The sequence below is a fragment of the Megalobrama amblycephala genome, linkage group LG9, assembly GCF_018812025.1.
Source record: "Megalobrama amblycephala isolate DHTTF-2021 linkage group LG9, ASM1881202v1, whole genome shotgun sequence".
Taxonomy (NCBI): Eukaryota; Metazoa; Chordata; class Actinopteri; order Cypriniformes; family Xenocyprididae; genus Megalobrama; species Megalobrama amblycephala.
This window is the reverse complement of record NC_063052.1, coordinates 43,514,882-43,659,060: the sequence shown is the minus strand read 5'-3', so window position 1 is coordinate 43,659,060 and position 144,179 is coordinate 43,514,882. Positions and strand designations below refer to the sequence as shown.

General features: G+C 37.0%; 6 protein-coding genes across 13 annotated transcripts; 4 read left to right on the top strand and 2 right to left on the bottom strand.

Annotated features, from left to right (window-relative positions):
- Positions 1-317: 317 nt before the first annotated feature.
- Positions 318-9,311, bottom strand: chrna4b (cholinergic receptor, nicotinic, alpha 4b). The gene is given in 9 exon segments (XM_048203465.1): positions 318-2,111; positions 3,939-4,225; positions 4,228-4,456; positions 4,458-4,904; positions 4,906-5,320; positions 7,361-7,470; positions 7,608-7,652; positions 7,860-8,011; positions 8,965-9,311. Coding segments are annotated over 9 exon segments (1,869 nt in total). The 5' UTR covers positions 9,023-9,311; the 3' UTR covers positions 318-1,985.
- Positions 9,312-38,793: 29,482 nt separating this feature from the next.
- Positions 38,794-56,140, top strand: ptgfr (prostaglandin F receptor (FP)). The gene is given in 5 exon segments (XM_048203784.1): positions 38,794-38,971; positions 39,067-39,311; positions 48,654-48,719; positions 48,721-49,476; positions 55,784-56,140. Coding segments are annotated over 5 exon segments (1,602 nt in total).
- Positions 56,141-57,170: 1,030 nt separating this feature from the next.
- On the top strand, positions 57,171-60,464 carry btf3l4 (basic transcription factor 3-like 4). Of its 2 annotated transcripts, none has more exons than XM_048203463.1 (6): positions 57,171-57,298; positions 58,683-58,744; positions 59,483-59,596; positions 59,685-59,886; positions 59,973-60,032; positions 60,116-60,464. In XM_048203463.1, exons 2-6 carry the CDS (start codon positions 58,691-58,693, stop codon positions 60,160-60,162), a joined length of 477 nt encoding a protein of 158 aa, XP_048059420.1. In that variant the 5' UTR covers positions 57,171-57,298; positions 58,683-58,690; the 3' UTR covers positions 60,163-60,464. The 2 variants fall into 2 exon arrangements, with proteins under 2 accessions (XP_048059420.1, XP_048059421.1); XM_048203464.1 differs by having other exon boundaries at positions 57,214-57,298; positions 58,686-58,744.
- A 6,024-nt stretch (positions 60,465-66,488) lies between these two features.
- zfyve9b (zinc finger, FYVE domain containing 9b) lies at positions 66,489-91,313 on the top strand. The gene is made up of 16 exons (XM_048203462.1): positions 66,489-66,647; positions 72,002-72,602; positions 72,677-72,776; positions 72,868-73,001; positions 74,275-74,389; positions 74,947-75,069; positions 75,335-75,490; positions 76,552-76,779; positions 78,848-78,930; positions 79,036-79,140; positions 80,566-80,716; positions 81,508-81,588; positions 81,763-81,925; positions 82,007-82,112; positions 87,587-87,763; positions 90,063-91,313. The coding sequence occupies exons 2-16, from the start codon at positions 72,108-72,110 to the stop codon at positions 90,222-90,224; spliced, it is 2,379 nt and encodes a 792-aa protein (XP_048059419.1). The 5' UTR covers positions 66,489-66,647; positions 72,002-72,107; the 3' UTR covers positions 90,225-91,313.
- A 2,164-nt stretch (positions 91,314-93,477) lies between these two features.
- On the bottom strand, positions 93,478-130,657 carry elovl1b (ELOVL fatty acid elongase 1b). 5 transcript variants are annotated; one of them, XM_048203461.1, is made up of 11 exons: positions 130,511-130,657; positions 130,148-130,232; positions 106,004-106,090; positions 98,924-99,025; positions 97,317-97,353; positions 96,771-96,961; positions 96,474-96,554; positions 96,315-96,371; positions 96,105-96,210; positions 95,729-95,865; positions 93,478-94,335 (listed from the first exon to the last, which is right to left on the bottom strand). In XM_048203461.1, the coding sequence occupies exons 5-11, from the start codon at positions 97,330-97,332 to the stop codon at positions 93,997-93,999; spliced, it is 927 nt and encodes a 308-aa protein (XP_048059418.1). In that variant the 5' UTR covers positions 97,333-97,353; positions 98,924-99,025; positions 106,004-106,090; positions 130,148-130,232; positions 130,511-130,657; the 3' UTR covers positions 93,478-93,996. The 5 variants fall into 5 exon arrangements, with proteins under 5 accessions (XP_048059418.1, XP_048059415.1, XP_048059414.1 ...); XM_048203458.1 differs by lacking the exon at positions 97,317-97,353 and having other exon boundaries at positions 130,511-130,654; XM_048203457.1 differs by lacking the exons at positions 97,317-97,353; positions 106,004-106,090 and having other exon boundaries at positions 130,511-130,655.
- Positions 130,658-135,407: 4,750 nt separating this feature from the next.
- LOC125276044 (MOB kinase activator 3C-like) lies at positions 135,408-142,295 on the top strand. Of its 3 annotated transcripts, none has more exons than XM_048203453.1 (4): positions 135,408-135,768; positions 137,774-138,330; positions 139,455-139,657; positions 141,679-142,295. In XM_048203453.1, exons 2-4 carry the CDS (start codon positions 137,913-137,915, stop codon positions 141,706-141,708), a joined length of 651 nt encoding a protein of 216 aa, XP_048059410.1. In that variant the 5' UTR covers positions 135,408-135,768; positions 137,774-137,912; the 3' UTR covers positions 141,709-142,295. The 3 variants fall into 3 exon arrangements, with proteins under 3 accessions (XP_048059410.1, XP_048059409.1, XP_048059411.1); XM_048203452.1 differs by having other exon boundaries at positions 135,409-135,768; positions 137,802-138,330; XM_048203454.1 differs by lacking the exon at positions 135,408-135,768 and adding an exon at positions 136,040-136,286 and having other exon boundaries at positions 137,802-138,330.
- The last annotated feature ends 1,884 nt before the right edge of the window (positions 142,296-144,179 follow it).

Sequence of the window (144,179 nt, the reverse complement as noted above, 5' to 3'; positions counted from 1 at the left end):
CAGCATGCAGGGTAAAGGGGATTTCTCCTCTTGAAATTGAGGATTATCCAGTCCAGTCCTAGTAACAGGTAGTAATCTCCTAGAATCAGATCTGGGAGGTCATTTTGAAAATGCATCAATATACTTATAAGTAACAACATTCAGAGCATCTCCAGCTATTGCTGCATACTTCCAGTTGTTTCATAAAATGAAAATGAATTTCATTTAACACCAAATACTGTATATACAATTAATGGGACTTCTATTTGAAATACTCTGCAGAACATTTATATTTGGCTGGTGGACATTTGTTTAAATATGTATGAACCTAAGCAGGATGTGCTTCCCAAGGTTTTGGTTTCATTCAACTTTTCTTTGGAACAGTATGTATTGTGAAAAGTTATATATATAGGTGAATTAAACTGAATCGAAAGGGAACTGATGATGCATATTTAAAGGAATAACATATAGTACATGTTTTAAAGTGGTAACCAAACTTTTTGACAGTTTTCATTATGTGTGGATGCTGAAATCCAATATCAGTGTATTGGGTGCATGATTGGTGAGGTGATGCTCTTGAAGTGGACGACAGCATTGGTTCGGTCTGACAGCCTGAGCTTTCCATCTGCACTGAGCCACTGATTTAACTCAACCTGTGACCTCTTCTCTTGTAGGTCAGCTCATTCACCAGTTGAGAGAAGAGAAGGCTATTATAGCAGATTTTCCCTGACAGGTATTTCGGTATTTACTTTCGGAAGGTAACAGAACATGTCTTACTAAACCTTTCATTGGGAAATTTCAGCATTTAATTGCAACATATTAAATCCATCACAAAGTACTTGAAAGGCAGATTTAAAACACGTATCTCATGGCTTTCATTTTGCAATAACTGGACTTATTTCTTTTCGTTTGAAGATGTTTCATCACTCGTCCATATGTCTTTTCAATCGACATCTTAACATTCAGTTACTAAATCGTCATGTTTAGTAATGATAATTTTCAAATATTTTAAACGCTGTCATTTTTCCTGCTATAAATAGCCCCTGTAGCATTTAATTGATTGAAAATAACCCTACAACATTATACTTTTTAAGTATTTGTTACAAACTGTTTCCAAAATATGGACATATAGTGTCGGCGCAATTTCACAAATGTAAGATTGACCTAATTCTTTTGGCATCTTCAGTTTGAGATATTTCAGAGTTTGTAAAGGTGAATAACTGAAATGCAAGCAAACCTTGAGAAATGATAATTATGAATTCATATCACATTCAGGACAGACTTGAACACACCATTTCACAATTTTATCTGCTGTCACCTGTTACCTTTCACAGCTGAAAGAAGTCATTCTCATATACTGAAATCCATGTGCTGTGATGCAATACTTAGAACAGGGAAAATTATTCATGTAAATAATTTAAATCTGTTCCAGTGTAAACCATTAAGATTTATTCTTTATGTTGACGTCTGTTTTTATATCAGTGGGTTTAGTATTCATTAAATTTGCACTTGGTGTACTTAAGATGACACACTGAATCAACTCACTGCAGCTTTCTTCAAAGGAATGTTCTGGGTTTAAATACATGTACACCTCAGAAAACTTGGAATATAGCACACGAGTCTTATGTATGATTGAGTGGACACTTTTGTAAGTCTGAAAGCTTATATTTGGATGGAAAAGAGCGACCAGTGCCGTCATCAAACTTTTTCCTTATTACACAGATGAAAGAAAATGATAGATTTCAAAAGAAACGAGGGTGAGTAAACGATCACAGTAGTTTCATTTTATTTAATTTCATTTTTCATTAACTTCCATTTAACCCAAAACAGTCCTTCAAATGCACAGAATCCCACTACTAACTTCCTGTTGCACCGAGAAGCACTGACATTAAACATCACTTTAATTTCCATGACAGCGGATGTTTAATGAGGTCACTGAAGTCAAGTGTGATTGACAAGGCCATTCCCCACCCACTCAGAGCCAATCAAAGACTCCGCACGATGTTCTAGATCATTCCAGCCAGCCACGGTGGGAGGAACAGTCCGACCGTCCCCAGAATGCACACCAGCACAAACATCCAGAGGAATATTCTATCAATCACCATGGCAACATATTTCCAGTCTTCCCTCACCTGGTGGGGAAAAAAAAGAGATTCATTCGTTTCAGATATCATGATATATTTTCCACTCATGTCTTTCCCTCTCAGAATTGATTTTTTGGATGACTACTTTCCTGTGAGACCACAGTGTTTTCTGGTTTTTGTAGTATAGCAAGAACAGTGATAAAAAAAATAATACCATCAAAGGCCGTTTCAAAGTGCTTTAGAAGAACTTGAGAATCTCTTGCTAAAGAGGAATCCAAAGTTCTTATTGCAAGTAAACATTTTTTAAATCCTGGATATTCTTTTTAGTTGTATTCTGTTTACCTTTAGAGCTCTTTTGAGTTTTTTGTTTTTATTTTGTACTTTCATCTGTAGGCCTATTGTATTTTGCTGGAATACTTCATCCAAAAACAAAAATGTTACCTACATGTAACCTCATGTCATTCCAAACCCATGCATTACTTTATTTCTTTCATGAAACACAAACTGAGGATTTCAAAACAATGTTCACTAATCTTCAGCACGAGGACTAAAGAAAGCATATTTTACCTGAGATATGAATGTGGGTTTGTAGTCTGTGTTGAATAGACTGCATAACGCAAAATAATGGCAAGCAAACATACAATACGATCAGCACTCCAATTCAAAAACAAATTCTTGTGAGCTGGTTATAATTATAAAAATACAGTGCAAATGAATGAATCTTTTTTTTTTTTTTTAAATGAGTGGTTAAAAGATTAGTTCACTTCAGAATGAAAATTTACTCACCCCCATGTCATCCAGGATGTTTATGTCTTTCTTTCTTCAGTAGAAAAAAAATCAAGGTTTTTGAGGAAATCATTCCAGGATTTTTCAGTTTCACTGCACTTTCTACACAATCCCAGCTGAGGAATAAGGGTCTTATCTAGCGAAACAATTGGTCATTTTCTAAAAAAAAAAAAAAAAAAGTGTATATACTTTTTAACCACAAATGCTTGTCTTGCACTGCTCTGCGATGCACCAGAAAGGTGTAGACGTAGGCGGAAGTACTTCAAAATTGTCCGATATCATTGTTTTACCTTTTTTTTGGCTTAATCTTTGCACGTTCGCTTTGTAGACTCTAAATCTGTATTTTCACCTACGTCACGCATTAGATTTGTAACATGATTATGTAATGCGTGGCGCATCACAGAGAGCAGTGCAAGACAATCATTTGTGGTTAAAAATTAGTCGTTTTCTAAAAAAAATAAAAAATGACCAATTGTTTCACTATATAAGACCCTTATTCCTTGTCTGGGATCGTGCAGAGTGATTTGAAGTGGCACTGAAACTGCAATTTCGACCTTCAACCCAGTGTACCCCACTGAAACTCCACTATATAGAGAAAAATCCTGTAACGTTTTAGTCAAAAACCTTAATTTCTTTTCGACTGAAGAAAGAAACACATGAACATCTTGGATGACATGGAGGCTGAGTAAACTTTCATTCAGAAGTGAACTAATCCTTTAGTTACCAGTGTGAATTGACAAATCCTTCCCTGAATTGAATCAATCGGTTATTGAATCAAAATCTGACTTATTACTAACTAGTAAGTTACTTTCAGTGATAAATGTAAACATGTTTTATTTATAACATTTTAAACCTATAAAGACTTCAATTTTGGTCTTCTTGTCAAGCAATCTTCCGTCATAAGAACTACTTTTGATGTAATTTTTGTGCCTTTACAGTCACTGTTTGCTTTTATTATGGAAAAGAGCAGTGTGAACATTTTTCAAAACATCTCTTTTTGTGTTCCACCAATGAAAAAAAAGGCAATTGAGTTTGTAATGATATGAGGGTGAGTAAATGTCTTCCACTCCCTTAAATTGTAAAACTTACTGAAAAGTCTGAATCTTCTGCTCTGAGATGGTCAGCGATGTACTGAACTCCTTCTAAGGCTTTGAGCAGAGACTGTGACAGATTGCTCACCGGCTCCACTGCATTGAGATCAGTAGTCCCGTCACTGACAGAACTGAAGATCTGTGCGTTGGGCTTGTTATGTCTAGTACACCTGCCTGCTTCATCGTGATCAAGCTTCTGCAGACTCATCCCCTCAGATGTAAGACAGTGTTGACAACTCCCTGCTCCCAGAATACTCTCTTTGGCTTCCATGAAGACACTTTCACATTGTGGCCTTGGGTATCACAGTCTGTACATTCGGCTCCATCCTGCGGGATAGTGTGCAGCAGGGTACCAAGGATAGTATCTGGAAATGAAGATGTGCTGGAGGCAAAAATGCTGTTCGTGTATGCACACGTGTAACCGATGACTGGCGTTTGTGAGGTTTCTTCGTGCAGGATGGAATACTGGCTGCTGGGAGAACTGCAGAAAAAAATGGGTTTGGGGGAAGAGTCCTGCTTGAATTTGATCCAACTGGGCAACTGAAGTAAGGTCCAAATGGTGGAGTGGACTTTGTGGAGAGATATCCAGAATGTTGTTCCGTAGAAACATGGACGGTGCCTCCATTGGCTTGTGCATCATCTCAATCAGTTTCCCACAGTTCCTCTTACCTGAGGCAGGTGGGCGCTTCATGAACAGGTAACGGGGCACCAGGTGAAGAAAAAACTGGCGGACCCAGTGTGGCATGCTGTGCGTACGGGACGAACGGTGGTGTACGTTGAGCACAAACACTGTAATGATGATGGATAGAGTGACGAAGATCATGGTGAAGAGGAGGTACTCGCCAATAAGCGGGATGACCAGCGAGGTTGAGGGGATAATTTCCGTGATTAGCAGGAGGAAAACTGTCAGAGAGAGCAGGACGGAAATACACAGTGTGATTTTCTCTGCACACTCTGAGGGTAAGGTAGAAGACCAGCACCGTCAGGCAGGATATAAGCAGGCAGGGGATGATTAGATTGATGGTGTAGAACAGAGGAAGACGTCTGATGATGAAGGAGTAGGTGATGTCTGGGTAGATTTCCGTACAGCACTCGTACTTCTTGATATTGTAAGTGCCAACGGCGTTTATTATGACCCATTCCCCGCTTTCCCAGTAGTCCATCTGGTCTACATCACTGGCCATGCTGATCAGATCAATCTTGGCCCGATCGTACGTCCAAGAACCAAATTTCATTTTGCAGTTTTGCTGGTCGAAGGGAAAGAAGGTGACATCGATGCTGCAGGAGCTTTTATAAATGGCCGGAGGTTTCCATTTTATCCTGCCGTTGTAAAACACCTGGGCTTTAGTCAAGTGTGTCACTGCAAAGTCACCGTCCGCACTGCAAATCAAATACAAATCTGTCAGACTGTGCCTGCAATGAAATATCTGTGAAGCAACGTGAATGACAGCTTAAGTGGTGTCAGTGTATATCACAGTGTGCCAAACCATCAATAACCCCTCTTTGAAGCGATTGGGTTTAGAGAACCTCTCAACTCTTAAAACCCTCATTCTTGAGAGAACAATATCTTGGATAAAGAGAATTGTAGAGAGTTTACAGTTTTTATATAGGTTTCAGTATTCACTTAAAATGCATTTCATAACAGTTTAACCAAAAATGTTGGTTGAACTGCAAGCTTCAAAAAGGACAAAAAATATCCTAATGTGAGGAGTTGTTTGTCCCTGAAAAGTGACTGGATCAGCATCTTCATTTATCCTGGAACAACATTCAAATCAACCAATCAGAGTTGAGGGACAATTTTACAGTTTATGTCAAGTTTAGGTTTACATCTAGGGTTAGGTGATAGGGTTAGTTATGGGTAGGGTTAGGTTAAAGGGTATGGATAGTATTAGGACTAATTTTTCGGACAGGAATGTTGTTCCAGGATCAACAAAATTTGTTAATCCAGGAACATGTCTTACTTGACAAAATCTCAATCGGCATAATTGTGTCAATGACATTACTAAATGGGCCCAGGAATACTTCCAGAAACCACTGTCAGTAAACACAGTCCGCCGTGCCATCTGCAGATGCCAACTAAAGCTCTATCATGCAAAAAGGAAGCCATATGTTAACATGGTCCAGAAGCGCCGTCGTGTCCTGTGGGCCAAGGCTCATTTAAAATGGACTGTTTCAAAGTGGAAAAGTGTTCTATGGTCAGACGAGTCCAAATTTGACATTCTTGTTGGAAATCACGAGACCTTCCAGCATGTAATCAGCGTTCAGTTCAAAAGCCAGCATCTCTGATGGTTAGGGGTGCATAAGTGCATACGGTATAGGCAGCTTGCATGTTTTGGAAGGCACTATGAATGCTGAAAGGTATATATAAAAGTTTTAGAGCAACATATGCTTCGCTCCAGACTACGTCTATTTCAGGGAAGGCCTTGTGTATTTCAGTAGGACAATGCAAAACCACATACTGCAGCTATTACAACAGCATGACTTTGTCCCAGACATCTTCACACTGTTTTGAAAAGAAGAGGAGATGCTACACCATGGTAAACATGCCCCCGTCCCAACTGTTTTGAGACCTGTAGCAGGCATCAAATTTGAAATGAGCTCATTTTGTGCATAACATTGTAAAATTTCTCAATTTAAACATTTGTTATGTTATCTATGTTCTATTGTGAATAAAATATTGGCTCATGTGATTTGAAAGTCTTTTAGATTTCATTTTATTCAAATTTAAAAAACGTCCCAAAATCTCCGGAATTTGAGTTGTAAGAGCTTGCTTGCGAATTGGACTGTTTCATTATATGCTGATGACATTCAATCCTGACTCCATTGAATTATATGGAATTTGAATGACATGAAGGTAAGTAAACAATGACAGAATTTTCAATTTTGTCTGAACAATGGATTAAGCTGAGTAATAAGTAATAATTTTGTGATAAAAGTATGTTTTAGCTCTAAATTTAAATCCAGGCAATTGATTATACTCAATCTCTGATCAATAATTGTAATATATCTACTAAGATAGACTCTCTTTTAGACCTAATGTTTATCTTACTGCAAAGACAATACACAATGCACCTTGAACTAAATGGTCTGTAATTTCACTGACTTCAACCTGGTCTCTTATGGGACAGCACAGATCAATACTCATATGAACCCTCATAATAGGACGACAGCTTAATTCCCAAATCTTCTGTTCATTTAGTAACTAAAAGACATACAGAATTAAGATTAAAATAGGATTAAAGATCTGAGGGAAAGAGCTAACTGAGCACATTAACAGTTACCCAGAGTGCAGCTTGCCATCAAACAGAATAGCTCGAACACATTACAATACTGGAACAGTGGGAGGTTAACAGTGTTTAAAGATATAGATTTTTATAAATGGATTTGGCTGAATTCCGGATTGTTAAAAGCCTCACACACTTGTTATAGAGCACAATATCCGGTCTCCAGATGATCTCGGAGGGGATCCTGATGGAGGTGACATTCTCATACTCCTCTGGGTTCCAGCGCAGCTTGTAGTCGTTCCACTCCTGCAGGGAAACATGTGCGCTCATCACCGCTCACAACCAGCAGGTATGACAGGGGTGGAGAGTGAAGCAACAAGAGCCCAGTTCCAATTAAAAATCTCATTAATGCCCAATTATGGGCTGTTTTTATGAAAACCTACCTGCTTCACCCAGACATTTGTGGTCATCATCTGATTCTTCTCATCCTGGTTTATTATGAAGCAAAGTGGGATATCCATGTGAAAGAGAGTAATAAGAGAAGGGGGGTGAATCTGCATTGAGCATATGTTTGCACGTTTTTAAAACAGCTTACAACATCGTTCACTGCCTCAAGCATTAAAGTTGATTGACAGATGTCTATACATTTTTGTAAAATCAAGATGTTGCTTCACTGGAGTGCATCTGAGACTCACCACATCAATGAGCTGAGCAATGGACAGGCCAAAGTGGACCAGAACCACATCTGAGATGTTTGCTACAGGACGAGAGAGCTTGTTGTAGTTGCTGAACAAAGACCGGAGGAGTCTTTCTTCCGCATGGGCACGAGCCGGACTGGTGGAAAACACTGCCGAGAGGATAAAAAACAAGCCAAGTCTTTTTTGTAAGTTTCAACTGCGGAGACAATCACAGAGTGTTAAACTAATTATATGAAAATATGATAAACATGATTTACGGTCACACTAGTATTATTTGTACTTGCATAAAAAATATGCACAATGTGCATATTGTGTTGATGTTGTATTGGCAGGTTAGGACATGTATGGTGGTATGGATAGGTTTAAGGGTGGGCTAATATGTAACAGTGTAATTATACAGTAGATGTATTTACAGAAATTAATTACATGCATGCATTTTTTTTAAATATACAATGTCAAAACATGCATGTACACAATAAGTGCAATGTATCAAATTATTAATTTAAATGTTAGTACGTAGTATTAAAAGATACTTAATATAAAGTGGGACCAGCATTCCTTTTAAACTGAGAACCTACAGTTATTTGGATAACACTTTACAATAAGGTTCCATTCGTTAATGTTAGTTAATGCATATGTAACAATGAGCAATACATTTGTTACAGTATTTATTAATCTTTGTATTTATTAAACTGTTCATGTTAGCTCAAGTCCATTAAATAATATTAAACAGACAAATTTTGATTTTAATTATGCATTAGTAAATTTTGAAATTAACATTAAGATTAATAAACGATTTAGTACTGTTAATTGTTAGTTCATGTTAACAAATTAAACCTTATTGTAAAGTGTTACCATTATTTATACTATTATTGTTATTATTAATATTTATAATTTCATTATTTTAATAAATAATAATAACTATTATATATATATAATAGTTATTATATATATAAGCACCCAATTAAACGTTATGTTGTGACAAAACACCCCTGAGCTCACACCCCACTCATTCACGTTGCATGAAAACATAAACAGAAAATTGGGTATTGTGTAACTGCAGCGAGTTACAAATAAAGTTAAACCGAAGGTCAGACTTTACCAAATGCCAGCTGCAAACAGACAGACAGAAGCAAGAAGACACTCCACGCTGCTCTCATTTTGTCCACTTGATGTCAGATGATATCCCACTCTGGTGATCTGCAAGAATTTCAACACAGAAACTGAAAACTATGTTCACTTGCCTAATAAAATTAGATAAAAATTCTATATAAATAAAAAAGACTGATAGATCAGCTCTTCTCAAACTGGAAAAAAAAGACTCAAAAAGTGCATGAAAACAGCCACAAAAAGTCATTCAGTGTCCAAACCTCTTTTAAAAGTGAGGAGTCCCTCAGAATACCTCTCTAGCTGTCATTAGACATTTCCCTCCCACTTTCACTGCTTCCTACTCTCTCTCTCTCTCTCTCTCTCTCTCTGTGTTTTGCTGTTTCACTCTCAGTATCTCTCCTCTCCGGCCCCTCCACCTTCCAATCTCTGCCTATTACGCTGAGTAGATGTTATGCGCTGGAGGCTGCGCCTTATACACGAGAATGTCACAGAGAGAGAGAGTGAAGACAGAAAGATATTGATTGAAGACAAAACCCTTAAAATGATGTGGCCAAATGCCTTATTTAAAGTGTCTGATCTATTTACGTGAGCATGATCAGTTTTTAAAGGCATTTTCTATGCATTTTTTTAATGTTTGGCCCTTTAAAGGAAGTTTAAGATAGCAAAAATCCAGGATCAAAACAGCAAGCAGGTGAGAGAGGATGGAAAGTCAAAGGCAAGGAGACATAAACAGACTGAAAAATGTCTGGAAGTGATCTAAAAGTGCAGATGAGTAGCGGCAGCCAAACTCAGGATGCTTTCTGCTTATTAATTACAAGAGAGACACTCCGTCTCAGCGTTTGTCCCTGATAGGATGGCGCGTCCTGATTTTGCAAAGTTGGACGCATTCCTGGGTCAACTGATTTCGTTGATCCTGGGAAAAAAAATCATGTCCGAAAATTTAATCCTAACCATATCCCTTCCCTCTAAATCCTAACCCTATCCATAATTTATCCCTAAAATAAGAGGGAAATGATAAGTGAATAACACTGATGTAGAAAGCACCAAACACTGGTTTTGAAGCCTACACTTGGCATAAACTTAATCAAAGATGCTGATCCAGGAAGATGTTGCACTTGGTGAAATCAGGTTCTGCGATAGGATGAGCCTGTGCTGTTAGACTTTGTGGTTAACATTTATTTATCTGTTATACAGACTGAAATGGAATAGTTAAACTGATGTCAGATGATATCCCACTCTGGTGATCTGCAAGAATGACGAACACAGAGACTGAAAACTCTGTCCAGTTGTCTAATGAAAATTAGATAAAAATTATATTAAAAAAAAGACTGGTAGACTCATCTCTCTGCAAACTGAAAAAAAAATGCATGAAAACATCCACAAAAAAATCATTCAGTGTCCAAACATCTTTTAAAAGTGAGTCCTTCAGAATACCTCTCTAGCTGTCATTAGACCTTAAAGGGTTAGTTCACCCAAAAATGAAAATTCTGTCATTAATTACTCACCCTCGTGTCGTTCCACACCCGTAAGACCTTCGTTCATCTTCGGAACGCATGTTAAGATATTTTTGATAAAATCCGATGGCTCAGTTAGGCTTGCATTGACAGCAAGTTAATTGCCCAGAAAGCTACTAAAGATGCATTTAAAACAGTTCATGTGACTACAGTGGTTCAACCTTAATGTTATGAAGCGACGAAAGTCAAGTCAAGTCAAATTTATTTATATAGCGCTTTTTACAATTGGTAATTGTTTCAAAGCAGCTTTACATGTTAGAAGCACAGAAAAAAGAGAAGTGGTTATAAATAAGCTGTACAAGCAAGCGTGGTAATATGTAACATATACAAGATGGTGCTACATTAAGCCAATGTCGGCTGACTCCCAGGGGTGGAAAAAACCCCCTAGGAGAAAAACCCAGCATGCTAACACTGGGAAAAAAGTCCTAGGAGGGAAAAAAACCCTTGGAAGATATATATAATATATGTAAGCGGATACGGAGATTAAAAATCTGAATTATAGATGCAGCCAGAACTGGATCTGTAGGCCCATTGTCTCCTTGGCTACGTTGTAGTCAGGTCCAGACACAGGTTCTCCATCTGATCTGGATACGGCCTGGATCCAGCACCCGGAAAACCTCAAGATAAGCAGAGAGATTGATATTAGCGTAGATGCCATTCTTATTCTGATGTACAGGTATATCTAGTGTTATAGGAAATGTTCTCGGTTCCGGCCGACCTAATTATTGCAGCGTAACAATCCTTTAACGGATTTGAAAAATGTCAATGAAACGAAACATTTTAAGATATGTCAGTACAAGTTGCTTTCACTTAAAACAGCTCAAACAAGCATTTAACTGAAAGCAACTTGTACTGACATGTCTTAAAATATGTCAGTGCCATTGTTTTATGTCAAGATGCACACCAGTGATGTGTTTTTTCAAGTGTACGTATTTATAAAAGTTACTTAAAGGGATAGTTCACCCAAAAATGAAAATTTGATGTTTATCTGCTTACCCCCAGGGCATCCAGGATGTAGATGACTTTGTTTATTCAGTAGAACACAAATGATGATTTTTAACTCCAACCGTCACGGTCCTGCCAGCCGTATAATACATGTAAATGGGAACTCGATTTATAAGAGTCAAAAAAACATGACAGACAAATCCAAATTAAACCCTGCAGCTCGTGACGACACATTGATGTCCTAAGACACGAAACGATCGGTTTGTGCGAGAAAACGAACAGAATTTATATCATTTTTTACCTCTAAAACACCTCTATGTCCAACTCCGTGATGACGGAAGTGATCTCTCGTGCTTTGCTTCAATGAGTGCGAGACATCACTTCCGTTGTCAGAGTGCGATCAGACCTCACTAACCGGATGTGGAGGGCAGTTGGATATGGAGGGTGGAGGGCAGTTGGTGTTTTAGAGGTAAAAAATGATAGAAATACAGTACTGTTTGTTTTCTCGCACAAACCTATCATTTCGCGTCTTTGGACATCAATGTGTCCTCACGAGCCGCAGGGTTTAATTTGGATTTTTCTGTCGTGTTTTTTTGACTCTTATAGATTGAGTTCCCATTTACATGCATTATATGGCTGACAGACCGTGATGGTTGGAGTTAAAAATCATCATTTGTGTTCTACTGAAGAAACAAAGTCACCTACATCTTGGATGCCCTGGGGGTAAGCAGATAAACATCAAATTTTCATTTTTGGGTGAACTATCCCTTTAAATATCCTAATTAAATTTAGGCATAATCCTGGCTTAGGCTAAGCCCTGTCTTGAAACCGGGCCTTTGTGCACCAAAAAAACAAAATAACGACTTTATTCAACAATATCTAGTGATGGGCGATTTCAAAACGCTGCTTCATGAAGCTTCATGAAGAGGCTTCGTTACGTCATAAGTGTTTCAAAATTTCAATGGTTCATGTGACTCTGGCAGTTTGATACACGTTCCGAACCACTGATTCAAAACAAAAGATTCGTAAAGCTTCAAAGCTTCACGAAGCAGTGTTTTGAAATCGCCCCTCACTAGATACTGTTGAATAAAGTCGCTTTTTCTCGTCGCTACATAACATTAAGGTTGAATTGGTCATATTACCTGTTTTAAATACATCTTTAGTAGCTTTCTAGCCGTTTGAAAGTGTAAATTAACTTGCTGTCAATGCAAGCCTCACTGAGACTTTTTTATCAAAAATATCTTCATTTGTGTTCCGAAGATGAACGAAGGTCTTACGGGTGTGGAACGACATGAGGGTGAGTAATAAATGACAGAATTTTCATTTTTGGGTGAACTAACCCTTTAAATGGATAGTTCTCTCAAAAATGAAAACCCTTGTAACTTAGTTTTCACTCATCCTCCTCATCCAATGTTTTTTGTTTCTGAGTAAATCATGAAAATTTTCAGATTAAACTATGGCTTTGAGAAAAACACAAAGCATGCCAAACATTTATCATTAATACTGTACACAAAGACATGCATGTCTTCAGGCTGCTATCAGGCAAAGATTAGCATTTTAAAAGAGTGTAAATAAAATATTTATCCATGCTGTTTCCAATCCAGCACACACCTGCAATCCACCAAGAGCCTATCCAAGAAACTGATTAACCATCTGTCTGGAGAGGCAATAAATCAGCCATGGATGACCCGCAATGTCCTTATGAATAATACAGATATGAACTGGACATGCATGAAGAGCTTACAATACATTTTCACCAAAACATCTTGGTGATGTGAAATGCTAAATATGTAATGTTTTCCCCCTCACAGCTTATAGCTAACTTATCGCTTTACCCAATAGCAAGACCACGTAGCCTATTTGTTTACCTACAAACACTAATTGTTGGACACAAACCAGCTGCAAAGAGCTATTTTCTGGCTGTGAATGTGGCTGTGGTCATCAACATTCATAATTTGTTTCATCAGATGCCATTTGCAAATGCCCACAGAGAACGTTGTCCTCCACGCGAATGAATTCAACCTTGAATCGCAATATCCAGACTTTCATTAAGGTGCTGAGAGAAAAGACCTGACCGAGATATCCTCTCTCTCCCTTCATCTGTCGCTCTCTTCCTCTTGTTCACACACTCATATATGCTTAAACTCAGACACTCTGGATCAATATCATCACATTGAATGTGAAATTTCCACACCCTGGATGCTTATCTAATGTAATCACATGTAATATTATGTCAGCTCTGATCAATAGGCGGATATAACTTTAATCAGGATTACATAAGAGAGAGCATTTCAATGGTTCTTTAATAGACAGAAATATGAGTTTAATATACTGAATTGCATCACATAAAGCTATTCATGTGATGAATTCATGTCTGAATGTACAGCAACACTCATAAAGCAAGCAGATTCCTGAATGTGATGTTCACCTTGAACTTACTGAACTACAACTAATTGTGGATCAATACTGTGCTGGTGTTGTAGGCGCTAGTATCCAGTCACAATACCTGTTCGCATATCAGCCCTTCACAATTCTTCACGGTTATTTCTGTCTTGGAATCAGAATTACATATAAGCAGCACATCTATGAGCCCATATATGACCTCTGACCTCAGCAGCGCTCCGTATACTGTCTGTCAATGCTAAGATTGTGATTGTATGCATGAACATGTGGCTCAGTGACATGACACTGTTTTTGTTTTTTTTCCATTTTGTTAAAGTGATAGTTCAAATTCTGTCATTTACTAACCCAAGTCACTCTAAACCCTGTATGACTTTGTTTCTTCTGTGGAAAATTAAGATATTCTAAATAAGGTCTCAGTATTTTTGTCCATATAATGAAAGTTTATAGGGGCCAGTTTTGTTTTCGACCACACTGGCTTTTGGACAGGAACATTCTTCAAACTATCTTGTGTTTTTCAGAAGAAAGAAAGTCATACATTTTCATTTTTGTGTGAATTATCCTTCATCATTTACACCAAAATTCATTTTATACATATAATGATTTAAATATTCTTGTTCTATGATGACAATCTATTTAATTTGTCAGAATTAATTTTGATATTTTTTAGGTACAGTCAAAAATATCAGCGTGATACAGCTGTCCTGATATAATAATGAAGAAAAAAACTCTTCTTCTTGAAAAGTAAACCTTATGTAGTTTGACTTAATCTTTTTGGAAAATAATCATTACAATACAATAAAGATACACTCACATTTATTCTTTCACAATTCCGCTGTGTTCAATGTTCATGGACTTTTATTTTGATATACCTTTGTCTTGCTGTGCCTGTGTTAATTTCCTGTGTATTTAGTTCCTGTTTCCCTTGTTTCTATCAGAAATCGTATTATTATAGGGAGATAAGAGGGTTTGTATCTCTTACCATTGGAGCAAGCGTAACGTCTAATTTAATCACGTGCGGCACCCCTCAGCCTATCGTGTCGCAGTTCAAAACTCCCTGCGTACCGCCCATACCGCCAGTTAGCATTAGCCATTACGCTTTTTTGGTGAAAGGTTGCAGGCTTGCTATCCAGTGGCTTTGGTTTCTATTTCTGCCTAGTTTACCTAGCTATACCCTTTTTTTTTATCACCATGACAACTAATCACCTTCACTTGTTCATTGTTAGCCTCTTGTTACTCAGTGGCTGTACCCGAAATCGCCTCCTATACCCTCATTCACTATTCCCTACATTAGACCACTAATATAGTTCACTTAAAGGGTCAGTTCACCTAAAAATGAAATTTCTGTCATTAATTACTCACCCTTATGTCGTCCCAAACCCGTAAAATATTCGTTCATCTTCGGAACACAAATTAAGATTTTTTTGATGAAATTTGAGGATTTCTGAAGCACACATAGGCAGCAACGTCATGGCACTTTTTGAGGTCCAGAAAGGTAGTAAAGACATTGTTAAAATAGTCAACGTGATTACAGAGGTTCAGCCTTAATGTTAAAAAACATTGGACCAGCGTTTTGGAAAATGGATGGATGGATGATTCAGCTGCAGGCGCCATCTTCTGGTCAGACACAGGAATTCATTCGGCACATGACTCTTGAAGTGCATTATATTCTCTAGTCGTTGAGCACACTTTGATTGTACAGTCATTATTGCGGTGCATTCTAGGATTGATTCTAGGATGAGTGCACTCGATAGCATCAACTATGGTTTTGGACACTACTAAAAATGGCTGTTCCCTAAATAGTGCCCTATTTAACGGTATAAACTGTTACAAAATCCATAAACTGCAACAAAAAGCAAAGTCAAACTGCCCAACTAAAGGAAACACTGATCACCACAATGGTGATCAAATACGTTTAAATAAAACAACAACTAAACCTGTTAATTTTCAAAAAGAACTGTGGACAAACAACAAAAATAAAGTCTTGTTAGTGATGATAAGAGATATTTAATGTCTTTTCAGTTGATTTTATCTATTGCTGTAGCTGAAGGCAGTTTGTCTGTTATTTGTATCTGTATATGTCAGATATTTTTGTTTGAATTTTTCTTAAATTTTACTCATTTTAAATGGTTGACTTTTAAGGAGTGAATTTTATTAATTCTAACTCAATTCTTATTTGTTGAATTTAATTAATAATATTGCTTGGAGTCTGTTGCCAAAATTTTATTGAGTAGATATAACATATTACTTTTTAAAGTAAAACCCCTGTGTTTCAGTCCTTGTTTTTTAGTCATCTTTACAGTTTAATGTGAAGCTGTTGCATCTTCTATGTTTTCATATATGTCATGTTTTGATTATTGCCATCGAATTCTTGTTTGGATTATGTTTGTGTTTGTTTGTTTGTTGGTTGAATAAAGACTGCTTGCTAAAAGATCCTCAGCTCTCCTTGTCCCTGCTATTCAAGATATAAGGAATGTCAACACTTTTTACTTGGTTACACCACATAACATCTTGAAAATGGTGCAATTGGTTTTTTTCAAAACCGTTCGAAACCAACACGAAAGCAAAGAGCACATTTCTTAGAATTCCAGCTGTAGTGGTTTAAAGGAATAATACACTCCACTAAAACCTGAAATACTTGAGTGTGAAAGGTTATTTCTACTACACAAATCCTTCTAGTCCAAATTGATTTTATGTTGAAACATTCCCTCTGTTCCCGCTAAGATGCAAATGAGTTTTTACGCTTGTGAAACACCATCTCTCTCCTTTATTTTTCATCTTTTCTCTTGCCACATGGGAATTAACACCAAACAAATTGATTTTTAAAGACAGCTCTCCCTGTAGTTTAACCACACACAAAGACAGTGGCGCAGATATCTGTAAATCTATGTGATAACAGAGCTGCCAATCAAACGCTGCTACAAGGACTTTTGTTTTAAATAATGAAAGAGCTTCTTTATAGAAATTGTCTGCCCACTATGATACAATCTGAAACACTCAATATATTAATGAATAATTGTATTTAGCTGTTATTCTAATGCAATACATTTGACGCTTTAATGAATTTCATTAGAATTGCATTATTTAGGATTTATCGTTTGATCTATTTTTCTGTATGCTGTTATTTCATATAACTTCTGAATAAAGGCACTGCATGCGGATTCTTTAAGGTTCAGTAGATATTCAGATTTCATTTACACCCTGATAAGTATATAATGCATTCAAGAATGTATTTTGTGCATCTTTTTTTCCTTTCTCCTGCTCATGTGATGAGATTATGGCCACCTGCTGCAATACTGATGAGGTTGTTGGTTAGGGTTCCAGTGGGACTTTTATGAAAATACATCTGTGATAATTGCAGCAATACATGATTTAAGACCTTTAGCTCTAAACTTTAGCTGCAGACCGAAATATCAAATGAGGAGTCTCTTTCTGCAGCTGCTGCTAGTAATCAGACTATAGGGTTTGGATGTTTTCCAGACCTTGAAAAACGTCATTAACAGCATTGTCTGTTCTGACTGTGCAGACAAACAAAATTATGGGATTTAGGATCCTCATTCAGATGGTCACTTTTGATAAACTGATATGTATAATTGTTTTAGTTCTATGGAGAGATTGGACTTTTTCCAAGTTGCTGCTACCAAAAGCAAATTTTCACAGTGAGTAGGATGATGTCACCACAAATGAACAAATCACTGCAGAGTCAAGACAAACAGTTCTGGATCAAACACCACAGATGAGAACCAACAGACAGGGACTTAACACTGAAGGTTACATTTAATCAAACTCCCACTCCAGCTATCAAAAGCTTTCTTTAAAGGTGAAATGTGTGCTTTTTGCGTTTCTGGTGTCACCAAACAGAATAAAAAAATAAGAAAACCTGTTTGTTAAGAGTCATTATATTTTATTCATTCACTGGTCAAAATAACACATAGTCCCACCCCAAACTCACGTATACCATGCACACTTTTCAAATTTCTGTGGTTAGCGGTTCTCGGAAGTTGAAGTCATCATGGTTGGGTAAACTTCTTTGTGGTGAATGGAAACTGTAATGTTGTAGTCAAGACCACCTAAACCATAACCAAGTCAAGACCAAGACTAGAGTGTGTTAAAGGGGGGGTTTAAAGAATAAGTTCACTTTCAAATGAAAATTACCCCAAGCTTTACTCACCCTCAAGCCATCCTAGGGGTATATGACTTTCTTCTTTTTGATAAACACAATCAGGGATATATTAATAATTAACGTGATGCAGTCAAGCTTTATAATGGCAGTGAGTGAGATTAACGAGAATGAACTGAAGTAAATGCCTCCATCCATCATAAACATACTCCACATGGCTCCAGGAGGTTAATAAAGGCCTTCTGAAGCAAAGCGAAGCAAAGCATTTGTGTACAAAAATATCCATATTTAACAAGTTATGAAGTAATATATATAGCTATATTCTACTTACGAAAGTGTAAAATGCTATTTCCTACACTTTCCCTATTCAAATGACAGGAAAAGCTTAACTGATGCGATGCCATTTCCGTTTTTTTTTTTTTCATAATTATGGAATGCCTTTATTAACCCCCGGAGCCGTGCGGAGTATTTTTAAGGTGGATGGATGCACTTTCTTCAGCTCATACTTGTTGATCCTTTTCACTGCCATTATAAAGCTAAAGATGCGTCAGGATATTTATTAAAGGTGCCCTAGAATTAAATATTGAATTTATATTGGCATAGTTGAATAACAAGAGTTCAGTACATGGAAAAGACATACACTGAGTTTCAAACTCCATTGTTTCCTCCTTCTTATATAAATCTCATTTGTTTAAAAGACCTCCGAAGAACAGGCGAATCTCAACATAACACCTACTGTTACGTAACAGTCGGGGTGTACGCCCCCAATATTTGCATATGCCAGCCCATGATTGAGGCATTACACAAGGGCAGAATGTCTGGATGTGCACAACTGAATCATCAGACTAGGTAAGCAAGCAAGAACAATAGCGAAAAATGGCAGATGGAGCAATAATAACTGACATGACCCATGATAACATGATATTTTTAGTGATATTTGTGAATTGTCTTTCTAAATGTTTCGTTAGCATGTTGCTAATGTACTGTTAAATGTGGTTAAAGTTACCATCGTTTATTACTGTATTCACGGAGACAAGAGAGCCGTCGCTATTTTCATTTTTAAACACTTGCAGTCTGTATAATGCATAAACACAACTTCATTCTTTATAAATCTCTCCAACAGTGTGTAATGTTAGCTTTAGCCACGCAGCACAGCCTCAAACTCATTCAGAATCAAATGTAATACATCCAAATAAATACTATACTTACATGATCCGATGTATGCAAGCAGCATGCATGACGAACATCTTGTAAAGATCCATTTTGAGGGTTATATTAGCTGTGTAAACTGTGTTTATGCTGTTCAAGGCAAGCGCGAGCTCCGGGGGAGGGGGAGCACAAGAATTAAAGGGGCCGCAACCTATATATCGGTGCATAGTTAATGATGCCCCAAAATAGGCAGTTAAAAAAATGAATTAAAAAAAATCTATGGGGTATTTTGAGCTGAAACTTCACAGACACATTCAGGGGACACCTTAGACTTATATTACATCTTTTAAAAAGAAGTTCTAGGGCACCTTTAATATATCTCTGATTGTGTTCATCAGAAAGAAGAAAGTCATATACACCTGGATGGCTTGAGGGTCAGTAAAGCTTGGGGTAATTTTCACTTGAAAGTGAACTAATCCTTTAAATATGAATCTAGCTGGCGGCAAATCACTTAATTTGCGAGTCCCAGAATCATTTAACTGATTCATTCGAAGCAGCTGATTCATTCAGTAACGAAACGCCACTGTGCGTTCCTCAGAATCTGTGGCTCGGTTGGAACTATTTTCATTGCCGAAACAGGGCACAAACTTGCGTTTAAAATTGTGTTTAAAATCTAAGTCACTTAATATTCACCATGTTTATGGAACGTTTGTAGGCTATAAAATCAATACGTTTGCAAATCATGTTCAAATTCGTGAAAACAGTTTATTGTTATTGACTGCATTTGAAGCAAGAAGTTTTACATCCAGTCACATTAATGGTTAACAAATAAATCAGACAATGCACCAGCAATTTAGTGATATGCCCGCAGTTGTGGTCTTAACAGGTAATTTAAAAAAAAAAATCACTTTCACTTCCTCTAATCCCTCTCTATTGTAGTTTAGGATGATCTGAGCACTGCCTATAACTTGTATTATGAGCACTTCTTGTCTATTTGCCTCGTCATGGCGACTCGCTTGTTGTATTCCTCACTTGTAAGTCGCTTTGGATAAAAGCGTCTGCCAAATGAATAAATGTAAATGTAAATGTAAATTATTGCCCCCCTCGTAGAGGCTGCTACCTGGTTACCTAATCCTAATCCTGCCCCCACACCTAATCCTAAACCTATACTGGGGACACAGAGAGGTAATAATCTGGTGTGGGTCAGAATTCGGCACAACACCGGTCTTGAGATAAAATCCCCAGTCCTCTTAGTCTGACACATGCGGTCGCGAAAAAATATATGGTAAAAAAATGGTCTCGAGACCATATATAAGATTATTATATATGGTCTGACTTCCCATAAGATTATGACTCCCCTGCGTTTTCCTATGAGGGTAAGATTAGGATTGGTGGTGGGGTGGGGTGGCTTTAGAGATAGGGAGTGACCACTCAGGTAGCAGCCACCCTCACCGAAATAACCAATGAGAAGCAGAGGAGTCAACATTTTTTTATGGGGAAAAAAACAACTGTTTCGAGATGGGGGCTGCATCTGAAATTGCATTTTGAATAAGTAATTACTTCATGAATGCAAAAAAAGAGAGTATGTTTTATAGTATGAGTGTGTGTGTAAATCTAGACGTACTACATTTGCCATGCTGTCATTATCATGTGACCTACCACAAATATCTACCTATCAAAAATCCGTAGCCTCATGGGATAGTAAAGTGTCCATCGAATGCACACTTCAGAATCTCACCAGAAGTAGTAGGTCATCGGAGTACTTTTTGCCTCTCTTTTATGAGTACTGAGAATTCGGACATACTTCTTTTGTCACATTCTCTTTTTCACCTACTAAATAGTATGTAAGAATGTGATTTCGAATGCAGGTCTCGAGTACTACAACACTAGGAAACTATTCAACAAATACAATATTTGTGTTCCCATTTGCTCCAATAGCAAATTAGCACGAGCTTTAAGATAATATAAAGGTACGATTATAAAATAATTTCAACTACACAAACTGTAATTATTTATTTGCTGTGTAGCCACTCTGTGTCGTTGTTCTGATTATTTTGCGATAACAGCTGACTACATTATCCCTTAAATATACTCAATACATCTTGAATTGGGATAGGTGAAAGTATTTAACATTTAGTGTTTTTAATGCTTTTAAATTTTGGTCAGGATTTTATGCTTTGTTGTAAATCATGTAATTTTGTAGTTTAAACTGCTTCCTGAACTATTTTAAGATGCCGTCAATGGGTTTGCCAGGAATGAATGAGCAATGAATTATTTTGTACACATATTTTTATTATTCCTGCTTTAAGTAGGCTGGAGTGGCAGACGGCTGGGATCTGTCAAACTCACCTGGACTCATTAACATCAGCCCTGGTTTATGGCCAAGAATCCCCTACTGAATTTGCCAGTAGGCCTATAATGTATTTCTGCTCTATGCAACTGATGAAAAAAAAAATACTGAAATAAAAAAGGCCCAAAGGCAAGAAAAGCGGATCTCCATCAAAGTCCACTAATTATTAATTATATATAATTATAGAAATAAATAATGAAAATATTTGCAACCCTGAGGATATCTGTGATGTATGATCTGCCAGTGGTTATGCTTTACACTATAGAGATTATCAATATCCTTTAATTACAACTAGATTTATTGTATTTTGGTCCTTTTAAACACAAAAAGCATTGGGTTTTCCTAATGACCTCTGGCGAATCTGCAGGGTCAGTGACTCCAATATCCCGCCAGACGATAGTCAGCAAATACCAGAGCTCTCATGTAACTGATTCCAATAGAGGTGCAATGACCCAGCAAGGGCGTTAAGTGACAGAAAAAGAGACAAAGAGGAAGACAGAGAGAAAGAGAGCAAGAAAATGCGACATATGCAGACTGAGAGATGGAAGAACAGAGTGAAAGATGGCTGATTTGTAAGATTCTTGGTCTGAGAACGGCATGAGTTGAGCAGTGTTTTCTACAGGTGCTAATAAAGGCAGGAACTCTGTATCTTTGCTCTTGTGGTTTTGACAGTGGTGACAGATGTCTCAGAGAGGTTCTTCTTTCCTTGCCCTAATAAGAAACAGAAATAGATATGGATACGACCTGGCCACCCACAGTTCAAAAGTATGACATATTTTTAACAAAAGCAATATCTAGAGGAATATCTGCTCGAGAGCACACCTGCACATCCCACACCCCTGCTGCTTCCGAAAGTTCATTGTTATGTTTGTTTGTTATATAACAAAATTGAATGTTGTTGTTTTGTTTGTAGTATAATTTCACACACTGTGCCATATAATAAAACCTCAAGATGCCCTGCGTAAGATCCTTTTCTTTTCCTTTCTGACTGTGATCTAAATTTGACAGTAGCAGCTGGAATATTATTACCGACAATTGGTTGTGATTTATCAGTCTTTTATAAAAACATGAACTCTTTTATTTTTGCTATTACCCCTTCTGTTCTCATCTTACAAAATCCGCTTAAAATACAGCCACACAATGGCAGTAAATTATTCATAATTTATTGATTCTCCCTAATTCTTCTTTTTACTCTATTCACTATTCACAATATAGAATAGCCATGTAAATACATGGAGGATGCTTCTAATTTTGGGGACAAAAGCACCTCTCATTTACACCATGAGATGAATAAATATACAAGTTATTAAACACTGCTGTCTTTATCATATCCAGTGACCTTCACTAATGTTTTGTCAGACAAACCCCTTTGACCTAAAATATTTACTTGGAGACCCCTGCGATTAGGTCAAAAGTAATATAACCCCTGGTTTCACAGATAAGACTTAAGCGTAGTCTCAGACTAAAATGCATTATTGAGCTATTTTAACTTAAAGCAATATGCACTGACATATTTTAACCCCTCAGCATTCCTAAGGTCTCTTTTTGAATGGTATCTGTAGTATGTAGAAAGTAATATGTAAGTGCCATTGTTTTGTCCCAAGATGGACACCAGTAATGTTTTTTCTAAGGTACGTTTATTAAAGCTACTTAAATGTCCTAATTGAACTAATGCCTAGTCTTGGCTTAATCTAAGCCCTGTATGTAAAAAAACTGGGCCTAAAAGTAATCAAAAAGTAGTCAGAATACATTACTTAAAATAGTAATTACAGTACTATGTAATCGGTAACAGAGTACAATTTGCAAGTAATTTGTCTAGTATTATTAGCTCAATACTACATACTGTACACTATACACTGCATATTGCCTACTAAATTTTTAAAATTAGTAAGTGCAGCAGTATGAAAGCAATGCCAAATGTTTAAAATAGTAGTATGCTACATTGCATGGTAGTGGTTTCCAGTTATCGTATATATATATATATATATATATATATATATATATATATATATATATATATATTAAATTCGATTTTGTGTAAAAATATGAGTCAGAAAGAAGAAAAAGAAGAACTGTTTCCATTTTAATATGGCACACTTTAAGTGGAAGCTGAAGACGAGCTTGTTGAATTAAAGATATTTTTATATATTTTGTTGTGCGGTGTGCACCACTGTATAAGCACCTGCATATTTAGGCAAATGTAGTGTATTATACAGGCATTCAATGCATTCAGTATGCATAATATATACTGTAGAAATAGCAGTGTATATTATGCAAACATGAGTGAAATGATGCGGTGATCATTTGATCAAGAAGAAGGGGTTAGGTTGGATTTTCTACTTATTTGACAGTTACATAGACAGACTTTGCCCTCTAGTGGCTCTTGACTTCCTTACTGTTGCTTGGATCTCTGGATGTGGTATGAAACTAATGTAATATTACTACACATTATAGATGCTTGTTATTTTAGCATTTGATTTTATCCACATTGATTAACAGAACCTTAACTGAAGGGACATGCCTCTTGCAAGTGTTCTGCTGTTCTCTTAACTTTTATTTGGGGTTGAACCTGGTTTGTGTATTGAGGATCTATATCCAATCTAAATGGAACAAATCTCCTTAAAAATTACTCCTGCTGCCAATGTTTTAAAAAAATAGAGTAACATATTCACATCTAGACAGGTGTCTTGTAAAATCACACCGCTGTCATTTTACTTTTCAAGAAGCTCAGTATGGCTTTTTAGCCCCTGTGAACCTGTAATTGCAGTGTAATTTAAAGACAGACATTCAGAGATATCATTAGATGAAAAATATTCCATAACTGTTCCATAACTGCTGTCATATCCATGTTTTCAGACAGCACTCGGAGCAGAACTATGCTGAAGTCATCTAAGGTTCGCACTCTAAAAGCAAATGTAAACTAAAAAAAAATTCAAGTTTGCATCAATCTTTTTGAGTTATGACAACTAATTAATTTATCTTCCACCAACAACATACACTTGAGTTAGAGAAACTTAACACATTTTTTTAGTTTATTACTCAAATTAATTTACACTTTATTTTGATGGTCCTCTTTAGGCATTCTGTTGACTATAAATAATGTTATACATACACATGTAAGCTACTTCTCAGAGTATTAGATGAGATTTGCTAGGGGTAGCATTAGTAGAATAAGTTGACATGTACTTACAGTTACTTAGGCTATGTTCACACTCAGTTTTTTCTCAAATCAGATCTTTTCAAGTCAAGACTGTCTGCATTATTAGTTGCAAATGATCAAATAAGATTTGTGTATCCAGACCAGCGTTGCGGGTAACGCATTACAAGTAACTTGAGTTATGTAATCAGATTACTTTTTCAAGTAACTAGTAAAGTAACACATTACTTTTTCAATTCACAAAAAAATATCTAAGTTACTTTTTCAAATAAGTAACGCAAGTTACTTTTTCACATTTATTGACTGAACAGTCAAGTCAAGTGACCTTTATTTATATAGTGCTTTTTACAATGCAGATTGTGCCAAAGCAGCTTTACAGTGATAACTGGTATATAATTTTGGTTGCACAGCAGCTCTTAAAGAAAATGGTGTCAATGCAGGCAGATCAAAGCACTGCTGAATATCAAATGTCAAGTCATAATGTCAAGTGTCCCCAACTAAGCAAGCCAAAGGCGACAGCGGCAAGGAACCCAAACTCCAACAGGTGACATCAGGTGGCAAACAAGTGGCAAATAGGTGTTAAAATGGAGAAAAAAAACCTTGGGAGAAACCAGGCTTAGTTGGAGAGGCCAGTTCTCCTCTGGCGAACAGTGCTTTGTTATGATTCAGGTTGCTATCATAAGTCTGATAGGATCACAACATTCAAAGTATTTATTTCAGTTCCATCCAGTTGAGGATCGTATTCATCACGCCGGTATGGACGGTTGTTGAGGAGCTGCGCCACTGGTTGTCGTGTTGATGAGGCCTTCACAGTGGATGATCTAGTTGACTCAATCTCTGCTGATACTTCAGGGCTGCTTTATGGTCGTGTCAGGGCGCAGGTCCTCGAAATCACCTGGATACGGCCCGGATACAGTTGACTACGGTAAACCTTGGGATAAACAGAAAGACTAATATTAGCAAAGATGCCATTCTTCTTCCGATGTAACGAGTACATCTGGTGTATAGATCTGGTGGTATAGGAAGTGTTCCTGGTTCCGGCTGACCAAATTTATGCAGCCTAATCCTTTAATGGATTTAATATAAATTGATAATGTGTTACGTGTATGCCAGGTTAAAGAGATGTGCTTTTAGTCTAGATTTAAACTGACAGAGTGTGTCTGCTTTCCCGAACAATGCTAGGAAGATTGTTCCAGAGTTTAGGTGCCAAATAGGAGAAGGATCTACCGCCTGCGGTTGATTTTGATATTCTAGGTATTATCAGCTGGCCTGAATTCTGAGATCGCAATAGACGTGAAGGACTATAATGCTTTAAGAGCTCGCTCAGGTACTGGGGAGATAAACCATTTAGTGCTTTGTAAGTAATTAGCAAGATTTTAAAATCTATACGATGTTTAACAGGAAGCCAATGCAGTGTTGAACATAACTGGGCTAATATGGTCATACTTCCTAGTTCTAGTAAGAACTCTAGCTGCTGCATTTTGTACGAGCTGTAGTTTATTTATCAAGCGGGAGGAACAACCACCCAGTAGAGCGTTACAGTAATCTAGCCTCGAGGTCATGAACTCATGAACTAACTGTTCTGCATTTTTCATTGAGAGCATATGTCATAGTTTAGATATATTTTTAAGATGGAAGAATGCGGTTTTGCAGATGCTAGTAACATGGCCTTTAAATGAAAGATTGGTATCAAAGATGCACACCCAGGTTCCTAACTGACGACGAAGACTTAACAGAGCAGCCATCAAGTGTTAGACAGTATTCTAGGTTATTACGTGAAGAAGTTTTTGGTCCAAAAATTAGAATCTCTGTTTTTTCTGAATTTAGTAGTAGGAAATTACTGGTCATCCAAATTTTTATATCAGCTATGCATTCCGTTAATTCTGTGAATTGGTAAGTTTCGTCAGGGCGCGGAGAAATATAGAGCTGAGTATCATCATTAACTAACTCACAAACACATAACTAAACTAACAAACACATAACATAACATACATAAAGTCACACACACACACACACACACGCAAGTCAAATGAGTAATGATAGAGTTGAACAATGAAAACTAACGCCATGCTTCCTAATGATATCTCCCAAGCAGGGCCAGATTAACACTTTGTTGTACCCTGGGCAACAATATTCAAGGGCCCCATCATCACGACCCCAGGATCACCATAATATGGTCATATACAGAATATATTACTGTAATATACAGTAAATATACTCAATACTTCAAATTCTAACTGTCATCAGGTGTATTTTGATTTAACAAATATTTAAATGCTCATAGAACTACAAATGCACTACTATGTCCCCTATCAAAGACATTCACTCACATATGATGCTATGAAAACAAAACACATCAGCATCTGTATAATCTGGTAAAATTGACCCACTACATTGAGAGGGAGGGAAATATCCTCCATTTTCACAAAAATGAATAAATAAGCAACCACTTTCAAACCAATGTTTATTTAACAACATTTATTCCCAATGTATTGAATTGATAGAGCTATAACAGAAGACCACAGACAACACATCAAGAAACATTTTGGTCCTCAGCTCATTTTAAGCAGAAATCACCCTGACAGGGTGACCCTGTTTCCTCAGAATTCAACAAGGCAATCAAGTTATTAGTCCAACACAAACAACTTGAAATCTGCCAGTTATCCCTCCACAACAATTTACAGCATTTTAATGAAGCTGGCACCTCAAGGAAAAAATAAATAAATAAAATGCAGTATCACTATTATCTGCTCATAAACATTTTTATCCTAAGCTCATTTTAACTTGTTTTAAAATAGAACAACAACATATCACAGTTATCATATACATCATACAACATATCACAAACAATTTGATTGTTTGGGAGCCGGCAGTGAAGCAAATCGTTGGTGAGGGAGCGTGTCCTGTTACTTCCAAGTCCGGACTCCCTTACCGATGCAGGATACTTGGCGGCCCGGTTCTGGAAAGCTGCAGGCCCTCGGTAAATCGCTTCTTCCCGGAGCCGCTCCGTAACGGCCCCCCACAGTGCAGGATCCCCAGGGAGTAGAGGCGTTGAGATGCAGGGGCTGCTCCCAGACTCGACAAGCGGCTCAGGTGGCGGCGGCGCCGGCGGAGACACTGGAGACCCGCCATCACCGCTTCCCTCTACGATCAGACTCGCTGCCTCTGGGTTGTTGCTTGAAGTTGCTGCTGGCTCTTCGCTCTCCGGGCTGTAAACGTAAGCTGGCGGTGTAGAAAAGTCCTGGCTAGCTGAGTTGTCCTCGTCGTTGACGGAAGCTGACTTAACAGAACTGTCGGCAACATTAACAGGAGTGAAGAAATTACCTATTTTAGGTATATACTTTAAATTTTCTGCGTTTCTGATGTCCTTTTCCTTTTTTAATTTCCGCTTCGCGCTCCCACTTAGCTTCTCCATGTCAGATTTTTTTCTGTTGTAGCAACGCCTGACGTAACCCGCTCGGCGTAACATTTGACCCACCTCATGCGGACTGACCAATGAGGAGAGGGTCTTAACTTGAGGCCCTCTCTTCATTGGTCAGTCCGCATGAGACTGACTCTCAACGGCTCTCAACGCTCTCATCACGTTCAAAGTCATAGGCAGCGCAGCGTCTCTCTGTGCAGCGCAAAAGCCCGTGTTGACAGTTTGTTTAATATAAAGCGGGAGATTACCAGATACAGTATTTTGCTCGTGCCCTTGCTGCCCTGGGCCCTTTAGAGGTCTTGGGCCCCTGGGCAATTGCCCAATTGCCCAGTTGCCCGTATGGTTAATCCGGCCCTGCTCCCAAGGGTAGCATGTACAGAGTGAAAAGCAACAGTCCTAGTACTGAGCCTTGCGGTACTCCATATTCAACTTGTGATCGATATGACATCTCTTTGTTTACTACTACAAACTGATAACGGTCAGATAAGTATGATTTGAACCATGACAATGCAATTCCATTAATGCCAACATAATTTTTGAGTCTATTTAAAAGAACATTGTGATCAATAGTGTCAAATGCAGCACTAAGATCCAGTAACACTAATAAAGAGATATAACCACAATCTGATGATAAGAGCAAATCATTAGTAACTCTAATGAGAGCAGTCTCAGTACTATGGTACGGTGTAAATCCTGACTGGAAATCCTCACAGATACCATTTCTTTCTAAAAATGAACATAGTTGTGATGATACTGCCTTTTCTATTATTTTTGACAGAAAAGGTGAGATTTGAGATTCAGCCTGTAATTGACCAATTCTCTAGGATCAAGTTGTGTTTTTTTAATAAGAGGTTTAATAATAGCCAGATTAAAATTTTTGGTACGTATCCTAGTGATAAAGATGAATTGACGATATTAAGAAGAGGATCTATGACCTCTGGAAGCATCTCTTTCAATATCTTAGTCGGTATAGGGTCTAACATACATTTTGTTGATTTTGATAATTTAACAAGTTTAGACAATTCTTCCTCTCCTAAAGCAGTAAATGAATTGAATTTTTCCTCAGGGACACTACAATGCACTGTCTGACGTGATACTGTAGTAGACGGTTGCATGGTTATAATTTTTTCTCTAATATTATCAATCTTGCAAGTAAAAAAGTTCATTACTGCTGTGCTCTTTGGAGACATGCGAAATACTTCTAGTTTTGTTTTCTTCCAGCTGCGCTCCATTTTTTCTGGCTGCTACCTTTAGGGCCCGAGTGTGCTCATTGTACCATGGTGTTGGATTAATTTCCTTAATCTTTTTTAAACGCAAAGGAGCAACTGAGTCTAATGTGCTGGAAAAGACAGAGGCAATAGTTTCTGTTGCAACATTGAGGTCTTCTAAGCTCTCTGGTATGCTAAGGCGATGAAACTGATCAGGAAGATTATTTATAAAGCGATCTTTAGTGGTAGAAGTGATGGTTCTACCATATTTATGGCAGGGAGGCAGTTTAGCCTCTTTGACTAAATGTAGTATACACAAGACTAGATAATGATCTGAGATGTCGTAACTCTGCTGCAGAATTTCAATGGCATCAATATCGATTCCATGTGACAATATTAGATCTAAAGTATGATTACGACAATGAGTGGGTCCCGACACATGTTGTCTAACACCAATAGAGTTTAGAATGTCTGCAAATGCCAATCCCAATGAGTCTTTTTTTTATTATCTACATGGATATTAAAATCACCAACAACAAGGACTTTATCTGCAGGTAGTACTAACTCCGATAAAAAATCAGCAAATTCTTTGATAAAGTCTGTATGGTGTCCTGGTGGCCCGTATACAATAGCCAGCACAAATGTCAACTTACATAATGTTATGTAAAGTACCATCACTTCAAAGGAATTATATTTGAAAGACTTCTGACTAATACTGTAAATATTACTATAAATTACAGCAACACCTCCCTTTTTGCCTTTCTGATGAGGATTGTGTCGATAATCATAACCTTGAAGGCTAGACTCATTTAATGCAATGTAATCGTCCGGTTTTAGCCAAGTTTCTGTCAAACACAGCACATCTAAATTATTGTCTGTGATAATATAATTTACAATAAGTGATTCTGAAGAAAGGGATCTAATATTTAACAACCCAAGCTTTATCATTTGTTTATCATTATTATCTCTATTTTTTATTTGTTGGACATCAGTTAAATTTTTACCATTAAATGGGTTTGGAACTTTTTTGTTTTTACTAATTCGGGGTACAGACACAGTCTCTATGTGATAATATCTATGTGTAAGAGTTTCTATGTGTTGGGAATTATCTGACTTCTGTAACGTGAGGCAGCTAGCAGACGTCGGTTTAGCCAGTCTGTCTGCTGGCTAAACCTGTGGCGCTTACTTCCCTAGTTATGAAATGTTTTGAAGGTTTAGTTAAGAAAGTAATTATGGAAAGGACACAGAGTTCTCTAGACTCCCTTCAATTTGCTTATAGGTCTAAACGAGGGGTAGAGGATGCAGTTGCGACTCTCTTACACTTAGTACTCCAGCATTTGGATAAGCCGAAAACTTTTGTTAAATTACTTTTTATTGATTTTTCATCCACCTTTAATACCATTCAGCCACATATTTTAGTTGAGAAGCTCTTAAATGAATTTGGGTTGGAGTTAAAGCGAGTTAAAGTAAATGACTGTTTTTTTCCAAATGGCTGGTGTCATCAACTGGGTCACCTCAAGGATGTGTCCTTTCTCCTTTATTATTTATCCTGTACACAAATGACTGTAAAAGCAGTTATAGAAATAGGCACATCATAAAATTTCCTGATGATTCTGTAATTGTTAGCTTAATGAGTGAGAAGGCCCCTATGCATGGTCCTGTGGTTGATGATTTTATTATGTGGTGTCAAAATACTTTCTTAAAACTAAATGTTTCTAAAACTAAGGAGATGACTATTGATTTTAACTCTAGGAGGAAATCTTTTCATGATATGCAATCAAGCATTAATAGAGTAGGCATCGAGAGTGTTGAGCAGTACAAGTATTTGGGGACGGTTTTGGATAATAAATTGTCCTTTTCTCCCAATACTGAGGCTATTTGTAAGAGGGGCAGCAAAGATTGTATTGTTTGCGGAAACTAAGGTCATTTCAGGTGGACAAAACATTGATGTGCATGTTCTATCCTATATTGAGTCACTGTTATCCTTTTCACTGTTGTGCTGGTTTAATTCTCTAAATGTGAAAAACAAGAATTATCTTGAGAGGATTGTAAATCAGGGAAGTAAAATAACTGGGAGTAAGCAGATGTCTATGGGCGAGATATATCATAGACAGGTTCTGGGTAAAGCCCAAAGTATTTTATTAGATGTTTCCCACCCAATGTACCATGAGTTTAACCTTCTGGCATTCGGTATAGAACTCCGATTAGCAAAACAAATTGGTTTAGACATTAATTTATCCCCTCAGTGGTAAAGTTTTTAAATTTAAGGTGAGGATTTTTTAGGAAGGAAATGAACATCTAATGTTTGTATTGTGTTCTTGTTGTTTATGTGAAATGCTTGTGTGCTGCAACCAAATTGCCTTCGGGAAATTAATAAAGATGAACTGAACTGCTTTTTCCTGACCTGGGCCACAGTTTGTCATGTTTCAGCTCTAAGACTATGTGCCATATTACTTGAGAGAAGAGCAGCACCATCCCGGGAGTGATGAATGCCATCTCTTTTCAACAGGTCAGGTCTGCCCCAAAAACTTTTCCAATTGTCTATGAAACCAATTGTCTATATTATTTTGTGGACACCACTTAGTCAGCCAGCCATTGAGTGATGATAATCTGCTAACAATCTCATCACTCCGATGAACAGGAAGGGGACCAGAGCAAATTACTTCTCCTGACATTGTACTTGCGAGTTCACACACCTCTTTAATGTTAATTTTAGTGTTCTCTGACTGGCAAAGTCGAACATCATTAGTGCTGACGTGAATAATAATTTTAGAGTATTTACGATTAGCATTAGCCAGCACTTTTAAATTTGCTTTGATGTAAGGTGCTCTGGCTCCCGGCAAACATGTGACTATGGTGGCTGGTGTCTCTATTTTCACGTTCCGTGTAATAGAATCGCCAATAACTAGGGCACTTTCAACAGGATTCTCAGTGGGTGCGTCACTGAGTAGGGAGAACCTGTTTGATGTTCTTTTTGGAAACGGAAGAGTGGTGTTTTCAGTGGCTAGGCCACCTCACCGTTATCCAAGTGCCCTGCTGCGCGGGCTCTACAGCCGGAACCGAAAAATGTACAGAGTTCACTAAGCTAGTCGCATCCAAAACAGTATCCTGAGCCCTTGCATTCTTACTATCCTCGATTAAAGTTTGGATGCGTGTCTCTAATTCTGAGATTCTCTCTGTCATCCTGACTATTTCCCTACATTTATGACATGTAAATCCCTCGTCGCTGACAGAGAGAACTATGCTGAACATGTGGCAAATGGAACTCGACACAATACTCGGAGAGGATGACATGACTCACCGTGTTTGTAGACTGATCCGAGTTACCACAACAAACAAAAAAACATGCGTGCCATGTCATAATTACAACAATGTCAACACTATCAACTCCTAAATTAATCTGCAGTGGTCAGGTGGTAACAGCGGTCATGTGGTAGGCCCTACAAGTAGGAACTCTCAGAAAGTTCACAGCTTACAAGTTCTACAAGGACATGAACGCTTTTTACAAGATGCGACAAGGCGTGAACTCGCCTTTTAACTTGTATAGCACTTGAGTACAATGAACAAGTACGACTGTGAGTCAGGGGTGCAAAACTCAGTTCCTTCAGGGCCACAGCCTTGCAGAGTTTAGCTTCAACCCTAATTAAATGCACCTGATCCAACTAATCAAGCCCTTCAGGCTTATTTGAAAACTACAGTGTGTTAGAACTTGGAGCAGGGTTGGAACTAAACTCTGCAGGCCTGTGGTCCTCCAGGGACTGAGTTTTACTCCCCACAACCCCTGTTGTGAGTAATTACTTGTCATTAGCATTAGAACAGTCATTGTTCATATGGTCAATGTAATATAGGCTTCATATAGCCACTCACAACCTAACCATGAGCACTACTCTTAAGCACAATGGTAACATTACTATGTCAACAGAAATTGTCAAAATAATGTTTGCAAATTAAAATGTTTAATTAAAACAATAAATAAGAATATTTTTAACTTGAAACCATGCATTTATTTAAACTGTGGTAATACAGTAGGTCCCCTAATTTTCCTTTTAAAGTGATGAAGAGAACCTGTGAAATTACAGATCACAGATGAGCTGATGGGTTATGACATAAACTGGGCCTAACGGTTGCTGGACCAAAGTAGAGTCTGGAGAAACGAACACCACAAAACCACACTCCATTTTTCCTTTTTTATGTGATACAAAGAGTAATGCAGCACATCTCAGTGTGTACTTCTGTAAAGAGATTCTTTCTGACTTGCCCTGAGAAAGATGTCCTTGCTACATTACACACTAAAGAGATACACTCTTCATTCTCACTTTCAAAGCCTGGAGACGTGTAGGTCATAATCCATTTTAGTATTACAAACCTTGTTCTCTGCTGGCACAAGTACTCTTTCTCTCCTTTCTCTTTTCAGTCTCTATTATAGTGCAAATTTGTGCTAGACATCTGTATTTCAGAGCCAGAGGTCTCTTTTTTTGTTGGATATTCCATCATTTTCCCCCCGCTTTTTGATTGTGTTTTGGGGCAAATTGTTTTTGCAATCACATTAATGTTTTCAAATGACCACAAGATGAGGCCTCCATAGATTTATTTTTATGGTTTTATATTTTCTTTAGGCCACTTAGATGACTACAACCTGCTAGGAGTCAAACATATTTCCTAGTCCAATGTTTTGTCTGAGATTGTCCTGCTCTAAACCCATCAGGCTGACTTGTTTTAATAAATGTAGCCATTAAAACAATTTGCACCTCCGGTTTCTTTGGTGTAATCATGCAAATTTCATCCAAATTTAGAATGTTATATTTTAGTTTTTGGACTTTGGTTCATCCAGGTTGTATTTTAAAAGATGTAGACTTGAAGCAGGTGGTTAAAAAACTTGTTGCTTTTTCATGTGGATATAACAACCTTTCCGGTACATGATGTGTCCTTGGATACACCTGTTGTTCTAGAGGTTTTCAAACATTTGTTCATGATATTAAGTTATCCATTTTTTTCTAGTCAAGTCACCTTTATTTATATAGTGCTTTATACAATACAGATACAATACAGTGATAAACAGGAACATAATGATTTAATTATGTGAACAGAGTTCAATTCTGCTATAATTTAGCTCTAAAAAGACAATTGTAATGCTTACAAGTATTCTGTGTCTGTTTCTTTTTTGGGTGTTTTTGTTCAGTTTCCTGTTTCGGTATGTTCTATGATCTAATGGATCTAGCGGCAGAGATGGGCACAAATACATCAAAAAGTATTTAGATAAAAAATTACAAATACTTACTCATCAAATGTATTTAAATAAACTACAAAATACTGCTGTACAAAATGAATTTAATTAAAATACAAGTAATTTGTAATTTGAAAATACAAACAAAATGTACACACTAAAATTAAAGGTGCCCAAGAATGCTTTTTCACAAGATGTTAATATAAGTCTAAGGTGTCCCTTGAATGTGTCTGTGAAGTTTCAGCTCAAAATACCCCATAGATTTTTTTAAATAAATTTTTTTAACTGCCTATTTTGGGGCATCATTAACTATGCACTGATTTTTTCAGCGCGCCGCCCCTTTAATTTGCGTGCTCCCTGCCACACGAGCTCTCGATTATATTACAGCACATTTACAAAGTTCACACAGCTAATATAACCCTCAAATGGATCTTTACAAGATGTTCGTCATGCATGCCGTATGCATGCTTTGAATTATGTGAGTAAAGTATTTATTTTGATGTTTATATTTGATTCTCTATGAGTTTGAGGCTGTGCTCCGTGGCTAACGGCTAATGCTACACTGTTGGAGAGATTTATAAAGAATGAAGTTGTGTTTATGAATTATACAGACTGCAAGTGTTTAAAAATGAAAATGGCGACGGCTCTTGTCTCTGTGAATTCAGTAAGAAACGATGGTAACTTTAACCTCATTTAACAGTACATTAGCAAACATGCTAACGAAAACATTTAGAAAGACAATTTACAAATATCACTAAAAATATCATGCTATCATGGATCATGTCAGTTATATAATAACTTATTATTGCTCCATCTGCCATTTTCGCTGTTGTTCTTGCTTACCTAGTCTGTTGATTCACCTGTGCAGATCCAGACGTTACTGGCTGCTCCTTGTCTAATGCCTTTCATAATGTTGGGAACATGGGCTGGCATATGCAAATATTGGGGCGTACACCCCGACTGTTACGTAACAGTCAGTGTTATGTTGAGAATCCGCGTGTTTTCCGGAAGTCTTTTAAACAAATGAGATTTACATAAGAAAGAGAAAGCACTGGAGTTTGAAACTCAATGTATGACTTTTCCATGTACTGAACTCTTGTTATTCAACTATGCCGAGGTAAATTCAAATTTTGAATCTAGGGCACCTTTAAATATATATTGATGATCCTTATAAAGATACTTAAGTTATTCAGTCAGGAGCAGGGAGTGATTTTGTCTTTTTCTTTTGTTGCTTGATTAACATTAATGACAGACAGCAGCAGGTTTATTAGGCTACTGTCACTTTAAGAATGAATGCACAGACCGCGTTTTCACCTGCAAATTAATCAATGTTATTTTTTAATTACTTGACCTACCTGTCCGTGGATTATCTGCAGCGCCCACGGATATAACTGTGATCTGATCATCACTAGACAGCGCATGTAAATTCTTTAGCTAGCAAGTCAGTTCACAAGTTCTAGCCATTTGCGTTAATCTTCTATCTTATAAAGACATTCAGTGAATAATATCTGATAGTTATATTTTACTAGATAACTTGGAATGGGTGACGTCTTGCATTGTCCAAACCGAATTGTGGGTCGCTTCACTTGCATTGCTCATGGCAGAAATTAAAAATTTCTCAACTTTTTAAGCGCCAACACAAGCGTCATCCAATCAGATCGCCTTATGCAAATACCCTAGCGCAGATGCTAGCCATTTGCATTCATGCAACACTGGAAAGTAATGTGATTGGCTGTTGTCACTTTGACAGTCGCATCAGCACCAAGCTTCAGACAAGACCTCCATCAAGTGTTGACGCCAACTCCCCATGTGAATGCACCATTACAGTTCCTCCTGAACCAAAACAATGAGCTTATGCTGCGCTCATGCCATAACTACTGTAATTAAGAGATGGCAACCCATGACATTAGGAGCGGTCTGTGACTCGAATTTATGCATTTCAATGGCAACACTATCAACGCTGAAATGAATTTATTTCTTTATGAATTTCTTTATTATGAAAAATTGACTGCAAGGACCGAAATACATTTTTGTTGTTGTTTTATGTTCATTATTATTGTAATGTTATGTGGTTTTTAGACATGAGGTAATTTAACGGCGTCTCTCGTGATGCTTTTGCTCCCTGCTGCACGCGTTCATGTGTTTTGGAGGAGGCGTGGCTTTTGAAGATGCTCTGAAGGGAGGGTGGGATCTTATACTTTCAAAGCTAGCTTGCTATTGCTAGCCTCTCCGAAAATGACCTACCTTACCTTTAAGCCTGGTGATTGAAGTTATTGTATGCGAAGAATAAAATAAAATAACATTTGAATGTATTTTTAATATTTTAAATACAAAATACTTTCTCTCAAAGTAGTTAATTACTAATTACATTACATTTTTTCTTTGTTAAGGAAAATACAAATTACAAAATACTTAAAAGTAATTAAATACGCATTTATACATTTAATTGAAATACTGCCCATCTCTCAAATCCTCCTCCTCTCACAGAGGGAATGTTCCCTCTAGAGACACACACAGGACTTATTTATACCATTTATACTATCTAGTCCACTATGACTGCTAATAGCCTCAACGCGGTGACAACAGTGCGCCTGCCCTGAGACGGTCCTCGAGGGACGTTTGTGGAGTATGTAGAATGGGTGCTTCTACACAATGGTTCCCCCTTTACCATCTGTGAGAGAGAGAAGGAGTCCAGCACACCTGTTGCATCTGCAGCCACCAGCCTAGCGAATAGAAAGCCATTCCAGTTATGGAGCCTGAGCCTGCCAGGATTTCTCTGCCAGAGCTGCAGCAATCAATCGCAAAGAATCATCGGACCCCGAGCTCAGCAACACATACGTGAGCTGGCAACACTTCCCAGTCCTTCAGCCCAGCCGCTGCCTCTCATCTGCCATTCTTCTTCTCCTATGCTGCCTGCTCTATGCTTTATGGATCAGCCTTGGACTGCTAGTTTGCCAGCTCAGCCTTGGAGTATCATCCCTATAACTCTGCCCAGACCCTTTTGAGCCTGTCTCTACTTCGGCCTGTCGACTAGTCAGCTCCACCTGGCTTCACCTCAGCCGCTCACCAGCTCTGCCTTGGTCTTCAGAAGCTTCTGTGTCACCTGGTCTTTTCGGCTCTGCCTGGGTCTCCACCATTATCGGTTCCCCTGGTTCCACATATCAAGGACATGGCTTCTCCCTCCTTCCCTTGACTCTGCTGTTTTTATGCTTTCCCTGTTGAAAAAAAAAAAAAACAGCATATGCTGGTTAAGCATGTTTTGAAGCATGGAAGCTGGTTTGAGCTGGTTTATGCTGGACCTTAGCTGGTTTGAGCTAGTTTATTCTGGTCCTTAGCTGATCATGAGCTGGTTTAAGCTGGTCGAGTGCTGGTCCTGAGCTGGAGCTAGTTTCTTAGGACCAGCACTTGACCAGCTTAAACCAGCTTCCATGCTTCACAACATACATCACCAGCATGAGCTAGTTCTTTCAAAAGGGTTTTTATTGATTGATTAAGTTATACACCTGTGGCTTGTTTTTACTTAGTGTCTCATTATGTATTTAACTGGTTTGTTCTGTTCATTTTCCATTCATGTCGCATTGTTCTCTGTTGTTCTGTTTCTGTGTTTGCCCAGAGTGATTTTGTTTTGCCTGTTTAATAAACTGTTGCTGCCTGCACTTATTCTTTGCAAAGTCTTGTATGTTGTTCCACTGCATCTCTGAGTGTTCTGACCTGGTTTCCCTTTTCTTGTTTTTGTTTTTTCATTATTATTATTCTCTGTCTGTTCTCTGTTTTCTGGATTTACCCTTTTGTGTTTTCTGCCTGGTTGTTTCCTGTGGACATGGAGCTTGGCCCACCATGGATTCAAGCAATTCCAAGTGTGGTGATTGATAGTCCAGTGCTCTCAGCACTTCCCAGGCCTGTGGTCCCAAAACCAGAGTCTCTTCACAACATAGCCACTACTTTAGAGCCTCTTCACAACATGACCACCACACCAGAGCCTCTTTACAACATGGCCGCCATGCCATACACTATGCACTTATACACTATGTACTTATGCACTATGTACTCATCCATGTAGTGCGTGAATTGTATAAAGATATTTTGTCATTTAACAACGGAGTCCGATACCCCCTCCCCCTCCTCTATGTAATTAAAGCTGTGACAGTTGAGTGCACGAAGTGTCCAACATTCCACACTTCATTTTTTCTGTTAATTTAGTGCACCATCCGAGTATTTAAAGTGCACTTTTTCTTTTTGAAATTTTCAGTGTGAACGCACTACTTGCACTATTTATACTTAAAAACGTCATAGAATAGTGCGAATTGGGACGCACCTATAGTCTTCAGCTGTCATGGACGCCACAACAGAATCTTCAGCCATCATGGACATCACGGCAGAGTTTCTGGCCGTCTTAAACATTGCACCTAAAGCTACCATGGAGGTCCCTTGGATTTTGAGACTGGTTTCCAGTTTGGCGGACGCATCTCTGATGTCGGTGCAAACAGCTGGCATATTTGTGGTGGTATCAAGTCTGGGTGTCTCAGAGGTTCTCCCACCATCGACTGTACTCCCTGTAACAGCGATGGGCATTCTGTGTGTGTTTGGGTCTTGTATGCTTCTTCAGTTTCTCCCGAGGTGGCGACACCATATCTGGTTTTGCCCGAGGCGGTAACATCTGCTTATGATCTCTCTGCCTCATCACCCATCTGTGAACTGCCTGCCTGTCCTGTTACGACTACAGTGATTACCTGTGAACTCCCTGTCTGCCTAGGAATGACCACAGAGGTCGTCCCTGAACTCCCTGTCTGCCAAGATATGACTACAGTGGTCATCCCTAAGCTCTCTGTCTGTCCTTTCATGACCACGGAGGTCATTCCTGAGTTTCCTATCTGCCTTGAACTCCCTGCCTGTCTCGTCTAGGCCTGAGATGGCATTCTAAATTCCTGAGTCTCATCTGAGTAGGCCACGATTAAAGACTTAATTTCCTTGTTATGGACATAACTCCTGGATGTCCTGCCTGTTCTTTTATGGCCTCATAGACCCGTGTCACTCTCTGCCTATTTTGACACAGCCACAGAGGCCAATCCTGACCTCTGTGCTCTTTGTTCTAGTTCCTCCTGATCTGCCCTGGTGGTCTTCAGCTCCACTGTGGTGGTCACCACAGTAGTTTTACTGTAATAATAAACACAGTAACAAGACTAGTAACTGTAAATTGAATCACAGTAACTATTTTTACTGTGTTTATTATTACAGTAAAATTATTGTATAATAATAAACAGTAAGAAAATAGTTACTGTGATTACATTTACAGTATGAATACTGTGGAAAAGAACACATCAACTTACTTGATGTTTCTTCCTGGTTGTCGTTAAGCCAGCTAGGGCATTTCCGGTGCAACTGTTAGCTGTTCATTATGTAGTCGCTGTACATCGACACAAAACCATCAATGGTTGACTTTTTAATGTTGTATTCATATTTTAATGCAGTTATCACGTTTATCTAATTTGCCAATAAACCAGTTTTATTGATTGCAATAAAGACGACGCTATTAGGACCCTTTAAAAACGCTGTGTCTGTAATTAGACACGACACACACATTTTTCCCCCCAGCACTTCAAATGTTATTTTTAATGTGATGACCACAAACATTATTTGTTCATCCTTCTGAGATTGTCCCCATTGTAAAACCGAACATTTCAAAATGTAGGAAATTCAACATTTTATAGAAAACACTTATTTAAAAATAAAAAAGACAATAATTACCACTTTAACCAGCAGTTGGTGGCAAAGTAGTCATTTCCTCTAATCGTTTTTCACTTCGTTTTTGACTAAATATTAAACATTATAAAATAATAACTAGGTTAAAAATAGATTTCGTCAATGTGAAGTATGAAGTACTCACAAAATTTTAAGAAAAAAAACAATAACTTTTCTTGTGAATTAATTACACAGAAAACGAGCACCGCCCTTTCCCTTTGTAATCACAGCAGCCGTCAGTCAGTGCAGCGCAAGATCAATGATTTCAGCACACTTGTAAAAACACACATTTTATTCAATTAATCTAACTAAAGTGCACAATAAAAATTTATTTTTTTAAGCTTTTTTCACATATAAGTGTGAAAACTGATGGTCGAATTGAATTTAGCCGAGGAATAACAATGAGGTACGTCTTTATTTATTTATTTTTTATGCTGTCTTACGTTTGAATAACTAAATTAATGCTGTGCCTGACTATATAAGTGACTATATTCTGACTATAAACTAAGTATTACACTACTGATGCTCAACATACCAGCAAATTACATCTCACCGGAAGTTTTCGATCTGGCTTATATTAATGCGGAAGTTCTAAAAAACGCTCCGTGCATATAGTCCATTGCTGCCAGCAAAACAGAAAGTAGATATAATTCAAAAACTAGAATTTTAAGCTTCAAAATCCTTAATACTCCAATTCCAATTCCTGAATTCAGGCATTCCTGAATGGGCTGGAGTTCTTCCTCCTTTCCTGCAGTTGGTCTGGTTAAATTAAGCAATCCAGTCAACATTAATATTACTATGTTGACCATATTAACTAGTGTGGACATGATAATGAGTGGGCCTCAATCAGCTCCCTAGTTCAGTAGTCAGCACTGATCAGGGAGTCAGCCATTTTAAGGGCTGTCTCAGTCACAGAATCCTTCCAGTGCACTGAAATATTGAGTGCTTCTCAATTCTTATTTGTGCATCCTCGTTTCCTGTCCTCGCTTCCTTTCCTTGCGTCTTAGCTCCATCCCTTTACGATGCGAGGGAAGGAAACGAGGAAAAGGAAACAATATCCTCGCTCCCTTTAGCGTCACTTCAAAGCGTCATCAGTTGCACTCGAGGGATCTACCCATATGTTGTTAGTTTGGTTATTTAAAAAATATATATAATAAATATTAATAAAGCAAGATGCCCCGATGAAATATGGGAGATGTAAAGTTTATTTAAACTGCATACATTAAAGCATACATTTAAATTATTGTGACAGATATGAAGGGGAAGGATAATTTATGCGTGCATAAAGACTTCCGCAAAGTATACAACTGTGTATCCTCTCTCATAACTCCTCAGGAAGCCTCCTCACTCCTCGATCCTCGCCTCCTCGCGAGGATTGAGAGAATTGAGATGTCCTTCAAGATGGCTGAGCTTGATCGGTTTCCGGGTCATAGGATGGAGGACGGAGGAGCGAGGAAACGAGAAGGAATATTGAGAAGCACCCATTCAGTCCCGAAAAAGTCCCACAATGCGCCATGAAAATCAGGGAGCATCAGTGCTCACTAGGCTCCCTTAATGGAAGTTCTGAAGTGTGAAACTTCGATCACATGAGCCAATTCACTACACATAACAACACAAGATACATGTTTGTTTGTTTGTTTTTTTTTAATACAAACCATTATGTTATTATATAACAAGCAAAGTATCACAAAGTACTTTAAAGGTGCCCTAGAATTGAAAATTTAATTTACCTCGGCATAGTTAAAGGGTTAGTTCACCCAAAAATGAAAATTCTGTCATTAATTACTCACCCTCATGCCGTTCCACACCCGTAAGACCTTCGTTAATCTTCGGAACACAAATTAAGATATTTTAGTTGAAATCCGATGGCTCCGTGAGGCCTCCACAGGGAGCAATAACACTTCCTCTCTCAAGATCCATAAAGGTACTAAAAACATATTTAAATCAGTTCATGTGAGTACAGTGGTTCAATTTAAATATTATAAAGTGACGAGAATATTTTTGGAGAGCCAAAAAAAAACAAAATAACGAATAATTTAGTGATGGCCGATTTCAAAACAATGCTTCAGGAAGCATCGGAGCACAAATTAATCAGTGTATCGAATCTGCTGTTCGGAGTGCCAAAGTCATGTGATTTCAGCCGTTGGCAGTTTGACACGCAATCTGAATCATGATTTGACACACTGATTCATATCCATATCCATGATATCATGATATTTTTAGTGATATTTGTGAATTGTCTTTCTAAATGTTTCGTTAGCATGTTGCTAATGTACTGTTAAATGTGGTTAAAGTTACCATTGTTTCTAACTGTATTCACAGAGACCAAAGCCATGTTGTTATTTTCATTATTAAAAACTTGCAGTCTGTATAATTCATAAACACAACTTCATTCTTTATAAATCTCTCCAATAGTGTGTAATGTTAGCTTTAGCCACGTTAGCCGCTATCAAACTCATTCAGAATCAAATGTAAACATCCAAATAAATACTATACTTACATGATCTGATATGCTGCATGAGGAACACTTTGTAAAGATCCATTTTGAGGGTTATATTAGCTGTGTGAACTTTGTTTATACAATGTTTTATAGAGTTGCGAGCTTGGGGGCGGGGAGCGCGAGCATTTAAAGGGGACACACGCTGAATCGGTGCATTTTTAATTATGCCCCAAAATAGGCAGTTAAAAAATTTAATAATAAAAAATCTATGGGGTATTTTGAGCTGAAACTTCACAGACACATTCAGGGGACACCTTAGACTTATATTACATCTTGTGAAAAAGGGTTCTAGGGCACCTTTAAATAACATTAAATATAATGTCAGAAAGATATTAGTTCTGCTGCTGTTCATGAATACCAGTAGTTGAGTTATAAAATGATGACATTGTGTTGTCGCCAGAAAAAGAGTCATCTGTGTCCCAATGTGTGAGCCAGTGTCTTTTACTGTTCTTACAAGTCCCCGGATTCATGTACACCATATACTGATTCACAAGCTCAGGAGTTAGGGAGCTGAGCTGACTGAGATGCTCCCAAAATGTCATGGGCATGTCCTGTGTTGAAGAGACATCATCTTAATGCGTAAACAAACCTCTATGACTATAGCAACATGGGATAGTCATAAAGGGAGAATATTAATAAATTTACTAATAAATTTAAAAATAAACTTTTTATTTTCAATTATGGCATAATGGCTACATTATATTATATTATATTATATTAATTATATTATATTATATTATATTATATTATATTATATTATATTATATTAATGTGTATGCCATCTTCATTGTTTTTGGTTCTTTCCTGTTGGACCTAGTTTCTCATTAATAATTCTGTTCACCTGTTCTCTCATTAAATATCTTATTAGGTCAATTTGTTTGTTATAAGCCTCTTATAAGCCTTCAGTTTTCCCTTAGTCTTCATCAGTTCTTGTGACAGATAGCATTTCTTTTCACTCCTGTTTTCTAAGTATTCATCTTTAAAGTCTGTCCTTGAATGTGTCCTTGTCTTTATGACTTTCCTATCCACGTATTGTAACAATTATATTATATTATTGTCACACAATGGGTGTGTGTGCCTGCGGACAGAAGACTATTGCAGCGTTGAATATAAATCCAATACAAAGTTATAATAAATCCCCCAAAGGTAAGACTAATCCACTAAACAGGCAGAGTGACACACCTTAACATAATTGTAACACCAAACAGAGAATGGAGACAAGGCACAACTTAAATAGCTAATACAAACGAGGCTAATTAATCAAACACAGCTGAAACCAAATGAACTAATGACAGTTACTTCAGAAACAAATGAAAAGCATGATGTTGCTATATGGTCATGTAGATTTTTTGCACTAAACTTGTGGCCTTGACATATATGATCTCGAGGTCATGATATCGATTGGCCACAACACAACGATGTGCGTAGTTCCTCATATCGATTTTGTATCAATGAAGTTATATATCAATCAAGTTCCACGACAAAACTCGTTGAACCAGTCACCATATATTATAATGCTCATTTCTCTATGCATATAATAGGCTACGTAGCTGAAATGATTGTCGTGGTTTCTATGATGCAGCCTGAAAGAAAGGGGCTAAACAGGAAATGAAGGGTCCCATGACAGTTGAAAACAAACACAATGTCAATGGCATATTATGCTTCCACAAGGCAGGAATTCACTGAATAGAGGGTATTCGTCGACGTCACTTTCCCGCCGAAAACGCGCTCCCTCAGCTGGACTGAGTCTGAGTGGCAAAAGAACCTGCTGCATGACTGGATTTAGTAGAGGAAACTGCGAAAACGCGAGTAAAACTAACGAATTACACTAAAGGTTGGAATTGAATGTGTTCCTTACAACTTGTCAAACAAAACATGGATATCGACATGCAGCCAGGAGTCGTTCATGACATTTATATGTGCCTGATTTCGACGGTGGGGAAATACATAAAGCAAATCTGCCTGTGATATTTTATGTAACTACAGTATGTAGGTCTGAATCCGCATAATCACTTATATCAATGTTATATCGTCATATTGTCCAGCCCTAAAACATATATATAGTTTTATAGTATAGTTTTTGTCAATGTTGTTTATTTCGAAAATATTTAATTGATGAGTTGTCAACATAATATAAAACAATACAATATATACGGTATGATTTTACCTCAAAATCCAACATTTTGACACAAAATGATAACTGCAAATCCATGTTTCTCTGCCTGGAGTTCAGATGTTTCTGTGAATTGCAGTGATCCATTTGCTTTTTTTCTGTTGCTTTCTTATTTTTTTTTTAAATATATGCCTCAGGTTTCGTGTCAAAGCCATTTGTACAGTCAATCACAAAGTGATTGTGTGTTTTTCGCGACATTCACGCTGAAAACCAATGCTGCCACTCAGTCTTTTGCCTCTCAGTGGACGTGACCGAAGTCGTAACGGTCAACGGTGACGTCACTTGCATACCCTCTATTCACTTAAAAGGCTAGCATCTATTATGTAGCTGCTGCATTTTGCCTGGCAAAGAAGCTCAGAAAAACATGATCCTTTGAAAAATGTTGTGCTGTTTAAAATCCTTACCTGTTGCTGCGTTTTACTTCAGCCCGCTTCGGTATTTGATTCATCATGCCATAGCTAGAAAAACAACAAGAAACGGCTAGCGCACTTTGCAAACACACTTGCATGTGCATGGATGCAGTTCCAGTTTACTTTTATCCAACAATGTTACTCCACTAAATTGATGACGTTTTCAAATATTGACAGATAAAAATTTATATGAGCAAACAGTTATGTTTAATTATATGCTTAGTGCCGTTCTCTGCATCTCTCTTCTGGCGCACTCCTAAACACAAGTTAATTTACATGAGGACGCCTTGGTAAATTAACCACAGCATTGCAAAATATGAGCAAAGTTACCTTGTTGAAGTCGAATCCTAAATTGTGGAATCTCCTGTAGCCTATCTGCTGCTGAAAAACGCAACATGCTGAATACAGGTTCTACAGTAAGGATTCATTTTACAGTAATAATGCTGTGAAAACTACAGAAATTTGTTAGTGTAAGGTTAGGACAGGTCTGGTTTGGTTTAAAGGGTGGGTTAAGGTGTAAGGGAAGGCTCAACAGTGTAATTATACATCTTACATCTGTGTAAAATACATCTTAAATTGCATGCAGGTATTTTTTTAAAATGTAGTAAAAACATGCATGTACACAATAAGTGCATTGTATCAAATGATTATTTTATATGTTAGTACATAGTTGTTAAAGACACCTACTATGAAGTGGGGCCTAATACTGTAACAAATCTATTGCACCATTTTAATTAATGTTAATTAATGCATTAACTAATGCTTACTTATGGGACCCTATTTGTAAAGTGTTACCACTCCCAGGCTGTGCGTCAACCCTATTACCAACACCTTTTCCCCTTGTAAATATTAAATAAATAAAAACTGTATGTCATAATGCCATCGACATGCTTTCTTCGTTAAACATAGGCTATTAAAATTTAGCGCAATGCTATTTATTAACACTTACTACTATGGAGTCAAATTAATGCCTTAAAGTTTTGCACAAAAATAAAGTTTTGCAAAACAAAAAAAAAGAATTGAGCAATAAAAAAATGTTTTGCAAACAAAAACAAAGAATTGCAAAGGAAAAATAAAGTATTGAGCGGAAAAAAATAAGTTTTGGAAACAAAAATAATAAATTGCAAAATAAAATGATGTAGTGCAAAAATAAAAATATAATCAATTACAAAAATCAATGACAGCTGTAATCCTATTTTATCTTTGCCACATATTTTTCATGCTCAAACCTACTAAATCATTTGCAACGCTCATTTTATTCTGCGTTTCAGTCAAGCGTGCGCTCACGATACCGGTTTTCCTTTGCGCTGCACTTTTCTGTGCGGTTCTCTTTATGGCACTGGTTTGACTTTGGGGTGGAGTCAAGAAACGGGGGCACGCCCCCGCGAAACACGTCATCGGCAGGAGACGCAGATCGGAACAGAACAGATCAAGCATAGAGACAGAGCGCATTTATTATAATCTGAAAAACAATCCAACCGTCTCCAGGCTGCCTTCTTGTCTTTTCTGACTCATTACAAAAAACAGAACAATGCCTAAAAGGTGCTGTGTGACAAGGTGTACAGCTAACAAGCTAAAAAAAACACAGAAATAAGTTTTTATAAGCTGTCGACCCCAAAAAATTAATGTTTAAAGGACACAAAAGTGGATACAGGCAGTGAGACAGAGCGCAACGGGTCATATTACTATAAGAAATGCATTGGAGGGGGTCGTAATCAGCGACAACACATGCTAAACAAACCAACAAAACAAACCATTCATTATTTTTAACCATGTCAAAGAATTATTTCACCTGTCGCCGATTACGTTCCCCTCCAATGCATTTCGCGGGGGCGTGCCCCCGTTTCTTGACTCCACCCCCACGTCAAACCAGTGCCATAAAGAGAACCGCACAGAAAAGTGCAGCGCAAAGGAAAACCGGTATCGTGAGCGCACGCTTGACTGAAACGCAGAATAAAATGAGCGTTGCAAATGATTTAGTAGGTTTGAGCATGAAAAATATGTGGCAAAGATAAAATAGGATTACAGCTGTCATTGATTTTTGTAATTGATTATATTTTTATTTTTGCACTACGTCATTTTATTTTGCAATTTATTATTTTTGTTTGCAAAACTTATTTTTTTCCGCTCAATACTTTATTTTTCCTTTGCAATTCTTTATTTTTGTTTGCAAAACATTTTTTATTGCTCAGTTCTTTTATGTATTTTGCAAAACTTTATTTTTGTGCAAATCTTTAAGGCATTAATTTGACTCCATACACTTAAACCTTATTTTATGAGAAGAAGAAGAAGAAGAGGCCAGGAAACATCCCGTGCGTAATTGGCACGATTTGGCACGCGAAGCTGGCGTTTTGCTCTTACTTGGCCCCGGTAGAAATAGACTGTTGTAATATCTGTTATACTAATCTATTATATTATCAGACGAAATCATTTATTATATTTTAATGATACACAAAAAAAACATAGGACTGTCTGCTATATTGAAGAAATTTTGAACAAAACACATCTCGTGCAGACTGATGCGTAACGAAGAACTCGTTGGCCACTGTGGTGAATTCAGAGTGCGCGCATCTCAATCTGATATTTCAACACAGTATACAGCACCGTCAGTGTCAGTGCATTTACCCAGGCAGCAGCCGTTATTCACACTGGAAGAGCGAATGAACCTAGACCGCTGAGACTCGTTTGATTAGCAGATTACGGTGAGTAAATCTGAAAGAATTCATTTGGAAAAATTAGATTAGGATCATGAAGTATTAATAGCTTATTGCTGTTAAATGTGGACCAGATTTAGTAATTTGAAAAAAACTCAAAACATAGCCTATATGAAAATGTAGGTTGTTAAAGACTAAAACAAGTTAGGCGATTTAACTTATTCAACGCTTTGGAGTGAGCTAATGACAATGTTTATATATAGACTACGTTAATTATAGCTATATCTTAAGCGGAGCATTTTTTTTATTACTTAATTATGGCTAAATTAGAAACTGTACATGTAACAACAATAATAGACTAAATGTTGTACGCATGTTAAGTTATAAGTTAATCTTAGAGATAGATAGATAGATAGATAGATAGATAGATAGATAGATAGATAGATAGATTTGGTCCTAGATCATATGTACTATAGCTTAAAAATGTTCAGTTACATGTGCTGTTTCAAGTAAACAAAATATGTTTGTAGAAATAAAACAAACAAAAAGTTACACATTTTGTTTAGTGCTTATTTTGGGATCTGGCTGCACTGAGAACAAATTGAAGTTATTATAGTACACATTTGGGTTTCTAAATTACTGTAAATGAGGGCAGTAGTCTTATGAATTTTATAAATTAATATAAATCACTTGAACTAATACTCTGTTTGTTTGCAGTGCGAAGTGCCGATCATGTCTTATAATGGGTCAGCTAATGCTGGATGTGTGGTGTCGACTGATGTGTTGTAATGGGAGCTGTACCAAAAGGGAAGTGTCTGTGACCTCGACTGCCATCTCAATGACAGTGGGCATCGTTTCCAACACTCTGGCTCTCTTTATCTTGATCAAAGCCTACCACAGGTTCAGATTTAAATCTAAAGCAGCCTTCCTCCTGCTTGCTAGTGGTCTGGTGCTGACTGACTTCTTGGGACACCTGATCAACGGCTCTCTGGCTCTCTATGTTTACGCCTCACAGAAGGCATGGGAAACATTCGACCCTCACAAGTCTCTGTGTGACTTTTTTGGAGTTTGTATGGCTTTCTTCGGTTTGACTCCTCTGCTGCTCGGGAGCTTGATGGCAGTGGAGCGCTGTATCGGAGTGACCCGTCCTCTCTTCCACACCACTACGCTGGGGTCCCATCATGTCAAGAGTCTGCTGGGTCTGACCTGGCTCCTGGGTCTGCTGGTGGCCCTGCTGCCCATCCTGTTTCAGCGGTCGTACCAGGTTCAGCGTTCACGAAGCTGGTGCTTCTTCCGCCTGCAGGGGCCGCGTGACTGGGTGGATGTCCTTCTGTCGATATTGTTCTCTGTGCTGGGTTTGCTGGCTCTCCTCCTCTCACTAGTGTGCAATACTATGACTTTCCTTGCTCTCCTGCGAAGTAGGGTACAACTTGACCGTGATTATAATCGGCATTGTCGTAACACATCACACCATTCTGAGATGGTCTGCCAGCTTTTGGCAATCATGCTGGTTTCCTGTGTGTGCTGGGGGCCAATTTTGGTGAGAAGGTGCTTCTTATTTCTACTGGCTGATAAATTACTAACGAAAGAAAGAAAGAAAGAAAGAAAGAAAGAAAGAAAGAAAGAAAGAAAATTGTCTAATTATTCTCTATTTATAGTTATATTATTTATCTGTAAATGTAAAGAATAAAAATATTCGTTGAGTAAATAATGACAGAATTGTAGCTTTATGAGTGAATTTGTGGGATAGGCTATTATAATTCAGAACAATTAAAAAGTTAAATGAATTAAACTTTAATTTTAATTAAAAACAAAAATTATAATCATTATAATTATAATGTAATAATTAATTATGATATTATATTATTATTATATTAAAATTATAATTACTAAAATAAAATAAATAAATAAATAAAATGTATCTAATTATCCACACACATAAACATTATAAAATAATAAATATATATTTAAATAAAAGATAAAATTATTAAATATAAAAATATAAATGTATAAATCTTAATATAATATAAATATTCTCTCTCTCTCTCTCTCTCTCTCTCTATATATATATATATATATATATACAGTGCTCAGTGTAAATGAGTACACCCCCTTTGAAAAGTAACATTTTAAACAATATCTCAATGAACACAAAAACAATTTCCAAAATGTTGACAAGACTAAGTTTAATATAACATCTGTTTAACTTATAACAATTAATGAAACTAAGGTTAATAATATAACTTAGATTACACATTTTTCAGTTTTACTCAATTTAGGGTGATGCAAAAATGAGTACACCCCACAACAAAAACTACTACATCTAGTATTTTGTATGTAAAAATCTAGTAAAAATGTATGATTTTTAATGAAGTTTCGTCTGCTCACCAAGGCTACATTCTAGGCAATGGAAAAATACAGTTGGCAGTACATATTGTGCAACATCTATCTATTTTCCAATTCTTCAAGAACTGTCCTACTATTTAGAGATCTGGATGCTTGGATGGAGAGTGAATGCTCAACTTGTCTCTGTCAGAATTCCCCATAGGTGTTCGATTGGGTTCAGACCATCGAGACAAACTTAGCCAGTCTGAATCACATGTCACCCTGATTCTTCTTCAGAAATCATTCTAACAGTGGCTTTAGATGTTGCTGCTTTAGGATAAACATTGTCATGATTGGAAAAGTGCACGATGACCAAGGGCACGGAGTTGTGTATCATCTTCTCTTTCAGTATAGAGCAGTACATCTGATGAATTCATGATGCCATCAAAATGAACATGCAGCTTATCTGACAATACAGCAGCACTCATGCAGCCCCACATTAAGGACACTGCCGTTCACCATGTTTGGGGTCACTGTAAGGCACCATGCTTTTTTCTTTGTATTCCTCACCTTTGAGAAAGCCATACAGTTTTGAAGCCAAATGAATACATTTATTCAGCAAGGATCGCATTAAATCAATCATAGAGTGGCAGTAAAGTCTTCATCTTATAGCATGGGCCCTGGCAAACTGTAGGCGGGATTAGATTTGTGCCTGGGCTTTAGGAACACTGTTCTTTCGTGGAACGGCCCCCATGCATGCTATTCATCAGTGTACGCCATAATCCTGTCACAAAAAAGTCACCCCATATTTGGCTTTCTACAAATATCTTTAGATAACTGCAGTGAACTTGCATACACATTAAATTTTTCCCTTCTCATCAGCAAGAAGCTCCTGTCGAGGTGTTAACTTCCATGGACGACCTGGACGTCTCTGTGAGATGGTTGCAGTTCCATCTTTTTAAAATTTTTGTACCACTTTTGCAACAGTATTCTGACTGATAAGTAAAGCTTTGCTGATCTTCTTGTAGCCTTTGCACATTTCTGGTGTAAAGGAAATAAATTTTCTTCCTCAGGTCTTGTGACATTTCTCTTCCATGTGTTGCCATTGCTGACAGCATGAATTGGGAAGGGGTTTTAACACCCTTTTATAGTCAGCTTCTGCTGCTAACATGTGTAATGAATAATTTCAGACTCACCTGTGGTTGAATTCTTGTTAAATTAGTATTTGTAGTCTAAAATCTAGCTTTGCTCAAGAGACTTTCTTGGGGTGTACTCATTTTTGCATCACCCTAATTTGACGTAAAACTGAAAATTTATAAAAACATTATATTAAATCCTTACTGGTTCCATGTTATACTATATATGATGTACTGTACTGTATATATATATATATATATATATATATATATATATATATATATATATATATATATATATCTCGTAATAAAATAAAATGTTATTCAATTTTAAAAATATAAATACATACATACATATATATATATATATATATATATATATATACACACACACACACACACTTAAATGGTGGTCACTCTTTGAATTATTGGCAGCCATTTGCTAAAATCACGTTCATTTTTTTCCTCATTAATGTACACACAGCACCCATATTGACAGAAATAAATCTGCAATTGTGTGATCATTTTTGCATCTTTAATTCATAAAATTAGCAAAAATCTGAACCTATTCACATGAAGTCCTAAAAGTAATTCAGACCCTTTGCTGTGACAAATCACATTATGAACTCAAATGCTGTCCATTTCTTCCAAAACATCCTTGAGATGGTTCTACACCTTCATTTGAGTCCAGCTAGTGATTTGATTTATGAGTGAAATTCGGACTTGATTAGTATATTCACACACCTGTCTATATTTACATTTTAGCTCACCAGTGCATGATCATGAGCAAATGAGAATCATGTCCAGGTCAAAGGAACTTCCTGTTCCACATGAGCTCATAGACAGTATTGAGGCAAGGCACAGAAACTGGCCAAGGTTACGAATAATTAATCTGCTGCATTTAAGGTTCCTAAAAGCACAGTGGCCTCCATAATCCTGGGTGCCTGGAAGTACGTTTGGGATGACCCTGAACCCTTCCTAGAGCTGGCCGTCCGGCCAATTACTGAGCTATCGGTGGAGAAGAGCCTAGGCTGACAGAGGTAATATGTGAGCAACCCAAAGTATGTACATGTTTGCTGAGCTTTTTGAGATGCAATTACGGGATGCATAGTTTTTGAGAAAATAAAATAGAAAGTCAACCAAAATCAAGTGCAGCCCTCCACCAGTCAGGGCCTTAAAATATGGCAGAGTGAGGCCAGCACGGGGTGCCTCATCCTCAGTGCAAGACACATGAAAGCCCGCATGGAGTTTGCTAAAAAACACCTGAAGGACTCCAATGATGGTGTGACAATAAGATTTTCTGGTCTGATGAGTACCAAGATCTTGTGGAGATGTGTGGAGAAAACCGAGGTCACTGACTCATCACCTGGTCCAATTACAAATCCCAACAGTGAAGCATGGTGGCGGCGCAAAAGAGTAGGGGTCAGTTACTGGGGTCCAGTTCATCCTGGCTCAAACTCAATTAAGAGCCCCACTTGGCACTGGAGCGGGTTCAGTGGCATGGAAACTCAGGGAACTTTGGCTACACGGAGGCAGAAAACTCAGGGAACTTGGGCTGCACTGTAGCAGAAAACTCAGAAAACTCGGGCTGCGCAGAGGCAGAAAACTCAGGGAACTTCGGCTTCACAGAGGCAGAAAACTCAGGGAACTTGGGCTGCACGGTAGCAGAAAACTCAGGAAACTCGGGCTGTGCGGAGGCAGAAAACTCAGGAAACTCGGGCTGCGGGGAGGCAGAAAACTCAGGAAACTTGGGCATGTGCGGAGGCAGAACACTCAGGGAACTTGGACTTCACAGGGACATTTTTTGAGAACTCAGGGAACTTGGGCTGCACAGAGGCAGAAAACTCAGGGCTTCAAATGGAGCGGCATTTAATAGACAGAACCGTAGTTCACTGACAAGCTACACAATATCGCGTTCATATCGCAGATGAATCGCCTTCGATAATGAATGCAATATTGCGTAGCTTGTCAGTGAACTACGGCTCTGTCTATTAAATGCCACTCCATTTGAAAGCAGGTGATGGCGATTTAGCGGTAATCTGGGAACCGGCTTTACTGACGAAATGCACGTGACAATCGCATGCGATATATCGCCCAGCCCTATGCTAAATCTACAGGTACATTGTTGAGAGTGGCAGTAATAGCGTGTTTTGCTAAGGCAGCAGACTCTGCACGCAACCTATATGATATGCACACATATACGCTACTTATGTGGAAATGGATGCAGTCAGTTTTGACCGCAAAAGATGTGGTATTTTGATTGGATGTCATGTATTTACAGCATTGTGCCTGTTAGGAAAATACATGCTCAGTTTAAGAAAATACATGCTCAGTTTTAATGTTATTTTAAGATGGGGAAAAATTAAATGAATGACAAAAGTCAGCATTTTGTTTGCGTACCCTCTCTGTCTCCTCACGTACCCCCAGGTGAATGCTTACCCCAGTTTGGAAACCACTGCTTTAGACATACATCTAATTTTTTTGTGATTAGTATTCACTAAGTTACAGTTCATTTTCTGAGAACTATCAGAATGGACTTCCTTCAGAGGGATACGACAGATCACGCATCATGTTTGTTTTCTTCATTTTGCAAAAAGCACAAGCGCATTTTGTTTTTACTCTTGAGTGTACACAATAAAAGAAGACATTATATAGTTTCAATTGATATATTACTTTTGTCTCTATGACAAATAATGATGGGGTATTTTAAGTTGATTTTGCTGCTATGTGAAAAAAAATCCATCAAAACGCACCGGCATGTTTCCTGACTCCAGAAGTTCCAATCGACTAAAGATGTTACAAATCTGCCTGGAAGAGGACGTGTGTCTAAATCTTCCTAATGCATGGTGAGGAGGAAAATGCATGGTTTGAGTGGCCAAAGACTCTCCAAGGATCACAGCTGGAGAATTGCAGAGATTATTGAGTCTTGAGTCTCAGAAAGCCTAAAAAAAATTATAAAACAGCATCTACATCATCACAAGTTGTTCAGGAGGGTTTCAAGAAAAATCCTCTGCTCTCGTCCAGAAACAATCTCCAGCATATTCAGTTGTCAGACATGACTGGAACTTCAAACAGGACTGGCTTCTATGGTCAGATGAAACAAAACAAAAAAAGAGCTTTTTGGCTGCAAACCCACCAAATGGGTTTGGTGCACACATGGATAAAAAGTACCCCATGCCCACGGTTAAATATACTGCTGGATCTTTAATGTTGTGTGCCTGTTTTTGTGCTGGAGGTCCTGGACATCTTGTTCAGATTCATGGCATCATGGATTCTATCAAACACCAACAGATAAAAAATCAAAACCTGACCGCTTCTGCTAGAAATCCAATAATGGGCCGTGGTTGGATCTTCCATCAGGACAATGATCCAAAACAAACATCAAAACCAACACAAAAATGTGTCACTGAGCACAAAATGAAGCTTCGGTAATGGTCATCCTAGTTCCCTGACTAAACCCTACAGAAAATGAGTGGAGTGAACTGAAGAGAAGAAGCACCAACATGGAGCTGGAATCTGAAGGTTCTGGAGAGATTCTGCACGAAGGAACGGTCTCTGATCTCTTGCCAGGTGTTCTCCAAACTCATCAGGCATTATAGGTGAAGTCTCAGAGCTGTTATCTTGGCAAAAGGAGGTTGCAAAAAGTATTGAATAAAAGGGTACCAATAATTGTGGCCAATGTGTTTTGGAGAAAAACATTTATTTCATAATGTGATTTTCACCCCACTTTCAATTCTTTTCCTTCAGTGAAACATTAGATTTTTACAAATTTTATGAATTAAAGATCAAAAGGATACACAATGCAGATTTATTTTTACAGTCATCCTTTGATCGTATTTACCAAGGGTGCCAATAATTCTGACCACCACTGTGTGTATATATACAGTATGCTTCGCTTCGCGTCGGGTGGTTCTTCGCCTCTACGTCGTGCATTAAAATCCTTTAATGCATGGCTAGCTGTGGATTATCCCTTACATATATATATATAGCCTAATAAATATGTAGTTATTTTTATCCTCTCTCTCTCTCTCGCTATATACATATACTGTGTATATATATATATATATATATATATATATATATATATATATATATATATATAGTATAATAGTAATAAAATATAATTTTATCTTCAATAAATGTTATTCTATTTGAAAAATATAAATACATTGATATATACTGTTTAGTATATTAATAACAAAATAATACATACAATGTTATATTAAAATAATGTTATTTTATTTAAAATATGTAAATGCATTCATATTTAATAAATGTTTAAAATTGGTTGAGCATATTGAAAAATATTTTTTTCTGCTTAGAGCTACACACAGATGCATAATTTTAGTGTCAAATGCTTTATGCACTGTATGATTTGGTCTCCAGATAACAGGCATCGTCTTCAGCATACAGGATCACGGTGAAGATCAGGCGTCTTACACTCATATGCTGCTAGTTGTACGCATGGCGACATGGAACCAGATCCTCGATCCATGGGTGTACATCCTCCTGCGCAAAGCTGTTTTGAGGAGACTTTTTCTTGTGGCTTTGAGACTTTGCAGTTCTCACTTTAAATTTAAACTCCAGTGGCAGGGCAGCACTCTGGAGAGCTCCACCATAGAGGCCAGGAGCTCAGTGATCAGCAAACCCGACATCATCTGCCTGGATGGACCTTTTCTACCAGACACTCTCATCCAATCAGCTCACCTCCCCTGAGCCGAAATGGGGTATATGAGACCTTGATTCACTGATATTGGATCATTACAGCAGAAAAGACTATTTCTGTTGAGGAAATTTACATTCATTTAAAAGTTCAGTCTGAGGTCAATCACAGAGTTGTTCTCATTAAGTACAATGTGCCAGAAAAGTTCAAATAGGGACCAAAAAAAAAAAAAAAAAATCCTGCTGCATACTGCAACTTATGACAGTTGTTCAGATGGATAGCAGGGTCTATACATGTCTTTGAATATTTGGTTTGATAGTGTGTTGTGTCAATCAAGTGTGTTTTGAAACTTCATGTGAAAAAAAAAAAATCTGGTTATCAGCAAATTTATCAAATGATCATGGTTAAATGTATCAGTCATGTTATGTGCTGTTTCCATGGTCTCTCAATTACAGCATATAATGTAATTAGGAATGTAGCTTTTGCCTTTTGTAGTTTATGCTGATTTTTTTTTCTTCAAAAATGTTGTCCAAGGTGTTATGCATGTAAGTAATTTACATATTAAGATACAGCGTGTTTATGTCATCATGATGTTTGTGATATCCATGGATTTTGGCATTTTGTAATGAAATTGTCTCTATTTTAAATGTGAACATTTTGCTTGGCTACTGTAAATGGTCACATGACCAGAGCTGTTTAACTATCAAATATAAATATGGCATAATAAAGACACCACTATACCATATTTAGGACCTATAATGTTTATGTGGTCTATTATTAAATTATTATAAAATTTGCTGTCTCATATAAATTGTGGTCATAAGTAAACATAACACAGAATAAATACTGTATGCATTTATTATTGGGTTCTCTTTTCCTAACGGTTAGTAAAAAAAAAAGGTTAAATTATATATAAAATATATAAAATTATGTACTTTATTGTTTGCCATTTTTACTCCAGGAATAAAGCACATACTTCCAGCACATACTTTTTTTTTCAAGGCATGCAGTTTGTTTATTGGACTTTGCGTAGAATATTTTTCTACATTTACCATGATGCAATCTGCAAGTTCATACAAGTTTTAGCTGTACGTTTCCTTTACTTAAGCCCAATCCGCTAGGTGGCAGCATCACTGCTGTTCGCCATTACAACAACAAAAACAACGTGACGTATTTAGTCTGACCACTTCCGCCCTGTTCATTCAACGCATGCTTCTCTGAGCAGCTGCGTTTATCAGGTCAGTAATGAACACCGTTATGTGTTTCTTTGAATGTATTACAACCACGATGGCTTCGTTGTAAGTGTTAAATGTGTTAAAGTCGCTCGGTGCCGTGTGTTTCTGATGTGATTGTGAGATGTTTGCGCATGTGTGTTATGGTGGACTGATGCACTCACTCAGATTATGCACCGTCAGGATTTGTCTTTATTCTCCATCACTGCGTATGCCATCACGTCATGTGTGTGGGACAGAAACAATATTTAAGATTAAGAAGCCTAGAATGTTCCTTAAACCGACGAGTGGGCGGTTTTAATGAGATACTCTCAATATATGCCGTATTTCTCCTGTCTGGTTTTGTAGCCTCCTGACAGGCGCATCGGCAGCAATTCTCTCTGTAAGGACGACTGTCAATCCACAACTGTGAAAGGGAGAGGAGTTTCACAATACATTGAGTGTTGGTGTAGTTAGTTACGATGTGGAGCTTAATGTGTAGTTGCAATGTCGCGTGCTATTTGTAAAATTTTGTATACAAATACTAATTATATTAATTGTGAATATTTTTTTAGATAATGAAATAAAAGGACTGGTAAAGTCATAAAATCTGAAAAGTAATGAGAATTTCCATGAGTATACACGGTGTCGTAAAAAAAAAAATATATATATAAATATATAAGATGGAGAAATTATAATGCTTTACAATACTTTTGACTTTTTTTTTTTTTTTGCAAAAGTTTTGTGCTCCCCTAAGACATTTTGTTTGCTCCCAAATGTATTACATCCCCCCAATAAATTGCAAGTTAGCTTGCAAAGCTTATTTGCACGCTTCTTAATGAATGAACACATTTTTTTGTGAGCGAATGCAAATTTTCTTGGGGGAATGCTAAAGTTTTACAAGAAAACGCAAAAGTTTTACAGACTAACAAAAGTTTTGCAGGCAGACGTTATGCAAGCTTTGTATTGCATTGGCTTGAAATTCTTTTTGAATGTTTTTAAGCATGATTAAATGCAGAAATCTGTCTAAATGTTTAGTTAGAAAAACAGATATTTATTTGTTTGTTTTGGTCTAGTGATGTTAGTCTAGTGATAGTTTAATGTAGCCTGCAGGGGAAATCCAAACTATATATGCAAATCTTTTTTTTTTTTTTTTTTTTTTTTTTTTTTAAACCAGGCCAAATTGATATTTAACATGTCACCATGTATTTTAGCTGTTTAAATTACAACTAAACATTTTTATAAAAATGTTTAGTAAAATTACATCTTTGACATTTTGGAAATGTTCCACGGCATGGCAAAGTCAAATATATAGTGATGTGAGTGTTAGTAGATGACAGATTTTTCATTTTATAGTGAAAGGTGGATGGATCTTAAAGCATTTGAATAATGAACCATCTGTTTGTTTCAGAAGTCAGTATGAATCAAGAGAAATTGGCTAAACTTCAAGCCCAGGTCCGAATAGGGGGCAAGGTAAGAAGTATTGTCAATGAAACCTGAACATTAAAAGATTACTTTCAAATGAAAATTACCCCAAGCTTTACTCGCCCTCAAGCCATCCTAGGTGTATATGACTTTCTTCTTTCTGATGACCACAGTAGGAGATATATTAATAAATATTCTGATGCGTCCGAGCTTTATAATGGCAGTGAACAGGAAACGAGTATGAAGCTCAAGAAAGTGCATCTCTATACACATCCATCCATCCATCATAAGCTTCCGCCAGACCACTTTCCGTATTCAACTTACGAAGAAAGTGCAAAACTCTCGCAATTCAAAACGCTTATGCTACGTCCTATGCCTTTCGTATTCAACTTACAAAAAATGTCAGTTACGCTTTCTTCCTAAGTCGAATACAGAAAGCAATCTGGCAGAAGCTAGATATTTTACTTTATAACTTGTTAAATATGGATATTTTTCTTACACATCGCTTCTCTTCAGAAGGTCTTTATTAACCTCCAGGAGTACGTTTATGATGGATGGATGCACTTTCTTGAGCTTTATACTCGTTGCTTGGAAGCGTCAGGATATTTATTAATATAACCGCGATTGTGTTCATCAGAAAGAAGGAAGTCATTTACACCTAGGTGAGTAAAGTTTTGGGTAATTTTCATTTTAAAGTGAACATCCTTCAATGATTTTGAACATTTATTTTGGTGTTGCTGTGGTATTTTCTGTTGTTGTGTCTCAGTTTTGATTTGTTTTCCACAGGGCACTGCACGCAGGAAGAAGAAGGTGGTGCACAGAACAGCAACAGCTGATGACAAGAAACTCCAGAGTTCATTAAAGAAGCTTGCTGTCAATAACATAGCTGGCATTGAAGAGGTAGAGCAGTAGCTCTCCAGTTTTTTTTCTTTGCTGATCTCATTCTGTCCCGTTCAGAGGGCATTGAGAGTTTGATCTTGTTTTACAGGTGAATATGATTAAAGATGATGGCACGGTCATTCACTTCAATAACCCCAAAGTGCAGGCGTCTCTGTCTGCCAATACGTTCGCCATCACGGGCCACGCAGAGACCAAACAGCTCACGGAAATGCTCCCAGGAATCCTCAGTCAGCTCGGCGCTGACAGTCTCACAAGTCTGCGCAAACTCGCCGAGCAGTTCCCCAGACAGGGTGAGTAAAGAGGTGATTTTGAAATATGGGTGAATTTACAGTTTAGTGTAGACACTGACGTTGTTGTGTTGTTGTTACATTTCAAGTTCTCGACAACAAAGCTCCGAAAGCAGAGGATATCGATGAAGAAGATGATGATGTTCCAGGTATGAAGTTTTGTAGTTTTTTCTTTTGAACAAGCGGTAAATGTTAATATGCAGATTTAAGTCATTTTATCCTCTCTTCGCAGATCTTGTAGAGAACTTCGACGAGGCATCAAAGAATGAGGCAAACTGATCATTGGACCTTCCGTAACTCCTGTTCAGGACAAAGTCTCCTGCACTATTTTTAAATTAGAGTGACAGACATATCATTTCAACACTATCCAGTGAAACCAGAGACTTTTATATCATAAATTGGCTGTTCCAGATCCATCCCTGACCTTTCTCCTACATTTATACTTTAAGATGGACGGTTACATGGTTATAAATCTTAACCACAATGCTAGCTGAAATGCAAGTTTTGATGGCTGTGGCTATGAAAATTAGTCTTAATTATTTTTTCTGTTAATTAAATAAAAATAAAACTCATAAACCTTTTCTATATGGTGCTTTGGTTTTCTTATAGAAGCTTTAACAGATTTGTCATTAGTCATATATTATTATAAGAGTTAAATATGTTTTTGCTTGAATTGCTAAGCAGGTTATGCCAAAACACTATCGCTACTACTTTTGGCCAACGTGGTTTCGTACAATTAATAATATCCTATGTACTTAAAATGTCATGATTTTTTTTTTTTTTCTTTTAATGATTACACCATGACAATCACCTAGAAACTGTGCAAACATGTTTTTTAAATATTAAATATATTTGCAAAGTCCTAAACGGAGAATAAAGATGGTATAAAGTGGCAAATGCTGATATTAACACAAACAGCTGCTACTTCTGGGGTTACTGTAAAACAAAAAAGGTTCATTATGTTTAGCGATGTCAGAAGTCACTTTCAAACCAAGCAGTTTTCTGTTGGTAAACGCAGAGAATTTGTGTGACCAACCCAATGCAAAATTTGCGAAAATCTTTCACCAACATCATGAGAAATTCTAGATCGCATAGATTTCTATTGAAATGACTGGATTTTACCCACAAAAATTCGATGACCGGCTGTAAATGTAACTACACCTCAAAAATAGGATATTTTCTATTAGGGCTTCATTTGAGATCTGTAGATTATGAGAAGCATCTAAGAATAGGCTTGTTCGAGATGCATCGGCGCTGCGCAGACCAATCAGCGTATGACATCAAAGTACCGCGGGACCGTTTGGAGCCGTCCTTCCCAGCTAACAATTTTTGGTTCCCAGAACGTAAAATATACTGACTAAATCCGCGTTTAGAACGAATGAATCCAAGCTTCGTTCCTGAATGAATCAGTCATTTGAACAAATCGGTTGACTCACTCACTCATTAAGACAGTGACTTGCTGCCACCTACTGGCAGTTTAGTTTAATATTTAATTCAAATGTACCTTAAAGGGTTAGTTCACCCAAAAATGAAAATTCTGTCATTTATTACTCAACCTTATGTCGTTCCACACCCGTAAGACCTTCGTTAATCTTCGGAACACAAATTAAGATATTTTAGTTGAAATCCGATAGCTCCGTGAGGCCTGCATTGGGAGCAATGACATTTCCTCTCTCAAGATCCATAAAGGTACTAAAAACAACTAAATCGGTTCATGTGAGTACAGTGGTTCAATATTAATATTATAAAGCGACGAGAATATTTTTGGAGCGCCAAAAAAAACCTAAATAACAACTTATTTAGTGATGGCCGATTTCAAAACAATGCTTCAGGAAGCTTCAGAGCACAGATGAATCAGTGTGTCGAATCTGCTGTTCGGAGCGCCAAGTCACATGATTTCAGCCGTTGGAAGTTTGACACGCGATCTGAATCATGATTCGACACACTGATTCATCTGTGCTCCGATGCTTCATGAAGCAGTGTTTTGAAATCGGCCATCACTAAATAAGTTGTTATTTTGTTTTTGTTTTTTTTGGCGCTCCAAAAATATTCTCGTCACTTTATAATATTAATATTGAATCACTGTACTCACATGAACCGATTTAAATATGTTTTTAGTACCTTTATGGATCTTGAGAGAGAAAATGTCATTGCTCCCTATGGAGGCCTCACGGAGCTATCGGATTTCAACTAAAATATCTTAATTTGTGTTCTGAAGATTAACAAAGGTCTTACGGGTGTGGAACGGCATGAGGGTAAGTAATAAATGACAGAATTATCATTTTTGGGTGAACTAACCCTTTAGAAAGTTAAAAATAGAAAAAAAATCCATATTTAAATATTGAATTAAATTTATGTAGACAAATTGTAAATGCTGTGTAAATATATTAATGCCACTTCTCATTCTGTGTCACCTCTGTATTGCAAAGGTGGATTTTGTTGATAATGTTTTCATTTGATTGGTAACAGCCATAATGTATAGGCTACTATGCTAGTATTAATTTTTTATTTCTTCAGGTCTTAAAAAGCCTTAAATTTGACTTTAAAAAATGTGCAGCAACCCTGAAAGAGAAAAACTAAATAAACAAAGTAAAAATGATTTAGACTGATATTTTTTCCCCTAAGGATTCTATAGATAAAGATATTCTTTTGGCCACAATAACCGTGGTGTGAAAAATCTAATATCGTGACAGCCCTAATACTTACACACATACATGTGTATATAGTTACGAAATATTTGCATGTATATAGGCCTACTGTACATATCTATAATTTATATATAATTTTTTTATTTATAAATATAAAAATTTTTTCTTATATATAAATGCATGTGTGTATATTTATATATACATAATAATTATACACAACACACACATATTATGTAAACAAACTTTTATTTTGGATGCGATTAATCGGGATTAATAGTTTGCCCAGCATTAAAGGGTTAGTTCACTAAAAAATGAAAATAATGTCATTTATTACTTACCATCATGTCGTTCCGCACCCGTAAGACCTTCGTTCATCTTCGGAACACAAATTAAGATATTTTTGTTGAAATCCGATGGCTCAGTGAGGCCTGCATAGCCAGCAATGACATTTCCTCTCTCAAGATCTGTACTAAAAACATATTTAAATCACTTCATGTGATACAGTGGTTCAATAATAATATTATAAAGTGACGAGAATATTTTTGGTGCACCAAAAAAACAAAATAACAAATTATATAGTGATGGCCGATTTCAAAACACTGCTTCATGATGCTTTGGAGCGTTATGAATCAGTGTATCGAATCATGATTCGAATCGCGTGTCAAACCGCCAAACTGCTGAAATCACGTGACTTTGGCGCTCCGAACCGCTGATTCGACACGCTGATTCATAACCGAAGCAGTGTTTTGAAATCGGCCACTATATAAGTTGTTATTTTGTTTTTTTGGCGCACCAAAAATATTCTCGTCGCTTTATAATATTAATATTGAACCACTGTACTCACATGAACTGATTTAAATGTGTTTTTAGTACATTAATGGATCTTGAGAGAGGAAATGTCATTCCTGGCTATGCAGGCCTCACTGAGCCATCGGATTTCAACAAAAATATCTTAATTTGTGTTCCGAAGAATAACAAAGGTCTTACGGGTGTAGAACGACATGAGGGTGAGTAATAAATGACATTATTTTCATTTTGGGGTGAACTAACCTTTTAATTAGTACTATTAGCGGGCGAAATCCAGTAATTAAATAGGAATCCATGCAATTGGGTAAAATATCCCCAGATTTCGCAACGGGTTCAAGTTGGTGAGGCGAATTCGACGCAAACCAACAGAAAGCTGGTTTGTTTACGGTTGGTTTAAAGGTGCCCTAGAACTTTTTTTTAAAAGATGTAATATAAGTCTAAGGTATCCCCTGAATGTGTCTGTGAAGTTTCAGCTCAAAATACCCCATAGATTTTTTTAAATTAATTTTTTTAACTGCTTATTTTGGGGCATAATTAGAAAGGAGCCGATTTCAGGTTGCGGTCCCTTTAAATGCTTGCGCTCTCCGCCCCCTCCCGAGCTCTCGACTCTATCACAGCATAAACAAAGTTTACACAGCTAATATAACCCTCAAAATGGATCTTTACAAAGTGTTCGTCATGCATACTGAATGCATGCGTCGGATTATGTGAGTATTGTATTTATTTGGGTGTTTACATTTGATATTGAATGAGTTTGAGGCTATGGTCTGTGGCTAACGGCTAACATTACACACTGTTGGAGAGATTTATAAAGAATGAAGTTGTGTTTATGAATTATACAGACTGCAAGTGTTTAAAAATGAAAATAGCGACGGCTCTGGTCTCCGTGAATACAGTAAGAAACGATGGTAACTTTAACCACATTTAACAGTACATTAGCAACATGCTAACGAAACATTTAGAAAGACAATTCACAAATATCACTAAAAATATCATGTTATCATGGATCATGTCAGTTATTATTGCTCCATCTGCCATTTTTCGCTGTTGTCCTTGCTTGCTTACCTCGTCTGATTATTCAGCAGTGCACATCCAGACGTTCTGCCCTTGTATAATACTAACTCCCCTTGTGTAATGCCTCAATCATTGGCTGGCATATGCAAATATTGGGGCGTACACCCCGACTGTTACGTAACAGTCGGTGTTATGTTGAGATTCGCCTGTTTTTCGGAGGTCTTTTAAACAAATGAGATTTATATAAGAAGGAGGAAACAATGGAGTTTGAAACTCACTGTATGTCTTTTCCATGCACTGAACTCTTGTTATTTAACTATGCCAATATAAATTCAATTTTTAATTCTAGGGCACCTTTAAAATGTTTTATATCTGCCATAATGAGATACCCAAAAGTCATTCTACGAAACGGGTGCCATTTCCACTTTGCATTTTTCAAAATTTTCATTATGAACAAACCTACAAATTTAAACATATGTTAATCCTCCAAAAAAACATATTTTCCCACCTCAGGCACAAAATCTTTATTAATATTATCCTTTTTATTCAGGCAAGGAAGCCATTCTTGTACCACCCCGTCACGGACAATATGTATGCCATTGGAGTAATAAAACAAGAAATAGATTTTTAAAATATAATGTTTTCCTAATAGAAAAATGTCCCTTTTTTGGAAACCATCAATAGAAAGTCTGTAATTTAATATATTTTTTTAATTTTTAGATTTTTAATCATGAAACATGAATTTGACCTTTCAATGGCCCCATTGTTTGTACCGAAAAAAGGAATTTACTTAAAAAATACAAATAAAGTTATATTCATCTGATCAGTCCATACAACAGGAACATCATTCAACATTAATTTATGTAATATTTCATTTTCTTTCCATAAACCTTTAACAAAATAACCCTGTGACGGGATGGTAAATGTGACGGGGTGGTATGGATGAAGTGTTTCTCTATATGATCTGCTGGTTTTAAACTTTAAAAACTGGGGGAGGGAGACATTCAAATTGAGTAAAAAGTGTGTGAGTGATATAGTGAGTGAGTGAGTGAGTGAGTGAGTGAGTGAGTGAGTGAATGAGTGAATTAATGAACCAAACAGTGTTGCCAAGTCTGCATTTTTCCTGCAAAATTGGGCTAGGCTACTTTTACACTGTTGCCGCGGGTTGTTTTTCATGTCCACGGGTTGAAGCGAGCCCAAATAACATGATATTTAGCCCTTGGAATGCACATTTTACCAAGGGAACCCTGCCAAAAAAAAAAGTTTTACCCCCCCCCAGAATGTGATTTTTATCAGGGGATATTTTGGGATGAAATTTACCACCCCATCAAACGTGACGGGGGTGGTATGTGACGGGGTGGTAAATTTCATCCCAAAATGTCCGCAAATCTCCCATGTGGTCAAGTTTCTCAACTAGCATACATGCATTCAATCTGAAATATAATTATCTTTGTATTAATAATGTAAAAAAATTAATAAAAAACAGTTTTCTCTATTTTGCGTGACGGGGTGGTAAGTTTAAACTTGACGGGCCCTGCCTAACATGAAAAAGCAACAAATAAACAATATAAAAAAATTGTACATAGTTGCCTACTTTTGTTGTTGGTGGCTATAAGGCTCAAATGATGTAACTTAGGCTTTGTGATGTCAAACTGAGGGACGTGCACAAATCATAAAATATTTACAAAAAAAAATAAGGTTTATTGTGAATAAATATATTTTGTGTAAATAGGGACACACATATAATCCTGAAAATAGTATATGTTTGAAAAAACTTATTTGGTGATATTTTAGATGCAAATGTCATGTTGGTTAACACGGACATGTGAAATTGGCTATGTAATACTGAAAAATTATTAAAAATAGTATGTTAATCTTCAAAAAAAAACATTTGATCATATATCATGTTAAAAAGAACACTTGAATTAATAACTTTAAGCTTTGGAAACAGAACTTTGGGACATATTTTGTGCCTTATGCATCTGATCAAATGTTGCGGACCCAAATGGCACCCGTTTCGTAGAATGACTCCCAAGTGATAGAAATAGCAAGGCAATTTTATGTTAAAACAATGGGCAATATTAATAATTAATAAAAAGAGGAGACCTAAAAGAAAATGAAACTTTGTCAACGCCGAAAATCTCGTCATTGTGCACCTCTTGACTTCTCAAGTGATTGCGACGCCCCTGTGAACGCGCGTTCATCTCGAGCGCCGCTGTACAGCCTCGCGCAGACCTCTGATGGCGCGCACAAGTCAACAGTACACTGAGGTGGCGATGGAATACAGAGATCCTGGTAATTACTTACATTCATTATAGTTATTTATTTGATGTGTCAGTATCGAGCGCAAAAATAATCTCCATTATTTCTGTGGGAGTTTTCGGGGTTTATTCTGAGATAATGACTGTAAGTGAGGATGTGGTAATTGGCTCTTGTTGACGGTACTGTGTCGCATTGCTGTAGTCACCAGCAGCCACAGGCGAGAGTGATGTGCATCAGCCATGAACATATGCGTTTGCTGGTGCTGCTATCCAGAAGTGATGCTGAATTAGGCTACCACTGCAACGTGTGTCCATGTCAAAGGCATTGAAGATGTTGTCTTGTGTGAAGGTTGCGGCGGCTCGTCTGCAATGCAGTGCTGAGAGAATAACCAAACGCACATTCAATTATTCCTGCGGTAACAGATGCTACACTAACTTTTTGGAAAACAATTTCGGATTAGACGGAGAATACACGAAAACTATACTGTTTTGACACTTTAGTGCGATGCGCAGACTAGAACGCTACCCTCAATGCAAGCGCGCGACGCGTTCTAGTGTGTCGCGTCGCGTTGCTGGTAGAGTACTGTAGATGGGGTGAGGCGTCAAACTCGGGCTCTAAATCAGAAAGCGATGCTGCTCAGCATTTTTTTGCAGCGGTTGTTGGTCTATGAATATACAAAATCTATGAATTTGTATATTGAATACGCCTTGAAATGCGTTAGTATGTGGATTTAGTTGCGTTCAAATGCATCATTATGAATAAGTGTATCTGCATACACCCATGCAGACGAGTCATTCTGTCCACTCAGCAAATCCTCACTATGAAATAGTGATGCAGGACCTGTGTCTGTGCGTCTGAGACAGTGGCACAGCATTAAATACAGAACACCAAGGAACATGGAATTTGGACATATATCATAATTATTTCCAAAAATAATTAGGCTACAATAGCACTGGGGTCTTCAACACTTAAGGCCAAGGATAAAGAGATAGAGTGTCATGGTACATATTGTGTAAAAGTAAGTTTTCAAAGGTCAGTAGTAGACTTATCATACAATGTTTATATTGTAAAAATCATTATTCAGCTACTCAGGAGTCATATATTTGTACTTTACATTTAAACTTAACATTTAATGATAATTACGTTCGATATATTATGCTTTTTAAGATTTAATAGGACTATTTAACATTTATTATAATATTGTACTAAATGTATTATTTTATAATATTAATATAGAAGTTTAATCAAAATGTTACAACTGGACCTTCCAGTGAAATAGATTTCTTTCTGGTGATTAGTCCGCTTAAAGGTGCCCTAGAATTAAAAATTGAATTTACCTCGGCATAGTTAAATAACAAGAGTTCAGTACATGGAAAAGACATACAGTGAGTCTCAAACCGTTGTTTCCTCCTTCTTATATAAATCTCATTTGTTTAAAAGACCTCCGACGAGCAGGCGAATCTCAACATAACACCGACTGTTACGTAACAGTCGGGGTGTACGCCCCAATATTTGCATATGCCAGCTCATGTTCAAGCATTAGACAAAGGCAGGACGTCTCGATGTGCACAGCTGAATCATCAGACTAGGTAAGCAAGCAAGGACAACAGCGAAAAATGGCAGATGGAGCAATAATAACTGACATGATCCATGATATCATGATATTTTTAGTGATATTTGTAAATTGTCTTTCTAAATGTTTTGTTAAAGGCAAGCGCGAGCTCTGTGGGTGGGGAGCGTGAGCATTTAAAGGGGCTGCAGCCTAAATCGGCTCATATTTAATGATGCCCCAAAATAGGCAGTTAAAAAAATTAATTAAAAAACATCTATGGGGTATTTTGAGCTGAAACTTCACAGACACATTCAGGGGACACCTTAGACTTATATTACATCTTTTAAAAAGACGTTCTACGGCACCTTTAAATCCCGCCCCTCCACTTTTGAGTGCAACGGCAACATCTCAAAATCCAATCAACAACCAACGCAAATCCCATCCTACATTTTTTTCTTTTTCAATAATCTGTTACACTCATCATGGAAGTGTTTTTTTCTTTTAGGCAACATCTTAAAAAAAAAAATGCATGATTTTTTAATTTTTTTTATTGAGTATCCTACTTTGATACATTAGGGGCTGTATTCATGAAACATCTTAAGGCTAAAAGTACAAACCCGATTCCAAAAAAGTTGGGACACTGTACAAATTGTGAATAAAAAAGGAATGCAATAATTTACAAATCTCATAAACTTATATTTTATTCACAATAGAATATAGATAACATATCAGATGTTGAAAGTGAGACATTTTGAAATGTCATGCCAAATATTGGCTCATTTTGGATTTCATGAGAGCTACACATTCCAAAAAAGTTGGGCCAGAAAAGTAAGTAAGAGGCCAGAAAAGTTAAATGTATAAGGAACAGCTGGAGGACCAATTTGCAACTTATTAGGTCAATTGACAACATGATTGGGTATAAAAAGAGCCTCTTAGTGTGGCAGTGTCTCTCAGAAGTCAAGATGGGCAGAGGATCACCAATTCCCCCAATGCTGCGGCGAAAAATAGTGGAGCAATATCAGAAAGGAGTTTCTCAGAGAAAAATTGCAAAGAGTTTGAAGTTATCATCATCTACAGTGCATAATATCATCCAAAGATTCAGAGAATCTGGAACAATCTCTGTGTGTAAGGGTCAAGGCCGGAAAACCATACTGGATACCCGTGATCTTCGGGCCCTTAGAGGGCACTGCATCACATACAGGAATGCTACTGTAATGGAAATCACAACATGGGCTCAGGAATACTTCCAGAAAACATTGTCGGTGAACACAATCCACTGTGCCATTCGCCGTTGCCGGCTAAAACTCGGCTAAAAGGCGTTTTCTCTGGGCCAAGGCTTATTTAAAATGGACTGTGGCAAAGAGGAAAACTGTTCTATGGTCAGACGAATCAAAATTTGAAGTTCTTTTGGGAAAACTTGACGCCATGTCATCCGGACTAAAGAGGACAAGGACAACCCACAGCACTCAGTTCAGAAGCCTGCATCTCTGATGGTATAGGGTTGCATGAGTGCGTGTGGCATGGGCAGCTTACACATCTGGAAAGGCACCATCAATGCTGAAAGGTATATCCAAGTTCTAGAACAACATATGCTCCCATCCAGACGTCGTCTCTTTCAGGGAAGATCTTGCATTTTCCAGCATGACAATGCCAGACCACATACTGCATCAATTACAACATCGTGGCTGCGTAGAAGAAGGATCCGGGTACTGAAATGTCCAGCCTGCAGTCCAGATCTTTCACCCATAGAAAACATTTGGCGCATCATAAAGAGGAAGATGTGACAAAGAAGACCTAAGACAGTTGAGCAACTAGAAGCCTGTATTAGACAAGAATGGGACAACATTCCTATTCCTAAACTTAAGCAACTTGTCTCCTCAGTCCCCAGACGTTTGCAGACTGTTATAAAAAGAAGAGGGGATGCCACACAGTGGTAAACATGGCCTTGTCCCAACTTTTTTGAGATGTGTTGATGCCATGAAATTTAAAATCAACTTATTTTTGCCTTAAAATGATACATTTTCTCAGTTTAAACATTTGATATGTCATCTATGTTGTATTCTGAATAAAATATTGAAACTTGAAACTTCCACATTATTGCATTCCGTTTTTAATAATAATAATAATACGTTTTATTTATATAGCGCCTTTCCAGAGCTCAAGGATGCTTATTCACAATTTGTACAGTGTCCCAACTTTTTTGGAATCGGATTTGTAGCTCCAAACTTGCCGATTTAGGAGAAACTGGGCGTGTCAGTCCTAATTTTAGGACTCCTAAATTTTTCCTCTAAGAGTATTTCACAAAGCATTTTAGCACTAAAACTAGCTCCTAAATCTGTGAAAAGTTAGGAGTAGTCAAGAGGACGCCTAAGTCACTAACACCAAATCACAAACAATCCTAATGGCCGTTGCTGCCAATCCACCTCAGCAATCTGCCTAAAGACACTGTACACCATTGAGACAATAGCATTAGAGCCTTGGGTGCTGGGCCTTTTCTTCATGAATGCAATACATATTTTGATTTATAGATTTGAATCTATGGTAAAATGCCAAAAATAAATCTTTAATAAATAAATAAATAATGTCCGATTACCTGTAGCAGTTTTTTCCACAAGTTCACACTTACAAATGATTGAATAGAGTAAAAAAAAAATGTCCAAGGGAATCGAGGGCTTTGAGCTTGGAATTTATCCCAAAAATAGAGTTCTCCTCCGTATCCCCAGCCGAGAGTGAGGAGTGGCGGAGGGATGCAGAAAACTGTCGAAGTAACTAGGCGAGTCGGGTCTCGTCTTGTGTATATATACCTCCACTCAAGCTGATTAGATAGACCGTTTGAATGCTCCTCCCAAACTTTGTTTATAAAACATCATTTGTCGCTTGAATTCTGCATCCTCTCGAGATGCAAACATGTAAGAGGTGGACAATTAGCAACATATACTTGATATACTTGACACTATTTTAAAAAAACTATTTTATTCAAAAGCTGAACTGAGCAGAAATATCTCTGAATATTATGTCTTAGATGATATTTAAATGTTTAGTTTTATGATCAAAACTCTTTCATTTTTATTTAGGAGGCTTATACACAGCAAAATCTTCCAGAGTTAAATCAACTCTACCCAGAGAACATATGGTCCCTCTCTACATAGAGTTAAAATAACACTGAAGCAGAGTTAAAGTTAATGAGATAACATGCTGTTTGTGGAGTTGTTTAATCAGATCTTGAGAGATTTTATGTCTTTTATCTTCAGTTGATTTCATCTAAGGCTGTGGCTGAAGTCAGTTGTAGTTCTTGTGTTTCTCTTCAGTGATTCTGCTTGTTAACAGCAGGTGTTCATCACTAATGCTCAATCATAACTTAATCACTTAATTATCTCATTAACTTTAACTCTGCTTCAGTGTTACTTTAACACTAAGTAGAGAGGGACAATATGTAATCTGAGCAGAGTTGATTTAACTCTGGGGATTTTGCTGTGTAATACATACAATACATTTTTAAAAATATTTCCAACAATATAAAAGTTATTCTTATGTTTACTTTATAAACATACTTTCACAGCAAAAAAGACACACAACCAGAAGGTGGACATTTTTACAAATATTCTAAAAGGCCTTTTACTTGCTTTAAAAAGTATAAACTATCAATCAAATGACAGAAGGCATGCAGTCGATTGTGTACACCTGGTATTTTATCAAAGTTTTGATCATGTTGATAATTTAGAAGAAATTTGTGTATCAAATATTATATACAGGGTTAAAAATGCAGACAGCCAAGCAGTCCTTACCAATCCATTGAGCTGCTGGGAATTAATATATCTGACTCATCTTTTGGCAGGACTTTGTGCAGGCCATGTCGTGATGGTTTGAGGATAAAACACAGCTCGGGGTGGGCTAAAATATGATCAGTAACCCTCTCGCGTTGAGCTCCCTCCACTGAGACTATGAGGCAAGCAGTAACCGCCACTCTGTCTGTGTGGGGCGAGAGACGTTTCGGGTACTCCACCCTCAAGGACTCCAGCGAGTCTCTGTTAGACGAGCGCAAGCTGAGGCCTGGGCTGAAAGAGGACTCTGTCATTGAAGAGAAAGAGCGGGCAGAGAATGAGCAGGAGCAGCTGGAGGCTGTGCTGGGACTTCCATCGTCCCCTGTGGAGGACACTCAGCAAACCGGCAGCACGGAGCCCTCAGACTCTACGCTGGAGTCATGCCAGGACCATAAGAAGAGTGGTGGGCTAGAAGCATCACTACTGTCTGGCCCTAAGAACATTGACTCTGTGGGGAGGAAGGGTTCTCTTGGAGCTTTGCCTGTGCAGCGCTGCAGTTCCCTGGGCACCACAGCCCCTCAGTGGGTCCCTGATTCTCAGGCACCAGCATGCATGAAATGTGGATCCAAATTCTCCTTCACCAAAAGACGTCATCACTGCAGAGCTTGTGGGAAGGTGAGAGATGCATGCGATTCAGTGACCAAAATGTTATTCGCCTTCAAAACATGAAAAGTCTGTTTGGTTTGCAGGTTTTTTGTGTGGTTTGCTGTGACCTGAGATTTAAACTGACTCATCTCGGTGGGAAAGAGGGGCGTGTCTGTGTCACCTGTCATTCAACTTTGATTAACCGTGAGTGTCATGGTGGAGTCCCCTACTTGTGTGCTTAGATGTACTGTTATTACACATTAATTACAATGTTATAATGATGTCATTTCACCAGGGACACTTCGGAAGGACCAGAAGAAGGTTTGGTTTGCAGATAATCTCCTTCCCCAGTCTGAAAGTAGAAGTGCCAACAGCTCTCCTATTCACAGGAGTGCGTCCCACACACAGAGGGCTGAGCTTGCTCAGGCGGTATGACATGTATTTTATTTTATTATTTTATTCCCTTTAAAATTTTTAAAGTCACTTTTAAAAAGCAATCCTATTGAGATTTTATTTTATTCTTATTTTTAATTTAATTTCCTTGTAATCTTTGTTCAGTAACTTTAAAAACTCTTATAATGATCCTGTTGAGATTATATTTTATTTTATATTTTCATTATTTTTTTTATTAGTAACTTTAGTAACTTTTACACTCTCATAATCAGTGTTGGGTAAGTTTCTCTAAAAAATGAATTAATTAGCTACTAATTACATATTCAACAGTGTAATTAGATTACTGTACTAATTACTCTCTCTAAAAAGTATTGCATTACTTATTACTAACTTACTTTCTAAATCCCATATCAATCTCGACCAGTTATCAAGAAACTGCTCTTTTAATTCTTTTAAATAAATAATATAAAATTGCATAAATTATTCTGGAAATAACCAAAGTATTTAAAGGGAGAAGGTTACATTAAAAACATACATTTAACATTAGATGTTTACAATTTTGATGTTAAATCCACTATTGGTTTATATGGAATTACTAAATACCAATCTATATAGTATTTAGTGCAATTACATTAGAAGTAAATAATTAAATGTAATTAAACTGTAATTAAAAAAAAATAAGAATAATTCCAGTAATACTTTATTTTACAGTGTCCTTGTTACTATAGTAATAACTAAAAATATGCATAATTACGTGCAACTAATCCTAAACCATACTTAATCCTAACCCTAACCCTATAGTAAGTACATGTAGTTAGTTAATATTATTCAGTACTTAAATGTATAATTACACTGTAACAAGGACACCTTAAAATAAAGGGTTACACTTTATTTTAAGGTGCTCTTGTTACAGTGTAATTATACATTTAAGTACTGAATAATAGAAATTAATAGCATGTACTTAGTAGGCTTTAGGGATTGGTTTAGGGTTAGCTTGCATGTAATTATGCGTAATTTACTGTTATTACTATAGTAAGTACATGTAACTTATGTAACAAGGACACTAAAATAAAGTGTTACCTAATAAAGTGTAACCGTAATCCCTTACTTTACTTTTTCAAGGGAAAAGTAATTAAAGTTACAGTAATTACTTAGTAACGAATTACACCCAACACTGCTTATAATGACATATTGCATTAGAGAGGGCAATTAGTTTTTTTTGTAATATTTATATTTGATATATATCTTGAAATAAACTTTAGAAAAAAGCTTTTCTAACTCAAAGCAATTTTTTTTTTTTTTGCTGTAGGAAGTGACTGACCTTAGAGCAGGAGATGAAGTCAGAGGTCTTAGTGGTAACTCCTCAAAACCCACTCCACCAAAGGACCTTCCTCCTATTCTGACATCAACAGGGGTCAAAGGAGGTATGAATGTGTCCACACACTCGCTGCTAATAAAGACATTAGCTCTGGCTTAAATTAGGCTTGAAGGGTTAGTTCACCCAAAAATGAAAATTCTGTCATTTATTACTCATATCCGTAAGACCTTCGTTCATCTTCAGAATACAAATTAAGATCTTTTTTGCGTTGGATCTCTATGGAGGGACAGAAATCTCTCAGACTTCATCAAAAAAATCTTTAATTTGTGTTCCGAAAGATGAACGAAGGTCTTACGGATGTGGAACGACACAAGGGTGAGTAATAAATGACAGAATTTTCATTTTTGGGTGAACTAACCCTTAAAGGAATAATTTACCCCGAAATGAAAAGCATTTTCCAAACCCTCATTACTTTCTTCTTTGGAACAAAAAGATTGTCCATATAAAGAATGCATACAGTGGGACCACAAGCTATCAAAAATGCACCTTTGAATGATCTATTCCTTTAAGACAGGGGGAGGTGTTATTGATACTTACTTTTAAAGTATTTCATTGAAAGTTTGTGAATGATTTTGAAGTTTGGTGTTTGTGTTTTCTCTGCAGACTATACTCTGGAGGAGAAGAGAACAGAGTCGTCACTCTTAGAGGAGTTGGAGAGAGGTCTTGCAGAGCCTTTGGTCTTTGTGCTTAACGCAAACCTGCTGGCCGTGGTGAAGATTGTCAGCTGTACGTTCCTAATGTCTCACTCCACAGTTGATGGATTTATGGTTTTGGTGATTTGACATGTGGAACCTGTGCGAATCGGTATGGTATATTATATTGGGATTGAAGATGTTCTGTGGTCTGTGTAGTCAGTCGTTTCCAAACCGTCACGTGTGTGTGTGTGCGCATGTGCGTCTGTTCTCAGGATGTGTGTGCATGTTCTGTACATCTGATGACAAGATGCTGGTGTATTCATGTGGATCGCTAAGGTGTTTTTGTGTTCCTGTAGATGTGAACCGGCGGTGCTGGTGTGTTATGTCGAAGGGTATGCATGCTGTTGGACAGCCAGAGGTGGTCATTTTATTGCAGTGTTTGCCTGAGGAGAAGAGATTCCCAACGGATATTTTCAATCATTTCATTCAGATCTACTGGGATGCCCAGACAGGTGACACTTGTATCCAGGGCCTAAAATTAACACTCGCCAACTGCCAAATGTGAGTAAAAACTGGCGTTGGCGAGTATATGAAACGGTGTCACTCTCCTGTTGACCGGTAACGTTTTTATGAATATCTAACAAGGCATAAACGTGAACAAACGTGAACGACGCTCGGGACAGTTGACGGGCCAAGGCTGCATCGTCACGAATGTTTAAGCCTTGACAATTTAAATATTCAAGCGCAAGAAGACACGAAAGTGTGGAAAGTTTTGTGTGCGCACATATCCGAAGCGCATGTCCAGAAATCTCAGACAGCACGCAAATACTAAACTGAGCTCTTTTTGACGTCTCTTTGTGTCTTAAGTGAACGTAAATGGTTAAGAAAGAAAACGCATATGTAAAGTATCAGTATATTAGATCTGTGCATTCGCTCTTAAAGTGACAGCAGCCTAATATTCCTGCTGCTGTCTATGATTTTAATGTTAATCAAACAACAAAAGGACAAAGAAAAAAAATCACTCACTGCTCTTGACTGAATAACTTTTGTAACTTTAATTAATCCGGATATTTATACAGTAAATTTATACAGTATTTATACAGTAAATACTATATGCAGTGTTATTTTACATTTGCTTACTTTATTTAATTTCTGTACCTGAAAACTACTGTCAGACCTACCTGAAAAACCTTGAAAAGCACTCTTTATTTCATTTATATCTTTGTTCTATTGTATCTATTTGTGCTATTGCTTGTAATTTGATTATTTGTTCTTGTTTTATTACTGACTGTTACTTGTCTTTAATAATGTTTTCAATTTATAGTTAGGCTAGTAGTTTTAGTTGTGGTATCGAAATTGGAAAAGAGAATTGTGAATATTGGTGTCTACTCGTTTCAGGGCTGGTAAAAAAATATTTATGCTGGTAAATTTTCTTAAGTTACCGGCTATTGGCAGGTGTGGCAAAAAGTTAGTTTTAGGCCCTGCTTGTACCAGATGTTACTCAACCATAAAACTAAGATCCAAAAATCAGCAGTGACTTAATAAACCTTGATTTTGCTGTTTCTCCAAGCAGCAGGAAAGCTTCTGAATCACCTAAGTCACTCTTTGGTATCCCGGGGGTTTCTGGGTAATAACGAGCATGCAGGCTTTCTTTACGTGCGTCCAACATTCCAGTCTCTGGAGGGCCTGCCGTTACCTGTGCCTCCCTTCCTGTTCGGGCTCCTCATGCTCCGTGCAGAGGCTCCATGGGCCAAAGCCTTTCCCTTGAGACTCATGCTGCGTTTAGGAGCCGAGTACAGATGTAAGAATAAGATCTCAATCTTATGTTTAACTGTTTTCTATTTTAATATATTTTACATTTATTCCTGTGATGGCAAAGCTACATTTTCAGCATCATTACTCCAGTCTTGTTCAAAACTTTGGAGTCGTTAAGATATTTAATGTTAAGTAAATACATTTATAATGTTACAATTTTTTTTATTTCAAATAAATGCTGTTCTTTTGAACGTTCTATTCATACATTTCACATTTATTTTTTTATTTGTATAGCGCTTTTCACGATACATATCATTTCAAAGCAGCTTTACAGAGAATGCATGTCAACATTACAATTTAAAGAATGCAGTTAGCAAATAATGTAATAAATTTATTCATCACAGAATCCTGAAACAAAATATGTAAAAATATTAAGCAGCACAACTCATAATAATGATGATATTAAGAAATATTTTTTGAGCAGCAAATCAGCATATTCAAATGTTTTCTGAAGTATCATGTGCAGTGTTGGGTGTAATTCATTACTTCATTACATTCCCTTAAAGGATTAGTCCACTTTTAAATAAACTTTTCCTGATAATTTACTCACCCTCATGTCATCCAAGATGTCCATGTCTTTCTTTCTTCAGTCGAAAAGAAAGTAAAGTTTTTGATGAAAACATTCCAGGATTTTTTCCCATATAGTGGACTTCAATGGGCACCAAACAGAATTAGTTTCACTGCAGCTTCAAATTGTTTTACACGATCCCAGATGAGAAATAAGGGTCTTATCTAGAGAAACAATCACTCATTTTCTAAAAAAAAAAAATACAATTTTATACATTTTAACCATATATGCTTATCTTGAACTAGCTCTCTTCTTCTTCTCTTTGAATTCCAGCAGTGTAGACACTGCTAAGTGCATTACTGACCTCCACAGGTAAAAGTTTGAACTAAATTGTCATATACAATATGCTAGTTCAATAGTATATAACAATTAGTTCAAACTTTGACCTGTAGAGGGCAGTAATGCACTTAGCAGCGTCTACACTGCCGGAATTCTAATAGAGAAGAAGAAGAGAGCTAGTTCAAGATGAGCATTTATGGTTAAAACGTATATAATTTTAATTTTTTTCAGAAAATAAGCGATGGTTTCTCTAGATAAGACCCTTATTCCTCGTCTGGGATCGTGTAGAACAATTTGAAGCTGCATTGAAACTGTAATTTTGACCTTCAACCATTTGGTGCCCATTGAAGTCCACTATATGGAGAAAAATCCTTGAATGTTTTCATCAAAAACCTTCATTTCTTTTCAACTGAAGAAAGAAGGACATTGACATCTTGGATGACATGGGGGTGAGTAAATTATCAGGAAAATTTTGTTTAAAAGTGAACTAATCCATTAAGAATTTTAGTAAATGATTACTCTAAATGTTTCTGTAATTTAATTACAGTTACTTTTTGGGGATTTTTGATATCCAACAATGTTTTTGATCTGCCTGCATTGACACTATTGTATGCGAACTGAACTAAGCTGGACGATGATATCACTGTTTTCTCCAGAGCTGCTTTACAGCCAAAATTATGTTCCCTCTATCACTGTAAAGATGCTTTGACATAATCTGCATTGTAAAAAACACTATATATATATATATAAAGGGAAAAAAAAACGTCTGACATTACTACATTAAATACTCTATTAATTCTATATAAAACAATAGTGGATTTAACATCAAAATGTAACATTTAATGTTAAAATGTATGTTTTTAATGTCAGAAAACAGTTATTTTAAATTGTAATAATATTTTGCAATATTAAGGTTTTTACTGTATTTTTGATCAAATAAATGCAGCCTTGGTGAGCATAAAAAGTCTTCTTTCAAAAACATTTAAAAAATCCAATCGATCCTAAATTTTTGAATGGAGGTGTACTATGATTTGGGTTAACTACTTATTTAGCATGCTATTTAGGGTGGATAATAAGGGTGGATTATAAATTGAGATGCAATGTTGGACTCTATGATCTTAAAATCTCTAATATCATTCATCATTTCTGTATGCATCATTTCAATGACCGCTGACCTCAGGCGTTTTTTTCTTCCACTGTCCTGTAGTCTATCCCTGTCCCTTGTTCAGTGTGCGCTTCAGAGAGCCTCTCTTCGGACCCGTCAACAACAGTATCATGAGACTCTTAGTGGTGAGGCTTATGACCGGTTTAATTTACTATTTCCTGTCATACAGCTTCTTAAGTCGTTTGTCTGATGTCTTTTAATGTATTTTTATTCTGTTTTGACTCTCAAAGGATTTCCGTTTTTACCGTTACACACTGCCGACGGTACCGGGGCTCGTGGTTGATCTAGAGGCTAGAAGCACCTGTATAAGAATCCCTAAAACACGTCATCCAGAGGTACCATAACCATGAATTGCTCAAAATAGAAATTGCATCAGGAGTGCCATTGTATCATGTCTGAAGTAGATAGGATGATAACAGCATGATATTTTCTGAATGTCAGAATTTACACAGATCAGGCATAACATTATGACCACCTTCCTAATATTGTGTTGGTTCCCCTTTTTTCTGCCAAAACAGCCCTGACCCATTGAGACATGGACTCCACTAGACCCCCAAAGGTGTGCTGTGGTATCTGACACCAAGATGTTAGCAGCAGATCCTTTAAGTTGCAAGGTGCGGCCTCCATGGATCAGACTTGTTTGTTCAGCACATCCCACAGATGCTCGATTGGATTGAGATCTGGGGAATTTGGAGGCCAGGTCACACCTCAAACTCGTTTTTGTGCTGCTCAAACCATTCCTGAATCATTTTTGCTTTGTGGCAGGGTGCATTATCCTGCTGAAAGAGGTCACAGCCACCAGGGAATACCGTTTCCATGAAAGGGTGTACATGGTCTGCAACAGTGCTTAGGTAGGTGGTACGTGTCAAAGTAACATCCACATGGATGGCAGGATCCAAGGTTTCCCAGCAGAACATTGCTCAAAGCATCACACTGCCTCCGCCGGCTTGCCTTCCTCCCATAGTGCATCCTGGTGCCATGTGTTCCCCAGGTAAGCAACGCACACGCACCCGGCCATCCACTGGATGTAAAAGAAAACGTGATTCATCAGACCAGGCCACCTTCTTCCATTGCTCTGTGATCCAGTTCTGATACTCACGTGCCCTCTGTTGGTGCTTTTGGCGGTGAACAGGGGTCAGCATGGGCACCCTGACTGGTCTTCGGCTATACAGTCCCAAACGCAACAAACTGCAATTCACTGTGTATTCTGACACCTTTCTATCAGAACCAGCATTAACTTCTAGAGCAATTTGAGCAACAGTAGCTCGTCTGTTGGATCGGACCACATGGGCCAGCCTTCCCTCCCCACTTCAATGAGTCTATCATCGGTTCACCACTGTTCCTTCCTTGGACCACTTTTGATAGATACTGACCACTGCAGACCGGAAACACCTCACAAGAGCTGCAGTTTTGGAGATGCTCTGACCCAGTCATCTAGCCATCACAATTTGACCCATGTCAAACTCACTCAAATCTTGACGCTTGCCCATTTTTCCTGCTTCTTACACATCAACTTTAAGATCAAAATGTTCACTTGCTGTTCCATATCCCACCCACTAACAGGTGCCGTGATGAAGAGATAATCAGTGTTATTCTCTTCACCGGTCAGTGGTCACAATGTTATGCCTGATCAATGTATTTGAGTATCAGAAGCATTTTCATCAAAATGACATTCAGTAGATAAGTAGACCTGAGGAAGAGTAATTCCTTAATTTCTCAGGATAATGTGTGTCTTGTCTCATCCACTGCTGGTGTTTTAGCTGCTGAAGGCTCTGAATAAGTCTAATGAGAGAGTGCTGGCCCTGGGCGCCTGCTTTAATGAGCAGGCCGACTCTCATCTCATTTGCGTGCAGACGGCAGATGGACAGTATCAGACCCAGGCCATCAGCATTCACAGCCAGCCACGCAGAGGTGAGCACGAACATCTGAACGCCAAAGTGAGGTTATAGACATAACTATAATATCTTTTTAGACTCTTTTTAAATAATTAGTACATGAGTCTCTAAAAGTATTTGGACACTTTTTGCACCTACATCTGTACAAATGTAAAAAAGTATCAACTCTTGATGCATTTTTAAAACCTAATGAAAGTTTATGCTTGACAGTGATCAAAAAGAAATCACAAAACAACTTTTGGATTGATGCCTTTTTGAGATTCAGACTGCAATTAAATTACAATGCAACCTTAAGTGTTTGCCAAAAAACAGTAGGTAATTTTTACACGGGTGATGGGAGAAAAACAGACATTCTGGATTCGGACAGCAATAAAATCACAGACTTCCTCATGAGAAACAATTTGCATCTGAATAGGTCTATGTGATGAACTACACTGGTGGTTACTCTGCTAAGACACCTGAGTGAATTCGAGGACCATTTATTTTATTCATTCACTAAAATGTAGAGTTTTTATTTAATATTATATTAATATTAATTAATATTAATTTAAATGTATTTAATATTATTATATTCTTTTTTTTTAATATGACCCAAACAAAAGAGAAAATGCTAAGAAAAGTTTATGAATATACGCATGAAAACTGCAAAGGACTGATACATTTCCTTAAACGCTCACTGGAGGGCGCTGTCTGACAGTCTGGGAAAGCACAGTCACTTTGAAAGTGTTCAGTTCACCCCTTGTTGTATTCATTGTTGACCAGATTTCTCTCACTGAATCTAAATCTTTGTTTCTATTCACCTTTCAGTCACTGGCTCGTGTTTTTTTGTGTTCAGTGGAGCGCTCAAACCTTCATCAGGGTACTTGGCCAAGTCCAGCATTGTAGAAGGTTTTCATTTCTTTGTTTCATCAAATAAGAACATTTCTGTTGTTTCTTGTTTCCCACTTCAACAGTAATTTAATGTTAATGCCTATCTTTCTATGTTTATCTAACTTGAATGTGTATGTCTAGAGGTTTAGGTGTGCATGTGCTAAGATTCCATGTGTCTGCTTATCATTACAGATGGTTTGATGGTGCAGGTAACCATGGAGACCATGGCTGAGTTACGCCGATCTCTACGGGACATGAAAGACTTCACAGTCACCTGTGGAAAAATCCACCCAGCAGAGAGGCAGGAATATGTGCACATTCAGTGGCAGGATGAAGAGCCGCGCTTTAATAAAGGGTTAGAAACAAAAAAAAAAATATATAGCAGATTAAGTTTAAACCTGTGCTGGTTTCCTCTCATTCTGTTCTATATCCACAGCATTATCAGCCCCATTGATGGGAAGTCTATGGAATCTCTCACGAACATCAAGACCCATCAGCGCTTAGAATACAAAGCCAATGGGAAGCTCATACGCTGGACAGAGGTAAACACTAAACTGGTTTATGCACACAGAGTTTAACTTGTGTAATGTTTGTGCTTGTGTTTAAAAATGGGGAAAAATTCTAATCGATTCACTCCGAGCAGAATTAGTATTTTAATGTTTCTGTTCACGCACTCCTTCTGTAACATTATCGTTCCGAAAACGGTTTGATTAGAAAAAATACTGGTTAATAACATTAATTTTTTTATATTTTTTATTACTTTTTTGGCCTGTACTTTATACAAGAGTTGTGGGCAGTTGTGGCCTAATAGTTAGAGAGTCAGACTTGTAACCCGAAGGTCTCAGGTTCGAGTCTCAGTACCGGCAAGAAATAGAGGGGGAAGTGAATGAACTTTGCTCTCTTCCACTCTCATTACCCACAACTGAGATGCCCTTGATCAGTGTTGGGGGTAACGCATTACAAGTAACTTGAGTTACATAATTAGATTACTTTTTCACGTAACTAGTAAAGTAATGCATTACTTTTTCAATTTATAACAAAATATCTAAGGTACTTTTTCAAATAAGTAATGCAAGTTACTTTTTCACATTTACTGTCTGACAGCTCTCTCATGTTGAGAGAAATAAAGTGCAGAGGTGTTGTGTGCGCTGTGTGAACATGATGGTTATTGTAGTTCTAGACTAAATGTGAACATGCATTTACTCATCTCACTTGCACAAAAACATTCAGCATTCCTCAAGATGAATAAAAGCAGTGAATTGCAATCTCAGAATTTTATGCAAACCTAATAATAATTAAAGTCCCTGTAAAGTCAATTCTGAGAATTCTTTCTAAACACTTTATAAATGTTACAAATGTATTGCTGAAAGACATTACAAAGTCTTTGAATTGTGTAATGCTTAATTGTGAAGTTAGAGCGTTAAACAGTTTTTCACCAAGTCTCTGCTCAGGATTTTTTGGGCGGAGCTAAAACGGGGGTCTAATGACGCACATCGTCCCCCGAGCATGGCCCCGCCCCTAAGACTATATAACTGTCGATGACGCACCGAGTGTGGTGCCGCCTCTACAGCGGTTCACTCGCTCAATCTCGAGTGTCATTACAGTTATAAAGCCCTTTGCACATTTAGCTAATAATGCCTTCGTCACGCAAATGCATATTACATGGTTGTTAAAATATACAATATGCTCGGTCTCCTTATTTATAAACTTTAATCAGACAGCTGGGATTCACAGATAATCCGCTGTTTTTGGTGAATGTGACTGAACAGACCTCGGCCCCCCTCCCGCCTCGGCCTTCTTACCGTCCCGACGATAACCGATGATATATGGGGCCGGACAGAGTCTCTCCCGTCCCGGCCTTTATCCACCCGTCTCGCGGCACCGTCATTTGTCGACTCGACAACAGTTCGGCTGTGATTCTTTTGTTTATATGCATCAGTATGTTTGACGCATATAAAATCATTCTTGTCGGTTATTGGCTGGAGCGTGTTTATTATGATTCGTGGTCCAGGCTGCACCAGTTTGTTTTTGTTGCCGTTTTTGGAGCTTGTGGCGACTACAGAGACCGCGTTTTTTTTACAGTGTGTTCAGGGGACAGGCAGCTAGCGGATAGTGAGGAGATGTTTGCTGTATGTGACAAAACCTAATGTTTTGGCCTAAAAATTCGCGTGACATCGCTTAGAGGACCTCGGCGTTAAAGTACACAAATATACTTTATGTAGGAAACACGACTCCTGGCTAATTCAATATCATGGATTAGGTTATTTGACAAGTTGTAAGAAACACTTTCGAGTCCAACCTTTAGTGTAATTCGTTTGTTTTTACTCGCGTTTCGCAGTTTCCTCTATTAAATCCAGTCACGCAGCAGGTGTCTTTGCTGCTTACCTTCAATGATCTAATTCAACATGTTTGTCATACAAAAAAAATATTTTTTCCATTTTCAACATTTTGAAAAAGCTCCAGGGAGCCACTAGGGGGCGCTAAAGAGCCGCATGCGGCTCTACCGCGGGTTAGATTTAGAAGAAAGAGTGTTGAACGTCCTTCTCCTGTATCCTATTCTTCTTTAATCCAGAATGACAGCACAGCTGAAAGGTTTGTTTGAGCTGTGCCCTCTACTGTACAGGTGTAAATATGCATTTCCTTCAGCCTAAGGCTTATTCACTTCTGGTGTGAAAGGGCCTTAACATTTGCCAAAAATAGAACTTTTTTGGTGTTATTAAAAAACAAACAAGCAAGCCCAGCCCAGGTGAGAAAAAGTAACACAATTGTAATATAACGCATTACTTTTCATAAAAAGTAACTAAGCAACGCAATTAGTTACTTTTTTAGGGAGTAACGCAATAATGTAATGCATTACTTTTAAAAGTAACTTTCCCCAACACTGCCCTTGAGCAAGGCACCTAACCCCCAATCACTCCCCAGGCGCCTCAGCAAAAATGGCTGCCCACTGCTCCAGGTGTACTCACTGCTGTGTGTGTGCACTTAGATGGGTGAAATGCAGAGCACAGATTCCAAGTATGGGACACCATACTTGGCCACAAGTCTTGAATATAACTTTATACTAAGAGCTTGTGAATAAACCTCGTAACTCAAGTGGATCCTCAAACTTTCAGTAAACCTCATACAGTAGCTCCACCCGCCTCAATCGTGAATAAAGTGCTGCACGCATCTCTGCTTGTTTGCAGTACAAGGGTAAATAAAAACTGGTTATTTGAAGATGTGCTGCATTTAAAAAAAAACATGTAAATTGTAAAGGCTAATGTTTTATGTATTTGAGGAGCAGAGGAGTGTCTTAGTCTGGTATTTGCCATCTAATCATAGCCAATACAGCCTGTGCATAGCCCTTCATCTTTCATACACAAGATTTTTACCAATTGTATTAAACGACAGAAAAAACGAGAGCTACAGTAAACTTTGTAACCTGCAAGTTGAAGAAAACATAATGCGATACACATTCGGCCTCCGATGCGGCCGTTCAAATGACTCGCACCACAAATCTCTGACATCCGCTGGTGGAAAAACTGTAACTTCATTTGAGCTTGATTTCGGTCAAATTTTAATAATATAACAACATATGCAAGTGTCTGACCATACATATATCCACAATACTAACTTTGACAACATGGTGTTTTAACTATTTAAAAAGAAATATTTTTTTTCATTTCCTGAATAGTAGCAGTTCTACACTTTCATATAACTCCACGCTGGATATTACATGCCATTTATTTTAATTTAAATGTAATGCTTTAACAGTTGGTGACATATCCTCGTAAAAACTCATGAGATCCAAAAGCTAATGTCGGCGCCTTGCCATTGCAACTTGACAACTGAGTGCATGCATTTCACTCACGTTGGATGTGTCAGCATCACATTTGCATAGGCTGTAGGCCTACTATTTGAATTTATGATTGTTTGACTGCCAAATTAAAATATTAAACAGAACGATAAAATAACATTATTAACCCGTTACTGGTCACTTCAAATAAGTGTTTTTGTTCAGAACAATTAAACATGATTTGGTTTTTTTTTTTTCGTTTTTTCTTTTCTTGTTCCTTGAATTGGTTTAGAGCCCTCGTTTGTAGTATTAATATTACTTAGGCATGAGTATATGCCAGAACCCCAAACCCTAAGAAATAAGTATGTAAGTATAAGTACAACTTACAGATATACGCAGAACTATAGATATGTAAGATACTAAAAATCATGAGGTGCTATTCCTTTTCTATCAATGAACATACAATTTTCATCTGGTGGCAATAAAACAGGTAAAAAATCTAATCCTAATGCCTAGAAAACAAACACTCAAGTCACAATTATTTTTGTAGTGCTTTATACAATACAGATTTTTTCAAAGCAGCTTTACAGTGATAACAGGTAATGATTTAGTTGATTGATTCAGTTCCATTGAAAAGATCATCATTTATTAAACTAGTTCATTTTATCTATAAGGAAGTTCTGCAGAAAAACAGTGATGTTATCGTCCAGCTCAGTTCAGCACACAATAGTGTATTTAGTGCAACCAAATCAATAATATTTTTTGAATATCAAGTGTCCCCAACTAAGCAAGCCACCCTGATAGCAACATAGTGACGGCCCATATCTGGTCCACATGTACCAGATGTGGGCCGGATCTGGGCCACACTACATTGCTGTCTGGACAAAGGCGACAGCGGCCTTTGCTGAGGATTTGTGCCACTGGCTGTCATGTTGGCAAGGCCTTCACAGGGGATTGACTAGTAGACACGGTCTCTGCTGACACTTCAGGGCTGCGTTTTTGTCGTGTCTAGGTGCAGGTCCACCATCTGATCTGGATACAGACCAGATACGGCTGACTACGGTAACCTCGGGATAAACAGAGAGACTAATATTAGCATAGATGCCATTCTTCTTATGATATAACAAGTACATTGGGTGTTATAGGAAGTGTTCCAAGTTCCAGTTGACCTAATTTATGCAGCCTAACAATCATTTAACGGATGTGAATTATAGAAATGTGATAATGTGTTATGTGTATGCCTGGTTAAAGAGATGTGCTTTTAGTCTAGATTTAAACTGACATAGTGTGTCTGCTTCCCGAACAAGGCTAGGAAGACTGTTCCAGAGTTTGGGAGCTAAACAGGAAAAGGATCTACCACCTGCAGTTTATTTTGATATTCTAGGTATCATCAACTGGCCTGAATTTTGAGATCGCAATAGTCGAGACGGACTATAATGCATTAAGAGCTCGCTCAAGTACTAGGGAGCTAAACCATTTTGTGTTTTGTAAGTAATGAGCAAGATTTTAAAATGCATGCTATGTTTAATAGGGTGCTAGTGAAGTGTTGACAGAACCGGGCTCAAAACACCCTAAAGGCCCTGATATACTAGTGTCACATAATTTCTAACAAAATCAGGCCAAAAAGAAGTTTTTTGGAGAAGTTTGCTCCGGCTGGTGAGCTACCATTGGTCCATAGCGATTACATAATAGGTAGGTGCGCTCTCCGCCCTCTTTCATTTGGAAATTTTTCTGGTTCATTTTCTATGTTGAGTCAGTCAAGGTCAGACATCCGTGAGTGAAAACATAAACACTGGAGAGCTGCATTATAGTAGAAACTGAAGTGTAATCCTAATCGAAAGCAACACCTACACTGTTTTTTTCATGTTTAATACTGTAAAGCTGTTCTGTTGGATAAAGTGCTATAGAAATACTTCACTGTGAGTACATCAGGGCCTTAACAATTGTACAATTTAAAAAAGAAAAGGACCCTATTCCTAAAATATAAAAGGCAGCTATATATCTTAATGTATAAAGACCCATTTTATACTGTGACTAATAAAAAATATTATATCTGGAATGGGTAATATTTTGTTTCTATGTATTTATTTGTTTGTTTACTTGTTTATTTGTTAATATTAACATAAAATATAATCAAAATCTACCTCCCAAAATAATGTTAATAGTCCTTTATTTTGATTTATAGTTATGCTTTTGAAAACTACTTTCAACAATTGGTTAATTCATGTTTTAATGTCACAGGTGTATTACTTGCTGAAAGACCAGCATCCAAATGGTCTTAACAACCACACCAGCCATAACCGTCTAACAGAACGTCTTGCACGCGCGTTCTGCTTGGCACTGTGCCAGTCTCTCTGTTTGCTGAAAGAGGACGGCATGACCAAACTGGCACTGAGAGTAATTCTGGATGGGCAGAAGGTGAGATGGCGATAATGATGTCCACAGCTGTGATGCCAAAGATTCTTTTTTACCTCCATTGTGCTATTTTATTATACACAGAAAACAATAAACCACTATATTATCAACAATATAGTTATTTAGTGTAAAAATGGTGTAAAATTAGTATAAATTAAAATTGAAAGGGTGGTTGATTATGATTTCACTTCTTTAACTTTAGTAGTTAGTGTGTAATGTTGCTGTTAGAGCATAAACAACATCTGCAAAGTTACGATGCTCAAAGTTCAATGCAAAGGGAGATAATTTCTTTTACAGCTATTTAAGGACTACAACAAATAGCTGGTAGGGATTACAACGAGCTTCTTCGGGAACAAGCTACAAAGGGGGTGAGGGCTGCTTTAGAGAAGAGGAAGAGTTGTTGTAGTAGAGTGTTGTTACAATGCCGTCATTTTACGCCGGACTGCTTCACAAACGAGGCTCAATTCAACGCTGGATTTGCACAAAAGATTAACATTACGGCACATCGATGAGTTAAATCAACTCTACAGCAAATACATAAATTGATCCACTAACCATTCAGAAAAAGTTGCATTCTACTGTAAAAGTTGTAACTTCTTCCTGAGTCTCTCCATCAGTGTCCGACGTTGTCATTTTGACTGCGTGAGATTCTCCAGCTTTGTTGTTGAGCAACTGAAGCGTGAGCTGTTAAAGCTCCGCCCTCTTCTGGAAAGGGGGCCGGGAGCAGCAGCTCATTTGCATTTAAAGTGACACAAAAAAATGTTGTGTTTTTGCGCAAACCCAAATGTGGGGCAAATTTGACAAGCTATAATAAATGATCTGTGGGGAATTTTGAGCTCAAACTTCACAAACACATTCTGGGGACACCAGACTTATATTACATCTTGTAAAAGCATTTTAGGTCCCCTTTAAAGGTGCCCAAGAATGCTTTTTCACAAGATGTAATATAAGTCTAAGGTGTCTCCTGAATGTGTCTGTGAAGTTTCAGCTCAAAATACCCCATAGATTTTTTTTAATTAATTTTTTTAACTGCCTATTTTGGGGCATCATTAACTATACACTGATTTTGGCAGCGCTGCCCCTTTAAATCACGTGCTCCCTGCCACACGAGCTCTCGACTATATTACAGTGCATTTACAAAGTTCACACAGCTAATATAACCCTCAAATGGATCTTTACAAGATGTTCGTCATGCATGCTGTATGCATGCTTCGAATTATGTGAGTAAAGTATTTATTTTGATGTTTACGTTTGATTCTGTATGAGTTTGAGGCTATATGCTCTGTGGCTAACGGCTAATGCTACACTGTTGGAGAGATTTATAAAGAATGAAGTTGTGTTTATGCATTATACAGACTGCACATGTTTAAAAATGAAAATAGCGACGGCTCTTGTCTCCGTGAATACAGTAAGAAACGATGGTAACTTTAACCACATTTAACAGTACATTAGCAACATGCTAATGAAACATTTAGAAAGACAATTTACAAATATCACTAAAAATATCATGCTATCATGGATCATGTCAGTTATTATTGCTCCATCTGCCATTTTTCGCTGTTGTTCTTGCTGGCTTACCTTGTCTGTGCACAGATCCAGCCGTTAATACTGCCTTTCCTTGTCTAATGCCTTGAAGATGGGCTGGCATATATGCAAATATTGGGGTCATACATATTAATGATCCCATCTGTTACATAACAGTCGGTGTTATGTTGAGATCCGCCTGTTTTCCGGAAGTCTTTTAAACAAATGAGATTTATATAAGAAGGAGGAAGCAATGGGGTTTGAAACTCAATGTATGTCTTTTCCATGTACTGAACTCTTGTTATTTAACTATGCCAATATAAATTCAATATTTAATTCTAGGGCACCTTTAATTTATAATATTTAAAACTATTTTTGCACTAAATAAATATATTGTTATTGTTGATAATTAATCATTCTTCAAAAAAATAATTTCTTTTCATATACTGTATCTTATCTTTTGACTTTTCCAAGTCTGCTAGTTAACTACCATTTAGGTAATTTTTATTACTCGTTTACGCATGTACCCAGAGCTATATTTTCAATCTTAGATTCAATCTCAGATTCGAGATGTACACTTTCAGTTCTTTTAATTACTGTTGTTCAGTATTGTGTAAGGGCAGGTCAGGAGTGTAGCATGTGAGTATGACGTGCCTGATAGTCTGCCCATAGACGCCAGTGTTCTGCTTTTTTTAAATAGTGCTGTATTTTGATTAGATCTCTGGGGTTTTGAACAAATGTCAAAAGTTATCTTAATGTCTTTTCTTTAATCTTTCAGATGGAGTTTTTGGCAGGCAGTAACGGTCAGCGCCTTCCAGCTCTGTACCATGACTGTCTTAACCAATCATTAACATCCGTGGTGCAGAGTAACTCTCAGTACCAGGGTCTCGCCGCCTGCCAGCTGGAGCTCATCTTCTATATTCTTGAGGATACGTCATAGAGACGGACCACACCACTGTCACGTGTGCCAATACTCCCAGAAACCTCCTGAGCATAACCTTTGAGTTCAGTATAATTTGAGAGTGTAATGTAGTTGACGTCCCCATGGGGCAGCTTATTTTAGAAGTTTATTCAATACCATACTGCTCACTGTGAAAGGGTCTGGGGTTACGACATCAAATGGCTTTAAAAACTACTAACATTTCTCAGTCATCACTAGAGGTCGACTGATATATCATTTTTGCTGATTGATCAACATCAGTAGTAGCTCTTGCAACTATTATATAATGGCAAAAATGAACACTGATAGTTCACTAGGTGTCACAAGGTTCTTATGGAAGCGCATTTCCATTTAAAAAAAAAAAAAAAAAAATATATATATATATATATATATATATATATATATATATATATATAATTGCAAATTTATTTCTCATAATCACATCCTCAGATCTGGCTATTGCAACTAATTGCAAAATTCTATTGTGACTTTTATCTCACAGTTGCAACTTTATTTCTCGTAATTGTAACTATATCTCACAACTGTGACTTATCTCATATGTGTGATATTTTCTTGTAATTGCAGCTTCATATCTCACTATTGTGACCAATTGTCATAAATGACTTCATATCTCATAATTGTGACCTCATATCACGCTCTTGTCTATTTGTGACCTTTGTAATTACGACTTTATTTCTTGTAATTGTAACTTTATATCTCACGTGTGCGACTATTTCTTGTAATTGCCGCTTTCTGTTGTCACCATCTCATAATTATGACTTTATTTCCACCCGCAGTAAAAAAAAAAAATAAGAATAATTGCGAACTTGTATCTCGCTATTGCTATATTTGTCTTAATCATGACTTTATATCTCGCAGTAGCAACTTTATTGTAATTTTGACTCATCAAAATTGCATTCAAATCTCACATTTGTGACTATTTCTATTAATTGCAATAATTTCTAAATTGCAAATTCATATCTCACAATTGTGTATGAATTTCTTTCTTCTACTGAACACAAAAGAAGATATTTTGAAGAATGTCTAACCAAACAGTTGATGGGCCTCATTGATTCCATAGAAGGAAAAAAATACTATCGAAGTCAATGGGGTCCATCAACTGTTTGGCTACCCATATTTTTCAGAATATCTTCTTTTGTGTTTATATTAAAGAAATTCATACAGGTTTGGAACAACTTGAGGGTGAGTAAAAACTTAAAGGGTTAGTTCCCCCAAAAATGAAAATTCTGTCATTAATTACTCACCCTCATGTCGTTCCACACCCATAAAGACCTTTGTTCATCTTCGGAACACAAATTATGATATTTTTCGCAAAATCCGATGGCTCAGTGAGGCCTGCATCGCCAGCAAGACAATTAACAATTTCAGTGCCCAGAAAGGTACTAAAGACATATATAAAACAGTTCATGTGACTACAGTGGTTCAACCTTAATGTTATAAAGCGACGAGAATACTTTTTGTTCGCCAAAAAAAACAAAATTTTGTCTATATTTAACAATATCTAATGATGGGTGATTTCAAAACACTACTTCATGAAGCTTTGAAGCTTAACGAATCTTTTGTTTCCGAATCAGTGGTTCGGAGCGTGAAAGTCAGGTGATTTCAGTAAACAAGGCTTCATTACTTCATAAGTGTTTCGGAATTTCAATGGTTCGCATGACTTTGGCAGTTTGATTCACGCTCCGAACCACTGATTCGAAACAAAAGATTCGTTAAGCTTCGAAGCTTCATGAAGCAGCGTTTTGAAGTCGCCCATCACTAGATATTGTTGAATAAAGTCATTATTTTGTTTTTTTGGCACACAAATTATTCTCGTCGCAGGACCACTGTAGTCACATGGACTGTTTTAAATACGTCTTTAGTAGCTTTCTGGGCAATGTAAGTGTTAATTGTCTTGCTGGCAATGCAGGCCTCACTTGGCCAGCAGATTTTATGAAAATATCTTAATTTGTATTCTGAAGATGAACGAAAGTCTTACGGGTGTGGAATAACACGAGGGTGAGTAATAAATGACAGAATTTCATTTTTGGGTGAACTACCCCTTTAAGTACTAACAGTACTGACTTCAACCAGTCAGTAATTATTCTACTTGAAGTTATTATTCACACTCATTCACAACAGATTTAAAACAAAAAAAGACACAAACTAACTAAAAATGTTAATGTTTCCTTTCAATATTTTGATTTCTTAGTTGAAGTATCAGCAAAACCTATTGTCGGTCGACCTCTAGTTATCACAAACTGATCATCTGTGACAATTTGAAGTAGCTATATGTAGTTTGTTCTATAGTCTGGACTCCTTCTAGAGACCTCGGCTTGGTCAGAGAAAGGATTTGAAACCTGAGGTCAGACTCCAGTGTAAAACATGCTGACAAATGAGGACCAAAGCGTGACACGACTCTTTATTAGAATGACCTGATACTGGAGAGAAACTTGGATTCCTCTTTTCCTGAATCTTCAGTCTTCCACATGTAGAACTCATTTGTAGCCATGGCGATCTCTGTTGTACTTCCCGATCTAGGCGTGAGGATGACATCCTCCTGAGTCACTGTACAAATCCCATGTAACGCCCTGTTTCCTCCAGCTTGCCAAGAGGAGCGCCCTGAACTCTGCCCTACATTAACGCACACCTGCTGGGGAAAAAAAGACGGAAGGAATTTAGCCAAACAAAGGCGACGCTTGGATAAACAGGAGTGCGGATTATACGCACAAACTCTTGTGCACTGTGAGCTTGAAGTCATTTGTTCCTACACGACCTTGTTGAGCTTTGTTCTGGCCTTCTCCCTCGCACACATACGGCGTAGGACGCTTGCTCATCTGGTCTTCCTCTGTTGCTTTTCAGGAACTGAATGGACTTTTTGTTTACATGAACATGCTGCACATACTCGAGATGACAATTGCAGATTATGAAGAAGAAGTGCGACATGCACACACTGCATTTCTTTATAAACCACATCCGATGGAAGCCAACCGACTGCCCTCGAATGGCCGATCAAATCTAAAACACGAGCGCAAACGCCCGAGGTACTCCTGGATTCTTGTAGATGACAAAATGTTATACAAAAGGTATTTTAATATGTCAACCATTTGCATTGGAGATGCCAAATACCATGTCGGAATGTCAGCTGGAATTGTAGGTCAAATTCCTTTGACCTGCGCTGATTTTATGCAAGGAGGAACTGCAGTGTGCCATCAAATAGCATAACTAAACATGAAATAAACAGATAACAGTGTATTTTAAAATGGAATTTATTTTTTTTTGTATTTATTTCAATAGTAACAATATCTTTTACCGTATCAATCCCGTTAGTTTATATGGTAAAACTATTTACAGGTGTAATTCAAATTTACTGATGTTGACTGTACAGTGTCTGCTATTGGGGGAGTATGAAAGACACACAGATGTGTGTGTGTGTGTGTGTGTGTGCGCGCGCGTTTCTGCCCATCCGTGAATTCGTTCGGTTTAAATGAACGTCATGAGCAACATCAGCGGAGGATGCATCCAGTCAGTACTCTTCCTCTTCTCTTCATACATTTTGCTCAATAATTATTCTTTAGATTAATTTACGACAAAAAAAAAAAATATACAAACGGGGTCAAAAGCATTCATATCCCCATGTACTTATTTAATGTACACATTAAAAAGAACTCAAGATTTGAAAATGAAAAGTCCCAAAACACTCTTTGGACTCCATAGTGCCATAGTGCAGGTTCTCCTGGTCATCCGTTTTGGGTCTTCTTCTCCTGAGCTCTCAGGCTTTCTTCATCTTTCCGTTGAGAGTGCTTCCATTCTCGTGGTGTTTCTTCCCGTTGCTCTGGCCGTTTTCATGCACGCCGTGGCCGTTTGAAACTACCGACGAGCCGTTGGCCACTGTGGTTGATCCATTAGCCTTGCCGTTCTGGGCGAGGTGTTGGGTGTTCTTCGGCAGCCTCTTGCCCTTCACGTACGCCTGGTACCAGAAGTTAGAGAACAGCACGAAGAAGAAGGTTCCGTACATCCAGATGAGGTGAATGAACAGAGGCACCTGGTAGTCGCAGCTCTTCATGAAGTACCACTGGGTTACATGAAGAGACACCAACACAAACTGAATCTGTAGAGAAGAGTAAGTAAGACTGAGTTTCTGGTATAGTTTGAGACATCTTTAAAAGGGATAGCTTTGTGGAACACAAAAGAAAACATTTTGAATATTTATGCAGCTCTTTCCATAAAACAACAGTTCACAGTGACAATGCCTATGAAGCTAAAAAACCTACTATCTCACTCTCTTAAAAATAATTCTAAAATTTAAAGGGATACACTGTAAAAAATATTTTCATGATTTGGTATCAGAACATTTTTTCTTTTGTCAAATCAACTTGGATATTTGAATGTGGTTCAGATAACATAATATTTTGAGTTTCTGTTGATTAAATCAACCGCCTTCATTGTATTAACTCAAATTTTTAATTTCAGTGAACTCAAAATTTTAAGACAGCCAGGTAACTTATTTTAAGTTAAACCAACAATTGTTTTTTTACAGTGTAGTTCACCCAAAAATGAAATTTCCAAACCCATACGACTTTCGTTTATCTTCGGAACACAAATTAAGATATTTTGGATGAAATCTGAGAGCTTTCTTTCCCTACATAGACAGCTACATCATTACCACTTTGATGCTTCAAAAAGTTCATAAAGAGATCGTAAAACTAATCCATATGAATGGTTTAGTCCAAATTTTCTGAAGAGACTCAATCGCTTTATATGATGAACAGATTGAATTTATGCTTTTATTCACATATAAACATTTATCAGTGAACACAAACAGAAGCTCAACAGAAACTACTTGATGCACGAATAGAAACCTCTCCTGGAAGCTCAAACATGCTGCGTAACAAACGAGAATGAACATCATTGGTTCTCGCACGCATCAAGCAAACTTGCTTGAGCGTTTACACAACTGATGTGTGAGTTGATGATCATTGCTTTATATGTTCATTCATATGGATTAGTTTTACGATCTCTTTATGAAATTTTTGAAGCTTCAAAGTTCAAAGTCATTTTTGGGTGAACTAACCCTTTAAAGTGAACTAAACCTTTAAGTCCTTCACTGCTTTTCTTCCCATCCTGAGCTATTAACTGAATTTGTGAATGGCTCAACCGATTCACTTAAAAGAACGATTCTGTCATGAATCAAATCTCTGACCTGGTTCTCAAGTTCAACTCACTGACTTAAAGATCAGGTTGAAGTGTTTATTGAGTTAACAGCTCATTTGAGTGGATTATCAGTTTCACACAACTTCAGAAGCCTTGGAATAAGTTGAATAGACCATTTGTATGGGCCATTTTGAAGCTTTATAGTCATGGTCACTGTATTTTGAAGATATCCTTTTGGTGTTTTGTGTAACAAAACATGAAGGTGAATAAATAAAAATGTTGGGGTGAATGATCCCTTCAACATTACTACAGGCGAGTTTTATACTGCTCTACAAATCAAATAAACATACCAGCTGAATTGCAGTCATGTATTTTTTCCACCAGAGGAACTTCTGGAAGCGAGGTCCGGCAGCAGAAAGGCCATAGTAGGAGTACATGATTACATGGACACAAGAATTGATCATGGCATGGAAGGAGCCCATTCCACCTGCAAGAAACATTGCAGTGAGTTTTAAATGTAAGTCACATATGCTACAAGCAATACGACAACAAAAACATACTCTGATGACCACCAACACAAAGAGCTTTATTTACAAGAACCATTAGAACATGCAAAAGTTATTGGCTTGTGGAAAAGCAAGTCCATTAACAGGTCAACTGAAACCATACGTGCCTCTCATGTAAATATCTGCTGACTGACCCAGATGGGAAGGTGGATTGACTCACCTGGCGCATAGCTCACACCCCACCACCACGTCCAGGGCATGAAGGAATGGTGGAAGATGTGCAGGAAGGTGATCTGACTGTGTTTCTTACGCAGCACAAAAAACACCTAAGCAAAGACAACAATACTCCATTCATCACTACAAGAACCAACCTGCTTTTTTATAACTAGTTTAAAATAAGAAGTTTTGGATTAGCGTATTCAAATCTTACCGTGTCCATAAGCTCAATGAACTTTGAAAACAGAAATAACCAGGCGACTCTTGCCATCTGTGAAGAAAAGACATCTTTAATATGGAGAATTTGACTATAATTTGATTATATACGCAGTAATTTTTGAGTATATTACAGGAAATTGAATGCAAATCTTACTCTGAGTCCTTGAGGGCTGTTTGAATAATCACATGGGTCACACCTCCACGTGTATCCCGTTGCCCACCCCGACATCAAGAACTACACATCAAGTAAAGATGAATAAGCATATGAATTTATCTTCAGGAACTGGTTGTGAGCAGCAATTCAAACACACAATCGTGTCTCCATAATGAATAAAATATAACACGCCTCTCTCGATACAGTCGATACAGACAAATAAACAAGTGTATTCAAGTTCAAACACATCCGTGCGGTCACACCACCTAGCAGAGCAAAATATCTCTTGATTCTCACCTCATATACGATATATGCAGAGAGGACAACCAAGGACAGGTTGTAAACGATCATAGCTTCTTTCAACTGGTAGGGTTTGCGGTTGGCCATAAACTTAGGGCCGGCGTACAGTACAAAGAAAAGATAAGCAAGCAGAATAGCAGACATACTGACAGGACTCTCCATTAGGAGGTAATCCTTCAACCTTGGGTCTAGAAGGAGAGAGAAACACAAAAACAGCTAATTTAGATATTTCACAAAAAAAAGATTACATTTTATTCAAATATAATAATTGGATGGATTTCCACAAACACGCATTTGAACGTTATGAATTAGTGATGGAGAGTTTTAGCTTTAGCAATTTTAGCTTCCTTGTATCAGTTTTTTTTTTTAAATCTATTGACAGCCTTGTAAATGCATAAACTATTTCTGATTTAAATTGAGTATATTGTGTAAAATAAATTTGAATTCCAGAATATTTCGTGTGCTCTTTAATGGATACTTGCAGCTTACAATCTAGAAGCATTAGTTCACCCAAAAATGAAAATTCTGTCATCATTCACTCACCCTCAAGTTGTTCCATACTTGTATGAGTTTCTTTCTTCTGTTGAAAACAAAAGAAGATATTTTAAAGAGTGTTTGTAGCCAGACAGTTGATGACACCCACTGACTTCCATAGTAGGAAAAAAATTACTATGGAAGTCAATGGGTGCCATCGACTGTATACCAACATACTTTAAAACATCTTTTGTGTTCAACAGAAGAAAAAAAACTCATACAGGTTTGGAACAACATAAGGGTGAGTGAATGATGACAGAATTTTCATTTTTGGGTGAACTATCCCTTTAAAACAAGTAAATGCTAATGCTTCTAGCTAGTAAGCTGCTTTCCGTTCTGAAATGTGTCAGACTGCAACTCATAACACTGTTCAATTTGTTGCTTCTTCTACAGTCAGTTTCACTTTCACATGCAATTGTTATCTGCAATTGTAGTCCACTACTTACTGCCATTATGGTTACTACCGTTATGAGCTTAAATAACATGGCAGAAAAACAGTTTAGAAATCTTGAACATGTTGGAATTTTATTAGCTATTTCAGCTAGCATTTGTTGTTATCAACTTGTATCGTGTATAATCAGCTTTTTATCAGAATTTACAGCATGAGAAAATAAGGAAAAACTTGCCCGAGACTCTATACAGTCTTTTAGCATTTTTTCCCCCCAAAACAAAATCTTTTCAAGGGTTAGTTCACCCAGAAATTAAAATTCTGTCATTTATTACTCACCCTCATGTCGTTCCACACTCGTAAGACCTTCGTTCATCTTCGGAACACAAATTGTGATATTTTTCATAAAATTCAATAGCTCAGTGAGGCCTCCATTGCCAGCAAGACAATTAACACTTTCAATGCCCAGAAAGCTACTAAAGACGTATTTAAAATAGTTCATGTGACTAAAGTGGTCCAACCTTAATGTTATGAAGTGACGGGAATACTTTTTGTTCGGCAAAAAATCTAAATAATGACTTTATTAAATAATATCTAGTGATGGGCGATTTCAAAACACTGCTTCATGAAGCTTCAAAGCTTTATGAATCTTTTGTTGTTTCGAATCTGGTTCGGAGCGCGTATAAAAAAAACTGCCAAAGTCACGCCCCCCAATGGTGAACCATTAAAATTTCTGCACTGATTAGAAACAAAAGATTTGTAAAGCTTCAAAGCTTCATGAAGGTCTTACAGGTGTGGAATGACATGAATGACATGAGGGTGAGTAATTAATGACAGAATTTGTGAACTAACCCTTTCAGTTGTCTGAGGCCACACACACATTGTTTTATGGAACCCATTCAATATATGAATAACTACTACTACTACAATTTTTTTTATTTATTAAATAAGCATTAAACTATTACAGTAATAATATTGTGCTGTAAAGTTAAAACAATCTATAATATTAAATATATACACTAATAATAATCAGATATTGGATCATATTTTATAGAACAGTAAAATTACAAAACTAATACAAGTATGCATCCCTAGTATAGAAGCTAATATAAGATGAACCCAAAAAAAGGTCACATCAGTTGACTATTAGTCTGAATAAAACAAATTAAGATTATTTCAGGACAACTTAATGTATCTATGGGACCATTTCATGAACATGCATTTTTACCTCTTCCTGCTAAGAGGCTTTCATAGACCTCCAGTACTCGGTCTTTCACCATCTCCAGCATTTTCACTGACGTCAGCTTCACGTTTGACTACACAAAAGCACCTGTGAGGGCAAAACAGAGATGTTGTCAGTTCAGAGTATAATGTCACATGGCACAAAACATGCATGAATGCAGATTGCATGAGTGCGATTCCTCAGTCAGCACTTGATCTCCACAATGGGTTTTCTACCAGCAGTCTTATTGAGTTAAATGCCAAACTAAAAATGCAGTTAGTGTTTGTGAGGGAATGAATGAATTCACTGCATCAGGTGACCTTAGCAGCTGAGCTAGTAAAAATGAAAGACCTTGAACCACACATTGGAAACATGTGATGTTCATCTCGTGTCCATTTAAAATCCTCTAGCCAGAATGCTCTCTTACCAATGAGAATTAAAAGAAACACTTACTCGATTTCTACTATAGTTCATTAAAAAAAAAAAAAAAAAAAAAAAGTTACACGTATTGTGTCAGAATTAATCACTTAAAAGAGCTGGAAAGCAATACATTTTATTCCTGATTCTATTGCGCCGTTTATTCTAAATTCGTTGTTTCATTGTCAATTTCCGTCTGCCTCATTCTTTTTCCTCTTGGCTGCTATGGTCTGACGTTGGGAGGCGTGGCCACAGGAGGGAGTGGAACGGCACAAGTGAGGTAATGCTTCCCTCATCTTAACCTTCATGAAACGCTCGGTCACCTCCACCATGAATGTGTCAACGCTTGAGCTTTGACACAATAAACACTCATGGATTTATACCGCTGACTACACAGAGAGAGGAAGCGAAGTCTGATCTTATCACAGATCTGTGCCCCAACTGAACTCTGGGTAAACACAGGAGGAGTTCAGGTGTGTCGCACACTTCGGTTTGAAGTCTTTATTTTTAATAGAACAAAAGAACTTCCTAAGGAAAGTACAAAGACACAGAAAACACTACAGCAAACTCACTACATTCTGGGTTGATTCACAAACCAAATGTTAAATATTAAATGCAGTGACAAAAGGTGTAAAAATTCACCTTGGATCTGCTGCACTGAATAGGCATCTCATTATATGGTAATAATATAATATATAAGTTTTAATCCATATTATATATATATATATATATATATATACACACAATATGTGTGTGTACTGTGTATAATTATTATGTATATATAAATACACACATTCATGTATATATTTAAGAAATATTTGGATGTATATACTCATAATTATATATAATATATATATTTTTTATATATAAATATAATAGATTTTTATTAAATATATATATGAATGTGTGTGTATTTATATATACATAATAATTATACACAGTACACACACATATTATGTAAACACAAACTTTTATTTTGGATGCGATTATATACACACACACACACACACACACACACACACACACACACACACACACAATTAAAAATACAAAAAATAGAAATATATTTAACAAAATATATGAAGTATTTATACAGTACTGTGCAAAAACTGCACAAAATATGGTTTTAAGACAGTTATTTATATCTTTTGCTGTAGAGTGTCAGTAGGAAATGTCAGTTTTTATTTCCAAACATTACTTTTGACATTAATTGTAATCAGCAAGATTTTTGTATGAACAAGGAGTCTGACAACAGAAGGTATGCTCCACACAGAGATCTGATCTCACCATCATAGAGTCTACGATACCATGAAGAAACAGAAAAAACAGACAGTCTAAATCCAGAAGAACTGTGGCAACATCTCTAAAGCCGGGAACACACCAAGCTGACGGTCGGCCATCAGCCGACTAAGTTTTCTCAGTGTGTTCCGCACCGTCGGCTGAAGTTGGTCCTCGTTTTTTTGGCTGATTCAACATGGGCCATCTGATCATTCTGATTGGCTGTTCAGCTATTGCCACCTGCTGGTACGGAAAGGCATTTCATCTTACGCAGGCGCAGAATGGACGTGCTACTTGGCCATCGAGCGTCGGTTTGGTGTGTCAGGGCAACTTTGGACCCAGACGCTGTCGATGTGAACCAACCCGCAGTCTGCTTTCGGTGCCACTAGCTCATCGGCGTCGGCTTGGTGTGTTCCTGCCTTAAGACGTGTGAAAAAACCTACCCGCAAAGCTACCTGAAAACTATGTGCAAGTGTACCTAGGACAAAAGCTGTTTTAACGCAAAGGGTGGTCACACCAAATATTCATTTGATTTAGTTAATTTATGACATTGAGCCTATTTATTGCATTATTTTTTGAAATCCTCCTCACTACTTTAGGCTCAAATGTAATACACCGACCCATTCAGTAGTCATGTGTATGAAGATATATTTTTTATAACCGTATATTTAGATAAGATTAGCAGTAAATTACTCATTTACAGCCTGGTAATACAATGATGTGCCCATATCAGCTGGGAAATATATGACCCAACGACTCCACTATCCTTCTGATAACATATATACACAGACTGACTAGCTCTCATTGGCCAAAATAATGATCTTCATCTAAAGGGAAACTATAGCAACAAGAGGGAACAATGTATAAAGGCTCAATAAATGCTGTCTTTACCTTCCGAAGGCTCCGCACGCATGAATAAACAGCTCTGCCTTCCCGCCACCCAACATCTGCTCAAAAGCAACGATGGAAACTTCTCTTAAATAGCACCCAACAAGTTCAGAGTGAAAACTGACAAACCCAGACAGGTTCTCTCACATATTCTCTGTGTAGATCCCTGGATTGGGGAACACAGATGTCATTTGAGATGCTAGTGATAAGAGGGAGAGCCGTGGGTTATCATGCACATTCATAGACTGAAGGGCTGATCAGAATCATGGACCATGTAACGTCACACACAGAGATGACCTTCAGGTTAAACTGCTTTCTGGCCGCTATCGCTTACAGGAGACTATGTGAAAAAGGTGATAAAATTCCTTGGCTTTGTGAGGAAAATCTAAGAATTAAAACTAATGCATCATATTGACCAGCAAATGAAAGTCAGGAGACCCGAGATAAGATTAGTGCAACACTAAGTTTAGGAAAAGGAAACGCAGACTGAATGTACACATGAATGCATGTGAACTGACCGACTGTTATCAGAAATATTCCTTCCTTTCAGACTTTGTATAATATCAGTGCATATAAAAAAAGCTCATTGAATTTTTCACAATAGTCAAGCGAGTTTATCATCTCAGAACAAGCCTTCCGGCCAGGAGTGATAGATGTTGAACATTCAGTTCACATAAACTTGTACAATCTTGTTCTAAAGCAGATCAGTTCTAAAGATTAACGATAAGATGCACATGGAGGAATGGAATATGGTGCAACCTGGTTTTTGAACACAGAAAGTGATGTCATCCTCGTGTACACTAAATCAAAACGCATGAAGCGACTAAGTGTGGTCCAGTGTGCTCTTGAACGTTTGAACCCTGAGCTTTACGGGGAAAAAAAACATGAATGCAAGCAGTGTCTGATCACGGTTGCCAATGTGGGGGAAATTCAATTGTGCAAGATATGAGAGGCATCTATAAGACGTCTCAGGATTGTCAATGGCTGTGTGGATGTATTGTGAGGTTTTGGCATGGCTGATGGAACACATGCCTCAAGAACTAAATACTCCAACAGTGGAAACTCATGGAAGCCACATCTAGACACACAATAGAGCTTTGACTTGACCAGGTCTAATTGGTGTTTATGTTTCAGTGGGTTGTATTTGGATTGACTGTCCTGATAAAACTAAGCAGTCATTTTGTAGGAAGGGATGCATACTTCAGAATGACAACACTGGCCATGATGTTAGTAAACCTAATTTACAGAAGAAAAAGTCAGTGGCTTTAAGAATTCTGTGAAAGGTGTGAATGTGTCTTCACCTGAATGTTCTTCTATGGATTTTTTAGTAATACTGGAATTAAAATATGTGCAGCACTACTCAGTAGACATGAAGTAATTGGAAAATGGATATAATGTTTTACAAAAAACAAGTTTGTCTGAAAACATTCTTCTAATGTTATTCTCTAGGGGTGTGATGAGATCTCGTGCCACGATATTAAAACGTGACGACATCTCTTGCAAGGTGAAAAGCTGCCTCGCGATAACAGAATATTAAAACCATTTAAAAATCATAATATAGCATAGTGCTATTGTTAAATCACAAATGCTGCGATTTAACTAAAATATGTGTGCAGCATATGCTATATGTGGTACATTAATCCCGAACCTTCACAGTACAGACGTCATGGTTCGGTGCATGCAGTCAGACGACGAATACAGTCAGTCACACTCCAATCCAGAAGGGGGCATGCATGGTAATGCAACGCTGTTTGCTAACCGCCACAACAGGAAAAAGCGCAGAAAGATATGTTTACGTGTACTCTCTCAACCAGGGGAAAGACAGCAATACATTTACCTCAGGCAAGTCATTTGTTCAATAAACCACTTAATAAAAACAAAAAAAAAGAAGCAATTTTATGTTTAGTTTCCTCCCCCCGCTGTATCGAACCCGTACCGAACAGTGACTTCAATACTGAGGTAAGTACCGAACCTTCAGTTTTGTGTACCGTTTCACCCCTAGCTGCAGGTGAAGCTTTAGTTACATGCATGCAGGTTACGTGTTTCTCAGAGCGGCTCAGTTCACAGTAAATGCTGCTCTACACAAACTCAGTCTCTGCATTTGCCATTTGTTTGGGTTCCCAATAACATGCATTTAAAAACGCATATAAAGTCTGATGAACTTTGTGTTTGATAGTGAAGTTTTAGGCTGTTATATACATGCGTGGAGCACGTCTCAACAGCTCGGTTAACAAACTCCATCTCTACATATGCTGAGAGTTTGGGTTGCTTATAATGTTTATCTGGGAACACTACATGCAGCATTTCACCAGATTTGAAACGCAAGTCATTTAAAGCCTACGCCAACACAGGAGAATACATCAATATGTTTCTAAAATACCAGGGCTGGGACGATACATCGATTCTCTATCGATCCTGATATGTTCTCTCTCTAATCAATTCTGAGCTTAGTTTTAACAGCAGATGGCGCTCTAGGCTAATTTTCAACCACACACTCTCAAATGCTCACAGAGAACACTGCTGGACATCGCTTGTGCGTTTGGCGAAGTCATGTAAGTGGTCAGAATGCTTTTATGATGCGAGATTTGTAATTCGCTTAATCATTCATAAAGTTCGAAAAGGTTAATTTTAGGTTTAAGTGGTGTGTGTAAAGGAACTGGAAGCAGGCAGTGTACGAGTGTTTCTAAAGCACGTATAGTAGTGCCATCTGCTGTTTAAAAACTAAGCTCAGAATCTATATGAGAGAGAATCGCGATACATCTGAAAATATCATAATCGCTCCAGATTCTTAGTATTGCGAATCGATATATTGTCCCAGCCCTACTAAATATGCACATTGTTGTTCATTGCGATTTCAAAATAAAAGTTTAAACCCCCACTCTGAGTTTGCATGTTTTGATGCCCACGTGTTCTTGTTTGAGAAAATACAGTGACTGTACTATTTCTATCGTAAAGAAATGGCCAAATATTAAAGATTATGTGGAAATTTGAATTAAATGTTTGGCCAATATGAAGCAAGTATTTGATCATGCTGTAAAGTGTAACAACAACAAATCACCAGGCCGTTGGCACCCCATGCAGGCATTTGTTATAATACATAATTAGGTTTATGTTTTGTATTTAACCATGTATCTTAGTGCTTTTCAATAAAATCAAATGATTACTTTATTTGAACCAATTAATATTTTACTCATTGTTATATGTATTTTAAGTCATTTTAAAGGCTATTGTTCAATTAGGTCTATTTTTATTACTACACACACACACACACACACACACACACACACACACACACAAAAAGATCTGATTACTCGATTAATCATCAAAATAATCAACCGAGAATCCAAATAATTGACAGACCTAGATAAGTTAAAACCTTTCAAAATACACCTCAATTGGTAATGAGAATTGAAAAGAAAATGTGCTTAACTGTCATGAAAATAATGACCAAACTTAACGTCCCTAAAATATTTTCAGTTTTCTTTAAAGCAAAATATAATGATTATTTAATTATTTACATTTTGGGGTGAAATATGACCCAGACACATTCCTAAAAGGTTTTACTTTAGAAATGACAAGTGTCATTCAGCTTCTAGACCAACTCTCAAACTAACCGTCATTCTGTACTGAACCTGAATAAATATAAAGAAAAATCTGATTATAATCAACTAGCCCTTGAGTGAAAGTCAAACCAGAACATAATGCAGCAGTGGTCTCTAAAGATTAGACAGGAAAAAGAAACTAACACAATGACCATTTATGGCAACAACACCCTTCAAATGGAAAAATAAATCATGCCATCGTATGTTAGCATTTAGTTTCACAGAGCTCTAGTCCCTCTTCCTCCGTTACTCTATCACACTTCCCCCACTCCCTCCCTCTCTCCATCTCTCAACATAAGGAAAACATAAAGCCATATCCGGCCCTTTAAGTCTGCTCTGTGAGAATTAGCGGGCAGGCGTAAAATGACACGGTTGCTAGCAGAGACAGGGAACCACCCTGCTCTCAGTCCCCCTGTCATGTGACCAGAACTCATCAGGTCAGAAGCCACAGGCAGAAAAAGACAGTAGAAAATCACTATTAACGGAATAATCTGTCTTACCTTTCCTAGACAGTAGGGCACAAATCACTCTCTGAGCTAAGATTTTGATTCCAAAACAAATGCACTTCAGAGTAACACTGCCATTTATGGGCAATAGCGAAAGTTTTAAAGACTCAAAGTGAAGCTCGAGCGACAGTGAGCTGCTGCGAAAGCGAACAGGTAAGGGTGGGGTTTCATACAGGCTGCGGCAACAGGCATCCTGTGAGTGAATCATGCGGTGAAAAAAAGGGAACATGTTTAGGGTTAATAATAAACAAAAGGAAGAGAAGAAACACGACATAAACGCTGTATGGAGAGGCGACGTCTCCACTTTTACACACTTTATAATAATTAAAAGCAGTCTGGATAGGAAGGGCAGAAAAGGACTTGTGGAAAAAGTCTAATCCAAACGAACGGCTCACCTTACAAACTCCTGCCTCCTATGAGAGTCCTGATCAGTGCTGGCAGCCCAACTCTTATCTTCTCCTTCGGCGTCTGCCCTCTCACTGCTGATAGAGAAAGAAACCAGGACAGCGGTAGTGGAGAGAGGGAGAGGCAAAGAGAGAGAGGGCAGGAAAAGAGAAGGAGAAGTGGAAGGAAAGAGACAGAGTATAAGTGTGTGTGTTAGAGAAATGACGGTGTGACTGGTACGGCTGGCCTCCTGGTCCCTCCCACCCTGACTCACTCTGTGGATGAATAACTGGCTCTGAGACAGCAAACTAGAGGATAGAGACTGAAAATGGGAGTGGGACAGAGAGAGAGAGAGAGAGAAGTCTCTGTGTATGTTTGACTAAATAGCTAGTAAGGTAGAACTATTAACCTGCGGTGGTTTAGACATGGTAAGTGGCAGCAAGGATCCTGTTATGAAAGTTGTAGGTCAAACTTTTGCCTGCCCAATTATGCTAAAAATTATAATCACAATTACTTTGGTCAATATAGTAATCACGATTATGCGTGAGCCATATGACCAAAACCTTATATGAGAAATTTATTTAATGTTAGTGATATTTATCAAGTATTTTCTGGATATAAGGTTGCTGTGATATCTAAGGGTGTTTTCACACTGGGGTCCTCTTTAAAAGAACCAAACTCAGACCCCTTTAAGTGGACCAAGTGTGAAAACACCCTAAATTTTAGATAACCAACGAAATTTCAAATTTTCAATTTCGCAGCAGACTACTAGGCTAACTAATGTAAGTAAAAATGTCCTCAACAAAAACAATAAGTAAACAGTAAGTAAACAGTCAGTGATACAATAAAAACAAAAGAACAAAGTACAAACAATAGGACAAATACAATAGAAAAAAGAAACCGCTTACTTCAGAAATCTAAAAAAATCAAATGTAAAATAAAACACAGTATAGTCTTTACTGTAAGAATTAAACATGCTTTGATTCTTATTAAAGCTACAAAAGTCATTCAGTCAAGAGCAGTGAGTGATTTTCTTAAGTTAGTAACATTTAGTAACAATAAGGAACCAGACAGCAGCAGGCATATTAGCCCGCTGTCATTTAAGACCAAATGCACAGATCCAATATACTGATACTAGGGCTGGGCGATATATCGCATGCGATTGTCACGCACATTTCGTCAGTAAAGCCGGTTCCCTGATTACCGCTAAATCGCCATCACCTGCTTTCAAATGGAGCGGCATTTAATAGACAGAGCCGTAGTTCACTGACAAGCTACGCAATATCGCATTCATTATCGAAGGCGATTCATCTGCAATAATGAACGGTGAAAGTGAACACTCCTCAACCCTGGCGTTTTGACATATTTTTGACGTATTTGACCATTTAGGAGCGAACCTGAATCCCAAAGTTAACTTTGTTTGTCTATGTTCCGCTCCCTCTCGGACAGAAAGTGGCCTGAAGGACAGTGAGAGTTCCCTTTCTTGCTTTTAAAAACACTTTTTCAATGATTATATTATACATATATATATATATATATACACACACACATACACACACACACATATACACATATATATATTATATACAGTGCTTCCCACAGGTTTGAAATATACTTGCGGTGGTAGCCGGGCAAAAAATCCTCCTATTACCCACGTCACAAAAATGGTCTACTACATGTGACAAACAAATAATGTGTGATTTTTAACAGTAATTTTATTTATTGAAATTAATTTTAATTACATAACATATTACATTTAATTACATACTAATATTATGCATTATTATGCATTGTAAATTATGCAAAATTACAGCATTTAAATGGTTTACATTTTCCTATGTTCTCCTTGTTGTCATATAGTGTCTCTCTCAGTGAATGGGACACTAGTAAAATTTATAAAATGAATAATACGTGTTAAATAATGTTCTTAGTGTTTTCTTCCTGTGGGGAGACTACAATAATTTACTATGAATTAAATGGAAATCAAATTAAATACAATTTAATGTGTAACCAAAATACCATTAATGCCCAAAAGAATAAGAAAAAACTTAGCTTGTGACTTTTAATTATAAATCTTTCAGCCCATAAATACACAGGTACTCTTATTTTGAAATGTCTGTACTATTGCAGGCTGATCCTTCAGATTCTTACAATCGTCTAAAACATTTTATATAAAGGCCATAAAGTAGACATTGTAATAATTCATCAACTTGAGTTCATTAGCAATCGCTTGGCATAAATCTGCGCTTTTCATTGATTGAGAATCACTTTGAAGCAGTCTGAAGCGCTGTCGCGTGAGCTTGTAGAACTCGCAACAGCGCCGCCTTGTGACTTTGCAAAATGCAGCGCCCGTTTGAATGTTAGTGGGAGTAAACAGTTCTGACGCACACATAACAAGCAGGTATGAAACGACTAGTTAATCGATCGCGGATGGTTTCATTATCTTGCGCGGATATAAAAGTATAAGAGGATAAAAATAATAAAAGCAAAAATGTGTCTCCGAATATACTTGGGCGGCCGTTATTATATGTGGGCGGCCCGCCCAAGTAAAGTCTATGTGTGGGAAGCACTGATAGATTATATATATATATATATATATATATATATATATATATATATATATATATATATATATATATATATATATATATAAATAATCACACACATAATGCAACTTGGTGAGCATAAGTGACTGTAAAATAAATAAATTGTAACAGTAAATCACAATTTAAAATGTTTGATACAAATATAGAAAAATATATAAAAAAAAAAAAAAAAAAAAAAAAAAATCAAGGCATGTTTTGTTTAGGGATGCTGCGATCAGTATTTTTGCAGCAGATTCCAACTACAGATTTCTTGTCATCATGATTGGCCAATACTGATCCCAATCCCGAATCACTGAAGCTTTATATAACTGATATGTAAGCCCTCTGTTGACTGTCACTATTAATCCCTTACACTCTAAAAGGCATTTTTAATGTTTTTTTTTACATGATATCACGTGCCATACTTAAAAGTAATGGGTTATAACTATACAAAAACAAAAACAAGGTATCATCAAGTACATGGTCTCATTTGATAGAACACCTTTCAAATTTTAAAGAAAATAAATTGATGTTTGGAGGTTCTTATGTTACAACACTGCTGTGAAAGAGTGATGTAATTTATTGATTTATTTTGTTATTGTTCATGCTTGACATGATGACTATTAGAATGTATATATAACAGGTCATAAAATCAAGTTTGCCCTTGTTCACAATCATGCCAACTGCATCTGAGCCAAATTTTGAGTTGATATCTCAAAGCAATCAAAAGTTATGTCATTTGGAACCAATGGTAGACTTTTGATCAAAAGTCCAAAAACCTCTCCAAACAAGTGACCTGAGTGTTAATCGAACATAAGAATTCTTACATGTGTAAACACCACAAAGCATAAAAAATATTTATAATTACATAGAATGAGTAACAAGTAATAAGATCATGGTTGATGAGTGATTATTTTCCAGTGCTGTTTCAGCTGTGCGTCGTATTTTATGGCACATGGTAAATCAAGACCTGTCAATCTGAGCAATTGATGCAACCAAAGCACGCTCCAGCTGTAAAACCGTGTCCGAGTCGTCTTGACACATGGTCCCTACCCACCATACCCGAGATCCAGTTTCCATTGGTTGAACTTTCAAATGATGTTGGAAAACACTGTGTCATGATCACAACACAATCAGATCCCAGAAGTTCTATAGCTTTAGCCAAGAAACATGTCATGTCACTCACTCACATCATGTTGTGTGTAGGGATGCACCGATAAGAAAATTTTGGCCGATACGATAACCGATAATTCTTGATATTTGAAAGCTGATAACCGATATGGCCAATAAATCTAAATCAAATTTTTTAAATAATTTTTGAGAGCCTGATTACAAAAACATTGAAAGTTATAATATTATGTAACCTATATGACAAACCTGCACTGTACTTAATTGTATTTACCTTTTTGAAGTGGTTTCAATCATATTTCAAGCAATTCAAAAACATAATGGTGAACAGTGCACATCTGAAATGTCTCAGCTGAAGGAAATTATCCATTATTTATCGGCTTTAATAATATAACGATAACATTAAAAATGAACATATAATCGGCCAATACTGATATGGCAGCCGATATATTGTGCATCCCTAATTGTGTGTGGGGTTGTTTGAATTGACACACCCTGCTCTATATAAAAATGTGCGATTTACTATGGTTTACTAATGTTACAAAGCAGAACATGCTCAAAAGTATATGGTTTACATACGCATCAGCGGCAACTTTTTACAGTTTTACGTCATCAAAATGCGATCAGTTTGTGAGATAGGCCAAATTTAGTGACTACCAGTCAAGTCATATGATGTGATTATCGGCCGATACCAATCCCTAGTTTTTTTTTCCACTACATGAACAATTATTATCATTTATCATTTACTTTTACTGTATGCATTAATATTACAATACAATTAATCTACATATTTTTACTAAAACATTTTTATACATGAAAAAATACAATGCAGACAGTGAACTTTTTTGAGTGATGATGCAAACAAATATTTGAATCAGACAGTTTGAACTGACTCAAATGAATCTTCCGCTTGAAATGCTCAAGCTCTTAAAAGCGGAATGGATTCTGATTGGCTGTCACTGTTTTTACAGTTCATCAGCTGGGAAAAAAAAAAAAAAAATTCTCAAAGTAATTCCAATGATATTGTTTCCCTGTGTCATTACAGTTAAAAATAGCATACTATAAAAGAATAGTATGCTATTCTTTTATATTTAAAATGATTTTTAGAATATCTTTATCATTATAGTTATCACCCTTGGTGTGAACAAGCCTTAACACTGATTTGATTTCACTACTGAACTTTAAAGAAGTGTTTTTAAGGGAGTTCACACACAGTGATTAGCAGCAACAAAGTGACTGGACATCAGTCATTTTCACTGTGTTGCACGAGACCACAAAACTAGTCACATGACCTGCTTTCTAGGAAATGCAATAGCTAAGAAAATCATGCATTTAAAATAATCTTGATATCAACAGTAAAATAATCCTGAATATACAGTAGTGTTTATTCTAGTACTGAAAACTGAACCCTCCCGGCCTGTGCTTATAATATTATTCACAAGCCGAGGCGAGAAATCAGTGCAACTCTGTAATGATGAAGGGAGCTATTGTTGTACACCGCCCGCTCTAACCAGAAGGACAACAGAGAAAGACACCCTGCAACACAAAGCCAGTATCTATAACATCACTAACCCTCATAAATACAAAAACCTCCTCCAGACCAACAAGAGCACAGCCCTCAGTAACCATGCACAGCCCATTATTAAAAACACCCTGTGCTCTTTTTGCATAACCTAAATCTAAAAGCTAAGCTGTCATGTTCATGCAAATAATGTAAACTACTATGTTCAGTCGAAAAGAAATCTGCATAAACTGAGACACAAATGGATGATTTAGACAGATCATTAGAAAATGCCAAACATATGTTGTTTTTTTAGTTCATGCAAAGATGTACAAGTGGCAAACTCCATTTGAATACAAGTAAAGCTGTGAGAACAAACATATTTGGAAAAAAAGATCCATAAAAAAGGTACTAAAAACATATTTAAATCAGTTCATGGGAGTACAGTGGTTCTACCTGAATCGTATCGCATTTCAAACTGCAAAGTCGTTATTTTGTTTTCTTTTTGGTGCACAAAAAATATTCTCGTTGCTTTATATTATTAAGGTAGAACCACTGTATTCACATGAACTGATTTAAATATGTTTTTAGTATCTTTATGGATCTTGACAGAGGAAGTACCATTGCTGTCTATGCAGGCCTCACTGAGCCATCAGATTTCAACAAAAATATCTTAATTTGTGTTCCGAAGATGAATTAAGGTCTTATGGGTGTAGAACAACATGAGAGTGAGTAATTAAATGACAGAATTTTCATTTTTGGGTGAACTAAAAATTAAAATATTTTTGATGAAATCTGAGGGTTTCTGGAGCCACACATAGGCAGCAATGTCATTGCACCATTTGAGGTCCAGAGAGGTATTAAAGACATTGTTAAAATAGTCCACGTAACATCGCCTCATAACATTAAGGTTGAAACACTGCTGTCACATGGACTATTTTAACAATGTGTTTAATACCTCTCTGGACCTCAAATGGTGCAATGACGTTGCTGCCTATGTGTGGTTCAGAAACCCTCAGATTTAATCAAAAATATTTTCATTTTTGTTCTGAAAATGAACAAAACTTCCTACACGTTTGGGATGACATGAGGGTGAGTACTTAATGACAGAAATGTCATTTTTGGGTGAACTAACCCTTTAAGGGATGTTGAATATGGTCATGCAGAATAAATGCATTAATATATGCTATATAAGTACTAATAAACAGCCAATATCCTAATAATATGCATGCTAATAAGCAACTAGTTAATAGTGAGAATTGGACCATTAATAATTATTATACATAAATCTCAAATCATTGAATTCAGGTGTTCCTAATCAAGCACTTAGGCATACAGACTGCTTCTACAAACATCTGTGAAAGAATGGGTCGCTCTCAGGAGTTCAGTGAATTCAAGCGTTGTACCGTGATAGGTTGTCACCTGTGCAATAAGTCCATTCCTGAAATTTCCTCACAACTAAATATTCCACAGTCAACTGTTAGTGGTATCATAAAGTGGAAGCAAATGGGAACAACAGCAACTCATCCACGAAGTGGCCACGTAAAAAAAAAAAAAAAAAAAAAAAAAAAAAAAAAAAAAGTGGGGTCAGCGCATGCTGAGGCGCACAGTGCGCAGAAGTCTCCAACTTTCTGTAGAGTCAATAGCTAAAGACCTCCAAACGCGTCTTCAGATTAGCTCAAGAACAGTGCGTAGAGAGCCTCATGGAATGGGTTTCCATGGCCGAGCAGCTGCATCCAAGCCTTACATCAAGTACAATGCAAAGAGTTGGATGCAGTGGTGTAAAGCATGCCGCCACTGGACTCTAGAGCAGTGGAGACGTGTTCTCTGGAGTGACTAATCACGCTTCTCTGTCTGGCAATCCGATGGATGAGTCTGGGTTTGGCGGTTGCCAGGAGAACGGTACTTGCCTGACTGCATTGTGCCAAGTGTAAAGTTTGGTGGGGTTGTTTTTCAGGGGTTGGGCTTGACCCCTTAGTTCCAGTGAAAGGAACTCTTAATGCTTCAGCATACCAAGACATTTTGGACAACTTCATGCTCCTAACTTTGTGGGAACAGTGTGGGGATGGCCCCTTTCTGTTCCAACATGACTGCGCGCCAGTGCACAAAGCAAGGTCCATAAAGACATGGATGAGTTGACTTGACTGGCCTGCAGAGTCCTGACTTCAACCTGATAGAACACCTTTGGGATGAATTAGAGCGGAGACTGCGAGCCATTCCTTCTCATCCAACATCACTGCTTGACCCCACAAATGTGCTTCTAGAAAAATGGTCAAAAATTCCCATAAACACACTCCTAAACCTTGTGGAAAGCCTTCCCAGAAGAGTTGAAGCTGCAAAGGTTGGGCCAACTCCATAGATCCCAGGATTAAGAATGGGATGTCATTAAAGTTCATGTGCACGTAATATATTATATTTTATATTCCTGTGTATTTAACTGATCTTCTATTGCCCTACAATCCATCACGCTCTTTAAGATCACAAAACTTTGGGCTTCTGGTAGTACCTAGGATATCCAAGCCCACTAAAGGAGGGAAAGCATTCACACATTTGGCTCCTAAACTCTGGAATAGCCTTCCTGATAATGTTTGGGGCTCAGACTCACTCACCCAAGTGTTCACATAATGCAACTTATGTGCATTATATGAACGCTTCAGATCAATTGCATGACTATCTTTGCTTAATCTTATGAACAGCAGCTACGCTAATTATTCTCCATTTGCTTTTCTGTTTTATCTCGGGATGCCCATCCCGAGGTCACCAGAGCACATCACATTCGGCTTGGATCCAACCTCTTATGAAGACTTCAGATGACCAACACCTATGAAGGACCCTGCAAGGACTTCAGATGATGCAAACTCTGGATCAACATGCACCATTCCAAATTTTGCTATATATATATCCTAATCATTGTTAACATGTTTTCATTACTTCCATGAGCTCATTGTTTCTACCTTAAATTAATACATTGCTTAAATTAATACATTGTTAGCTAACTCTGTGATTTATATATGTACATTGCTGAAATTACAAAAATTGGACACAGCCATCTCTGATAACAATTACTCTAAATTGTAATGTTGACATGCATTCTCTGTAAAGCTGCTTTGAAACTATATGTATTGTGAAAAGTGCTATTCAAATAAATGTGAATATTTTATTACATTATATTATATAATATTATTATTATATTATATTATATTATATAAAATTAGTGTAAACATCTTAAATCATGATTTAATTTTAATACTTTTTAAATGTAAAAAGTATTGTAGAAGTGTTTAACTTTAAATTTTGATTAAAATTAAAAAGTTTGAAGTCAATTTAATGACTATAAAAAAATTGTGTAGCCATAATCGTTATTATAAAAAATTGTTTTTAAAAATTATGTTTGCATGTGGGTCAATGGCACTAAGGCTATGCTGCGGTGCTGCCCAATTCAGATTCAGACCTCATCTGTTATATGTACTGTGAACAGAAAATTCATACACATAAATAAAATAAATAAATAAATAAATACATACATAAATAATAAATAAATAAAAGAATAATTTAAACTTACATTTAATGTAATTTTACAGTAAAATACTGTTAAATTTACATTTTATGAAAGTAAAAATTAAAAAGTCACTGTATAATTTATGATGAAAAACAGTAAATTGACATTTCCCAGAATTCCCTGCTTGACACTTTACATTTGATGTATTTTCATTGAAAACTTTCTTCTTAGTTCTTTCTAATCACTTATGTACATAAGGGTTTTGTGTTACATCAAATGTTGTTAAATTAATGTTTATTGCATTTTATAATGTACATGTGTGTAGCTTACTGTTAAACAATTTACAGGTTTTTACTGTTGAAATCACGATAATTTTTTTACAGTGTAGAAACCAAATTTGATCAAATGCATTTATTTATTTTTTTTGCCATTTATGTAGTGATGCATATTTCACATTATAAACCACATGAAATTTTGGAAAATAATTAGATGGATAGCACCTAGATCTACAGTGCATACAAGAGCTAGATCTCAGCTTTCCACCATTTCCATACTACACACGTCACAGTGATGATTGACCACTCAAAAAAAAAAAAAAAAAAAAAAAAAAGTGATATCAACCTTCCCAATTGTACTAACACCCAAGTCAATCCTATAGCAACCAATGCAGCTACACACCAGAAAATAAACACACAATGATCTGACTTGATGACTAGCAATGTGAACATGTAGCTTAAGAGCATTGCAGAACTACCTTCAGGATTTCCAAATCATAATTTGACCAAATTCGAATGGTGAATCAAACTTGTGATTCACCACAAAGAGCTTTCAACAAGTCCACGCCAAATATGAGAATCTGTGAGGTGACTGTGGATCAAAATTTATGAAGACATATTCAGGTTTGGTCTTGTTCCACAAGGTGTAGGGCTAGAGTGTAATCATTAACAGATTCAACAAACTAGGGGATGGTCTACAGATGGTCTATTAAGAAAGTCAATAACATTTTACTCATTAGCAGAGGAACAAAGATTCCGAACATTAGATTTTTCCACTCCCAGTGACCACAGCATAAATGGACACAACTGCCCAATAGAACTAGAGGACCGTTGGTTGTTAAGTCGGTGAAAGGTGAGATGCCTGAGGAAGTGCTCTCAGACTTTGAGACAAGTTCACCAGTACAATACAAATACTTAGATCCTCATTGTAAACAGGAGATTTGTGTCTCAGATTATTCAAGCTTGTTGGACCGGTGTATCCACCCCCTTAAGGGTGAGCAGTGTGTGTGCGTGTGTTTTTGTGACATATCAGGACACAAATTTGTTTAACGACATGGGTATGACATAGGTATTACAAGGAGAGGGTTACTTATGAGGACATTACCTCATGTCCTCATTTTTTTAAAAGGCTTATAAATCATACAGAATAAATCTTTTTTTTTTTTTCTTTTTTTTTTTGAGAAAGTAAAAGTGTGTACAGTTTCCTGTGATGGGAAGGTTTAGGAGTAGGGGTAGTGTAGGGTGATAGAAAATATGGTTTGTACAGTATAAAAACCATTGCGCCTATAGAATGTCCCCACAATTCACAAAAACAAACCTGTGGCTATCTTCTAAATTGACTTTTATATATTGCAGAGCTTATTAGGTACTACATTTTTTTTTTTTTTTTTTTTTTTTTTTTAAAGGGAGGAAGCTGTTAAAGGAAGTGAAACCGGTACTATCACATGATGTACATGATAACGGGACACCACTCTTGTAAAATATAATGCTTTATAATGTGATACTATACAACACTTTAGTGGCATATTAAAAGTTATAATGTCAATATTTAATGTAATATTTGAGTTATAGGATTTTCATAACACTGCTGTCTTAATTATTCAACATTCCTGTTTTTAAAGCAGTTTTTATGGTAGGGTACAAAATTGTGTTAAAACACAATTAAGCCTTTGGGGACTCTATAACAACACTTAATCAGCTTCAGTTGTGATTCATGCATAAATCTAGCTTAAGTGCTGAAATTGAGTAAAAAAAAAAAAAAAAAAAAAAGATCTTTGATCAGAACAACTGAGAAAACCCCTCAATTTACTGCCACTTGCAAGATGACCTGTTGAAAGAAATAAAAAAACATTTCAGTCCAGACTAAGAACAACACTAAACAAGCAGTGACTTCATGCCAAGACACCTTGAGGAACGTCACTCTTGACCAAGAGAAGAGAACATAAAAGGCTGACTTGAATATGCTAAAAAGAATTTGGATAAGGCTGTGGAGTTTTGAAAGGATTTAATGAGACCAAACTGGAATTTTTTGGACCCATGGATCAGGCCTGGCTTATGACCAGAACACCATCCCCAGGGTCAAACATGGAGGTAGGTCAATCTTGTTATGGAGGGTTTTGCTGCTGCAGGAAGTAAAAATCTTGACCTGACCGCTGTCATGGGTTCTTTGTAATATCAGGCCATTGGCAAAGATTGTAAACTGTGTAAACTAAAGCTTCACTGGATCACTGGACTTTCCAACAAGACAGTGATCCCAAGTATATATCCAAATCAGTTCTGAATGTTCTTGAGAGACCAGGACTTAAGATTCCTTGAAAAACTTTGGTGAGATTTGAAGAAATTAGTGGGGGAAACCAAAGAATATTAATGAGTTGGAAGTTTTGCTCACAAGGAATGGCCTAAGATTCCAGTAGAGAGTGTCAGATGTTTGTAAGCACTTGTTTATTTGAGGTTATGAAGAGCAGGGGCAGGAGACACACATGGTTAACATCTTGGGGCTTAGCCCAAATCTATATTTTTCCAATGACATTTTAATTTTCTGTTAACAGCTTTACTGATATGAAAGAAGCCTTTTTATAGTATTCTTGAGTAAAATTCATAAAATGTACATGATTTGGCACTATAATTTGCAAAAGTTTGCTTAGGTATACCTCCTCGTAAGGGGGTTAAAATTTAGTACATTTTAAGGTTAAATGCATCAATCTGGGGCACTTTGGAAGCTCAAAATTAAGAGCTTCAACCCATGTACAGTGTGCAAATTGACCAAAGAAACAGCATTGTACCTCGACATGAAAAGAGGGTTTAGTTCTTTTTAGTCTGTAGTATCATCTTTTTAGTTGTGATATAGTGTCTACATCGTTTTAGGTGTTTTAGGATGCCAAACAATTATTACAATGAAATAATAATATAATAATGTTTTAGGCCTATATAATTATTCATATGACTAATATCCATATATTGTAAAAAAAAAAAAAAAAAAAAAAAAAAAAAAATGCTCTCTAAATAAATTACACTTTTTATTAGAAATTATAAGACTTTTGTACTAATTTCTAAGATAGGCCTAAATCCTTGAGCTTTTATTTTGATCACCAGATCACCAGCTGATCGCATGAGCAAATGTGCGCAGACAGACTGTATATATACTTAATCACTGTATTTTGCTGTTTAATAAAGGCACAAAGCCATATCACGGTTTCGATTTTAGTTCGTTGGCAAAATACCACATTAGAGAGTTTTAAATTTTCGGTTCATTATGAAACGGTGGCACCGGGACCGGGTCATTAATGGGAAACGCTGAATGAACGTTTAGCTGACAAATGTGCCAAAGTTGTATTATCAGCTGTTATATCATAACAAAAACCCTTCAACCGGACCGAAAGAGAGTCTCGAGGCCTGCCGCTGCTCTGAGTGAGTGACAGGAGGCGTGTCTCTGTACATATGCGGTGTGCGTGAACGCGCTGTCGGAGAGAAGAGAGAGGAAGCGCTACCGGTAACGCTGTATGTATGGATAGTACTGTAGAAAAGCGGTATTGAACTGTTTAACATATTTTAATAGAGAGATATGTTTAGAAAAATGATATTTTGACAGCACTGTTAAGAAACCTCAAATCCTGAAACATTCGGGGCTTGACTCAAAACATTCGGGGCTGAAGCCCTGGCAAAATCGGCTGGCACCGCCCCTGATGAAGAGTAAAGAATTCTGTACAAAATTTGATTATTGGGGGTTGAACAACTTTGTACATGAATGTTTAGAGCCAGTTTGATTTTCTTTTTTTCCCATTAGAAATCAGTAACTCTCAGAATCACTCAAATGTGTATTAATAAACTTTCTATGATGTTTACTGATGCCTTAGTTAAGTGTTTTTGTTTACACAACCAAAATGTCTTGAAGGTCAGGGAGGTTCAATAATTTAGCAGACCTAAATAGGTGGAGGTTTTCTGACAGTGCTCTGCAGAACCAGCTTAAAGCACACACTGAACCAGACTATTTAAATGCTGAGTAAACAATTTCATTTCAATTAAATTTCATTAAAAAAAAAAAAGTTACTTGGTTGTTTAATCTGACTGCCAAGAGTTAACGAGTTAAAGGTGCCCTAGATTATGTTTTTAAAAGATGTAATATAAGTCTAAGGTGTCCCCTGAATGTGTCTGTGAAGTTTCAGATCAAAATACCCCATAGATTTTTTTTTATTAATTTTTTTAACTGCCTATTTTGGGGCATCATTATAAACGCGCCGATTTTATGCTGCGGCCCCTTTAAATCCCGTGGTCCACGCCCACAGAGCTCGCGCTTGCCTTGAACAGTGCCTTAACAAAGTTTACACAGCTAATATAACCCTCAAAATGGATCTTTACAAAGTGTTCGTCACGCATGCGGCATCCATGCGTCGGATTATGTGAGTATTGTATACTGTTATATTGTTTACTTCTGATTTTGAATGAGTTTGATAGTGCTCCGTGGCTAACGGCTAATGCTACTCTGTTGGAGAGATTTATAAAGAATGAAGTTGTGTTTATGCATTATACAGACTGCAAGTGTTTAAAAATGAAAATAGCGACGGCTCTCTTGTCTCCGTGAATACAGTAATAACCGATGGTAACTTTAACCACATTTAACAGTACATTAGCAACATGCTAACGAAACATTTAGAAAGACAGTTTACAAATATCACTAAAAATATCATGTTATCATGGATCATGTCAGTTATTATTGTTCCATCTGCCATTTTTCACTATTGTTCTTGCTTGCTTACCTAGTCTGATGTTTTGGTTGTGCACAGATCCAGACGTTAATACTGGCTGCCCTTGTCTAATGCCTTTTATAATGTTGGAAACGTGGGCTGGCATATGCAAATATTGGGGGCGTACACCCCGACTGTTACGTAACAGTCGGTGTTATGTTGAGATTCGCCTGTTCTTCGGAGGTCTTTTAAACAAATGAGATTTATATAAAAAGGAGGAAACAATGGAGTTTGAGACTCACTGTATGTCATTTCCATGTACTGAACTCTTGTTATTTAACAATGCCAAGATAAATTCAATTTTTCATTCGAGGGCACCTTTAAGGAGGACCAGGTCCTCCTGGTATTTTATAGAAGCAGAAAATCTGCATACTGTAGTAGCATGTTAGTATGCTATGCTTTTTTTTTTTCTTCATGAAATCTCAGCACCTTCTGCTGGCCAAACAAGCCATACTGGAAATGAGTGGAAATCTCCATCACAGTAAAATGTGAAAAATGTGAACCTTCTTCAAGCATCATTTTCTCAGTACCAGAAAACAAAAGTTGATGAGAGAAGAGAAGAGACGAGATGTTTAAACAACAAATGGAATTTAACCACCACCGCACCTGAATGTGACGTTTCATTAAGAGTCAAATGAATTTACATACTGAGAAGTCATAAAAGGTGGTCAACGAGAAACATTCCCCTCACTGGCACTGCTGAGTGTGCGAATTGAAGCGGCACTGAAACAGAACTAGGCCACAAGAAGAATGATCAGGTTAAAGTATTTAATTTGTTCTCTTTTTTTGGGTCTGTCCTGATTTTGTCTTACCCTATTTTTATATCTACTGTAACTGGCACACAAAAACAGATGCATCCACAGTTGTATGCACACTGAAAGAAACTTTATTCGAATGATCTGTTCATATGACATCATAATATTAATTTGTCAATTATGCTCACGAGCGTCTCAAAAGCAATGCATTTGATACCACCTAAGACCAGAAACCTGATATTTGTTTAGTTAGTTACTTGATGAAGATATATGTACTTCTGCTTAAAAAGGCAAAATGCAGTAACAAAGTTTTGTTTTTTATTATTTATTTACCTATTTAAATTAGGAAATGTTGAGCACCAAATCAGCATAATTTCTGGATGATGTAACACTGAAGACTAGAGTAATGATGCTGAAAATTCATCTTTACCATCACAATTTTAAAATATGTTAAAATAGAAAGCAGTTATTTTAAATTGTAATAATATTTCACATTATCACAGTTTTTTTTTACTGCATTTTTGATTGGAAAAAAAAAAGAAACCTTATTGAACATAGACTTCTTTGAAAAACATGGGGAAGGGGAATACTTAACAACCTCACATTTTTGAAAGGTAGTGAATGAAATTCTGCAAAACTACTATATGGAATTCTACAGATATTTGAAATCAGATTTCAAGACAAGAAGATACTCAGTTTCATTCTTTTGAACAAAATCCATAAATTTCTATCAGATATTCGATCTGCGACAGGACAGCTCTCCTTCAAAGAAGTGAATCAAGAGCCACGTCAGTAACAACACAGAGACAAGGAAATTAATCTCATTCCAGCTAGTCAAAGACCAAAAACTTGACAAGCTTGACAGAAAAGACATTACTCAAGTTTCTATAGCTTATGTGTGCTTGGCTTATTACTGCCAGTAAATGACAAGTTTCATCTGTAAATTCCTTTTTTTTTTAGCTCAACTAGGGAGAAACTGTATGCCTTTTTCCCCCCACACAAACTTTCTAAACAAACACTCATGCACTCGACAAAACCAATGGAAATCTGGGACTATCTCATTACAGATGGCCTCTGTGTAGGTGTTGAGAGATCTGTGGTGAGGGTGTGGTTACGACTGAACTTCAATGGTTTCAAACAGAAGCTACGTTCACCTTAGCACTTAAGCAACACAGTTGCTTTCCGTTATGATCAGTATTGTATGTTGACCAGTGGTCGACAGTAACAACGTATTTTTACTTTGTTACTCTACTAAGTACAATTTTTCAAGTATCTGTATCATGCTTATATTTTAAATGTATACTTGAAGATACTTAAATGTAGTATACATTTAAGTTTCAAGTATACTTTATCAGAGTATTTTTATTTGGGGAATTCAGGGTATACTTTTTCTTGTCCACCACTGATGTTGACAAAACATTCAAGTCTGTTTACTTTTGTACTTATTTAATGCATTAAAAATCAAGTACTTTTGTACTTTTACTCAAGTAAAATTTTATTAGTAATTTTAATCAGGGTATACTTTTTCTTGTCCACCACTGATGTTGACAAAACATAAGTCCTGTCATTATTTAGCACTTATAGATTATTTGTATCACAAGTAAATAAAGAGGCTCAAATACTAAAGTGTTTAAAACATGGATATTCAGATTAAAGGGATAGCTCAGCCAAAAATGTAAATTCTGTCATCATTTACTCACTTCTCAAGTTGTTCCAAACCTGTATACATTTCTTTGTTCTGCTATACACAAACGAAGATATTTGGAAGAATGTTCTCGCCCCCAATTAACTACCATAGTAGGAAAAAAAAAAAAAAAAAAACTATGGTAGTTAATGGAGGGCAAGATCTGTTTGGTTACAAACATTCTTCCAAATATCTTCCTTTGAGTACAGCAGAATAAAGAAATTTGGAACAACTTGAGACATACACAATAGAGGGTATGCACTGACATCACTTTCCCGCTCCCTCAGCTGGACTGAGTGGCAAAAGAGCCTGCTGCATGACTGGATATAATAGGGAAAACTGCGAAAACGGGAGTAAAACAAATGATTACACTAAGGCCCAATCCCAATTCTACCCCTTACCCCTTCCCCTTTGTTTCGCGCGATCACGTGAAGGGGTAGGGGTGTCCCAATTCTCATTTGGTTGGAGGGGAAGGGGTAGGGAAGGGCCAGGTAGCCCTTCAAACGAAGATTTTTCGGACCACACTTCAGACGAAGGGGTATGATAAATTCCAACATGGCCGACCGAGCGAGCAGAGAGACCCATAAATGTAAGTATTTTTTTACGGTAAACAGTATTTTAGTAATAAATAATCACTTGTTTTATGTTGCCTTTAATCTTGTGTTCATGTATACGGTTATATTCTCCGAAAAAAGATTTGTTAAAATCGCTATGAAAAAGTTCGCTAATGTTTTTTACTTTATGATAGTTCCACAACATTTTTTATATTTTATTGAAACCCGCGTTGATTTGACAACATAAATTCAAATCCGGTGGCAGCTAACTTGTCTTTTTGCCGCATGCCTGATTAATGTATTGTTTTGTTGTGGTTACGTCCATAAATACGTGTACGTTACATGATATAAACAAAAAGTGCATTCAGTTTGTGTGCTTATTCATCAGTATTGTATGTAGCTGTCGCCCAAGCAACAGAGATCACTACAGCTATCGGTGGCATCTTAGAAGTGTGTGATAAACATCGGCGCATCTATGACGTAGGAGCTAGCGACGACTTATGATGACGTGTAACGGTCTAGTAGTGGTGTCCCATTTCTTAGGGGAATATTTTCAGCCCTACCCCTTGACACTCTGTTTCAAGGGGCAAGGGGAAGGGGAAGGGGTATAAAATAGAATTGGGATTGGGCCTAAAGGTGGGGCTCGATAGTGTTTCTCACAACTAGTCAAAGAAACTTAATTCAATGCATATTCCAGCCAGGAATCATGTTTCCTGACATTTATATGTGCCTGATTTTGACAAAAGGGAAATCCATGAAGCAAATCTGCCTGTGAACGCTTTACAAATACAACATTACACACTGCATGAAAGGTAATTTTCAATTAAAAAGTGTTATTTTATACTACAATGATTATTATAATATTAATAAAAAATAACTGTTATACTGCAATTACTATATTTACTATTATTACTATTATTATTACTATTATGATTATTATACAAAACAAGCACAGCAAACTTGGGGAACCAAAAAAAAAAAAAAATCAATATCCATACCAAAATCGTAATCACAACCCCCTAACAACTGCTGACTGACTGCTCTGCAAAATTACTGACAAAGAGTCGATTAAAATGTCAGCTGCTCTGAAGGTCACTGAATAATCCACACACTGCATGAGTGTGTGATTACAGAGTGGTTAATAAATTATGGTGTTGTTGAGGCAATTGTAATAAGTTATGTCACCGTGTGTTCGTGGGGGAGTACTTGAGGAAACTGAGGGAGGTGGAAAATAATAAGCAAAGGACAAGTTAGCAAAACCACTCTTACAGGCCTGACTGCTTATACGGCAAAAAATGTGTGTACACTGAATACTTGTAATACACTCACGAAAAAAATGAAATCATAAATTTAAAATAATAAAGCTAATGTGATTCTGTAAACCAAACTACATGGACCACACAGCAAACCAGCAGGTCCAGGTCAAATAAATATAAATAAAGGTGATGAAATGCGTCAATCTGCAAGTGTTTGTAACCAGAGACCTTTTGCATCTGGTCAGCCATCTTGCTAAACCAGAAGAACACATGGTTATCCATCCTGGGTGACCAGCTAGAACATCTTAAACCAGCGGAGACCAGCAAACCAATATAGGATGGTTTAGAGGAGGTTAAGAATGTGTGGTTGTCTCAATCCAGCAAACCAGGGGGAAAAAATGCTCTCAAATTTCAAAAAAATCCCTGTTGTACCTCACCGAGGGATTTTACAACAAATGATTCATCATATAACAATGTGCCATGGAACCATGGCGACCTCTGATTAATGCTAATGCCAAGATACAAAACTTTTCTTGTAATCTTGGCTATGAAGGGTCTGGTGACATTTCAACAAAGACTTTCAGCAGGTATTGTTGCATTAAGCAGGTTAAAAAATAGCCTGTTGAGGTATATGAAAATACAGTGCCAAGAGTGTTTGCAAACAGGTATTTCTCCATTTCTGTGGTACAAGAAAATTTCATAACTGCACGAAAATAACCCAAAGCCCTAACCAGTCTGACACACAGCCCCTGTCAGGCCTCCAAAACCTCAAAAGCACAAAACTAATCCGTCAAGACAGGTGCTCAGTCCAACAGCCAGTGCATTACCTCTTGGTAATGCAAACTTAAAGTGATACTTCACCCAAATATGAAAATTGTGATCATTTGTTATGACTTTTTATTCCAAAAAAATATTAAAGCAGTGTGGGGCTATTCAAACAATTGGTGCACTATATTCCAAGTCTTCTGAAGCCAATGAATAGATTAGTTGATTTGTGTGAGGAACAGAGTGAAATTTAAAGGGTTAGTTCACCCAAAAATTTAATTTCTGTCATTAATTACTCACCCTCATGTCGTTCCAGACCCGTAAGACCTTAGTTCATCTTCGGAACACAAATTAAGATATTTTTGATGAAATCCAAGAAGCTTATCCGACTCCTTCATAGAGAGTACTTTAACCACCACTTTCAAGTTTCAGAAAGATACTAAAGACAATGTTAAAATAGTCCACATGACTACAGTGGTTCAACCTTAATTTTATGAAGTGACTGAGAATACTTTTTGTGTGTTAAAACAAAACAAAAATAACGGATATCTTCTCTTCTGTGACATTCTCCTACACTATTTACATCCAGCGCTACCATGCTCTACATCAGAATGCCAGCTCAGTATTGGCCGGCTCCTGCGTCAGCATCGTACGAATGTGTCGTGCGGCTCACATGAACAGCATCAGCCAATACGGAGTCTGCGTTCTGACGTAGAACCTGAAAGCACTGCAACAAAAATAGCATAGGTGAATGACAGGGGAAAGACGAATTTGTTTTGTTTTTGCGCACAAAAAGTATTCTCACTACTTCATAAAATTAAGGCTGAACCACCGCAGTCATGTGGACTATTTAAATTATGTCTTTAGTACCTTCTAGTGTTGTCAAAATACCGACTTCGGTACCTAGTCGGTACTGAAATTTTAAAAACGTGACGCTTTGAGCACTGTTGAGTGGATTCGTAAACATCTCTGATTGGCCGTTGTTTTCACGGCTCATTGGATATGTCTGTGATAGGCTTCAATGATCAATGCTGTAAAAACGTTGTAAATAGTCATCAATTAATCTCTTCACTAAGCGCTTACACAGATACACACGGGAGCATTTGAAAGCAGGCGTCTATCGCGGATCGGTCCACTGTTAGACGCCTGCTTTCAATCGCTCGCGCTCCCACTTTCAAAACGCTTTCAAATTTAAACACTTCCGTGTGCTTTCAAATGCTCCCACGCGTTGATCATTGTAGGCATATCCGATGAGCGCGTCAACACAATGGCCAATCAGAGATGTTTATGAATCCGCTCAACAGCGCTCAAAGCGTCACGTTTTTAAAATTTCAGTACCGATAGGGACCGAAGTCGGTACTTTTGACAACACTAGTATCTTCCTAGACCTTGAAAGTGGTGGCTAAATTGCTGTCTATGAAGGAGTCAGACAGCTCTTTCATCAGGATTTCATTAAAAAAAAACATATATATCTTAATTTGTGTTCCAAAGATGAACGAAGGGTGAGCAATAAATGACACAATTTTCATTTTTGGGCAAACTAACCCTTTAAGTGATTCATTGAAAATCAAATTGACAGCCACAGTGACATTCAGTATTCACTTTCATTTAATGGAAAGAGCAGCTCGGACATTTTGCTTTAAATTCCATTTGTGTTCCACAGAAGAAAGTCAGTCATAGGATTCTGAAAGACATTTAATTTCTCTATGAACTATGTCTTTAAACAAAATAATCATTAAAAGACCACTGCACTTTAAAACTGAAATCTAAATTAAGGTTGCTTATTTTAAAAGGAGGGACTGAATTAAACAATTTAGAAGGCCAGAAAATTATCCAAATTTACATAAAAACAACACTAATTTTACCTGCATGCCATTATCAGGTGTCATAATCAAGTAAATAAACTACTCAAATATAAAAAAAACAGGTGCTCTCCCTGAAATAATCCAGATACCAGACTACTGGCGAAGACAGAAAAAAAAAAAAAAAAAAACAATTGAAAAAAACAAAAAAGTGTGCGAGCTGTCACATTAGGTATGAGCTATGATGCGTCTTACTCAGTGCTGTATTACGAGAAGAATGAGTGAGGAACAAGTGTCACCGGGAATGCCTTGTTTCAGGAATGAATGGAATTAAACTACAATGTGATTGTTTGAATCAGCAAGGCAGAGCAACGTGTTTGAAGTGCAGAAGTGTGGAGTGTCAGCATTTACACATCGAAATACTGTCAATGACACATGCGCCAAACATTCTCATTGCTCTCTTAAGTACTTCTTCCCCACACAACATTACAGAGATGTCACAACAGGTTTGCAAATACATTCATTTTCCATTAGTTAAAATGTCACAATGACAATGCTAATTATCTGATTTGAAAAAGAAAAAAAAAGTTGCTGTTTGGATTCTAATAGGCAAATACTTAGTCTATGGATGGATCATTATTAGTGATTATCATTTTTCTAGAATGTTATATTGGCAACGGTTCTTTTAACCCTAAAAGATGGAGTGTGTAGCTTTTAATTTCTTAAACAACCATGTATTAAGATATATCATGGCCATATTCCAGGATGACAACGTCAAGATTCACCAGGCTCAAATTGTGAAAGAATTGTTGGGAGGGAGCATGAAGAATCATTTTCACACATGAATTGGCACTGACCTTAACCTCAGTGTAAGTTTTTGGGATGTGCTGGAGTAGACTTTACAGAGTGCTTACCTCTTGCATTGTCAATACAAGATATTGAGCAAAAAATGATGCACTTCTCGATGGAAATAAATAATTGTGATGTTATTTCCATCAAGAGGTGCATCAATTTTTGCTCAAGATCTTGTATTGACAATGCAAGAGTCGAGCACTCTGTAAAGTCTACACCAGCACATCCCAAAAACTTTCAATGAAATTAAGGTCTGGACGCAGAAGTGCCAATTCATGTGTGAAAATGATTCTTCATGCTCTCTGAACCATTCTTTCACAATTTTAACTCTGAATCTTGACATTGTCATCCTGGAATATGGCCATGATGTGTCTTCCTACATGGTTGTTTAAAAAATGAAAAGCTACACACTCCGTCTGTTAGGGTTAAAAGAACCGTTGCCAAATATATAACATGCTAGTAACATAATAATCACTGTAGTAATGATCCATTCATAGATTCTTTTTCATAGGCTTTTTTTTTTTTGGCTGGGCAGTGTATGTATACAGTGCAATGAGGTCTGAGACCACTAGTAAAAATGCTTATATTAAGCATATTTTTAATTTTAAAAGAAATCAGCATAACAATTTGTATGAAAATTAATTTCCATTTCTAGTTTATTTCTCTTACACCGCATAAAGTCCAAGTCTAAAAGTTGTAAATAATGTTCTCCAGCATCGTTTTCAAAATCTTGTGCTTCAAAGGAAGAAAATCTGGTCTTTTGTACAAAAGAATTATGTCAGTGTCACAATTTTACTTATTTGATCTAGAAATTGTACAGATTATCATCAACTTTAAAAAAAAACATCAACTTTGTATAGTTTTGCACAATTTTAAAAGCTTTCCTCTTTCAGGTGTAAATTAGATTGTATCTCTCAAAACTACCCAAAATCAGTTATTAAAACCAGAACTTCCCAGTCTTTCTCTCTTCTGTTAACAATTGACAAAAAAGAGAAGTTAGGGTTTACATTAAAAATGCGATGTAGCGGAAGTAGCATGAGATCTTTTCTTCTGTAAAGTGATATACATCCGAGTGTAACGGATTCTCAAACAATTGGACTAAATGACTGAAGTCGTCCTGGAATACGTCACCAGAGAAAGTCTGTTGTTTCACCGGAAGGTCCAGTTATGACATTTTGATTAAACATTACGAGGTCAACTGAAACATGCATTGACGAATCATTCACAATAAGATTTATAATATACTTTTAGACAGACAGGGTGTACATTCATTTCATGCCAACTTTAAAGATTAATCTTATGAACTAATTATGCATTCCTTAGACATAATGCTCCAAAAAACCCTAGTGACTCAAAGGCAGCATTGCTTTGTTTTTGTTTTTTGTTTTTTTTTACACACTTGAAATATGACCAACAATGCATTCAACAGAATACCATCAAGTGAAACTTGACTAATATAAGTGTTCCTAAGCAATCTTTCTTCTTATAATAACAGAACGCCTACCAGCCCAGAAAGAGAATGCAAAAGGTTAATAGGCGTTTACTGAACATACAAACTTAGCAAGGTGTCATTCATCTCTTTGGCGGAAACTAACAGAACTGTAAAGAGGAAACTTGCAAAACACTTAGCAAGTGAAACAACCTTTCATCACACTAACAGCTAAGAGCTCTTCTATTAGGATCGTTTAAAATATTATCTGCGTCTTTAAGGAGTATAAAGCAGTATAAGGGGTCTAACAGTTCATTCATTAAACAATTAAATGGAAAACTAAACTTAAGACAAAACAAACATACATTGTGTTACATGGCACACCTCTGTTTTTACTGTAAACAAGTTAGTAAACAAGCTTCTTATTTTAACATTACATAGCATTACCACGAGGGACTGGTCACCTTCACTTGTCCAAGGTCAAACACTTCTGAAAGGGAAATCACCTATTATAATACAGACAAGTGGTGCTTCAAGTATTAGTTCACCCAAAAATTACAATTCTGTCATCATTTATGTTTATAATGACATGAGTAAATGAGTATAGAATTTTAATTTTTGAGGTTAACTATCTCTTTAAACTATAACTTGTAGTCTTTTTAAAATTATAGTCTGTTGGTTTGACAAGTAACTTTATGAGAACTGAAAGAAGAGTGATTTAGTGTCTGTGTTTCACTAATATCTGTCCCCATCTCTCTCAGATGAAACATATGCGTTTGTTTCTGTAACTCAACCACATGGGTCTAGTAAGAGGGTTATTTCCAGGGTACACATTACAGCGTATACTTCAAATAAAAACTGAGGCAACTTGCCAAGGTACAAAAAAAAAAAAAAAATATCCAGATACAGAAACAAGCAGACACAGGAAGCATGGCCACCACAGGAAGACAGCTTGTGTCCACTCTGCGATCACAGCAAAATCGAGACTGCACTTTGACAAAATGCAAAATATACACAAACACCTTTGAAAAAAAATTGGATAGAAGTAAACTGAAACATTACATATTTATTATAGTGTATGAGTCAGTCTGCTAACATGAAGGATGGTGAATAAAGTCTCTCTTCCATCACTAAACCACTTTTTAGTACTTTAAGTCTTCATCATTTATCCTTATCTTTGTTTATTGTTTTAATTTTAGAATAAAAAATGCATTTAATTTTATGTGTTAATATTACTTGTGTATTTGCACTATTGGTATTTTACATTGTATAATTTCTCACTGTACGACGCTATACTGCAAATGGTTTTGGACTATGGAAAAACTCACCTGTAACGGGTTCAGTGCTCGTGCTTTATCAGCAGATCGGTTAAACGCCTTTGGCTCCTTCGGATCTCGTCTTCTTGCGACACACCTGAACAAAAGACAGGAAACAACGCGATCATGAGCTGATATTAAACCAATCGCAGCCCTTCGGAGGCGGAGTAAACAGAAGTCGCTGCACTTCTTCAAAATGTCACTTTTCTGCGTCAAACCACGTGTGAATCAAAATGTCATTGCACGAATTAAACTTATGACACGAATTATTCACTGTTTATCTAACCCTGCACCACAAAAACACGTGCTCATTTTTCTAAACTCTCCACAAATATTCCCTTCCTTCTCTATGTACATCTCTCGAGACCGACTGACCTGTAAAACGATGACGCAGGGTCCCTTCTCAGAGCTCTTCAGGTGGGAATGATGGTTCAATCGTCCTGCCCTGCTCCCGAAAACCAACTGCACTTTCGTGTTTTCCCTCAGGTGTTTTGTAGGCTCAACCCAGCCTTCTCAGAGAGAGCGTAGGCACAGGCTGTGTCTCCATACCTACTGACATGTCTACCCAGACTAGACTGGAATTTTTGGGCATAGTAAGCGCGGTGTGAGCGGCGCCTTTTCTGTCTAGGTAGGGAACACAAGGTTTTGAGACACAACCATAGAGTGGTAAGACAGCCAGATGAACTACTGCACTTTTTCTTTTTCTAAAAATCATTTTACTCTCGTCACACTCTCTTTATATGTAGGCTAAGTGTGATATCAAGATATCTATCCATCCATCCATCCATCCATCCGGTGGCAGCTCGTCAGGGGAGGCACAGCCTCTACCCACAATGTTGAGGTGAAAATGGGAGTTTAATGTTAATAAAATTTCCAGTTATTCATTTCATTTCGTGTCTCGGAATGTGTATTTCTTGTTTGTAATTTCACCATTGTAACTAACATCATAAAATATTACTGAAGTCGGAACCACTGCAGCTCTTCCCCTAACGTGCCGAATCTGCCGATGTAATTACAGTAACGTTAGTTCGGAAAGGCCTCCCTTGGTATATCAACCAATCATCGTATATACGACGTAAATTATGCGATATTAGTTTGAATTGCTAGCGCTAATGTACCTTTTTGGAGAGTAGATATATTTAATATTTCATATATTTCCAAGATACCATTTGAACAGCAGCTACAAATTAAATCAGCAAGCAGCTTCACTAAACGGCAGAATGTGCTCTTTCAACACGGATCTATCTATCTTTCAAGCTTGGCCTATTTGTCTATGTATTTGTCTGTTCTTTCTATCTGTTCTGTCCATCTATTTGTTCCTTAAGGCAATGAGGCACATTCTCGAGAATTCTTGTACTGAAATGCCACTGTCTGCAGCTGATATGAAAATGAAAATGAAATACATTAGTGGAACATTAGACATTCACTATTTTCATTCAATGCTTTGCTCTGTGTTCCCTGATTAAATCTAAGGTACACCACAAAGTAGACTTTCTTCATGATTGGTAAGACATGTGTCTTTTTACTAAAGCATATTATAGTCATAAGTGAAAACATCCAGAATTACATACACCTAAGCTAAGGGTATTTGTTACACATATGACAAGCTAGATGACCAGCACAGATAAGATGCTTGAAATGATGTTCGGGCAAGAGTTGAAATAGTTGCGCAGGATAACACAGTTCAGTAACCGGACATCATTCATTAAACTCTTTCTTTTTTTTTCATTCACCAAAAAAGTTAAATATTTTTTTATCAATTAATAGCCTATTGCAAAATAAATCCCACAAGTTGTGAGACATACTGACATAAATCAACCTAGGCTAGAACGTGAGGTCGTCGGGGTCACGACGTATTGCATGACAACGATGCCATGCAGCGACCAAAGCCCAGTTTAATGAACATTTGTTGAAAGAAGATTTAGTTTTGAAACATCTGGTTTCAGGTCATAAATCGTCCAACTATGGCACAGCCGGTTTAGGATGTTTTTCATCACAACAGAAAGTAATTTCAGGCTGGGTCACAAACATGCATATAAATTAGCAAACGTTGCAAAAAAAAAAAAAACCCCTGGCACAGATTTCTTGAAGATCTAGTTTTTGATCTTTAACACCCACTGTTGAAGAAATTCAGAAAATTGTAGAAATATTATTTGTTCATAGATTTAGAATAGAAACCCACGAGACAAATTATATGGCTTGAATGGGAAAACATTTTACTTGATTTAATTTTTTTTATAAAACAAAAAAAAACACTATTCTCGTATACACACACTTTTTAATGTAAATTCTAGTAATCATATTAATTAAGCATATTCCAATTATCTTCATTACTCAAGAGATAAAGATACTCAAAGTGTCTTTAAAAAACTTTCATAATGTATGTTTGTGCTTTTTACTTCATACTTAAAATTTAAACCCAACGTCAATGATTGCGCCACTGTTAATAATTTGGAAACTATATTTCCATCTAGTGGTCACTAATAGTAATTACATTACTTCACAATTGTGTTTATAGTTAGTTCTGGATAGTAACTGATTATATGTAATCTGGATAATGTAATCAGATTCCAAACATTAAATACTTGTAATTAGATCATATTATGTTTTAAAGTACTCATAATCAGACTACAGTTACCTTTTTATTGATTACAAGATTACTTAATATTCAAAAGATGGCAATAAATTATTTAGAATTCATTGATTCTCCCCAATTATTCTTTTTGTCTTTTAAATTTTTTTTGTGGAATTGCACACACAGACTTGTCAGGCGACTACATGGAAAATTAAGAGGCCACAAAGCATCAACAAATAAAATATTTCATCTTTTTGTTAGTCAGTGTTTCCTTTTTATTGTTTTTATATTAAAATCACTTCTGTGAATTAAAAAAAAAGTTAAGATATAATTAATTTCAATTTAATTAAATCAAATTAATTTGATTTAATTAGCTTTTCATCAATTTATGAACCTTCCTTCCCAAACCATAGTTTGGAAAACCCTGACATAATGTAATATTTAAAGCTGCAGTCCGTAAGTTTTTCCTCTTTGTCACCATCTCTGTTAGACACCTGCAACTGCAGTTATTTGCGGGATTATCATCTTTACGTGTGTTGTGGATCGGCACAGCTCCTCACGGATGAATCTAATGCTTTGAGGAGAATGTGTGGCTGTCAGTCACAGCACCTGTACATGTACTTTGGAATAACAGATTGTATGGGAAGTATGACCAAAATAAGAATTTTCACCAGAAAATCTCATCTGAACAAGTAAGTAGCAAATCTGCCACTTTTGTTCTGACCAACTGGGGGGAAAAAAGCATTACAATAAATTGCCCTACCAATGGTGATTAAATCAAAAGATCACTTATCTCATATCACATTAAACCATGCAAATTATTATTATTGTTATATTTTGTTCTCACATCAGCATTGCGTGACTATGTGTATTTAGTGTGTATTAGTGTTACCTGTAGATTTCATTTTTTGTACAGTCTAATCTCTAATTGTTAATTTGTTATACCATACAATTGACCATAAAAATTATAAGTTTAATTATTGCAGTTGCTGTGAGAAAAGGCTATAAATGATCCGCCACCTGCAGCATCCTCACATAGCCTATAGCTGGGACTCCTTTATGTAAACAGATATGATGTAATGACGCAAAGACAATCGCCGGCATGCTCAAATTGCCCTTGGAAACCCACCACTCAACTTATAAAACATTATTACAAGCTTACCGTTGTGAATCAGGGTAAGGTAAGGAGATCATTTTGAACACTAGCTGGTTATGTACTTGCTCAAAAAATTGATTTTGGATATTTTTTAACAACAAAAAAGTTACGAACTGTAGCTTGAATGTTGTTGATGACAAAAAGTGGAATCATTTTTCTTTCTCTTTGTATTTTTTATCAGTTATGCTATTCAAATGACAAATGTTATAAACAAGTTAGGTCAAAAGTAATCTAAAGGTAATCTAAAAGAATACAATTTGCAAGTAAGTTTTTTCTGATTTTATTTATTTATCCATTTTAAAGTTGGGGTATGTATTTTTTAAACTACAATGTTTGGAAGTTAGTTGGGCAGACACCAACAACAAACGTGTAACCAATCAGCAGTACGAGCAAGAGGGAGATTTGAAAAAAGAAAAAAAAAAAAAAACGCAGAAAGAGAGATGATGAGACACAATATAAATCAGCTCAAAAGAATATCACTGGAATGAAGGGTTATGACTGGGCAAGCACTTTAAAACCAGCGTTAATATTAGAAAAGCTTTCCAGCGCTGGAGAGAGCTAAGCGGGAAGGCCTGAAAACAGACACGGAGGCTGCTTTGATTCCGCTTCACATGTGAGTAACACTGGGTTTGATTGTCTGGAACTACTGTGCTGTTGGCGACTAACAACAAACACTTGTTTGTATTTACTCTTGTGTACTGTACGTTAATTTTTTGTGCTTCCTTGTTGTTCGTTCATCATCTGCACTTTATTTTTCGTGAAGCATTTTGGTGTGCGTCAGCTGTGATAAACAGACATCCACTCTTGTATTGCGTGTGTAACAGTGGTCAGATAGTGAGAATTGTGCAGGTAAACCACTGCATACTGACGACCGCTAGAGAATGCAGTGTTTGGCGTCATTGTTAGTGCATGTGCCTTGCATGCCAGCAGAGGACAGGCCGGGGTTCAAGACTGACTTGAAACAGGGTGGTTAGGATTGGAGAGTGAGTTTTGGAGGCGGAGCAATAAAGAGAGGGGTGGGTTTGTTTGGCTTGATTTCAGATATCAACAATGTCCAACAGCGTTGTTGAAAAAATACATACCCCACCTTTAAGTTAAAAAACAAATTATCTAAGGATAAATACAAATTATCTGTAACAAAATTGGTAAGTTTGGCACTTCACAATGAATTATAAACTTTTAGACAAATTAAAAAATATATTATGAACAAATGTAATATTAAACTTACATTAAGTTTTTATATTTAAAATATATTATTTATTATATTTAATGATATATTTGATATTTTAACATTATTCAATTAAAATAATAATAACAACAGTTAGTGAAAAATATGTTCCAAATGTTCTAAATAGATTTAGGTGGTCTGAGAAAGTGTGAAGTTTGGAGTAATGGGCAAACCTTGGATACAGTCCTCTTGTTTGAAGTTTCCATTCATATAGAATCCCAAACACAACAGAGTTTTGGGGGGGGTGTGGTGCTGGGCAGGGCAAAGGATGTGGCTTGATGTGGGACTGGACTTCACAAACTGCTGCTGCTCCTCCCACCACCAATGAAATCTTTCCTTTTAACTTCACACAGCCCCTGAGCACACATGACACACACACAGGCACACAAAAACAGACAACAGGGCCTACCAGACAAAATCAGGATATGACATCATACACAGGAAGAGAAGCCAAGTGACTTTTCAGCTTGTTTTTTTTTAATTCTATACTGAATTCCCTTACTGAGTTTTGGAGGGATAAGACCGGCTGATGAGTGGGAAAGAGAAAGGATCCTCACAAGACTATTTGGATTTGAGCTGTTCCCTCTTGGAAAGAACAGGAGACAGAGGAATTCTTTTCAAGTTTACCACAACATTCCAAGTGTCTAGAGCGGGACTAAAGCCAGGTTCTTTAGGTAGGGACCTTAAAATCTCCACTTTTACTTTTCTTCCATCTGTTTTCATTAGTTTTCACTTTTGTTTTCATGATCTGTGTTAATGTAGTAATGTCAGAGCTCATGTGCCGTGGGGGCTCAGAGAAAGCGTGATCAGACACGTCAGTGTTTGACGTGATTGTTGGAGGGGGTGGATAAATAACTCCTCTGTCTTTTGGTTCCTTACATATTGAATGAATCGAGTTAAATCCAACCTCTACAACTGAGTACATTTGGTATTTGTTACTCTTTAACTACCCGAAAGGATAGTGAAAGGATATTTAACACTTTGGTTAGAAACAGTGATATGTCGATTTTATAGAATTGAAAAATATATAAAAGAGAGTAAATCAAGAATTTTCTATGAATATGTAGGCTTTTTAAGTGCCTGTGTGGAAATACCATGATATGCATTATCAGTCACAGCAACAAATGCCAGAAACAGACTTATGAGACATCTAAAATGTTCCTGCAAAATATATCTTAATATGGGCTATGAGGTAAGAGAAACTGGTGATTTAACAATCTGGTTTGGTTCTCGTAACCAGGCTTTCTGTGAATACATTTATGGGAGGAGAGAGAACGAGAGAGGGAAAGAAAAACAAGACTTATCAAATAGACAAAGAAAGGATGGACTCAAACACGGATACACTCCTAGGACGTTAAATGAAAACAGAGAGGCAGGGTTTGAATGTACGGCTGAAGAGACACTTTAAAAGCCCTCCAAAACTTATCTCATTTCAGCCACTTCGAACAAACACAGGAAGTTATGAAAATGGTGATATGGATGAAACAACACGAAGGGAAACTAAATGCATTGAGAGAATTAAATGAATGAATTGTTTGTTTGTAGTGGTCTGTTTATGGAGTTTATATGCACTACCATTCAAAAGTTTGGGGTCAGTAAGATTTTTTTTAAAGAAATTAATACTTTTGTTCAGCAGGGATGCAATGAATTGATCAAAAGTTACAGACTCTTGTAATGTTATAAAAGATGTCTATTTCAAATAAATGCTGTTCTTTTTAACTTTCTTCATCAAAACAATTCAGAAAAAATATTAGTTTCCACAAAAATATATAAATGTACACTTTGAAGTTATATATATACACATACACATATATATATACACACATATATATACACATGCACACACAATATTGGACAATATTGGGGTAATGCGAGTTATGTAATCAGATTACTTTTTTCAAGTAACTAGTAAAGTAACACATTTAAATTTACAACAAAATATCTGAGTTACTTTTTCAAATAAGTAATGCAGTTACTTTGTTTTTCCATTTATTTATTTCCCTGCCCCCATGTTGAGAGAAATTGGGAGTGAGTGCAGATGCGTTGTGTGCGCTGGTTAAACATGATGGTTATTCTAGACTAGTTCTAGACTAAATGTGAGCATACATTTACTTCTCCTGGTTCCTATTCTTCTGTATTCCAGAATGGCAGCACAGCTGAAAGGCTTGTTTGTTTAAACTGCGCCCTCTACTGTACAGGTGTGAATTTGCGTTTACTTCAGCCTGAGGCTTATTCATTTCACTTTTGGCCTTTACATTTGCCAAAAATAGAACTTTTTTGTTGTTTAACTTTTTTGTTGTTATAAAAACAAACAAACAGCCCATCCCAGATGAGAAAAAGGCATTTCTTTCCATAAAAAGTAATTAAGTAGCGCAATTTTATAACACAATATTGTAATGCATTACTTTTAAAAGTCTTTCCCCAAAACTGTGCATATGTTTGTGAGTGTGTGTGTGTGTGTGTGTGTGTGAGAGAGAGAGTGTGTATATATATATATATATATATATATATATATATATATATATATATACACACACACACTGCTAACTGTCTAGATTTAGGCACAGCAAGGGTGACAAGTGTGTCATGGTTATTGTCATAAATGTTTTCTCTTTTCTTTCTATTTATAATCTCTTTCATATATATATATATATATATATATATATATATATATGACAGGCATTGCTTTACTTTTTCTGATCTCTAGAGACTTCCTCATTGGATGGGACGAGGGCCCAGGGAATCATAAGAGTCAACAATCACAACTGTCCGGATCCTGACTGGATCTGACTCCTCCATCACCCTGCTCAGTTCAGCAATGGCTCTGTGCTTGGGTCAGGTTTTCAGCAAAGACAAAACATTCCGGCCTCGAAAGCGATTTGAACCTGGGACCCAGCGTTTTGAGCTGTACAAAAGAGCCCAAGCATCTCTGAAATCAGGCCTGGACCTGAGGAAAGTGGTGCAGCTGCCAGATGGGGAGAACATTAATGACTGGATAGCTGTGCACGTGGTGGATTTCTTCAATCGTATCAACCTCATCTACGGGACCGTGAGTGAGTTCTGCACTGAGAAGAGCTGTCCCATCATGTCTGGAGGGCCACGTTATGAATACAGGTGGCAGGATGGGGATCAATACAAGAAGCCCACCAAGCTGCCTGCTCTTATATACATGAACCTCCTGATGAACTGGATCGAGTCACTCATCAATAATGAGGACATCTTTCCTACCAGAGTAGGTGTGTGATGTCAAATATGTTTTCCAGACATCTTCATTGTTCTGATAGGGCTATACTAGTGCAGTCTGTCATTGACATGACACACATTTATTTTTTGTTAAATGCTAAATTAATCATTTGATATTTTTTTAGAGGGCATAAAGTACATAAAATATCAGGGTCATATAACTGTCCTGATATCATTAAAAGAATGAAATTCTTGAAAAGAAAACCTTATTGAATATGTTTGGCATTATCTTTCATTATTATTTATTATTAGAAATCCTTTTTATCAAAACTGCCTCACTGCTTATTAATATATTTGAAAACCATTTGAGTCATAGTTCAGCCAACATTTGTTCAACCAAACATTTTCAGAAAACTAATCAAAACATAAAAATTATATCATAAAGCAGAAACCTGCTGACTGTGTCAAGGTCAAAAAGTCCCTTAAATAATTAAATAATTTGTATGAATTAAGGTATTTTATATATTAAAAAATAAGTTAAAATATATTTATCACATGACACAGTATAAGAAAAATATGTTATTCTTAGTTTATGGTTACAACACATTCTTAGAGTCATAAAACTGCAACTTTTACAAAGAGTACATTTATTTGTGTTTTAAACTAGATTTTTATGTTTCTTTAAGTTTTCCTATCTTTTAACACTCCTATATTTGTAACCTTTTTACTGTTTCAGTAAGTAGCTTTGAATAGCTTAGCGTATTAATAAATGAGTATGCAAATGAAAGGAATTAGGACAAAAATATTTAGATAGAAATATTACTGGATAACTGGGTTGAGAAATTATCCAGTTAAGTTTCTCAGGAATTGCTGTATAATTCTTGGGGCCAGGGAACACTAGACATACTTCTGTCTGAAGAAAAAAAAAAAAAAAATAGCTGGATAGAGTTACAAAGGCTATACTTAAGCACTGCCAACAATTCATAATTCCACAGGCTGAACTTTTCGCTGAAACCCTTGAGACATACTCAGTAGGCTTTTTCTCCTTAAATACCATTTGAATTTTCTCATGGAAAAAAATCATAGAGCACAAGTCTACCATCTTGAAATGTGTTAATGATACAGTGCAATACAATGCGATGTGATAAGGGTGACACGGGTTTTCTTCTGTTTTTAGGAGTCCCTTTTCCAAAGAACTTTCAGCAGGTGTGCAAGAAGATTCTGAGTCGGTTGTTTCGGGTGTTTGTACACGTGTACATCCATCACTTTGACATGATCTGTAGTATGGGAGCTGAGGCTCATATCAACACCTGCTACAAACACTACTATTTCTTCATCTCTGAGTTCAGCCTTATTGACCACTCGGAGCTGGAGCCACTGGTGAGAGAGCTGCACTTTCATTATTGTTATAGAGCAGAGGGGCATGATTGTTGACTGACACTCAATAATAATGATTGTTAGCAGACACAAGGATGATAGAGGCCATCAGTGTTAAGGGGTAACGCATTACAAGCATTGCTTGAATTGAGGGGGGGCTGGGGGGATCCAGGACCCCCCATAAGGCTTGATTCAATTTGAGCACTGATTACAAGTAACGCAAGTTAGGTAATCAGATTACTTTTTTAACGAGTAATGCATTACTTTTAAATTTACCACAAAATATCTTAGTTACCTTTTCAAATATGTAATGCAGGTTACTTTGTTTTCCCATGTATTGACTGACACAGTTAGTGCCCAGGTCAAAAAACAGTACACTTCCATAATGTAGTGCTCTATTTTCGCACATTAATTTTGTACTTAATATGCTAAAAATTCTTCTTTAGTACTTCTTAAGATAATCTTAAGAACATCTAAGTGTACTCAACTGTGCTATTTTGAGACACCATGAATATGAACTAAAATGTACTTTTAACATACTATCTTTGTATTAAAAAAATGTATTTAGTTACCACTTGTAATACACTTGAACCGATCTTTCATACTACATGTGGTAACTAAATACATTTTATTAAAACAGAGATAATATGTTAAATTTTCTCTGTGTCCTGTAAAGGCATTGTGTGCGCTGTGTAAACATGATGGTTATTGTAGTTCTGGACTAAATGTGAACAGGCGTTTACTCAACTCACTTTCACAATAACAGATTCAGTATTCCTCAAAATGAATAAAAATAGTGAAATGCAAACTCAGAAAATTATGCAATAATTAAATATTTTAAAGGATTAGTTCACTTTAAAATGAAAATTAGCCCAAGCTTTACTCACCATCAAGCCATCCTAGGTGTATATAACTTTCTTCTTTCTGATGAACACAATCGCAGAAATATTTATAAATATCCTGACGCAGTGAATGGGACCAACGAGTATGAAGCTAAAGAAAGTACATCCATCCATCATAAATGTATTCCACGTGGCTCCAGGGGGTTAATAAAGGCCTTCTGAAGCGAAGCGATGCGTTTGTGTGAGAAAAAATATCTAGCTTCCATCAGACCGCCTTCTGTGTTCAACTTACAAAGAAAGTGTAACTCGTCTCGCATTTCAAAACGCTTACACTACGTCCTACGTCTTCCGTATTCAACTTACGAAAAAAGCGTCACTGACGGGACTTCAGTTACGCTTTTTTTTGTAAGTTGAATGCGGAAGGCGGTCTGGCTGATATTTATTAATATTTCTCAGATTGTGTTCATCAGAAAGAAGAAAGGCATATACATTTAGGATGGCTTGAGGGTGAGTAAAGCTTGGGATAATTTTCATTTTAAGTGAACTAATGCTTTAAATTACGCAAATATGTATTTAATCTCACTTTATTAACCAATATCTTTGCTGCTGACCTTTGATGATCCAATTCAACTGTACCAATAGGTAAAAAATTACTTTAAAGAAACATCACATTTGTGTTCCTTTTTATTTTTTATTTTTTTATTGCTGAAATAAGAATGTTGAACTTTCTTCTCTTGCATCCTATTCTTCTGCTATTCAAAAAGTTTTGAGCGGCGCCCTCTACTGTACAGGTGTGAATTTGCATTTCCTTCAGCCTGAGGCTTATTCATTTCACTTTTGATGTGAAAGGGCCTTTACATTTGCACAAAAAAAAAAAAACTTTTATACATTAAATTATTAAAAAAAAACAAGCAAGCCTAGGTAAGAAAAAGTGATGCAAAAGTAAAGCAACACAACTTTCCATAAAAAGTAACTAACACAATTAGTTACTTTTTTAGGGAGTAACACAATATTGTAATGCATTACTTTTACAAGTAACTTTCCCCAACATTGGTGGCATTTAGTGTCTTAAAGCAGAATGTACTCAGCCTTAGCTAACTTGCCAGTTTTATGAACAACTATGCTGACAACACATTGCAAATGTGGTGTGTCCTGATAATTGGATCTTTTCTGTCTTTACAGAAAGAAATGACAGAGAGGATCTGCCACTGAAAGATGTGGAGGATGGATGTGCATCCAAAAGCACAAAAAACTTCAAACAGACCAAAAGAACTTGAGGTCTGATCTACGATCAGACGAGACCTAAGACTCACAAATATGCTAAACTGCAATACAACTTTGCTTCAATATTTCAGAAATACTATGGGTCCAAAAATTCAGTATGTTGAGACAGTAAATGTTTAAATTATATATGTCAGATTGTGCAGTATTGATATGAAATGATGCATTGATTGCTTAGTATTCTGCATATATTTTTAAGCATTTCACAATGTGACTTCAACGATACTTTAAAAATATTTGTCCCTGAGGGAAACTTGTCTTGAAATGGCATGTCTAAAACTTCTGCTAAGTTTAAGATGTTACACTCTTGCTCTGTCGAGTCTGTGCCAGTGCAGGGGCGGAAGCCTTTGCTAGTATTTTTATTTAACCAGGGCATGTGCAGTAAGAAACTATTATCATAGCTGGTGAATGATGATGAATAGTACTCCACAGTGTTGTTCTTATTTCAGGACATTTTGATGTGCTGTTTTTGCTATTGTATTTTTGCATGCATGTAAAATACAAACATTTTAAATGACTCTCTTCTTTTTAATTTTTTATAAACTGGATGGGAAATTACAAACCAGAAGTTTCTCATGACATTACTTTCAGACATTCATTATACTTAGCCTTCCTTAGTAGCCTATACTGCAACTCATTATTACAATATCCATACATATCACTCAAAAAAAAAAAAAAAAGTGCTATATAGCACTAAAAGTGGTTATTTGCTCGTAATCATAGGGGGACCACTTTTGGTGCTATGGCACCATATCTTTAAAGGTGCTCTACAGCAAATGGTGCTATGTAGAACCCATAAGAGGTGCCATATCGCATTTTATGTCTTCAACAAAAATGGTGCTAAACAGCACCAACAGTGGTTCTTTGGCTCGTAAAGAGCCTTTTAAAGGGGCTTAACAGGTTCTTTGTACAGCAGTGGTGCTACACCTTAACCACCCCAAAGAACCACTGAAGAACCACTGAAGAACTGTACCGGGGCTTAACAGATTCTGTATATGGTAGCGGTGCTATGTAGCACCTCAGTCATTCCAAAGAACCACTGAAGAACCTCTGAAGAACCACTGAAGCACCAAGATTTGGTGCTATACAGCACTTAAAGTGGTTCCCCTATGATTACGAGCCAAAGAACCACTTTTAGTACTACAGTGGGTATGGAAAGTATTCAGACCCCCTTAAATTTTTCACTCTTTGTTATATTGCAGCCATTTGCTAAAATCATTTAAGTTCATTTTTTTTCCTCATTAATGTACACACAGCTCCCCATATTGACAGAAAAACACAGAATTGTTGACATTTTTGCAGATTTATTAAAAAAGAAAAAACTGTGAAATATCACATGGTCCTAATATCACCTGGACCCTTTGCTCAGTATTTAGTAGAAGCACCCTTTTGATCTAATACAGCCATGAGTCTTTTTGGGAAAGATGCAACAAGTTTTTCACACCTGGATTTGGGGATCCTCTGCCATTCTTCCTTGCAGATCCTCTCCAGTTCTGTCAGGTTGGATGGTAAACGTTGGTGGACAGCAATTTTTAGGTCTCTCCAGAGATGCTCAATTGGGTTTAAGTCAGGGCTCTGGCTGGGCCATTCAAGAACAGTCACGGAGTTGTTGTGAAGCCACTCCTTCGTTGTTTTAGCTGTGTGCTTAGGGTCATTGTCTTGTTGGAAGGTAAACCTTCGGCCCAGTCTGAGGTCCTGAGCACTCTGGAGAAGGTTTTCATCCAGGATATCCCTGTACTTGGCCGCATTCATCTTTCCTTCGATTGCAACCAGTCGTCCTGTCCCTGCCGCTGAAAAACACCCCCACAGCATGATGCTGCCACCACCATGCTTCACTGTTGGGGCTGTATTGGACAGGTGATGAGCAGTGCCTGGTTTTCTCCACACATACCGCTTAGAATTAAGGCCAAAAAGTTCTATCTTGGTCTCATCAGACCAGAGAATCTTATTTCTCACCATCTTGGCAAACTCCATGCGGGCTTTCATGTGTCTTGCACTGAGGAGAGGCTTCCGTCGGGCCACTCTGCCATAAAGCCCCGACTGGTGGAGGGCTGCAGTGATGGTTGACTTTCTACAACTTTCTCCCATCTCCCGACTGCATCTCTGGAGCTCAGCCAAAGTGATCTTTGGGTTCTTCTTTACCTCTCTCACCAAGGCTCTTCTCCCCCGATAGCTCAGTTTGGCCAGACGGCCAGCTCTAGGAAGGGCTCTGGTTTTCCCAAACGTCTTCCATTTAAGGATTACGGAGGCCACTGTGCTCTTACGAACCTTAAGTGCAGCAGAATTTTTTTTGTAACCTTGGCCAGATCTGTGCCTTGCCACAATTCTGTCTCTGAGCTCTTCAGGCAGTTCCTTTGACCTCATGATTCTCATTTGCTCTGACATGCACTGTGAGCTGTAAG

Coding starts and splice junctions, on each gene's coding strand:
- LOC125276044 (XM_048203453.1), top strand. CDS start 137,913: ATGGCTCTGTGCTTGGGTCAGGTTTTCAGCAAAGACAAAACATTCCGG. Junction 138,331..139,454: donor CATCTTTCCTACCAGAGTAG/GTGTGTGATGTC, acceptor TTCTGTTTTTAG/GAGTCCCTTTTCCAAAGAAC. Junction 139,658..141,678: donor ACTCGGAGCTGGAGCCACTG/GTGAGAGAGCTG, acceptor CTGTCTTTACAG/AAAGAAATGACAGAGAGGAT.
- btf3l4 (XM_048203463.1), top strand. CDS start 58,691: ATGAATCAAGAGAAATTGGCTAAACTTCAAGCCCAGGTCCGAATAGGG. Junction 58,745..59,482: donor AGGTCCGAATAGGGGGCAAG/GTAAGAAGTATT, acceptor TGTTTTCCACAG/GGCACTGCACGCAGGAAGAA. Junction 60,033..60,115: donor AGAAGATGATGATGTTCCAG/GTATGAAGTTTT, acceptor CTCTCTTCGCAG/ATCTTGTAGAGAACTTCGAC.
- zfyve9b (XM_048203462.1), top strand. CDS start 72,108: ATGAGGCAAGCAGTAACCGCCACTCTGTCTGTGTGGGGCGAGAGACGT. Junction 73,002..74,274: donor GGGCTGAGCTTGCTCAGGCG/GTATGACATGTA, acceptor TTTTTGCTGTAG/GAAGTGACTGACCTTAGAGC. Junction 75,491..76,551: donor CTACTGGGATGCCCAGACAG/GTGACACTTGTA, acceptor TTCTCCAAGCAG/CAGGAAAGCTTCTGAATCAC.
- elovl1b (XM_048203457.1), bottom strand. CDS start 98,984: ATGCTGGAGATGGTGAAAGACCGAGTACTGGAGGTCTATGAAAGCCTC. Junction 96,962..98,923: donor AAGCCTCTTAGCAGGAAGAG/GTAAAAATGCAT, acceptor CTCTCCTTCTAG/ACCCAAGGTTGAAGGATTAC. Junction 95,866..96,104: donor GGGTGTGAGCTATGCGCCAG/GTGAGTCAATCC, acceptor TGTTTCTTGCAG/GTGGAATGGGCTCCTTCCAT.